At 49.9% G+C, this 127174-nt stretch overlaps 1 protein-coding gene, 3 long non-coding RNA genes and 2 pseudogenes across 5 annotated transcripts; 2 read left to right on the plus strand and 4 right to left on the minus strand.

The window, feature by feature from the left end:
* Positions 1-40175: 40175 nt before the first annotated feature.
* MEOX1 (mesenchyme homeobox 1) lies at positions 40176-61787 on the minus strand. 2 transcript variants are annotated; one of them, XM_002827474.4, is made up of 3 exons: positions 60892-61787; positions 43272-43444; positions 40176-41818 (listed from the first exon to the last, which is right to left on the minus strand). In XM_002827474.4, exons 1-3 carry the CDS (start codon positions 61358-61360, stop codon positions 41696-41698), a joined length of 765 nt encoding a protein of 254 aa, XP_002827520.2. In that variant the 5' UTR covers positions 61361-61787; the 3' UTR covers positions 40176-41695. The 2 variants fall into 2 exon arrangements, with proteins under 2 accessions (XP_002827520.2, XP_003778877.2); XM_003778829.4 differs by lacking the exon at positions 43272-43444 and having other exon boundaries at positions 40196-41818.
* A 17275-nt stretch (positions 61788-79062) lies between these two features.
* On the plus strand, positions 79063-106725 carry LOC129051097 (uncharacterized). Its single transcript, XR_008515142.1, has 3 exons — positions 79063-79435; positions 80257-80356; positions 105404-106725. It is a non-coding gene; the product is annotated as an uncharacterized LOC129051097 (long non-coding RNA).
* LOC129051096 (uncharacterized) lies at positions 89524-90753 on the minus strand. Its single transcript, XR_008515141.1, has 2 exons — positions 90520-90753; positions 89524-89836 (listed from the first exon to the last, which is right to left on the minus strand). It is a non-coding gene; the product is annotated as an uncharacterized LOC129051096 (long non-coding RNA).
* Positions 90875-104201, plus strand: LOC134760495 (uncharacterized). Its single transcript, XR_010137998.1, has 3 exons — positions 90875-90908; positions 91632-91677; positions 104117-104201. It is a non-coding gene; the product is annotated as an uncharacterized LOC134760495 (long non-coding RNA).
* Positions 106726-117874: 11149 nt separating the features above from the next.
* On the minus strand, positions 117875-118998 carry LOC129047387 (histone-lysine N-methyltransferase NSD3-like; annotated as a pseudogene).
* Positions 118999-119165: 167 nt separating this feature from the next.
* On the minus strand, positions 119166-120844 carry LOC100435729 (histone-lysine N-methyltransferase NSD3-like; annotated as a pseudogene).
* Between the last annotated feature and the right edge of the window lie 6330 nt (positions 120845-127174).

A 127174-nucleotide genomic window follows, 5' to 3' on the forward strand; every position in this document is an offset into this window, starting at 1 on the left:
CACTGGGCAGGAAAAACAAACAAACACATCACAAACACACACACACACACACACACACACACAAATGCAACATGAACGTCTACTCCATCTTACTGATCCTTGAACATTTAGCCAAATCTGCAACACACTTGTATATGAGTGATTTTTTTTTCTCGCAAGGGAGTCATGGAGAAGAGAACAGAACACGAGTAGTACCCACAAGATGACAAGATGATTCACAAACTGAATTACCTTGGAAGATTGTAGAGCCAGTGATAACCAGGAAGTCATTAGCCAGATCCCAGAATCCCTGGGGGGCCTGAGAGTGGGGTGCATGTGGGATGGAGTAGATGCTGATTTTATTTGAACTCAAAGGATCAGGTGTGGTGGCTCATGCTTGTAATCCCAGCACTTTGGGAGATCGAGGGGAAAGGATCAATCACTTGAGGCCAGGAGTTTGAGAACAGCCTGGGCAACATAAGGAGACCCCGTTTCTACAAAAATTAAAAAAAAACCAAACTAGCCAGGTGTGGTGGCACATGCTCTAGTCCCAGATATTCAAGGGGCTGAGGCAAGATGATTGCTTGAGCCCAGGAGTTCAAAGCTGCAGTGAGCTCTGGTTGCACCACTGCAATCCAGCTTGGGTGACAGAATGAGACCCTTCCTTTAAAAAAAAAAAAAAAAAAAAAAGTTGGATGTCTTAGCTGATGTCTGGATTATACACACAAAATACTGCATACAATTCTGGGACTTCAGGATCTCCCAAAACTCATGCAGTGGAGAGCCCCCATCTTGGATCCTGTCTCTTTTTTTGGTTCTCACTTTTTTTTAACCACTCTCATCGGTGTACTTCCTCTCACGCCACAGATTCCAGGGCTGAGGCCCCCACCCCTAACACTCAGGCCCCTCTAGCTGTACTCTGAGATTCGATACATACACTCCCCTGGGAATTTTCTGGACTGTCCTCAAAGGACCACTGGGCAACCCTGGCATTCTGCATTTGTACCAGTTCTCCTCCCCCTCAGGATGATGCAGCAGTCCCAAGAGAGTCAAAAGTCTCCTGCTACCCCCACCCCTCCCGTCCCCACTGCTGAGAACTTGTCCTTCCCGATGATGTCATATCTGGCACATGGGCCTTAGCTAGAACTAGCAGCTGCGGGTCACCCACTGCAGGCTGCTCCTGGCAGGGGAGCAGCAACAACTTGGTCCTGAGCCTGAGCTGCTGCAGGATTTACTACTACCTGCTTTTCTTGGATCTGACAACTGCAGAAAGGGTTGGAGAAAGGATTTTGAATTTGTCCCAAGAAAATAATTCAAAAGAAGAAAAGCACTACAGGCAAGAAGGTGTCCACTGGTATGGTAGTGACACTAATCACCAACAACCTAGAAGTCCAGTAATGAGAATAACCAACATTTGCCCTGCATTTCACATTACTCTGCCTGCCTCCTCACGATTACCCCGTGAGCTAGGTAGGCACTTGGTCCAAGTTTACACAATGAGTGAGTAGCCAAGCTAGACTTTAAGCCTGAGCTCTCTCAACTACGCCACTCAGATGATATTCTCTCCCTCTGATTTAACCACTTGTTTTATGCAAGTTAAGTTAGTTACAAATGCCTTCTACTGATTGCTGGCTTACTTTGTGCAGGGCATTGTACCAGATGTGCCACAGGGCTCTCATCAAGTCTTTCTCCAAACCCTGTGAGATGGATATTATTTTAAAGATGAAGAAACTGAGGCTCAGAGTGGATAAATTATTTGCCCAGATCACAGATGTGTTTTAGGTTTTATCTGATTATTATAACTATCACAATGATGAATTACATTTTGATTCCAGCTTTTTTTTTCGTTTTTTGTGTTTTTTTTTGAGACGGAGTCTCGCTCTGTTGCCCAGACTGGAGTGCAGTGGCACGATCTTGGCTCACTACAAGCTCTGCCTCCCGGGTTCATGCCATTCTTCTGCCTCAGCCTCCCAAGTAAATGGGAATACAGGCGCCCGCCACCACGCCCGGCTAATTTTTTATATTTTTAGTGGAGACGGGGTTTCACCGTGTTAGCCAGGATGGTCTCAATCTCCTGACCTTGTGATCTGCCCGCCTCGGCCTCCCAAAGTGCTGGGATTACAGGCGTGAGCCACCGTGCTGGGCCCTCTTTTTTTTTGATACGGAGTTTTGCTCTTGTTGCCCAGGCTGGAGTGCAATGGCATGATCTCGGTTCACCACAACCTCTGCCTCCCGGATTCAAGCGATTCTCCTGCCTCAGCTTCCCAAGTAGCTGGGATTACAGGCATGCGCCATCACGCCCAGCTAATTTTGTATGTTTAGTAGAGATGGGGTTTCTCCATGTTGGTCAGGCTGGTCTCAAACTCCAGACCTCAGGTGATCCACCTGCCTCAGCCCCTCAAAGTGCTGGGATTACAGGCATGAGCCACTGCGCCCCGCCTCCACTTTTTTCTTTTCTTTTCTTTTCTTTTTTTTTTTTTGAGATGCAGTCTCACTCTGTCGCCCAGGCTGGAGTGCAGTGTTGTGATCTTGGCTCACTGCAACCTCTGACTCCCAGGTTCAAGTGATTCTCCTGCCTCAGCCTTCCAAGTAGCTGGGATTACAGGCACGCGCCACCATGACCAGCTAATTTTTGTATTTTTAGTAGAGACCAGGTTTCGCCATGTTGGTCAGGCTGGTCTTGAACTCCTGACCTCAAGTGATCTGCCCCCTTGGCCTCCCAAATTGCTGGGATTACAGGTGTGAGCCACTGCACCTGGCTGGCTTTTTTCTTTTTAAAAATTATTTCCTTGGAATAAACGAAAATTATTTCTCCTTTCTGAGCCTCAGTCTATCTGCAAATAGTGACTACTCTGTAGGGTTATAGGAGAATGAGGTGAGGTGTCCTATGTAAAAGGACCAGGCAAAGATTGGCATTTAATGAGTCTCCATCAGTGTGGGGTTCCTGCCTTCCTTTTGGGACCCTTGAGAGCAGCTTCTGTATTTGTTCATCATTTTAGTCAACAAGAGGGTTCAGGGCCGGGTGGATGCTTGACCACATATGCAGATGGCTCAGAGCTGGGAGAGTAAATGAATACAGCAAATGCAAAATAGAGTCTACAGGGTCCTCACTTGGCCAGGGCAGGCAGAATGACTGTTTTCTACAGCTACTGTAAAGTCCTACATTTGGGTTTTGAAAATCAGTGTCTCCGCTGGGCAAGGTGGCTCACACCTGTAATCCCAACATTTTGGGAGGCCAAAGCAGGAGGATCACTTGAGGCCAAGAGTTTGAGACCAGCCTGGCCAACATGACGAAACCCTGTCTCTACTAAAAATACAAAAATTAGCTAGGTATGGTGGTGCATACCTGTAGTCCCAGCTACTGGGGAGGCTGAGGCAGGAGGATTGCTTGAACCTGGGAGGCAGAGGTTGCAGTGAGCTGAGATGGCGCCACTGCACTCCAGCTTGGGTAACAGAGAGAGACTCTGTCTAAAAAAAAAAAAAAAAAAAATCAGTGGCACAATTATGCAATGGAAAAAAAAATCAGTGGCACCCATCAGTGGCAATGGTGGGTGACTAAGCTTTCCTTACAGTTCATGGGGCATAGACCTAGGGGTCTTAGTCAACCACAAGATCAAAAGAAAATCATCTGTGAGATACATCCATTAAAATACTAATGGCATCTTGGGCAGGAATCAGGGACAGTGTCTATCACACAGGGGGAAACAGTCCCACTGCACAACCACATCTAGAGTGTTGTGACCCATTCTAGGACACATATTTTAGGAAGGACACTGATATATTGGAGTATATACAGAGAAAGGATGGGGAAGGTGACAGAGCAGGAGCACCATCATCTCAGACAGACACCGTCACTTTAAGTTCCAGCTCTCTTTCTAGCCTCATGCGTTTCAAGGAAATCACTTCTTTTCTAACTACAAACAGCCAGAAAGAGCAGACAGTAAAACAGATAAGACAGCTCGGGCACAAAGAGAGGTGGGGGAAAGTCTCTTGGGTAACTGCCAAACTTTCCCCTCATACAATGAGGCCCCAGTAAAACAGTGGGCCTTAATAAGCACATTCCTTTCCCTTCAGGTGCACTAAGACAGGGAAGCTAAAAGCGGACTCAGGGGTATGCCTGCAGCTGCAGAAAGATGTATGGGAACAGACACACAATTCTCCCTCCCAGATAAGCACAACAACGAGACACAGAAGCAGTCCAAACCTCTGATAAACTCTCCCGCCCTGAATCCTTAAAAACTCTTAGTCTGTAAGAGAGTGTGCCTCCCACCTAACTCAGCCAGAAGCTCCTCTCAGGTTTGTTTTCTTTAAAATAAACCTGTCTTGACTGGTGAGCCACCTTTCATGTTTCCTTCCTCTTTCTTTAATTCTTACAGAAGGGTCTGGAAATATATGGAGGCTGAAGGAACTGAGATGCTGAGCTGTGTATCAGTTATTAATTGCTGTGTAACAGGTTATCCCCAAACTTAGTGGCTTAAGAAACCATACACATATTATCTCACAGTGCCTGTGGGTCAGGAATCTGGTATGAGTGCTCTGCTCAGGGTCTCACAAGGCTGCAGTCAGGGCTTTGGTCAGGGCTGTGGTTCAGGGGAGGAGGATTTGCTTCAAAGCTCATTCTCGTGGTTGTTGACCAGAGACATTAGTTCCTGCCCTGTGCTAGGCAGCTCGACATGGCAGTTGGCTTCCCCCAGAGTGACGGCTCTGAGGGACAGGAAGAAAGAGTGAGCAAGATGGAAGTCACAGACTTTTGGTCACCTAATATTGGAAGTGACAGCCCACCACTCTTACCCTGTTCTGTTTGTCAGAAGTGAGTCACTATGTCCAGCTCACACTCAAGAGGAGGGGGTACGAGAGGTGGGGCTCCTTGGAAGCCACCTTAGAGGCTGCCTACCACAGGCGAGGAGGAGGAAATACGAGGTGGGAGGGGAGGACAGAGGATAGACATGCTCTTTTTTAAGAAGGGGCGCCTGTTGAATTGCATGTGGATTGTGGACATAGAGGGGAGAACTCATGAGTGAGAAATGGCAGGGAGGCCTATTCAGAGGGTGTGTCAGTTAGAACTGCCCAATTATGGAAAGGACTGCCTAGGTAGCTAGTGAGCTCCCTGTCACTCGTTGTATCCAAGCAGCAGCTGATGCCCTGTCAAGGAAGTGGTGGAGAAGGTTCTGCTTTGGTGGCAGGCTGGACTGTCAGGCAGGCCTCTGAATCAGGCAGGCCTCTGATTTCCTGCCTTTTGAACTTTCAGGTATTTGGAATTTAGGAATGATTACTGAAGCAAACTCTACCTAATCATAGCAGAATCTACTTAAATAGTAAGCTCTTTCACTTTTTAAAAGTAGGGCTTTCTACAAAGTGGTAGCAAGTGGGTGGGACTATCTTTTGAGCCTCTGTAATAGGCCAGGTACTGTGTCACTTAACTCCTGCTAACAACTCTCCCATCTCACAGTCAAGCTCCTAGGATTAATATGGTGGCTCCAGAGTGATGGGGACCCAGGCTCCTTCTTTCTTTTGCTCAGCCAGCCTTAGAGCATTGCCTTTGTCTGCATGGCCCAAGACAGCTCTCCACCACTTCTGTATTCCCAAGCAAGGATAAAAGAAGGGTGTAGGAAAAGATCTGACTCTATTTTTTTATATTTGTCTGCTGACAGCATTTTTTTTTTTTTTTGAGATGGAGTCTCACTGTGTCACCCAGGCTGGAGTGCAGTGGCACAATCTTGGCTCACTGCAACCTCCACCCCCCGAGTTCAAGCGATTCTCCTGCCTCAGCCTCCTGAGTAACTGGGATTACAGGCACCTGCCACTGCACCTGGCTAATTTTTTCGTATTTTTAGTAGAGCTGGGATTTCACCATCTTGGCCAGGCTGGTCTTGAACTCCTGACCTCGTGACCCACCCACCTCGGCCTCCCAAAGTGCTGGGATTACAGGCATGAGCCACCACGCCCAGCGACTGCTGACAGCTTTTAAGTCCTACCCTCTCTCTTCACTTTGTGCCCCATGTCTGGCTAGCTGAAAAAGCCCAGGAAAGTTAGCATGGTGGTACACTGGAAACTGAGGACTGCTTGAGCCCAGGAGTTCAAATCCAGCCTGGGCAACATAAGGAGACCCCCATCTCAAAACAAAGAAATCCCGGCCGGCACTTTGGGAGGCTGAGGTGGGCGAATCACAAGGTCATGAGATCGAGACCATCCTGGCCAACATGGTGAAACCCCGTCTCTACTAAAAATACAAAAATTAGCTGGGCATGGTGGCGTGTGCCTGTAGTCCCAGCTATTCGGGAGGCTGAGGCAGGAGAATCGCTTGAACCTGGGAGGCGGAGGTTGCAGTGAGCTGAGATCGCGCCGCTGCACTCCAGCCTGGGAGACAGAGTGAGGCTCCATCTCAAAAACAAAAAAAAAAACAAAAAAAACCCCCAAATCCCAGGAGTTCCCTTCTTTGGTGTCAGCAGGAAGTTCAAGTCACAAACTTGATCCTTCACACCAGCCCCACCCCCACCCCCATTTTATGTCCACCATAAAAATGCAGGACAGGTGAGCCCCCAAATTGGGACTCAGACCAGGCGGGTGCTTAGCTTCACCCAAGAAAGAATTCAAGGGTGACCCAGTGGTGTAGGATAGCAACTTTTTTTTTTATTTTTGAGACGGAGTCTTGCTCTGTCGCCCAGGCTGGCGGGCAATGGTGCAATCTCGGTTCACTGCAACCTCTGCCTCCTGGGTTTAAGCAATTCTCCTGCCTCAGCCTCCCGAGTAGCTGGGACTACAGGCGCAAGCCACCATGTCCAGCTAATTTTTTGTACAATATATATGTATATATTTTGGCCGGGCGTGGTGGCTCACGCCTATGATCCCAGCACTTTGGGAGGCTGAGGTGGGCGGATCACCTGAGGTCAGGAGTTCAAAGCCAGCCTGACCAACATGGTGAAACCCCATCTCTACTAAAAATACAAAAAAAATTAGCCAGGTGTGATGGTGCATGCCTGTAATCCTGGCTACTTGGGAGGTTAAGGTAGGAGAATCGCTTGAACCCAGGAGGCAGAGGTTGCAGTGAGCCGAGATCGTGCCATTGCACTCCAGCCTGGGCAATAAGAATGAAACTCTGTCTCAAAAACAAAAAACAAACAAACAAACTACATATATATATTGAAGACAGAGTTTCGCTCTTGTTGCCCAGGCTGGAGTGCAATGGCGCGATCTCGGCTCACTGCAACCTCTGCCTCCCAGGTTCAAACAATTCTCCTGCCTCAGCCTCCAGAGTAGCTGGGATTACAAGTGTGTGCCACCACACCTGGCTAATTTTTTTTTTTTTTTTGAGATGAAATCTCGCTCTATGGCCCAGGCTGGAGTGCAGTGGTGTGATCTCGGCTCACTGCAAGCTCCGCCTCCCGGGTTCACGCCATTCTCCTGCCTCAGCCTCCCGAGTAGCTGGGACTACAGGCACCCACCACCACACCTGGCTAATTTTTTTTAATTTTATTTTTAGTAGAGACAGGGTTTCACCATGTTAGCCAGGATGGTCTCAATCTCCTGACCTCGTGATCTGCCCGCCTCAGCCTCCCAAAGTGCTGGAATTACAGGTGTGAGCCACCATGCCTGGCCAATTTTGTATTTTTAATAGAGACGGGGTTTCTCCATGTTGGTCAGGCTGGTCTTGAACCCCGAATCTCAGGGGATCCACCCATCTCGGCCTCCCAAAGTGCTGGGATTACAGGCGTGAGCCACCGTGCCAGACCAATTTTTTGTATTTTTAGTAGAGATAGGGTTTCACCACGTTGGCCAGGCTGGTCTCGAACTCCTGACCTCAGGTGATCCACCCGCCTCGGCCTCCCAAAGTGCTGAGATTTACAGGCATGAGCCACCACACCCACCCTTGGATAGCAACTTTTATTGAAGTGGTGGTGTACAGCAGCAGCAGAGAAACTGCTCCTTGCGGAGTATGGCTACCCCAATAGGCAGTGTGCCCAGAGTGGCAGCTCAGAGGCAGTTCTGCAGTCATAGTTATACCCACCTTAGTCATATGCAAATTAAGGGGCAGATTATGCAGAAATTTCTGAAAAATGGGTGGTAACTTCTAAGTTGTCAGGTTGTTACCATGGAAAGGGGCAGTAACTTCTGGGTGTTGCCATGGCAATGATACAATAACATGGCACAGTGGAGGCCATGTCTTAAAGAGAGGTGCTTTCCCCTCCTTCCCTGTTTTAGCTATTACTCAGTCTGATCCATTGCTGAGCCCCATCTCTGGAGTCAAGTCCCACCTCCTACCTCAACATGACCAAATCTAACTGCAAGCAAGGCTGGGAAATGTAGTCTTTCTTGGGCAGCCATATGCTCAGCTGAAATTCTAGTCTGTCATTAATGGAAGAAGGGGAGGATGGATATTTGGGGCCACATCACCCTTCTGTTGAGGCAGAAACTAAGACACAGAAAGGCTAAATAGGCTGGGCACAGTGGCTCACACCTGTAATCCCAGCACTTTGGGAGGTGGAAGTGGGCAGATCACTTGAGGCCAGGAGTTCAAGACCAGCTCAGCCAACATGGTGAAACTCCATCTCTATAAAAATACAAAAATTAGCCAGGTGTGGTGGTGTGCACCTGTAGTCCCAGCTACTCAGGAGGCTGAGGCACAAGAGTTTCTTGAACCTGGGAGGTGGAGGTTGCAGTGAGCTGAGATCACGCCAGCCTGGGTGGCAGAGCAAGACTCTGTCTCAAAAAAAAGAAAAGAAAAAGCCTGGTGCAGTGGCTCAGGCTGTAATCCCAGCACTTTGGGAGGCCAAGGATTAGCTGAGTTCAGGAGTTTGAGACCAGCCTGGCCTACATGGTGAAACCCCATCTCTACTAAAAATACAAAAAAAGGTAGCCAGGTGTGGTGGCGCACGCCTGTATTCCCAGCTACTCGGGAGGCTGAGGCAGGAGAATCACTTGAACCTGGGAGGCGGAGGTTACAGTGAGCTGAGATCGTGCCACTGCACTCTAGCCTGGGTGACACAATGAGACTGTGTCTCAAAAAAAAAAAAAAAAAAAAAAAAAAGCTAAATGAATTGCCCAAGGCCACAGAGTCGGAACTCCATGCCATCAGCCCTGGTGCCATTGCAGAGAGAAGTGCCACTGTTACCAAAACACCAGGCATTTGGTCTAGGTTCTGCTGTTCGCCACACAGAAAGCCAACAATGACTGAGATAATGAATATTGTCAAGGAAGAAGGCTGTAATTGGGTCCTACAGCTGAGAAGTTTGGGGAGCTCACTCTCAAATCCATCTCCCCAGTGGACTAAAACTAGGGGTTTATATAGTAGGGAAGAAATGTAACAATGTTCAAGATAACAGGAACTAGGGAGGGGCAAGGAAGCAATCATAATGAATAAGGGATGGGCATCTATCTCAATGTCCGGATGTGGCGATCTGGTGAGTTTCAGTTCTTTGATACTTTTTTTTTTTTTTTAGAGGCCTGAAGTTCTTTTCCTGAGGAAGGAACTCAGATAAAAACAAATGTAAGTTTCAAGCTTTAAGACCAGAAGGGGCAATATCTATGTTTATCCAAAAAAAGTCTGTTTATTGGGTAGGTCTCACCACTTTGTCTCCTGAATGTCTTCCCCTGGAGACTCTGATCTCCTTGAGGGCAGGGCATGTGCCTTTCCTGTCTGGAAGGCACCTAGTAAATGCCCAATAAGCATTGGTTGTTATTGTGAAAGAGCAGTAACTGATTCATAGCTGCTTCCATAGCACTTCCTGGAGTCCAGCACTCACTGCGGACCAGGCTCAAGTTTCTGGATGGGTAGGAGGGCTGGCTGGGAACAAAAGAAAACAAAGGAAAGCTGATTTGGTTCTTTGTTCTGTGTAGCCCTGTGCTAAGCTTCCCCCTCCCCCAGCAGCGTGCACAGAGCCTGGTTCCAGCACTTGCTGGAGTTTTACTGCAATAATGCTCCATTATTGCTGTGTTAGAGTGTTATTATGTATTTCCATGACTGTCCCTCCCCCTAGACTGGAAATGCCTTAAGGTTTCTTTAGTCCCAGCACCTAGATCAGTGCCTGGTACATAACAGGTGTCTTGTAAATGACCGTTGACTTCATGAGTGGGTTTTATGTATTGTATTGTATTGTATTGTATTGTACTGTACTGTACTGTACTGTATTGTATTCTAGTGTATTGTATTGTATTCTAGTGTATTGTATTCTAGTGTATTGTATTGTGTATGTTTGAGACAGTCTCACTCTGTCATCCAGGCTGGAGTGCAGTGGCATGATCTGAGCTCACTGCCACCTCCACCTCCCAGGTTTAAGTGATTCTTGTGCCTCAGCTTCCCAACATAGCTGGGATTACAGGCGTGCACCACCACGCCCAGCTAATTTTTGTAAGTTTAGTAGAGATGGGGTTTCACCATGTTGGCCAGGCTGGACTCAAATTCCTGGCATCAAGCAATCTGTCCGCCTCAGCCTCCCAAAGTGCTGGGATTACAGGCATGAGCCACCATGCCCAGCCAAATTTTTGCATTTTTATAGAGACAGGGTTTTGCCATGTTGGCCAGGCTGGTCTTGAACTCCTGGCCTGAAATTATCCACCTGCCTCGGCTTCCCAAAGTGCTGTGATTACAGGCATGAGCCACTGCACCCGGCCTGCATGAGTGAAGAACTGAAAAAGTGAGAACAGAAGGAAGGATGGGGACAGGATCGAGGTTTAGCAGGGTGTCAGAACCACCGTACTAGCCAGTTTTACTGCAATAATGCTCCATGACAAGCCTTCCCAAAACACTGGCTTACATCAACCAGTGTTTATTCACATATTTTCCCCACTCATGAATCTGTGAGTGGGGAGTCGCCACTCATAAGGCTGGCTCTGCTGGGGCTCAGCTGTACTTGGCTCTGGGCTTAAGCTTAGGTATGCTCCGTGTGTTTCTTCCCTTTCTTGGGCAAGTTGCTGTTTGGCATGTGCCCTTCTCATGGTGAATGGCAGGAGTGGAAACATGGTGCCGCTTCAGGCTTTACCTTGGAACTGGCATGCTGTTGCTTCTCACATCCCATTGGCCCAAACTGGTCACATGGCCAAGCCCAATGCTGCTGGGTAGGGAAATATATTCCATCCACTCTCCTGCTCCAAGGTCACAAGATAAGTCACGTGAAGAGCTGAAGAAAAACCTACGGCAGCTTCCCTGAAACAAAACCCAGAACCTCTTCTGTTCCTCCAGTGAGAATCTCTAGAAGAGTGGCTGCTGGTCCCTGAGTGCCACTTGTGGTCCTGATAGCCCTTTCCTCCTGGGGTTTATGGCAGAAAGTGACAATTGTCCCCATTGCCCATTGCCCCTTTCTTCCCTTTAGTAATAGAACACTCCAGGTTTTAGTTGGGCATGTGGTGCCCACTAGGGGCCACATTTCCCAGCCTCCTTTGCAGCTAGATGTGATCATGTGACTAAGCTGTGGCCAATGGGATGATGCACAAATGCCACAGGCACCTCCTGATGACAGTTGGTATGAGGAAGCTGCATGTCCTCCCCTCCTCTGTCCTCCTTGCCTTGGGCTGGAATGTGGGCTCACATGAATGGTGAGGTAGCTTCAGCCATGAAGACAAGGGACAACACTCCAGGATGACGGAGTAACACAGCAGAAGGAATCTGGGTGTCCACACAAGCTCTTGGTGTTTCCCTGGTTGCCTGCCTAACCCTGGTCCCTAATGTGAGAGAAAAATAAAATTCTCTTCTGTGTTACATTTTTGTTTGTTCCAGCATCTTAGCCTGTATCTCAACTCACATAAAGTCCCTCACTTGTCATCCCTTTGCTGCCCCTGCTCTGGCACCTAAAGACCCCTTGCCTACCTTTTATCTCCCATTCACCGAAGTGTGGACCCAAATCCCTTTTCTTGATTTTCCTTAGCAAAATGGAGACAGGATGGAGTTTTTAAAAATCGTAAACTACAAAGAGTAGTCAACAGCGAAATAGAACCCAAGAAATTAAGCAGAAAGCAATCAAGTTTCCATCACAGAGATACCTCACCCCATCATGGCCATTACCCAGGGCAGTGTGATTGGGCTTTGCCCAGGGGGCTGGAAATTTAGAGGATATGGAATTTAAAACAATAATTGCGGAAAGTGATGAAAGTGAAACTGTTATGACATGTGTAACATTTTGACAGCACATGCACCCCTGCATGACACAGAAACAAAGGGATTTGGCCCTTCCATAGGAAGCTTCCAGAAGGCCTGTGGTTAATAACACCTCCTTCATGATTCCTAGATGGAAAACCAAAGTCGGTTTGAGGGTGTGTTTCAGACCCTTGCCTGAGGCAGCCAAAGTGCCAATTACAGCTCTGTGTCCTACCACAGGTGACTCACTCCATGGACTCTGCACCTTTTCACTCTCACCTTTCAGAATTTCCAACTATTCCAATTTCATGGCCACTTTATGGAGCTTCTTGATCCGCAAACCTCAGGCTACTTGCCTCCAACCCACATCATCTTATTTCCTGCCCTCTCTGACCTGGGCTCCTGGCCATGCCATTTCTTTCTTGGCCAAGACCAGGAAATTTCCCCCTAACTCTCTGAAACCCTTCTTCATCATTCTGGATTCCATTCACAGTGACTTGTGTCATCCCTAGGCCATTGCCAGGAATCTGATGATGAGTCCAAGAAATGACCTATGCCCATATTTTCCAGAGTCCTGAAGGAATTTGACATTTGTAGATCCCAAGGTCTCACAATTGCTGGGTTTTTTTTTGTCTTTTTTAGATGGTCTTGCTCTGTCGCCCAGGCTGGAGTGCAGTGGTGCAAACTTGGTTTACTGCAGCCTTAAGTCTTAACCTCCTGTGCTCAAGTGATCCTCCTGCCCCAGCCTCCCAAAGTGCTGGGATTACATGCATGAGCCCCCATGCCCAGCCCAACAATTTCTTAATTATACTATAGCCTTTGCTTCCACAGGAAGGAAGGGAGGAAGAATTTTTTTTTTTTTTTTGAGACGGAGTCTTGCTGTGTTGCCCAGGCTGGAGTGCAGTGGCATGATCTTGGCTCATTGCAAGCTCCACCTCCCGGGTTCCCATCATTCTCCTGCCTCAGCCTCCTGAGTAGCTGGGACTACAGGCGCCCGCCACCACGCCCGGCTAATTTTTTTGTATTTTTAGTAGAGACGGGGTTTCACTGTGTTAGCCAGGATGGTGTCGATCTCCTGACCTTGTGATCTGCCCGCTTCGGCCTCCCAAAGTGCTGGGATTACAGGTGTGAACCACCGCGCCCAGCCGGGAGGAAGAAATATTATGGGAACATCTATCATGTGCTAGATATTTTCCTATTTTCTTTCTCATCTAGCTGCAAGATCATATGATAACATGAGACAGCAGAGAGGAGAAGACCCCTGTCTCACAGCCAGTAAGTGGTGGGGCTGAGATTTGAACTCGGGTTTCTCCAACTCCAAAGCCTGGGCTCTTTCCTTCATGCAGTCTCCACACAAGAACTTGCACAGGTGCTCAGGGGTGCTGAGGAGGAGTGTTTGGTTGAAGATGCAAGAAGAGAGAGAGATTAAATGACAGTGGGTTCAGATGAGGGAGGAAGGAGATGATGGGGAAGGAAGGTGGCAGACGGACTGACTGATGGAGAGGGGAGGTGGGGGAAGGAAGGGTTACAGGGTTCTGCTTTGACAGGGATTTGGGATCCCAAGAATGGAGCTTTTTTTCCACACTGTGCCTTGCTGGAATCACCTCATGTCCCCACATGCGATGCGCTCATCCTTCTCTTGGCACCAACTGCCTCTCATCTTGGCCCTGGCTGGGACGCACCAACATTTCTGCAGGAGGAATAAAGCAATAACAGGAATCTAATTTTTCTCCTTAAAATAATATCTCTCTGTTCTGCCAGCAAGCAGGGAGCTACTCATGCCAGCACTCCAGTGGGAAGCCTGTTCCCAATCCGATAGGATTAGTCTGATACTGGCTTCCCAGGAGCCCCCAGCAGCCAAGGCAGCCCTCAGGTGACCTTGAGTTCCTGGCTACAGATCCCCTGATGTCCTTCTCAGCCCCCGGATAGTCACTCACCTCCATGCCTCCATCCCAAGCTCTCCAGGGCAAAGGGATGCTATTCTCACTAGTCCCAGGGTCCCCTAGCTGGTAGCTCCTTCAGCATCTCTCTAGGACCTAACCGATTTCCTACAAGGAAAGGATCACTGGAAAAACCATTTTGAACAGGAAGAATTTAATTTTTTTGCAATAGGCTTTCCCCTCTTTAAAGAAAAGAAAGAAAAAAGAGTCCTCATTTACCTAAAGGTCTGAGTGCCTGGAAATTTCTTCCCTGTGTGCACATTACCCACTTCCTGGCTGCAGGGATGGAAGGACTCGGAGAATTCGAAGGATATTAAACAGATTCATAATGGACTCAGCAGTATAAACATGTCTCAAGTGCAGACAGAAATGCCACAAGCTCCTACTTGGTTTAATGAAAACATACACCAGTTGTGTCTGTGTTCCCATTTTACAAATAAACAAGGTGGGGAGATGGACTCAGAAATTGTCCCTGGGGAGCCAGGTGCCTCTGTTCATTGCAATTTCAATGGTTTCTCCTGCCCACAAACAACTCGGAAAAGAACGCTTAATGTAGCCTTGCAGATCAGTGCCAAAAGGCACAGCAAATGGGAGACGCCCGGCCAAATGGTCTGCAGCCATTCCCATTCTTTGTGGTGATGCTCCGAGTGGCTGGGGACTCGGGCCCCGAAGAGGGCGTTACCAACCGAACAGCTCCAGGCAGCAGGATGTACACAGGCCGGTGCATTGGGAGGCCTGGGTTCAAATTCAGCTTCTGTTCCCACTGCCAGCAGGCTATGCCATCCCAGGCACCTGACTCCACCCCTCTGCCTCCAGCCAGGTCTTCCTCATCTGTGAAACGGGGTAACAACCCCAGACCCGTGTCGCTGCATGATCGCAAGGGCTCTCTGAGACAAGGTGGGCCAATGTCCTGGGTTAAGATGTAAATGACTTCAGGAATGGCCATTTTTCCCATTTTAATTCAAAATCAGTATTTCCTATTACTGGTTCTTTCAAATCTAGAGCTGGAGGGACTGTGTCACTGTCAGAAAGCCTAAACAAGTCGAGGCAGGATCATTGACTCAAAGGCCAGCATGACTAATTTGGCCCCATAACTAGTTAGTTCGGTGCTAGGAACATCCACCAAACCAGTGAGCTGGCTGGGTTGACCCCGTGGGTTTGGTCAAAACGGCTGCCCGGTTGTTCCAGCAGGGGCACGGCCCACATCTGGACAGGGAAGGAAGATAGATGTGGACATTGGAGCCAGCATGCCCAGGTGTTGCTGTGTGACATGAGGCAAATTCTTGAAGCCTCCTGTGTCCTGGGCTCCTCGTTTGCCAAATAGGGACTAATAGAAGGCCCTCAAAGGGGACTTGGAGGATGAAATGGTGGAGTTGTGTGAAGCGCTCTGGACAGTACCGGCCCCCAGCAAGTGCTCTGCAAGTGTTAGGTAATATTTGTGTCAGGGGAACTCTAGGCATTAACAGCAAGATGTTTCTAAAGAATAAAAGAAATTCTCAGATAAGGAAACCGAGGCTCCTAAGTGGGGCACGATCTGAGGAAGTTCACACAAGTTCAACTCGCATTCAACTGACATTTTCCAGGCACCGTGATCACAGTAATCATCGCACGGTTAACATTCAGGGATCCCTTTCTCCATTCCAGGAAGAGTGCAAAAAATATCTTGTGCTTTAAAGAATCAAATCCTCACCTCTACTCTGTAGGGAAAACACCATTATGCCCATTTTACAGTTAAGGATATTGAGGCCCAGAGAAGAAAAGGACTTTTCCTGACCTCAGGCAGCTGGTAGCTGGGATTAGCCCATTTTTCTTCCCCAGAATGCTTGCCACCTCTTTGGCCAGGCTTAGGCACCTGGTTCTTTATTCTTGGCCCAGACTCCAGTGCTCCCCGCATCACTCCCTGTAGCTTCTTCCTCTGTACTTCAGGCTTCCCAGGGCCTGGGTGTGCAGTCTCACCCAGCGTGAGGACATGGGACAGGACAACTTTGAGCTCAGCCTGGGGCCTGGATCTGTGTCCAGATGGGCGTCACTCTGTCTCCCCTAATCTCCTTGTCCAGCACTACATTTTTCATTGTGCTTGGTGAGTGCTTGCAGCATTTTCCCCCCACCAGGTTTTTGGCCATGCTCATGTCCAAGGCTCTAAGGATTCTCTGTTCTCAGATAATAAATAACAAGTCCCTAAGTCTTCCAGAGAGGTGGGAAGGGAGATGCTCAGCAGCTCCAAGGCCTGAAGAGGCCTTGGACCTAACCCAAGAGTTCCTGGCATCCTGGTTCATCTGTCCCCAAAGATACCTACTTTCCCACCTCTCTGGCTGGTGTGTACATTATCCCCAAATTCTTCCCGAGGAAAATAAAAAAGAGGAGTGGAGAATCAGAGAGAGAGAGGGGAAAAAAATACCAAACCCTTGGGAAGAGAATAATTATTCCTCCTACTCATCATCACTTTATAGTGTAGAGCAGAACCTACTGTCCTAGACCAGGCAAGAGAGGCCCCTGGCCTGAGTCTTCACTTTATAGCTGCTCTTGCTTTTGCCAGCCACACCCCTCTCCATGGGGCGAGGAGTCCACAGGGAAGGGATGTGCCCGTCTGGAGCCAGCACCCGCGGATACACCGTGCTGGGTGTGCCTGGACCCTGGAATGTCCTGCCCCAGTGGCCCTGAGCCCACTTCCAGGATCTGCATGGGCTTCTTCCCGGAATCCATCTTCCCCAGGCCCCCGCCACCCTACCCCCAGTGTGTGCACCTCTGGGCTGAGGGGTGTGTGTGTGTGTGTGTGTGTGTGTGTGTGTGTGTGTTAGACATTAGGGCTAGGCCATCCTCATGCATCTGCCTGAAGCCCTTGCTGTGCAGGACGGAGCTGTCAGGAGGAAGGGAAGGGAGAATGGGCTGTGAGTAAGGGCCAAAGGCTGGCTTCTCCCCATGCTGGGGTGTTCTACATTGAATTCCAAAGGGTCCAGGGACTCCAAATTCAAACCTAGCCTTCCAGGGTGTTATGATAGAATATTTGTGAGAGTTGGAGGATAAAACATTTCATTTACGAGTTTACTAAAGTTGATTTTTTTTTTTAGCTCTTCAAGTATTTAGACATATGTAGCTGAACTTCATCTACACTCTTGCCCCAGGCCCTGCAATTGTTAGGAGTTGGTCTGGTTTCCACATCCCTTTTCATCTCCCTACAGACACGTCTCCTTTAGTCACCATAGCTGGGTATAATCACTTGCACTTACAAACGAAAAAGGCTCTGAGGCTCCGGGACGTTAAGGACTTGCCTGACTTGCCTGACTTGGCCGGGCGCGGTGGCTTACGCCTGTAATCCCAGCACTTTGGGAGGCCGAGGCGGGCGGATCATGAAGTCAGGAGATCGAGACTACGGTGAAACCCCGTCTCTACTAAAAAATACAAAAAAATTAGCCGGGCGCAGTGGCGGGCGCCTGTAGTCCCAGCTACTCGGGAGGTTGAAGCAGGAGAATGGCGGGAACCTGGGAGGCGGAGCTTGCAGTGAGCCGAGATCACGCCACTGAACTCCAGCCTGGGCGACAAAGCAAGACTCCATCTCAAAAAAAAAAGAACTTGCCTGACTTTGCATAGGTGGGAAGTGGCATAAACTGGACCCAAAACCAAACCCCCAATCCCACATCTGGTTCAAAACCAAACCCCCCAATCCCATATCTGGTTCTTCCCACTCCCCTGACTGCACCCCCACCCCCCCGCCCTGCCTTGGAGACTCTTTCCCCTCTAGGAGGTGGTACCTTCCTCCTCTGTGAGTGCCAGGCTGAGTGGTCAGTCAAGTGGAAGGGGCACATGCAGGCTTGGGGGCGGATATAATAAAACAGACTCACTCCAGCATGGGGGGAGAGCAACAAGGCTCTTGTTTCTCTTCCAAGTAGGTGCTCTTCCCCTGTCTTAATTGGGGGCAACAGAGAAGAGCACCTACTTAGAAGAAAGAAAAACGACAGCCTGTTGCTCCTCAGATTGGTGATTCCTGACAGCTCCTGTTTCAAAACCATAACCTCATCAGGCCCCACTTCCCAAAGCTCCCCTCTCCCAACAAACAGAGTTTTCCATTGTAGAGAAGGGAAGAAATGTGGCTCTAATCCCCTTCCTTCCATGATTTCATCTCCTTCTCTCTCTCTTCCCTGGGGACTCCAGGCAATCACGTGGAGGAGGGAAGATGGGGCAGGGAGGGGAGCCAACACTTTCTTCGCATGATCTGGGGGGTCATCCAGGGCTTTGGGCAGAAATGGGGGAGCTGGAAGGTATAATCCATCCCCTCCCTAGCAGCCAAGAGAGCTGGAAAACTGGGAGGCTTCCATGAGGCCACCCTCCCTTTCCCTCCCCATTGGCCCACATACCACTGATTTCACCTCCTTGACTCTGTCCCCAGTCATGTATCATGAGTACATGTGTCATGGATACTCTTGCTGCCTGAGCGCAGACCTCATCATTTCTCACTGAATTTTGCAACAGCTGCCTCAGTGGGCCTCTCAGACTGTCCGCCTTGGGCCTGTCCTCCACCCAGCTGTCCCTGTGATTCTCCAGGTCATGCCTCAGGAGCTCTGCAGCACCAGCAGGGTGAAGCCCACACTCAAAATCGTGCCCAAGGCCCTCCTTGTCCTTTCCCCACCTTCTCTCCAACTCAGTCATCACAATCTCCTCTTGCCGCTTTCTTTTTTTTTGAAACAGGTTCTCACTTTGTCACCCAGGCTGGAGAGCAGTGGCACGATCATGGCTTACTACAGCCTCAACCTCTACATGGAAGGTTCAAGCAATCCTCCATCCTCATCCTCCCACATAGCTGGGATTACAGGCGCAGGCCACCACACCCGGCTAATTTTTAAAATTTTTTGTAGAAATGGAGTTTTGCAATATTGCTCAGGCTGGTCTCAAACTCCTGGGCTCAAGTGATCCACCCACCTTGGCCTCCCAAAGTGCTGGAATTACAGGCATGAGCCACCGTGCCTGGCCTTCTTTTCGGCATTTTATGATCAGTAACTCCAGATTCCATAAGGTGCTGTCTTGGTCTCTACAAGGCTGCTCCTGTTGCTTTCCCTCCTCCAGGAAGCCTCCATACACACATGCACACACACATGCACACACACAGACATACACACACACACACACACGTATGCACAGGCGGGACCACCACTTCTCCTTGGGGCTTCTGCAGAGTCCCCTGTGCTTCTCTCTCTCTCGTGTGCACTGACCACGTTTTCCTCCAATCATCCTCTTGTCTCTCACCCACTAAACTCTTTGAGGGATATATGGTTTCTGCATTTTTACATTTTTGCTTTCCCAGGTCCTAGCAAAGTTCTTGGCCGATCAGCCTTATCCCATGCTCCCACACACTTCAGGGAAGCAGGCAGGCTCTCTGCTCTTAACTCTGTGCTTCCTATCCACACCTCCTAGCCTATCCTGCTGCCTGGCACGACCCCATTGCAGAGCCCTTCATTTCTTCCATCTAAAGATGACCCTGACCCTACCCCTTCCCTGGCCCCACCTCTTTCTGCCCCGTGCTGCCTAGGGCCTCCTCCAGCCCACTGCCTGCCAACCCTGGGCTCTGCTGACACAGGGCTGCTGTGTGTTTTACAGACTTGCAGGCCTAGTTTGAGGTAACACAGAGTTTCCAAGAAAGAGCCACATAGAATTGAATATCATATATATTTATTTTTTATTATTTTTTTATTTTTTGAGACAAGGTCTCACTTTGTCACCCAGGCTGGAGTGCAGTGGCACGATCTTGGCTCACTGCAGCCTCTAGCTCCTGGGCTCAAGCGATCCTCCCACCTCAGTTCCCAAGTAGCTGGGACTACAGGCACATGCTACCACACCCAGCTAATTTTTTTTTTTTTTGTATTTTTGGTAGAGATGGGGTTTCACCATGTTATCTAGGCTGGTCTCGATCTCCTGAGTTCAAGCGATCCACTTGCCTCAGCCTCCCAAACTGTTGGAATTACAGGCATGAGCCACCACGCCCGGCCTGAATACCATCTATTGTTAGACTGAGAGTCAACGAACTCTTTCTGGAAAGGGCCAAATAGTAAATATTTTAGGCTTTGTGGGCCAAGAGCAAAATTAAGACATATAACAACAGAGAAAACACATTTTCACAAATCTTTTATTAACAATTCAAAACAATAATAATAATGGAGAGTTATTTTGGGGAAATGACATTTGGCTTAACTGAGGTTCAAAGTTGGTGTTCCTTCTCATCAAATTGCTTGCAAGTGTTCATCTGTAAAAACCATTCTTAGCTCACAGACCCTACAGAAACAGGTGTGGGTCGGATTTGACTGACGAACCATAGTTTGCTGAGTTTCATAGTTTCTTCAGCCATCCCCAGCCTCTCTAACCCTCCAGTGCTGGCCTTGGCCTTTCCTCTCATGGCCTCTCCAGACCTTTCCTCTCATTGCCTCTCCAGACCTTTCCTCTCATGGCCTCTCCAGACCTTTCCTCTCATCTGCTGTCCACCTGTCCCCTCACTCCACCCCCAAGGCTTCCCCGCAGACTCTAGGAGAACTGTTTTTTTGTTTTGTTTTTTGAGTACCGAGTATTTAAATCCTGTTAGGCTAAATTTTTCCTATCTAGGCCAGCAGTCAGCAAGCTACAGTTTGTGAGCCAAATCTTAGTCTCCTATCTGTGTACATTTGGTGAGCTTAGAATCTGTTTTTTTTTTTTTTGAGACGGAGTTTTGCTCTTGTTGCCCAGGCTGGAATGCAGTGGTGCGATCTCAGCGTCCTGGGTTCAAGCAATTCTCCTGCCTCAGCCTCCTGAGTAGCTGGGATTACAGGCATGTGCCACCACGCCCAGCTAATTTTGTATTTTTAGTAGAGATGGTTTCTCCATGTTGGTCAGGCTGATCTGAAACTCCCGACCTCAGGTGATCCACCTGCCTTGGCCTCCCAAAGTGCTGGGATTATAGGCGTGAGCCACCGCACCTGACCTTCTTTTTGGTCTTTTATTTATGTATTTATTTATTTGAGATGGAGTTTCGCTCTTTTGCCCAGACTGGAGTGCAGTGGCATGATCTCGGCTCACTGCAACCTCTGCCCGCCAGGTTCAAGCGATTCTCCTGCCTCAGCCTCAGAAGTAGTTGGGATTATAGGCACACCCAACCCCCCACTATGCCTGGCTAATTTTTGTTTTGAGACGGAGTCTTGCTCTGTCGCCCAGGCTGGAGTGCAGTGGCGCAATCTCGGCTCACTGCAACCTCCGCCTCCCGGGTTCAAGTGATTCTCTTGCCTCAGCCTCCCGAGTAGCTGGGACTACAGGCACACACCACCATACCTGGCTAATTTTTTTTTTTTTTTGTATTTTTAGTAGAGACGGGGTTTCACCATACTAAGCCAGGATGGCCTTAAACTCCTGACCTCGTGATCCTCCTGCCTCAGCCTCCCAAAGTACTGGGATTACAGGCATGAGCCACTGTAATTTTTGTATTTTTAGTACAGACAGGGTTTCACCATGTTGGCCAGGCTGGTCTCGAACTCCTGGCCTCAGGTGTTCTTACCTCAGATTGGGCTAGGTCCTGGGTGGGGTTAGGGAGGACAGAGGAGGAAACTTTTCTTTCCTAGCCTAATAGACCCATTAGTAGGGCATTTCTCACCTGTGAGCCAGTGGTTCTTAGACCCAGTCCAGGGAGCTGGGCTCTAATGCTGTGCCTGGGCCTCATTCCCAGAGAGTCTGGTTTAGATGGGTCCCCAGAGCACATTAAGCACTGTCCTCTGCCAAGGTGCTCAGACTGCAGCTCCTGTCATGGGGACAAGGATATCTTCTTCCTGTTCCAGAGTCAGTGACCTTGTGGTGTGACAGATGCCATGGGGCCACATGTGTGCAGTGGAGTGGGATCCCAGAGGAGGTGTACCAAGTGGTTCTGAAGGAGTCCTGTGTGAGCCTCACCAGGAAGTGGGGGTTTCTGAAGTGACCCGTCTGATTTCCAGAATGAATGTGTTAGAGGTAAGGACCAGAGATGCCCAGAGTTTCCTGTGAGTCTGCACCCAGGCAGGTGAAGGTGGTAGAAGGATTCTGATCAGTTGCTAGCAACCTGGCTGGGTGCTGACCTGGAAAGCACTTTGTCAATCCTGTGGGCCATGGATGTGAGGGTGAGAGATCGCACCTGCTTGGGTCTCTGGCAGAAAGGCTGCCTTCCTCTATACTTTCAGGGGAGAGGGGCTAGCATTTCTGAGGGCCACACAGAGCCAGACTGACCCTTTGGGGCAATTCTCCTCTTTCTTTGTATTATGAAAAATGTCAAATGTACAGAAAAGCAGAAAGATGAGTATGCCATATACCCACAACTTAGACCCAACAAGAGGCGACATTTTTCCATTCACTTCTCTCTCTCTGTCTTTAAAATCATGTATTAAGCTGGGCACAGTGGCTCATGCCTGTAATCCCAGCACTTTGGGAGGCTGAGGCGGGCATATCACTTGAGCTCAGGAGTTTGAGACCAGCCTGGCCAACATGGCAAAACCCTGACCCTACTAAAAATACAAAAATTAGCCGGGCATGGTGGCTCACGCCTGTAATCCCTGCTACTTGGGAGACTGAGGCAGGAAAATTGAGTGAACCCAGGAGGCGGAGATTGCAGTGAGCTGAGATCATGCTACTACACTCCAGCCTGGGTGACAGAGTGAGACTCTGTCTCAAAATAAATAAATAAAATAAAGTAAAACAATATATTAAAGTTGGTTCTTTTTTCTTTTGGCATACAGTTCTCTGAATTTTAACGTATGTATTGATTTGCAGAACCACAACGTAATCAGGATTCAGAACAGTTCCATTGCTGCCCAAACAACTCCCTGGTGCTACCTCTTTATAGACATGCCCTGCTCTCATTGGTAACTCCTGGCAACCACTGATCTGTTCACCATCCCTACAGTTCCCCACTCACACCCCTTTTTTGATACAGGGTCTCATTCTGTCACCCAGACTGGAGTGTAGTGGCACAACATGGCTCACTGCAGCCTCGACTATCATGGCTCATCACAGCCTCGACTTCCCCATCTCAGGTGATCCTCTCACCTCAGCCTCCCGATTAGCTGGGATTACAGGTGCATACCACCATGCCCCACCAACTTTTTTGTAGAGATGAGGTTTCACCATTTTCCCGAGACTGGTCTCAAACTTCTTGGCTCAAGTGATCCACTACCTTGGCTTCCCACAGTGCTGGGATTACAGGCGTGAGCCACCGTGCCCAGCCAGTTTTCTCTTTTGGAGAGTGTCATATAAATGGAACCATACAGTATGCAAACTTTTAACATTGGCTCCTTTTACTCAGCATGATATCCTTGCCCTTTATCCAAGTGATTGTTTGTATCAATAGCCTTTTCCTTTTTGTTGCCAAGTAGTATTTCATCATATGGATGTACCACAGTTTCTTTGTTCATTCACCTCCTGAAGGACATTTGGGTTGTTTCCAGTTTTTGATAATTATGAATAGAGTTGTTATAAACATTTGTGTACAGGTTTTCATGTGAACATAAGATTTCAGTTCTCCAGGTTAGAAACCCAAGCATGCAATTGCTGGTTCATATGGTGTGTGAGTGTTTAACTTTATAAGAAATTGCCAAATCATTTCAACCATTTCAAAGAATTACAGACACCATGACATGTCCCTCCTAAATGTTTGGACATACATTTCCAAGCACGAGAATTTCTCTTCTCAAATCACAATGCTATTATCATAAGCTAACAAGGGTTAGCTTATGAAACCTATTTAAAAACAAAAGGACGGGTATGGTGGCTTGGCTGGGTGCAGTGGCTCACGCCTGTAATCCCAGCGCTTTGGGAGGCTGAGGCGGGTGGATCACCTGAGGTCAGGAGTTCGAGACCAGCCTGGCCAACATGGCGAAACCCCATCTCTACTAAAAATACAGAAATTAGCTGGGCATGGTGGCGCACACCTATAATCTCAGCTACTCAGGAGGCTGAGGCAGGAGGCAGGAGAATGGCTTGAACCTGGGAGGCAGAGGTTGCAGTTGCAATGAGCTGAGATTGTGCCATTGTACTCCAGCCTGGGCAACAAGAGCAAAATTCGGTTAAAAAAAAAAAAAAAATACAAGATCAGCAAAAATCAGTTGTGTTTCTATACTCTAGCAATGGATAGTCATCAATTTAACCCAGGAGATGAAAAACATATACATTGAAAACTGCAGTACATTGCTGAAAGAAATTAAAGACCTAATTAAATGGAACGACATCTCATGTTCATGGATTGGGAGACTTAATATTGACTTAATATTGTTAAGACAGCAATACTTCTCAAAATGACCTACTAACTCGTGATGATTATTTTTAGTTGTCAGCTTGACTGGATTAAAGGACACCCAGATAGCTGATAAAGCATTATTTCTGGGCATGTTTGTGATGGTGTCTCTGCAAGAGAATGGCATTTGAATTAAGTGGATTGAGTAAGCAACGTCTGCCCTCACCTAATGTGGGTAGGCACTATCCAATTGGCTAATGACCCAGATAGAACAAAAAAGCAAAGGAAAGGTGAATTTGCTTTCTCTCTTCTGGAGCTGGGACACCCTTTTTCTCCTGCTCTTGGACATCAGAACTCCAGATTCTTAGGCTTTTTGGCTTTCCTGGTTCTGAGGCCTTCAGACTTCGACTGAGTCATGCTACTGAGTTCCTTGGTTTTGCAGTTTGCAGATGGCGTATTCTCAGCCTCTGTTAACTATATGAGCCACTTCTCCTAATAAATCCCCTTTCATCCATATCGCTCTCTCTCTCTTTCTCTTCTATTTATTATCTATCTCTGGAGAACCTGACAAATACAAGATTCATTGTAGTCTCTATCAATATTCCAATTTTTTTTTGTAGAAATGCAAAATTCCATCCTCAAATTCATATGGAATTGCAATGGGCCTGAATAGTCAAAACAATATTGAAAAAGAGAAAGTTAAAAGACTTACACTTGGCCAAGCACGGTGGCTCTCGCCTGTAATCCCAGCACTTTGGGAGGCCAAGGCAGGTGGATTACCTGAGGTCAGGAGTTTGAGACAAGCCTGGCCAACATGGTGAAACCCCATCTGTACTAAAAATACAAAAATTAGCCGGACATGGTGGCACGCACCTGTAGTCCCAGCTACTTGGGAGGCTGAGGCAGGAGAATTGCTTGAACTTGGGAGGCGGAGGTTGCAGTGAGCTGAGATTGTGCCATTGCACTCCAGCCTGGGCAACAAGAGCAAAATTCTGTCTCAAAAAAAACACAACAACAACAATAACCCACAATGAGATACCACTTCACACCCACTAGGATGGCTATAATTTAAAACAATGGAAAGTGGCAAAAGTTGGCAAGGCTAGGAAGAAATAAGAACTTTCATACATTGCAGGTAGGAATGTAAATGTAGCAGCTTCTTTGGAAAACATTTTGATGGTTCCTCAAAAAGTTAAACATAGACTTAGCATGTGACCCAACAATTCCTCTTCTAGGCACATACCCAAGAGAAATGAAAACATGCCCACACAGAAACTTGTGCACAAATGTTTATAAGAGCATTATTCATATTAGACAAAAGGTGGAAACAACTCAAATGTGCATTAATGAATGAACAGATAAACAAACTGTGGTATATAAATGCAATGGAATATTATTTTGCCACAAAATGGAATGAAGTATCAGAACATGCTCAAATGGATGAACCTCAGAAACATGCTAAGCGAAAGAAGCCAAGTACAAAAGGTCACACATTTTATGATTCCTTTTATATGAATATTTAGAATAGGCAAATCTATAAAGATAAGAAACAGATTAGTGATTGCTAGAGGGTGGGGGAAGAGAGTACTGGGTGTGATTACTTAAATAGTATGGAATTTTTTTTTTTTTTTTTTTTCAAGTAGAGACAGGGTCTCACTGTGTCACCTAGGCTGGAGTGCAGTGACGCAATCATAACTCACTGCAGCCTCCACCTCCTGGGCACAAGTGAACCTCCTACCTCAACCTCCAAAGAAGCTGAGACCACAGGTGCATGCCACCATGATCAGCTAATTTATTTTTATTTTTTGTAGAGACGGGGGTCTCCCTATGTTGCCTAGGTTGGTCTCAAACACATGGGCTCAAGTGATCCTCGTCCCTTGGCCTCCCAGAGTGTTGGGATTACAGGCTTGAGCCACTGTGCCCAGCCTTTTATTTTCTTGACTTTAACTTTTTCAAGAGACCGAGCCAGTCATCCTCTAGGAATTGTCTATTGTTTCCTCATCTTGTTTAGCTCGCTGCCCCATTCTCTGCCCTTGTAAACTGGAAGTTAGAGCTAAAGACCTGAGTTAGGTTCCTTACCACTTTTGTCAAGCACACTTCTGGGCCATGTAGGGTACATAAGGAGGCAGATCACATGGCTACACTACCATTTGTGATGCTAAATTGATCACTGGATTAAGACTGGGAAAGCCAGATTTTTCCATGGGCAATGTATTTTTTTTTTCTTTTTTTCTTTTTTTTTGAGACGGAGTCTCACTCTGTCACCCAGGCTGGAGTGCAATGGTGTGGTCTTGGCTCACTGCAACCTCCACCTCCCGGGTTCAAGCAATTCTCCTGCCTCAGCCTCCCGAGGAGCTGGGACTACAGACGCGTGTCACCACACCTGGCTAATTTTTGTATTTTTAGTAGAGACGGGGTTTCATTATGTTGGCCAGGCTGGTCTCAAACTCCTGACCTTGTGATCCGCCCACCTCGGCCTCCCAAAGTGCTGGGATTACAGGGCATGAGCCACCATGCCAGCCAGCAATGTTCTTTTTTACCCTTTGCCGCTGACCATCCCTCTAGGGTGAAACTGGCAGCATAGGCGAATATCTAGTTTCCCTGAAGAATCCTCTTTGAGTCTCCCCAACACCCCTGCCATGTAAATTATTATATCTCATTTTATGAATAAAGAAACTGGTTGGGCGCGGTGGCTCACGCCTGTAATCTCAGCACTTTGGGAGGCTGAGGCGGGTGGATCACCTGAGGCTAGGAGTTCAGGATCAGCTTGGGCAACATGATGAAGCCCCATCTCTACTGAAAATACAAAAAATTAGCTGGGCATGGTGGCTCATGCCTGTAATCCCAGCTACTTAGGAGGCTGAAGCACGAGAATCACTTGAACCCGGGAGGCAGAGGTTGCAGTGAGCCGAGATCATGTCACTGCATTCCAGCCTGGGTGACAGAGTGAGACCCTGTCTCAAAAGGGGGGAAAAAGAAAGAAAAAAAAGAGAAACTGAGTTTCAGGGAGACTCAATACTTTTCCCAGTGCATGGAGAGATATTTTGAGATTTTCACTTGTATTGTTTTCCTTCCCTTTATTCTGCCCTTTTGCATGTTGCCCAATGCCAGCAGACAGCCTGATGTACTTAGGTACCCTCACAGGGTGGGCAGGTTCTACCTTCCCAAATGCGAGCAGCTCTGGCTGGCCCTGCCTATTAGCATGGTCCTGTGAAGGCTGAGGACACAGCTTGAGACCCTGAGGACAGTGGTAACTGGAGAGAAACGGGCACGATGGGAGGAATGCCCCCGGCCCCCTCCCCCCTCCCCCCATCTCTCCCCCACCCTCCACTACCTAAGCCTTTTGTAAGCAAGAGGAGCAGACCAGATCTCCTGGAAAGGAGAAAAAAAAAAAGAAAAAGGAAAAAAATTCTCCCATCTGTTGAGTATTAACCTCTGAACCATTTAACCAAACATTGGCTTCTCCTGTCATTTGATAAGGTGTATCCAGCAAAGGGAGATGAGAAAATTGGGAGGTTATTCTTTTAAATTACATCAGCAGGGGGTTTGTTCCTGCCACAGAGCTTGGAGGGTCCCGTCTGGGACATCACATCACCACCAGCACACTCAAAGACAGGCTTGAGTGCTTCCCTCTGCCTGGGAGTTCAGGCGCTCACAGGGATATTTAAAAAAAAGAAGCAGGAGGGTTTTGAAAATAAAGTCCATGCACGGCAGGCTGTCTGCCCTGAGCCAGCACTGTAGCAAGGGGTGATTATGGAGGAAGGAATGGTTTGTGTCACCGTCACACGGAAACGTCCAACGGCTTTTCTGCAGAGACAACACCTCTCAGTCTTCCAGAGACTCTCTGCTCAGACTTCCGGAGCTGTCGGGGACCTCCAAAGCCACTCCGCCTGTCCCAGCCCCCCTTTGAGTTGGGTTTCTCAGCAGGATGGGCCAGCGAGCAGTCTAGACAGATAGGGACCTTCAGTGCTGGCCAGCTGGTTTCCGCTGGCAGGTCGGACCCGTTGTGAGGACATCAAGCCCTGGACAGAGGGCAGGAGCCCAGACTTTGGCTGCTGTCTTTGGTCTAGCCCTCCCTCTTGTTCCTCTTCTGAACTCCAACTGATAAGAGCAGCTTATCTCCCTAGGCTTAGGTCCTTGCTGAACTAGTCCCTTCTCTCTGGTCCTCAGTTTCCCCATGAGTGCAAGGAGCTGGATGGGAGGGTCTCCAAGGGCCTATCATCTCTGCTACATAGTGGTGTTTGTTCTTAAGATTCCTTTGGCTGGGCACGGTGGCTCACACCTGTAATCCCAGCACTTTGGGAGGCTGAGGCAGTCAGATTGCCTGAGGTCAGAAGTTCGAGACCAGCCTGGACAACATGGTGAAACCCCATCTCTACTAAAAATACAAAAATTAGCCGGGTGTGGTGGCGGGCACCTGTAATCCCAGGTACTTTGGAGGCTGAGGCAGGAGAATTGCTTGAACCCAGGAGGCAGAGGTTGCAGTGAGCCGAGATTGTGCCACTGTACTCCAGCCTGGGTGACAGAGTGAGACTCTGTCTAAAAAAAAAAAAAAAAAATTGCTTGGCACGGTGGCTCACACCTGTAATCCCAGCACTTTGGGAGGCCGAAGTGGGTGGATCACGAGGTCAGGAGATCAACACCATCCTGGCTAACATGGTGAAACCCTGTCTCTACTAAAAAATACAAAAAATTAGCCGGGCGTGGTGGTGGGCGCCTGTACTTGGAAGGCTGAGGCAGGAGAATGGCGTGAACCCGGGAGGCCAAGCTTGCCGTGAGCCGAGATCACGCCACTGCACTCCAGCCTGGGTGACAGAGGAAGACTCCATCTCAAAAAAAAAAAAAAAAAAATTCTTTGGTGGGGGGAAACACCTATTCTCTACCTTTCCCAGTGACTTACAGCCCATTTGTTGAACGTCTTCCCTGCCATCTTTTCTAGCCTCATTTCACTGACACTTCACTCCTTTTTTTTTTTTTTTTGAGATAGAGTCTTGTTCTGTCACCCAGGCTGGAGTGCAGTGGAGCAATATTGGCTCACTGCATGCTCAGCCTCCCGGGTTCATGCCATTCTCCTGCCTCAGCCCAGCTGAAACTTCACTTCTTTTATCTGGTCCTTGGTTTCCAGAGCCAGTGAGGTCTTGCCTACCTCCTCCCCTGGACTCACTAATCTATCTCTCATATATCACTTCTTCCCCAGTAAAGGCAAGGGAAAGGCAGCCCACTCTCCCTGTTCACTAACTGAGCTCCAGGTTCGGGACTGGGCTCTTCCATGTGTGTTAGCTTATTTAAACTTCACAACAGCTCACATTTAAACTTCACAGAGCCATGGATGAAGTCCCACTTCAGATGAAGAAAGTGAGGCTCAGAAACAGTGGCTTGGCCAAGCTTCCACACTAGGAAGAGGAGGAGCTGGGATTCAGAGCAGATCTGTTTGAGCCTAAAGGCCAGATTCTTTCCACCATATCATATAACACCTTCCCTGAGTCCCTTAGTCATTGGGGCTCTTCCTGAGCAAGATTCCTTCCTGGAAGAGACTCTAGGCACCTTGAGGACAGGGGAGGAAGAACAGCAGAGAGGCAAGGCATGGAATCTTGCTCCAAAGACCTAACCCTCCTCGGGCAGACAGGGGAAGAGAAAGGGAAGTACTCAAGGCTCAGAAACTGGTCAGGACATGGCAATAATAAACTTGAGCCCAGGGTTCCACTGCATGTGACTTCACACCTAATCCATTTCCCATCTCAAGTGATATCAGGGTGTTGCTGACCAGGGTGGCTCTCCAGAGAGGGCTCTATAGTGACTTCCTTCCAACAGCTCAAATAACACAACACAAGGCACGCCATTTCCAACACAGAGTAGGTATGTAATCTTGAGCAACAGGGGGCTCTGAGACCACCCTCTGTTAGAGCCTTGATTTCCTCATCTGCATAATGGGCATAAGATTATCTATACATCTCAGCAGGTTGTGGTGGACAACAACAGTGAAAAGACTGCACTAGCTTTGATGTCAAAAATACCGTTTTGCCAGGCGCAGTGGCTCACACCTGTAATTGCAGCAATTTGGGAGGCCAAGGAGGGACAATTGCTTGAGCCCAGGAGTTGGAGACCAGCCTGGGCAACACAGTGAGACCTTGTCTCTACAAAAAATTTAAAAATTAGCCAGTGTGGTGGTGAGCACCTGTAGCCACAGCTATTTGGGAGGCTGAGGTGGGAGGATCGCTTGAACCCAGGAGGTTGAGGCTACAGTGAGCTGTGGTCGTGCCACTGCACTCTAGCCTGGATGACAGAGGGAGATCCTGTCTCAAAAAAATTAAAAATTGTTCTTTTTCTTATTCTCTCATAGTGCCCATCCCAAGTCTTACCTGTAGCAGACACCTGGCAGATGTTTATTGGATGTATACCAGCCACTAACCTTTGGACCACCCTCGAGAGCTTATTGAATGTTTCCACACCTCATGTTCTTCTTCTTCTTCTTTTTTTTTTTTTTTTTGAGATGGAGTCTCACTCTGTTGCACTCCCAGACTGGAGTGCAATGGCGTGATCTCAGCTCACTGCAACCTCCACCTCCTGGGTTCAAGCAATTCTCCTGCCTCAGCCTCCCGAGTAGCTGAGATTATAGGTGTGTGCCACCATGCCCAGCTAATTTTTGTATTTTTAGTAGAGATGGGGTTTCACCATGTTGGCCAGGCTGGTCTTGAACTCCTGACCTCAGGTGATCCACCCGCCTCAGCCTCCCAGAGTGCTGGATTACAGGCGTGAGCCACCGCACCCGGCCCTTATATTCTTTAATTATCCCAATAGCCTTTCAGAAGGCAGGGTTTGCCCTTGCTCTCATTTACAGATGTGGAAACTGAGGCTGATCCTTTGTGGCTTCCAGCTTGCTGAGGGGTTAAGGTGCTTTTCGGAGCCCTCTGCTGACAGTTCTCTGTCTTCTTGTTCTTTGGAGAGAGCAGCCAGCTGCAGCCCAGATGGGGAGACCCGGCTGGCCGCAAAGGAGTTAGGTGGGTGGGAATAGCCTACCATTTCCTCTCTTGAAGACAAATGGTTCAGGGGCCATTGGAGGCTCTGCAGGCTATGCTGTGGCTGGATTAGGAGCCTCCGTGGGGCGGGTGATGTGCTCGTCTTGAAAACAGTTCCTGCCTTGTGAGGTGGCCACTTGGAGGATAGAATCAGCGGACAGGGTGCTCAGTAAGCTCCCTCCCCTTCCCCTCACACCACCACTCTCTAAATAGCTTTGTTTAGGCCCTAGGCCCCAGAGGTCCTCATCCTGGCCCGTGAAAACGAAGGGATGCTAAAGAGGGTGCCATCTTGGCCAACATTTTGTTTGGCTAGGATTTTGAGCCCTCTCCTCTGGCCATGGAGTGAGCAGATACACACACAAACTCAGAAAACACCCATACAATGCACACACCCACAGGCTCATAGATGTGTGCACACACAGGTACACACACACACACATACACATGTGTACACATATGTGCGTACATTCACACCTCCAAGGAGCAGCCATGAACTTCCCCAGGCTCGCAGAGCTGCGTTAAGCCCCTCAAGAGAGGAGGAAAGGAAGCTGCGTGTCATATATCATTTCTCTCCAAACAGGCAGTGTCCTCTCTGCCCAAAGCAGGGGTGGGGGTGGTTGGCGGCCATGAACTGGTCTCTGGAAGGAGCCCCTCTGGCCCATATTTCACAGACACCCCAGACAGAGCCTGCTGTCAGGAGCGCTGTCTAATTTCCTCCCGACTGCCGGCCCGGATCCCCCCAACAAAGAGGGGCATTGTGTCCTGCCCCCACCCCTGGCATCTGCTCCACAGAGATCCGGCAGGGGATGCACAGAGGGGATTTGTGGGATGAAGGCCCCGCATCCTGTGCCACAGCTCCCAGAAGGGCCACAGATTCTTGAGTAGAAAGAGCCTGGTCCTGGCTGAGGGGTCCCCCAGGCTCATGGGCCTCGGCCACTCCAGTGTCCCCACAAGCAGTCCTCTCGAGTAATAGCTTCTCCTCATGCCTGTCAGGGAAGAGGTGTGTGAACGGGAGCAGCTGAGGATGAAAGGGCATTTGAAGGGGCCCAGGCCTCCCCCACCCTCTCTTAGAAGAAACACAGCCTTCAGCACTTGGTACCGGCTTCTGGAGGGGGACTTGCCTGCTTGGCAGGCCTGCAGGGCACGTTGCTGTGGGGAAGAGACAGTTGTGCCTGGTTTTTCCATACTCTAGATCTTTCACGGGCTGGTCATGCTGGGAAGGAAAAGTGGGGTCCTAGGGGCAGAGCCATGGCAAGACAAGATGAAGGGAGGGTGGACGGTCAAGCTTGACAATGGGCTGAGCGCCCTGGGGACTTCCTGGGAGAACACAGTCAAGGAGTGCCCTGGGCCTTCACTTTCTGGTTCCTTCCTGAAGAGGCTGCTCCTCCCCAGCTGCCCCTGGGTGAAGATCTGAGCGATGCCTCCCATGGAGGGGGTGTGGGTGTGAAGGGATTGACATAGTGGCTGAATCGGTATTGTAAGATGTGCCTAGGGGCTGTCATGTGTGGCCACAGTGTGAAAAGTTCTGTTCTGGGTTAACGCATCAGAAGCAAATCTGGATCTGGCATCCTCCAAGCCCTTGACTTTCCCCACGATCCCCTACTGCCTCTCAGCAGCGCTTCTTTTTTGGTATAGCTTGGTGCTTTGAAAACATTTTGCCCATAGTGTCTGTTTAACCTTTGTACTCAAGGCAGAACAAGGTATTAGAATGCTCAGTTTTTTGCAGTTGGGAAATCGGTCCAGGGAAGATGGGTGGTTTGCTAAAAGCCACGCAGCAAACGAGTAGAAAAGCAGATACTGAAACCTAGGCCTTCTCCTCTGGGCTCCATGCTTGTGCTGACACTGTGTTGCAGCCTCCCTGAAGAAGGGGAAGAGCACTCTGACTAGAATCTGGGGGGTGTGTGTCTCTGTGTGTGTGTGTGTGTGTGTGAGAGAGAGAGAGAGAGAGACAGACTGAGGGCACTCACTCCCACTTGGAGGGCCCACTCTGAGCCAGGCACCATGCGAGGCATTCTGTAGACCTTACCCCATTTTCCTGGGGACAGTCTGACCATCTCCACTCACCCTACCTAGAACTTAACACATAGTTAGCACTCAAGTAATATTTTTGTGGAGTGAATGAATGAATCTAATCCTCCTATCAGCCTGTGAGTAAAATATGATCTGTACTTTGTAGGAGCATTTTTCAACAAGTGTTTATCAAGCACCACTACTCCTACGGGCCACTGGATGAGGAAACTGAGGCTCAGAGAAGATGAATGACTCCATGCAGGCCACACAGCTAATCTGTGGCACAGCCTGTGTCGGAACTGGAATCTGTCAGTGTCCAAAGCTGGTGTGTGTGTGTGTGTGTGTGTACCTGGGGGTAGGGTGAGAGCCGTGTGTGTGTGTGTGTGTGTGTGTGTGTGTGTGTGTGTGTACGTGTGGGTAGGGTGAGAGCAGTAGGGAGGGAAGGTGATAAGAAACACAGGGTTTCTCCTCCTGCAATGCAGAGATTTTTTTTTTTTTTTTTTTTTTTTTTTTAAGGAGATGGAGTCTCGCTCTGTCGCCCAGGCTGGAGTGCAGTGGGACCATCTCGGTTCTCTGCAACCTCCGCCTCCTGGGTTCAAGCAATTCTCCTGCCTCAGCCTCCTGAATAGCTGGGACTACGGGCACACATCACCACGCCCAGCTAACTTTTTGTATTTTGGTAGAGACGGGGTTTCACCGTGTTGCCCAGGCTGGTCACGAACTCCTGAGCTCAGGCAATCCACCTACCTCGGCCTCCCAAAGTGCTAGGATTACAGGCATGAGCCAGCGTGCCCAGCCAATGCAGAGAATATTTTAAAGGAAAATATCCTGAAGATAGCACGGTCCCACCAGGCAGTCAGCCAGCTCAGACACAGGCCTGCAGCTCTCTTAGCCAGGTGCACCGGGTGCTTTAGACAGGATTTGTGTTCCTGGAAAACTGGTTTTAAATCATTTTTTAAAACACAAATAAAACCATCCTTTGCAGCCACTGGGGAAGCCTGTAGCTTGCTGGGAGGCTGCAGCAAGGTTTTTTTTTTTACCAGGAGGAATTTTTTAGAGCCTTTGGATCTGCCCTACTGGATTTTCTCAAAGCAGGGTAAATCTGCTGGATGGTGGAGAAAGCCAACCACGAGGCTCTCGCCAAGATGAGCACAGACTCAGTGGACTTTCATCCTGGGGGTTCTCAGACCCTGGCTGAGCCTGTTCCCTTCCCACTAACACTGGATTGAAGCCCAGCCGTGGGCCCCGGCTCTGGGGACAGGCTGGAGTCCTGAGCCAGCAGCTCCGGTTAGGAAATTAATAAAGAAAGAGAAGCTCTCGCAGCCAGGCCCACGGCGAGAGACGAGTTAGGTCATGTCTCTTTCTGTTCAATCGGATATTAGTCCCAACCCTGATGTCACCTTGAAGCTATTAAGTGTCACCCTCAGAGACGTGCGCGAGTGGCTCACAAACCTCTTATCAGGCACGCCTCTGAGTCTCGCTGTTGTCAGTGGTCAGGCTCTGGAAGCTGTTTTTTTTGCCAACCACGGGTCAAAGAGGAGAGGCTTGTCCAGACTTCAGACAGAGCTCAGAGAGTGGGGGAGGGATTTGCAGAGAACCTTGGTCCCAGAGGGTTCCCTGGGGCTGTAGAAACTGTGTGACTGTTCAGTGCCCCTCTTCAAGGGCATGGCCGGCCAGACTTGGTGGTCTCTGAAGCCCTGACTGCATCAAGCCACCTAACCAGCTTCTGGACTGAGCTTCTCCTACACTGTCCACATGTCCAGCAATGGGCAGTTTTGAACCGAGAAGTCAGTGATGTCAATAGTTTAATGGTTCCTCCATCCATCCATCCATCCATCCATCCATCCATCCATCCATCCATCCATGTGTCCACTCATCCAATACTACCTATTGAACATTTATTATGTGCCAGACGTCATGTGGTAGCTGGGAATAAAATGGTCAGAGAAAAACATCCCTTTCTCTTTCTTCCAGCCTATAAAGCAGACCATAAATGAATAAGCAAACAAAAAATAGAAGAATGACAAATTGTGGTAGTGGCCATAAAGGAACACACACAAGGTGGGAAGAATAAAGGAACAGTCGTGGCCACAGGTAGCATTAGAGAAGGGCATGGATTTAAGATTTTTTTTTTTTAAAGACAGAGTCTCGCTCTGTTGCCCAGGCTGGAGTGCAGAGTCCATGATCTCAGCTCACTGCAACCTCTGCCTCCCGGGTTCAAGTGATTCTCATGCCTCAGCCTCCCAAGTAGCTGGGAATACAGATATGTGCCACGACGCCCAGCTAATTTTTGTATTTTTAGTAGAGACGGGGTTTCACCATGTTGGCCAGGCTGGTCTCGAACTCCCAACCTCAGGTGATCTGCCTGCCTCGGCCTTTCAAAGTGCTGGGATTACATGCGTGAGCCACTGCGCCCAGCTGGATTTGAGATATTTTTCAAAGTGTTTCAGAACTATTCAGGTAGCCAGGGTTGGCAGCAAATGGGACTGAGAAGGGGCAGCCAGTGAGAGAAGGAATGTGAGAGCCCAGCACCACGGTGGCCAAGAGATGACATGACTGACCAGTGCTTCACTGGTGGTTGTGAGGGATTAGCAGGCACAGGCTCCTCTGTCTGGCCGGAGAATATATAGCTTTTAAGGGCAATCATTTCCACTCAATGGAAGGAAAGAAAGCCACCCACCATAGGCTTACCCAGTCACTGGAATTGTGGTGCTTTGGGGGTCTGGACAGAAAAGAGTAGATCTCTCCCTGACACTGATTCTCATCTTTGAATAGAAGAACTATCAGAAATGCACGCATCCATCTTAGGACCTGGCCCAGGCAGGTGAGCAGATTTCTGAAGGCCTGAGCCCCTCTAGGCCTTTTCCTTTGGAAATGGATTCCCTACTCGCTTGCTTCATTTCTCTCTTTTTTTCATATCTCCTCACCTCTCTCAGCAGGTCAGCCACACACTCACTCGTCCCTGATGCTCTCTCAAGGATGGAGAAAACCATTACTGAAAAGTTACTGTCTGGGAATTCTCACTTGTTTGGATTCCTACCAAGCCACCATCTCTGGTCACACTCACTGGTTCCCATCACTGGTTCCCATCACTGGTTCCCATCAGGGAGTTGCCAGTGGGTGGCCTTGCTTCCTTCATGCAGCTTTGCCCTCGGGAGAAAGTGGAGGATTTTTACCAACTTGAAGAACAGCTGGTCCCAGCTACTGCTCACCCGACGCTGGTCAATCAAACACCAACGCTGAAGAGGGAGAGGAGTGCAGGGAATGTTCAAAAGAAACCAGAAAGCTCTTGATTGATGTGTGCATGTACTTTTAATTTCATGATCAAACTCTCCTCAGTGGGCTTATTAACTGGGTTTATTGGGGAAAGGAAAATTCTCACACTGAGGTTTTTTTCTGATAGCTTTAGAAATTGGTGAATGTTGCTGCCTCGTGTTAGGCATTGATCTACTATTGAAAATTAGTTTAGGCTGGGTGCAGTGACTCATGCCTGTAACCCCAGGGCCTTGGGAGATGAGACAGGAGGATCCCTTGAGGCCAGAAGTTCAAGACCAGCCTGGGCAACATAGTGAGACCCTCATCTCTACAAAGCAATTTAAAAATTAGCTGGGCATGGTGGTTCACACCTTTAGACCCAGCTAGCTACTCAGGCGGCTGAGGTGGGAGGACTGCTCGAGGCTAGGAGTTTGAGGCTGCAGTGAGCCATGATCATACCACTGCACTCCAGCTTGGGAAATGAAGTCTCTTAAAAAAAAAAAAAAAAAAACTTGGGCCATATTTATATTAAAACTTCCTGCGTATTCCTTTAGAGTGCTCCTAGAATCCATAAGTCCTTGGGGCTCCAGGTGTGGGAGAGCACTCCAGACAGAAGGGAATGAGCCAAGGAATGGAGAAGAGAAATCACATGGCCTGTGGCTGTGGAATGGAAGGTGGCTTGGTCTTTCTAGAGCCCAGGATGTGTGGCGGAGGTGGTAGGTTTCGGCTGTGGAGGTGGTCAGGGGCTGGATCATGGAGACCTGTGAAGGCTCTTTATTTTGTAGGTGAGGGAAGCTACCGATAGGTTTTAAATTGGTGGTGACAGGGTTGAATTTTTTTTGTGATCACTCTACAGGCTGAGAGGAGATGGGATTTGAGCAACCTCAGATCAGGCGGAGATCTCTCAGAGACTTTAATTCAAGTGAGACGTCAACAGCTAGAAGGAAGGCAGTGGTGGTGGGAAGACAATGCCGTGGGTGGGAGAAGTATCTATATGGGAAGTAAAATGAGCAGGACCAGGTAGTGGATTGGTTCAGAAAAGCAGAGGTCAGCATGATGATGTGCCCCAGGTTTCCAGTGTGAATGAACAAGTAGGTTGTGGTGTTGCCAGCTAAAGTAGAAGAATCAGAATGCAGGCAGTAGTGCTCACCCAATTGCGGGAATGGCGATTTCCCCTTCAGATATCAGAGTTTGAGATGCTTATAGTCATCCTAGGTGGCAAAGGGCAGCAGGCAGCAGAATATAAAAGCTTAGGCACCCAGATCAGGCATAGGAAGTGTTGGCCTGGGGCCAGAATGCCTCAATTCCAAACCCAGCTTCATCACTGGAGTGGTCAGTTTTCACGAGCTCCTGTGGTAGCGACAAGTGACCCACAAATCCCAGTGGCTTACAGCAACAAATGTTTATATCCTCACTGACATCTGTGAAGGCTATGGGGTCAGCTTTGGCTTTGTTCTATGTTTTTCTCCTTCTGGAACCCAGTTCCATGTTTTTCTCCTTCTGGAACCCAGAGATCCTCCATTTCAGCCTCGTACAGAGGGAAAAGAGCAGGAGCACAGCCGTGTGATGACCCGTAAAGCTTCTGCGGGTCATCAGAAGGATACAGCACATATCCTTCTGCTCACATTCTATTGGCCAAAGCAGGCCACAAGGACAAGCTGATGTCAATTAGGTGAGGAAGTGTGCCCTTACCGCCGCAGGTGCATCATATGGCAATGATCAGGGAGGCACGTTCCCCAGTGGAGAGGGAAGAAGATAACCGGGCCCAATAATACAATCCACCCCAAACACTAACCACCATAAAACCTTGGGAGTTTACTCAGCTTCTCTCCGCCTTGGTTACCTCATGTGTGAAATGGGAATGACGGTAGTACTACCTCTTAGGATGGCTAAGATAATTCACTTAGTTTGTACATGTAAAGCAGAACAGTGCTCAATATGGTGCAAACACTATGTAAATGCAGGTGAATGGAGGGGAGGGGCTAGGGGTTAGTGTTCCATAGGCACAGGGTCTCAGTTTGGGAAGATGAAAACGTTCTGGAGATGGATAGTGGCAATGGCTGCACAACAATGAGAAAATGCTTAATGCCATGGAACTGTGCACTTCAAAATGGTTAAAATGATAACTTTTATTTTACGTCAGAGTATTTTACAACAATTTTTAAAAATGTAGGCCGGGCGCGGTGGCTTATGCCTGTAATCCCAGCACTTCAGGAGGCCGAGGTGGGAGGATCACCTGAGGTCAGGAGTTTGAGACCAACCTGGCCAATATGGTGAAACCCCATCTCTATTAAAAATACAAAAATTAGCCATATCCTAGCTACTCAGGAGGCTGAGGCAGGAGAATCGCTTGAACCTGGGAGGCAGAGTTTGCGGTGAGCCAAGATTGCGCCACTGCACTCCAGCCTGGGCTACAGAGCGAGGCTGTCTCAAAAAACAAACAAACAAAAAAAGTAGGTGGATGGGATCATCTGGGGGGAGAGATTGAAAAATAGGGAAGGTGGTGGAAGAAAGAGAAAACCTTGAGAACCAGCTGTGAGAGCAGAAGCATCGAGAAAGGGGCTTGCATGGGGGACAGAGAAGGAACATCTAGGACAGATGAGGAAAGCCAGAAGAGGGTGATGTTCCCTGAAGCCTGAGTCCCCTGAAGCCAGAGTTGAGTTTCCAGCAGGAGGGTGGACGGGGGTGACTGAGCGTGTCCATGTTGCTTGGCTGTGAACCTGAACCTGAGCCACTGAACCCACCTCCATTTGGCACCTTCATTTTGGTGGCTCTGCCTGATTCCAGCTCCTGGTGATGTCACTTCCAGGCACTGCCCACACCTGGCCCAGGCTGCCTCAATGCAAGATCCTGGCCAGGTCTCCTCTCCTGCCTCCCTCTCTCCCCTCACCGTAGCCATTGTAGCCAACAATGTCCATTGTTGACATCTTGGTGAGACAAATTGTTTTTTAGTTAAAAAGACACAGAGGCCAGGCGTGGTGGCTCACGCCTGTAACCTCAGCACTTTGGGATGCCAAAGAGGGTGGATCACCTGAGGTCAGAGCTGAAGACCAGCCTGGCCAACATGGAGAAACCCCGTCTCTACTAAAAATACAAAAATTAGCTGGGCGTGGTGGCACATGCCTCTAATCCCAGCTAGTCAGGAGGCTGAGGCAGGAGAATCGCTTGAACCCAGGAGGTGGAGGTTGCTGTGAGCCAAGATGGTGACACTGCTCTCCAGCCTGGGCAACAAGAGCGAAACTCTGTCTCCAAAAAAAAAAAAAAAAAAAAAAGACAAAATATGGGATATTTTTTCTTATGTCATTTTTTACTACTATTAATATGCACTTTTCTACCTTGAAAAATAAAATCTCTAAACTTTGAATTTAAACATTAGGGATGGTTACTTTGTGGTCAAGGTTCCTTTATTAACAAAAGAGTTCATCTTTTGTTTACAAAACATTGACTATTTGATAGGTCATAGTTTAGGGAAACTGAAAGCTAAACTTTTACAATGAGAAATGAAGACCATACATATGCGTGGGAGAAAAATTTTTTTTGGCACCAATTATATTTTGTACCCACCTTTTGAAAAACTAAAGGGGACAGCTCGGTCTAGATCATTTCTTCCCTTTTTCTCTTGCTTCTAGACATTGTCTGGTCAATCAGAAGGTTGCACACAAGAGCTGTGGTTGTTCGCTCTGCAAAGAAAAAGGCCTGGGAACTTTGCTTTTTATTGATTTTATTTCTCCGAGAGTTTTCTTACAAAGTGAATTGACCTTGCACAATTAGCTTGATGTAATCTTAAGAAAATGTATGAAGTATGTTTTAGAAAAAATCATGCTGTAACCAGCCATCTCATTTGGCAATCATTTTCCACAGCTCTTGCCCTTTTTGGGGTGGGGAGGTGGGGTTATTTTTACATGTGAATGATTACATCTGCGTACAAGAGATCCAAACTCACGTTGACCTCCCTCTGCAACACCAGCTGGTGTTGGGAGACAGAGCGCTGAGGCAGCCAGGGCTTCAGTCCCCCATGCTCTTTGGCCATCAGTCCTTAAGTGGCATCTCCAGAAGACCTGGCTGAGGTCTGGGCAGTCCACACACAAAAACCTAGCATTTCCTCCCACAATAACAGCATTTGTAGAACACACAGCAAGAGCTTAAATCCATCCCATGGAGGAAGAGGGATTTTCTTGTCCCCTTTTGCAGTCACAGGACACTGTCACTGGAGAACCTTCCACTCCATGGTTCCACATCTCCAGGCCCTCACCCAGCAGCCCTCCTTATTATCTCCCCTCCCCTCCAGAATGCAGGGGACACTTTCCAGCCTCTACGTTGTTTTCAGTCCCTAGTTGTTCCGCCCAACAACTCGGCATCTGGAGAGGTTTTCAATCCAGAAATCGTGGATTTAAAAGGAGTAGCTGCTCCTTTTCTCTGGAGCACAGCCCAACAGCCCCTGCTGTATCCCTAAATTGATTTTGATTTTGAAGCAGCAGGTGCTGTCATGGGTTCATTCTTGCCCACCCAGTCAAGCCTGTGTGGATGGGCCTATATGGGGACACCGAAACCTGCATCGGGCTATTTTTCTGTCTTCTCTAGTCAGTGCTCAGAAGTGTCCCCACTTAGCCAACAAATTTGGAGACAGGGATGGGTTTCTGGCTTGCAGCAGCTGAGTTGCTGTCCTTGACTCTCCTCATTCTGATTTTTCTTGGGGTTTGGGGACAACTAAGGGGCCCCAAAGCCTCAGATGTGCAGCCTACAGAGGAAGGTGAGCAAGGGCATATGTCTCCGTCATTTCCTTCCTTTTGAAGCATTTACTTTCCGAGTCACCAGCTGGTTCCAAAGCTCCTCTCCCACCAGGCCAGGTGGTGTCCAGACCAGGAGGAGGCCTGGCTGACATAGAAGAACGGCAGTAGGAGGAGGCATGGGTGGCAGCCAAGAGACCCTGAGAAGCAGTATCTCTGAAGCTGTTTCCAGATTCATCCGGCCTGGTAGGATCTCTGTCTGATTCCATAAGAGTGTGGGAGCAAAGGCCCTAGGGAAGAGGCTGCTAAGAGGCTGGACAGAACTTCCTGGAAAATCCTAAGACTCCCAGGAATGCTGGGCAGTTTCATATCCAAGAGTCAGGGAAAGATGTGGAGAGGCTGCCCTGGCTGGGGAAGGAAGAGGGTGAAGGTGGGATTGGGGTGGGGGTAGTTGGGTGGGGGCTCAGTCCTTAGTCATTTTTCCTCCTTGCAGAATCTCACTCTGAACTTGGAGAGGCTGCGGAGTCCCCATCCTCAGGGTCTTGCCCATTGGGGGAGATGGGCTGACCTCCCTTCACACGCTTCCACTTCATCCTTCGGTTCTGGAACCACACTTTGACCTGGGGGAGGAAGCAAAGGAGCCTGGTCACTCCAGGGCCAGTGTGACCTCCTCCCCATGTCAATGCTTAGGCTAGCCAGGGTGTAACTCCAGGGACCCCAGCTTGAAACCATCACTTACCACTCCTTACTCCCTCAAAGGCCCCAGGAACTAAGACCGAAGAGAGGACATACCAATCTGCCCAGAGGTCTGTCTCGTGGCTTCGGATAAAGCCCCAGACAGGGAAACATGTTCTAAAAGCACTCTGCATCGGCCCCACCCCCTTCACATGCCCTGACCCGCCTGTGCCAGGTCCCCCTGCCCCCTACCTCCATTCCCCAAGGGTCTGGGAGCAGAGGTCATCAGCCTTATCCTTAGGCACATTTATAGAGCACTTTTTGGTTTAGATAGCTCTGATCAGCACATTTTCTCATCTGAGCTTGAGTATTACCTGCAGGATTATGATCCCATTTTACAGATGGAGACCCAGAGGTCCCAGGGCTAGGAAAAGTGATAGAGGCAGGATCTGAATCTAAGTCTTCTGATTCAATATCCAGCCCTCTGGCAGAGTGCTCTGTCAACTGAAATCTGCTATCAAATATTACTGTTATTATTACTATTATTCCGTATTAGAGCATGGGTGTGGGGGTGTGGGGTGGCTGAAGGGAAAGTCCAAAACAAAGAGCCAGGGAAGTTTTTCTCAAAGTGTGCCCAGGAACCAGCTGCATATCCAGATCACCTGGAGAACGTACTAGAAATACATATTCTCAGGCCCACTCATTATGGTAAAATCTCTCTCCAGACCTCCGGAATCCACATTTTGAACAAGTGCCTTGGGGGATTCCAACATATACTCAAGTTTGGGAATAGCCAGACCATAGGTCCCAAGCTAGCTGCATGTGAGGATAACCTAGGGGGCCTTTGAAAAATTCTGAGGCCTGTATCCCATTCCAGGCCAATTAAAATAATCCCTAGGGGTGGAGCCCAGACATCAGCACTATTAAAATCTCACCAGGGGCCGGGCACGGTGACTCACGCCTGTAATCCCAGCACTTTGGGAGGCCGAGGCAGGCGAATCACCTGAGGTCCGCAGTTTGAGACCATCCTGGCCAACATGGTGAAACCCCACCTCTACTAAAAAAAAGACAAAAATTAGCCGGGTGTGGTGGTGCATGCCAGTAGCCCAGCTACTTGGGAGGCTAAGGCAGGAGAATTGCTTGAACCCGGGAGGTGGAGGTTACAGTAAGATCGCGCCGCTGCACTCCAGCCTGGGTGACAGAGTGAGACTCTGTCTCAAAAAACAAAAAACAGAAAAACCCAAAACTCCCCAGGCTATTCTCAGGTACGGCCACAGTTGAAAACCGCTGGACTGGCTGGAGGAAGAAAAAGGAGAAGGTCCAGGGAAGGGTGGTGGGAAAGGAGGGAAGGGAGGGAGATGAGAGAGCAAAGAAGAGGAGGGGCCACCGGGGGCGCACCTGGCGCTCAGAGAGGTCCAGGTTTACCGCGATCTCATATCTGCGGAGCCGAGTCAGGTAGTTATGATGGGCAAACTCTGCCTCCAGCTCTCGCAGCTGCTCCTTGGTGAAGGCCGTCCTCTCCTTGCGGGCTTTGCTGCTGCCCTCCGGCTTTCCTCTGTTCTCCTGGTTGTCTGGGGAGAGAGGACCCCAAACGGGAAGACATGGGCTGAAGGAGACTCCATTCCCTTTCTTTTGCCCTTGAGCAACTAGGCAGTCTTTCCCAGTCTCCCTTATTTTTACAGGATGCTGAGAAAAAAGCTACACTGTCCTTTTTATTCCTTCTGGTGTCTTACCAATATTAGAACTGGGAAGTTTTTTTATTTTTGGTTTCCAATCTCAGGTACCTGCCTCCCACCCTCCCCCCACCCCGAACTTTCTCTTATTCCCAAAGCACAAGAAGCTACTCTTGGCTGCTTAATGACCTCTACTCCCCAGCCCACCCCCCAGCATGACATTACTGGTGGCCATAAGCTTGAGGGGTGAGATGCTCTAAAACAAAGCCTCAAACTATGGTCCCCAGATCAGCAGCATCAGCATTACCTGAGAGCTTGTTAGGAATGCAAATCCTAGCCTCATTCCAGACCTACTAAGTCAGAAACTCTAGGGATGGCGTTCAGCAATCTATTTTTACAAACCCTCCCGATGCGTCTGGTGCACAGTCAAGTCCGCTGCTCTAAGACCTCACCACTCAAAGGAGTGCCTGGGTGCCAGCAGCATCAGCAGCACCAGGGAGCTGATGAGATCCTTCAGACCTGAAGGATCTCAGGCCTGCCCCAGACCTACCTACCGAATCAGAATCTGCTCCAGAGGGCCAAGTCTGGAAAGCCATCTGGAGCCCTCTGAAGGAGGCTGCATGTTAGATTCAGTGGAGCTCAGTCATAACTGCCAACAGGGTCAGGGGACACACTCTGTGCCAGGTGCTGTACCTGACATATATTAGCCTCTTATTCCTCAATAGCCCAACCAAGTGATTCTAGTATTAGTCTCACTTTATGGACCAGAAAACGAACACAGAGAAGTTAAGCAAATTGTCCAAGTTTATTCAGCCAGGGAGTGTGGGAGACAAGAATTAAATTCAGGCGATTTGACACACACATACTGTTCAAATGAAAAATATGTAGGGGCCAGGCGCGGTGGCTCACGCCTGTAATCCCAGCACTTTGGGAGGCCAAGGCGGGCGGATCACGAGGTCAGGAGTTCGAGACCAGCCTGGCCAACATGGTGAAACCCCCCTCTCTACTAAAAATACAAAAAATTAGCTGGGCATGGTGGCACGCCCCTGTAATCCTAGCTATTTGGGAACTGAGGCAGGAGAATCGCTTGAACCCAGGAAGCGGAGGCTGCAGTGAGCCGAGATCACGCCATTGCACTCCAGCCTGGGCGACAGAGCAAGACTACGTCTTGAAAAAAAAAAATGTAGGAAGGGCTTACAAACGGTAAAGTCCTGAAAAATAAAAGGGGCTGAATGGTTATCTCTTGAGCAGACAGGTGGGAGGCAGCTCTACCTTCACTTTAATGAATGGAGGTAGTGGGTGGGGAGGAGGTGGGAAGAAGACCACACATCTACACAATTAACTCGCAATGCATGCCACGTGGCCAGGGAATGGCTGCTGGAGCCCGGGGCTCTAACATTTAAAAGTCGTTTGCTTCACTGATTATCTTTTTTTATTTATTTTTATTATTTATTTATTTATTTTTTTTTTTTTGAGACGGAGTCTCGCTCTGTCGCCAAGGCTGGAGTGCAGTGGCGCGATCTCGGCTCACTGCAAGTTCCGCCTCCCGGGTTCACACCATTCTCCTGCCTCCGCCTCCCGAGTAGCTGGGACTACAGGCGCCCGCCACCACGCCCGGCAATTTTTTTTTGTATTTTCAGTAGAGACGGCGTTTCACTGTGTTAGCCAGGATGGTCTCGATCTCCTGACCTGGTGATGCGCCCGCCTTGGCCTCCCAAAGTGCTGGGATTACAGGTGTGAGCCACCGCGCCCGGCCCATTGTCCTCATTTTATAGACACGGAGACCGTGGCTCCGAGTGAGGTGCTTTACCGAAACCTGCGCCCCAACGTCCTGCTCCCTGAAAGACCCATCTCTGTCTTGCTGGCGAGGAGTGCTGGAAGGAGGGATCCTCTGTTTTCAGAGGCCGGGTCTAAGCTACCTGGGGGACTGGGCTGGGGAATTCAGACCCGCTAGTGTAAGGCAGAGAAGCCGCCTATGCAGTCGGCTAAGCAGCCGCATTGGGAGTGGGTGGCGAGGCAGGAATCCCACATTAACCCGGCGATCCGCTTTGGAGTTTTGAGCCTAGCTGGTTCCCCCACCCAGCACCTCCCTCTATTGCTTTCCCCGTCCTCCGCCTCCGCGCCCCACTGCCTTGGGCTGGGCGGCTCTCGAGCAGGAGGCGCACGGTAAAGTGATTTGGGCGCCTGGCCTGGCCCACCTCGCGCTGCGCGTCCGCGGCCTCCGCCGGGGGATGGAAGGGGAGTGGGTGCCGCCGTTCCGGGAACTCGAGAAGGCGGGGGAGGGGCCTGATAGTCCCGGTGCCCGAGTCAGGGGTGTCGTGGCACCCTGGCCCGGGGGTCCGCGTCCGATCCGGGTTGGCCGCCCGCGGGGCGCGCCCGGGGAGCAGGGCAGGGGGCCGAGTTCCTAGCGCGGGCTGCTTGCCCGGCGGCCTCTGGCTCCAGGCCGGAGGAGGCAGGTCCAGACCCCTCCGGAAGCGGGAGCGTGGGCTGGAGGGAAGGACGCGCAGCCCCGGGCCGGGGTCCCCGAGAAGCCCTCCGGCCTTGGCCGCTGCCAGCGCCGCGCCCCCTCCTGGCAGCAGGCCGGGGAGGGTCGGTCACAAGCGGGTGACGGGCTTCCCGGAGCACAGCCCGGCCCACGGGCCCGGAGAGAGGCAGGAAACCCGGGCTTAGACGACGGGCGCGGTCGGGGACTGGTTTCCCAATCTCCTCCCGTCCCGAGGCTTAGTGTTTCCCAGCCCTTGCTTTCCACGGTTGCGGGGAGTGGATAGCCCAGAGGACTTGCGCAGAGGCTTGAATCCTGAATCTCCATGCTGGAGACTTTGAGGAAGTCACTTAGCCTCTCTGGGCGTCAGTCTCCTCATCAAGAAATTGAGGAAAACAATTTCACTTACCTCCTAGGGTTATTGGAAGACTGAACGAGTTAATATGTGTGGGCAAAATGCTATTAAAATCTAAAAGTGCCCAGGCACGGTGGCTCACGCCTGTAATCCCAGCACTTTGGGAAGCTGAGGCGGGCGGATCACCTGAGGTCGGGAGTTTGCGACCAGCCTGACTAACATGGAGAAACACCGTCTCTACTAAAAATACAAACAACAACAAAAAATTAGCTGGGCGTGGTGGCTCATGCCTGTAATCCCAGCTACTCGGGAGGCTGAGGCAGGAGAATCGCTTGAACCTGGGAGGCGGAGGTTGCCGTGAGCCGAGATTGCGCCATTGCTCTCCAGCCTGGGCAACAAGAGCAAAACTCGGTCTCAAAAAAAAAAAAAAAAAAAAAATCTAAAAGTGCTGGACAAATAAATTCTCCAATTTTTCAGCTCCACGAGATGCCATTGAAGGGCTGGGATAGAAACACCTGCACTTCTTGACGGTTTCTGTGTGTGCCCAGAGGCATCTGCGGCTTTAACCTCACCACACAGCAGCCTATGAGTGGATACTGTTCTTACCCCCTTTAGCACTCTTAACGTGGGTTTGTGTGATAATTTGATTAATAGCTGTCTCCCCAGGGAAACACTTTTTCTCACCCTAGCATCTAGCCATAGTTGCTTCTGTACCTGGCACAACTGCCCCCTACCCCACCCCCAACCAGTTCTGCATATAATTCTCCTAGAGAGAAGAGGAAAAATTACTTGCTAAGTGTTTGCTAAATAATCCTGTTATACAGAAGAGCCAGCCTCAGACAGACCCAGGAACTTGCCCAGTGTGCCTGGCAGCTTTTAGGTGACAGAAGGGAGATTTGAACCCAGATCCATCTGATTAGAGCCAAAGCTCTCCATATCTCCTGGCTGGCTGGCCCAGGTTGGGGCCTGGAGCTGGACCATGGCAGCTGGGCTTGTCACCCCTTCTAGAGGTCCTGGGGTCACCACCCTGTTTGCTACCCACATCTACCCTCCTCCAAGGCCTGCTTAGGTGTGCACAGGTGCCCCATAGTGTCCCCCCAAACAACTTCCCCCACCCCAGTTCTGCACATAGGGCAGCTGACTACTGCCAGCCAAGCTATGCCTCATCCCTGGCCACCTCTCCTCTCCTGTCTCTTATTGCCCTGATTTAGCCTCTGGGGCTCCAATGCCGATTTCCAGCAGAGGAAACAGGAAGAAGAAGCCTGGGTTGGGAACTGATGGTCTCAGCTAACTCCCTGTGTGAACCTGGGGGCAATACCTACTAACGGTGGGTGGGATGGATATTGGCTCTGGGAGGGCGGTTGTCCCTTGTCAACTTCCCCGAGTGGGATCAACGTTCACCACTGTTGGAAATGATGAAGGGACCAGAAGTATGGGAAGCAAGCTATGAAAGCTGAAGTGGAAGTTACACTCTCTTTGTTCTGCAACAGTATTACAAATTGCAACATATTCAGCAAGATGGAAACACTATGAGCACTTGCATGCCGTTTCTGGGAGCTGTTCGGTCACCCTGTTCATGGGCACAGTTCCTGTGCACCCTGCCACATGAAAGTAACTCATGCTGGGCTGGGTGCAGTGGCTCACGCCTGTAATCCCAGCACTTTGGGAGGCCAAGGTGGGCGGATCACAAGGTCAGGAGATCGAGACCATCCTGGCTAACATGGTGAAACCCCGTCTCTCCTGAAAATACAAAAAATTAGCCAGGCGTGGTGGCAAGCACTTGTAGTCCCAGCTACTGGGGAGGCTGAGGCAGGAGAATGGCATGAACCTGGGAGGCGGAGCTTGCAGTGAGCCAAGATGGTGCCACTGCACTCCAGCCTGGGCAACAGAGAAACACTCTGTCTCAAAAAAAAAAAAAAAAAAAAGGAAAAAAAAAAAAGAAACTAACTCATGCTTCCCAGGATGGTCTGTTCCCAGGATAGTACAACTTTGTTAGGGAGCCTTTCTCTCCTCTGTGGGCCTCAGTTTCCCCATGTGTAGAAGTATGGGATTGGACTGGATTCTATTCCTGCCAGGGAGCTGGTGTCAGAGTTCCTTCCCAGCACATAAGCCTTGATGCCCTACACTCTCTACTCTCTCTTCTGTTGAGAACCCCTAGCCTTGATGAAGTCTGAGGCTCTTCCAGCTTCACGTATTCTTGTCTCAGCTCCTAGTTCCTCCCTTCAGTCAGATCTGAGGTCTTGCTGTGTGCTCTTTCCCAAAGCCCTCCCCAGCCTTCCCACGGCTCAATGATCAGGGCTCTGCTGGGCCATTTCTCTCCCCCTGCCTCGAGCTGTGTGGAGGGAAGTTATATATGCAGACGTGTCGGAGGACCTGTTGGTGAACCTGGGCCTTAGCACTCGTAGGTGAGTGAGGCACTGAGGAAGAGCTTTTGGACCTTGGGCAAGTCCTTTAGGTTCTTGGAGCTTCAATTTCCTCATTCGCAAAGCAAGAATAGCTACACCCGCTGTGCTGATCAGGCTGAGAAGTAACAGGAGCTGGATAGCGGGCGTTAACACCTAGCACAGTGCCTGGCATATCATTGAAGCTCTGTTCACAAGAACCATCAGAAAGAGTTCTATTGGAGATTATATCTGAGATGACTCATGGGCAGAGTTAGAGCACTATGCTCCTTAAGGCACCACGTCTCCAGACCTGTGTGAAAGGGTTATCTTTTAAATGTCTGGCCTTTCAGCTTTTTTTTTTCTTTTTTTTTGAGGCTGAGTCTCACTTTGGTCATCCAGGCTGGAGATTGGTCACTGCAATGGCGGGATCTCGGCTCACTGCAACCTCTGCCTCCTGGGTTCAAGCGATTCTCCTGCCTCAGCCTCTGGAGTAGCTGGGATTATGGGTGCCTGCCACCACACCAGGCTAATTTTTGTATTTTTAGTAGAGATGGGGTTTCACCACGTTGGCCAGGCTCGTCTCAAACTCCTGACCTCAGGTGATCCACCTGCCTCGGCCTCCCAAAGTGCTGAGATTACAGGCATGAGCCACTGCACCCGGCCTAGGCCACTATTGCTGCAGCCTTCAGAGTTCCACAATTCCAGGCACAACAACTAGATGTGTCACATGGCAATCCACATCACTCCTCCTGCGCTGCTTCTCTCTTGGGGGCCGCAGCTGCCTCTTCCAGGACTGCAGAGGGAGGATGCTGGCCCTTAGAGGGCTGCCTCTGTGGTTAGGGAGGAGCTGCCCCGCCCCAGCCCCTGCATAGCCCTCATCCTCCACTGGAGCAGGGCTGTGAGGGACCAGTCAACTGCCCAGAGAAATGCAAATGGTGTGCGTGTGATTGCGGTTTCCACCATGAGCTTCCATGCCATCCAGGGCAAATTATTTCATATGTAACTGCCACATTTGGCAGGGCTTCCTAAAGTGAACAGACAGCTTTATCAGAGCTACAAGGAGGTTCAGACAGACCCATTTCTGTCTGAATATTTCTGGAGTTCTGTACTCTACAGTCCAACACTGAGGGCACCAATTTACATAAATTCCTATCCAAACCAGACAGGAGGCCAAATGCCTCACATTCAAATAGCACTTTGCAGTTGACAAGGGATTTCTTTCCTCCAAAGAGAACTTCTTTTAGGCTTTCACAGATACTACAGAATCATAGAAAATAGAGGTAGGAAGGACTTAGAGATGATCAATGTCACCTTTTCATTTTATAGGTGAGCCTAGAGAAGGTAAGGAACTCCTGTAAGGACACACAGCAAATTAGGGGCAGAATTGGGCCTAGAACCCAGATTTTCTTGATAGGAAGCTCTTTCCACCCTATTGGGCTGTCTCTTATTGTATCCTAATTATTCCATTAGGTAGGTAAGGTACACTTTAGCCCGTTGAACATATGAGCAATTAAGACCCAGAGACTAAATGACTTGCCCAAGGCCCCCGGGACCAGTCTAGGGCTATAGCCTCATGTCACACTGCCCTCAGGGGAGGATGAGTATGGAGGCTGTGCCTATCTTAGGGACATTGTCTGGGTCTGGGTTCAGATCTGTCTCCCTGGGACTCCCCAGAGAGGGAAAAAGAAGGGAATATGTGGAGCATGACATCAGTAGGTGAAACCTTGGCAAATCCTCTGAAAACGGTGTCTGTGGCTTCCTGCACTGTCACAGCATAGACACTTTGATGTCCTCCTAAGCTCTCCTACTTTCAACCTCAGAAGGAAGGGTCAAAGCCCATCGAAATAGACAAGACTGGGATGGAGCCAGCCCGAGACTGGTTGGATGTTCACATCCAGGATCTCCCTGGCTTCCTGGGGTTGGCCTGACTTTCTCACTGAGCCCTGCCCCACCCCAGTGTCCAGGCCCTTTTCCTCTCCTGTAGGGGCCTAAAGAGACATTGGCAGGGCTCCAGCCTCTCTGGGGCCGGGGAATTCAAGGGATGTTTCACGGGAGAGAGGCAGGTTCTTCTGGAATGAAAATGCATAATGCTGGCCGGGTGCGGTGGCTCACACCTGTAATCCCAGCACTTTGGGAGGCCAAGGCGGGTGGACCTCACAAGGTCAGGAGATCGAGACCATCCTGGCTAATACGGTGAAACCCCATCCCCACTAAAAATACAAAAATTAGCCGGGTATGGTGGCGGGTGCCTGTAGTCCCAGCTACTCGGGAGGCTGAGGCAGGAGAACGGCATGAACCTGGGAGGCCGAGCTTGCAGTAAGCCCAGATCATGCCACTGCACTCCAGCCTGGGTGACAGAGCGAGACTTCGTCTCAAAAAAAAAGTCTGGTGCTATAGTCTTTGCTGAGAGTCCCAGGTGGGGTGGGTTGGTGAGGGGGAAGCGCAGCAGCTTTCAAGAGGGGATAGGGAGAGGCATGGGTAGTTCTGGGTTTTGTTTATAAGTTCCATATGTCACCCTCAGCTGTCACCAAAGGAAGTGTGGGCTTGAGACCCAGGCCCACTACTCACACTGTTCCTCCACCTCTGCATGCAAGAAAAACAAGGGGGAAAAAAAAAAAGAAAAGAAAAGGATGGGAGTGGGTCCTGGCCAAAGGCCAGGGAGCCAAACTGGGTGAGAAGCCCAAGTTATGGGCAGAGAGGGAGTTGGGGAAAAGGGCCAGCTCTGGAGATCTGCAGGGGCTGTGAGTCCTGTCTCTCAGGCAGAAAGGATTCTCTGCCTCTGAATTATCCCCCCTCCCTGGGCCCAAGTGCCCCTGATTTATTCAAGCCAGAGAAATAAGTGAGTGGGCAGGACTCCTGAGTCCCTAGCATGGGAGAGTGGCGGAGCAGAGCTGAGGCGACCCCTGGGCTGACCTTCTTACAGCTCACGGGCTCAGTGGACTTTTCCCTCTTCGATGTTGGTCGGGATCCTGCTGCTTCAGCAGAAATGGACTTTCTCCAGAGCTTCCGACTGTACCTGATCGGGGCCTGAGCAGGCCCAGGCGTGGGATTTGTGCTGGAGCCTCTGAGTTCAGATGGTGGCCAAAGCCTGAGTCCTGCTTTGGGCTCTGAGCTTTCTTTGCTTGTCAGAAGAGGAGGTCAGGAGCTCTAATCAGGAGGCCGGGGATGCCCAGAGGGATATTAGCTGAGTGTGGAGTTGCTATCTCCCCTCCCACGCTGGCCACTCTGGACCATAAAACTTCTTCCTCACTAGGGGTTCTGGACATGGACTCGGGACAAGAGGGGCTGCTGCAGCTGTGCACCCGTCAAACCACACTCCACCCAGCACTGCCACAACCCTAGGCCAGTAGCACCGTCAGAGTCAGGCAGGCCCGGCTGACGGCAGCGGGGAAAGACTCCAGCAGAGCTCAGGACACTCTGGCCTGTTTTTGAACGTGGGAAACCTGATGCAGCCAGCCAGCATCAGGGGAGGACTTTAAAGAGAAAGGGGTGCTCATATGCAGATTTGGGAAAACTGGACCCAGGGGTTACCAAGTGTTGGCTGTGGACTCTGCATCTCTGATATCATTTAGTCCCACAGCTACCCACCTTATGAAGTAGGTACTGTTATCCTCATTCCTCAGAAGAAACTGGGACTCGGGAAGGGTTAGGACTCACCCACGTCCACACAGCCAGGAAGTTGTGGATCAGGGACCTGAACCAGGGCTACCTGGTTAATGCACTTGACCTTAGTCTCTGACCACCCTTCCTCCTATTACTGTATCGTGGCCCAGCAAGGGGGTGAGCATGAGCATGAGGTCACTTGTATGGGACTTGGCATCACTCTGGCAACCCAGGTGACACTTATTGGGGTTGTTCATTTATTTCATTCTCATCTCTACTATTGCCTTTTTTTTTTTTTTTTTTTTTTGAGACAGAGTCTCGCTCTGTCGCCCAGGCTGGAGTGCAGTGGCGTGATCTCGGCTCACTGCAAGCTCTGCCTCCCAGGTTCATGCCATTTTCCTGCCTCAGCCTCCCAAGTAGCTGGGACTACCGGCACCCGCCACCACGCCTGGCTAATTTTTTTATATTTTTAGTAGAGATGGCATTTCACCGTGTTAGCCAGGATGGTCTCGATCTCCTGACCTCGTGATCCGCCAGCCTCAGCCTCCCAAAGTGCTGGGATTACAGATGTGAGCCACCGTGCCCAGCCTACCATTGCCTTTTTTTTTTTGAGACGGAATCTCACTGTGTCTCCCCAGATGGAGTGCAGTGGCACGATCTTGGCTCACAGCAACCTCTACCTCCCTGGTTCAAGCGATTTTCCTGCCTCAGCCTCCTGAGTAGCTGGGACTACAGGCGTGAGCCAACACGCCCAGCTAATTTTTGTATTTTTAGTAGAGACAGGTTTCATCATGTTGGTCAGGCTGGTCTCAAACTCCTGACCTCAAGTGATCCACCCACCTCGGCCTCCCAAATAGCTGGGATTACAGGCATGAGCCACTGCGCCCAGCCCATGCCTCTTTTCTCCTTTCCTCTGTCAAACAGCTCCCTTCTTTAGAGATGCACTCCTAAAACTGCCTCCACTTTTTTTCTTTCTTTTTTTTTTTTTTTTTTTTGAGACAGAGTCTGGCTCTGTCGCCCAGGCTGGAGTGCAATGGCATGATCCCAGCTCACTGCAACCTCCACCTCCCAGGTTCAAGCGATTCTCCTGCCTCAGCCTCCTGAGTAGCTGGGACTACAGGTGCATGCCACCACGCCCAGCTAATTTTTGTATTTTTAGTAGAAATGGGGTTTCACCACTTTGGTCAGGATGGTTTTGATCTCTTGAGCTCATGATCCGCCAACCTCGGCCTCCCAAAGTGCTGGGATTACAGGTGTGAGCCACCGCACCCAGCCAACTGCCTCCACTTTTTATGTCTGTACTTGGTGTAAGTAAGATAGGAATTCAGGGATCTGCTTGTGGCTAGAAACAACTTCCTGTCTCAGTGGAAAAGCTCTACCAGCCAACAGGACCCTGAGCTAGGAAAACTCTGGGGTCGGGCACACATCTGAGGTGCTGCTTTCACTAAAGGGGTTTTCAACTGAAGGGTCTGTGCCACAGTTTGAACCTTGTCCCTTGTTCCTGTCCCCGTACAGTCCCTGTACAAGGGCAGAATTGTGCTTCCCTTCCCAATTCCTATGTTGAAGCCCTAACCCCAGTACCTTAGAGTGTGTCTATTTGGACATAGGGCCTTTAAAGAGGGGATTAAGTTAAAATGAGGCTGTTAGGGTGGGTCCCAATCCAATCTGCCTGATGTGCTTATAAGAAGGGGAGATTAGGGGCTCATGCCTGTAATTCCAGCACTTTGGGAGGCCAAGGCGGGCGGATCACCTGAGGTCAGGAATTCGAGACCAGCCTGGCCAACATGGTAAAACCCCTCTCTACTAAAAATACAAAAATTAGCCAGGCGTGGTGGCACATGCCTGTAATCCCAGCTACTTGGGAGGCTGAGGCAAGAGAATCGCTTGAACCTGGGAGGCAGAGATTGCAGTGAGCCGTGATCACGCCATTGCGCTCTAGCCAGAGCGACAGCAAGACTCCGTCTCAAAAAAAAGAAAAAGGAAAAATTAAAAATATGGCCAGGTGTAGTGATTCACACCTGTAATCCTAGCAGTTTGGAAGGCCGAGGCAGAAGGATTGTTTGAGGCCAAGAGTTCAAGACCAATCTGTTCAACATAGCGAGACCCCTGTCTCTATTTTTTATTCTAATAATAAATAATTTTTTTGAAAAATTAAAAATATAATTACTATATGATGTAGCAATTTCCCTTTGAGGTATACACTCAAAAGAATTGAAAATACACTCTCCAGCCAGGCGCAGTGACTCACACCTGTAATCCCAGCACTTTGGGAGGCTGAGGCCAGCGGATCACGAGGTCAGGAGATTGAGACCATCCTGGCTAACACGGTGAAACCCCATCTCTACTAAAAATACAAAAAATTAGCTGGACGTGGTGGCGGGTGCCTGTAGTCCCAGCTACTCGGGAGGCTGAGGTAGGAGAATGGCATGAACCCGGGAGACAGAGCTTGCAGTGAGCTGAGATTGCGCCACTGCACTCTAGCCTGGGTGACAGAGTGAGACCCTGTCTCAAAAAAAAGAAAAAAGAAAAAGAAAATACACTCTCCAGGAGGTATTTGCACACTCATGTTCATTGCAGCATTATTCACAATTGCCAAGAGATGGAAGCAACCTTAATGTTCATCAACAGATGAATGGATAAAGAAATTTGGTGGCCGGGCACGGTGGCTCATGCCTGTAATCCCAGCACTTTGGGAGGCTGAGGCGGGCAGATCATGAGGTCAAGAGATTGAGACTATCCTGGCCAACATGGTGAAACCCCGTCTCTACTAAAAATACAAAAATTAGCTGGGCGTGGTGGCATGTGCCTGTAGTCCCAGCTACTCAGGAGGCTGAGGCAGGAGAATCACTTGAACACGGGAGGCAGAGGTTGCAGTGAGCTGAGATCACGCCACTGCATTCCAGCTTGGCAACAGAGTGAGACTCCATCTCAAAAAAAAAAAAAAAAGAAAGAAACTTGGTATATCCATACAATGGAATGTTATTGTCTTCAGAAAGAAGGAGGCCAGGCATGGTGGCTCACACCTATAATTCCAGCACTTTGGGAGGCCAAGGTGGGAGGACTGCTAGAAGCCCTGAGTTCAACACCTGCCTGGGCAGCGTAGAAAGACGCTGTCTTTCTAAAAAAAAAAAAAGAAGAAAATCTTGTCACTTGCTACAACCTGGTTGAAATATTGCATGATTTCACTTATGTAAGGTATCTAAAATAGTCAGATGCTTAGAAAGAGAAAGTAGAATGGTGATTGCTAGAGGGTGGGGGAAGGGAAAAAGGGGTGTTGTTTAATGGAGATAGAGTTTCGGTTTTGCAAGATTAAAAGTTCTAGAAATCGATTGCACAACTACTGTACTGTATCACTTAAAAACTGTTAAGACAGTAACTTTTATGTTATGTGTATTTGACCCCAATTTTTAAAAAAGGAGATTTCAAATATAAGATGTCCCAGGTAAGAAACCTCAGAAGAGTTCCTTTATGAAACAACTGCAAGCTAAAGTGAGAAAATCAACACAGATTCTAGCAGATACTAGACTTTAAAATTTCTTAACTGTAGCTTTCTTTGATACTATGTTATATACAAATGTAGCTATAAATTTTTGAAAAAGAAGGACAAAAATATTCTTGGAAGGGGTTGTTTTTGAGCTGGGTGGTTTTTAAGTAGGACTTCAACAGGCAGAAGTATGGGGAAGGGGAGGGTGCTCTAGGCAAGGAGAAACCACCAGAGCACAGTCAGAGAGGGGGAAGAAAATGCAGGATGTGTTTGCAAGGTCAGTCCCCTGGTGTGGCTTCGTGGCAGGGGTAGTGGAGGGGACCTGGGGTGGGGAGGTGGCCTGTAAAGGGGCATCAGGAGGGAAAAGAGGAGAGAGAGGCCTGTTTGTGGAGTTTTATACCTTAGGCAAATTTGTGGTTGGGCGGGGGAAGGCAGAGAGCAGGTCTTGCAAAGAGAAATTGGGGCAGGACCGCTCTGGGAACACACGTGTTGGAGCTGAAGAAGGATGAGACAAATCACGTCTGATTAAAGGCACGTCTCAGCAGAGTGAGGACGTGAGAGCAGGAGGGAGCAGTGCTGAGTTCTAGCACCATGGCTTTCCCAGGCGGGCGATCGGATTCACCTGTAGCCACTCTAATCACACGCAACCTTCCCTTGAACCCCATCAGGAAACCACCGCAAAATCCCTCATTCCCATAAATTAAAGACAACCACAGTAGCAAGGACAGTTTGGGGGAAAACAACAGCGGCCTCACAGCTGTCCCTGCCAGCAGGGGTCTTTAATCCCCATTGGCCTGGGGCTGGGAGTGGTTTGGGTAAGATAACACCGTGCTGGTCTCCAGGGTGGGGAAGTGCCAAAGGCCAGGAACCCTGCTTTCTTGCTTTCTTTCTCTCCCTCTTTCTTTCTTTCTTTCTTTCTTCTTTCTTTCTTTCTCTTTCTTTCTTTCTTTCTTTCTTTCTTTCTTTCTTTCTTTCTTTCTTTCTTTCTTTCTTTCTTTCTTTCTTTCTTTCTTTCCTTTCTTTCTTTCTTTCTTTCTTTCCCTTCCTTCCTTCCTTTCCTTCTTTGTTTCTTTTCTTTCTCTTTCTTTTTCTTTCTCTCCTTCCTTTCTTCCTTTCTCTCTCTTTCTCTTTCTTTCTTTTTTTTCTTTTTTGATGGAGTCCCACTCTGCTACCCAGGCTGAATGAAGTGCAGTGGTGTGATCTCTGCTCACTGCAACCTCCACCTCCCGAGTTCAAGAAGCTATTCTCCTGCCTCAGCCTCCCAAGTAGCTGGGATTACAGGTGCCTGCCACCACACATGGCTAATTTTTTTTTTTTTTTTTTTTTTTTTGTATTTTTAGTAGAGATAGGGTTTCACCATGTTGGCCAGGCCGGTCTTGAACTCCTGGCCTCAGGTGATCCGCCTGGATCAGCCTCCCAAAGTGCTGGGATTATAGGCATGAGCCACTGCGCCCGGACAACCCTTGCTTTCTTGATAATTTCTTTGAGTAGATCAGCTCCAGATTTCACTGGGAGTGAGCGGGGAGCAGTTGAAGGAGATGGCAGAGGAGGAAGGGAGAGCAGAGAACGTTCCTCTTGCGACAAACTTTCCATTTCTGGAGGCTTCTCAGCCACTCAATATGGGGTGCATTTGCCAGGCCCAACTCACCCCATAACCTCTCCAGCAGGTCTCTGAGCTCCATGCTCCTGATGACAACTGGACCAAAATGATTGCCAGAAGTTCCCTAGACTCAGGAATTTCTGAGACAGCATAATTGAAATATTCTATTCCACCATCCCCATAAATATAGAAATATTTGTCAGACCTTATATTCTGAAGGCTGGTTCAGGAAATATGGGCCTAATACCATTCACAGCTGCTATTTATTGAACTCTTACTATGTGCCAGGCACAGAGTTAATCTCATAGATCACTGCATCTAACCTTCACAGAGAGACTTTCTATGGAAGGTGCTACTGCTATATTCCGATTTTACAGCTAGGGAAACAAAGGCTGGAAGAAGTTAAGAACTTTTCCAAAGTCATGCAGCCAAAAGTTGCCATGCTGACACTGCAGCCTGTCTGTCTGGCTGGGAGGAACTATGGAAAACACGTTTCTGATCAATGCTGGTTAACCTTCCGGGGACCACTCAGCCTGGACTTGGGGAGGCCCAAATGCAAGGGCATGCCCAACCCCTCTGTAGTCAAGATCAATAATATTTTAAGGCAGGCCGGGCACGGTGGCTCATGCCAGCATTTTGAGAGGCCGAGGCGGGCTGATCATGAGGTCAGGAGTTTGAGACCATCCTGACCAACGTGGCGAAACCCGGACTCTACTAAAAATACAAAAATTAGCCGGGAGAGGTGGTGTGCGCCTATAATCCCAGCTACTCCGGAGGCTGAGACAGGAGAATTGCTTGAACCCAAGAGGCAGAGGTTGCAGTGAACTGAGACTGTGCCACTGCACTACAGCATGGGCGTTAGAGTGAGACTCCATCTCGAAAAAAAAAAAAAAAAGAATATTTTAAGGCAATATTTTTTAAAATCAAAAATAAAGCAAAAAATTTATAATGAACAAAATATCACAATTTTGGAGAGAGGATTCAATTATAGACTCAGGATTGGCAGGGTTGGGTGGGGGGCTGTCTGTGGGTTTGCCTTTTCTGAGCTGAATTCCAGATTCCTGGAGTAGGTCATGAGCCTTGCATCGCTTTCCCCCTTCTTTGGGCTCTTACAAAGCTGATCTTTCTTGCCTCCTCCCTCCCCTTCAGTTAAATTCCAAAGGAGGACGCAAGCATCAGGGCAATAAAGATTTCCATGCTGAACAGCGAGTTTGTCTGGAATCACAGGGGGATAAGTGACAGTCAGCTCGCTGGGCCCTGCCTCATCTGCTGCTGGTGCTCCTGAAGGGACCCTTAGGGAAGCTCAGGGCTCCTGCGGATGGGAACTTCCCTCCACCAAAGTCTGACCCTGAAGCATGCAGGCCGTTCAGCAGAGGGTGTCCCTGTACTCCTGGGTGGCCAGCTGCTTAGTGTGAATGCTCTCTCTGCATTGCAGGGCCATCGGCCACTCGCCAAAAAGAGAGCTGGTACATTTGGATTTTGCTGAGACTCAGAATGCTGGAAGATTCCGCCTGAGCCCAGCAGGCTCTTGGCTTTGCTATCCCTTCCCAATGCCCTTGGCTCTCAGTTCCCTGGAAAGTGGCAGAGAGGAAGGAGCCACAGTGCTGGGTGCCGCCACCAAGGGGAAAGCTCTTCAACCGGGTTCAGAGCCAAGTCGCTGAGAGTTGCTTCTCATCCTTAGCACATTTCCTACCAGGGGTAGGATGAGTTAATTTTCGGGATGGGGATCTAACTGGCTGGCGGTTTAAAGGGCCCTTCTATTTAGCAGCCGCGAGGGCTGTTAGGGTTCCTATCACCCATTGAAGAAGGGGCTTCTTCAAGCAGACAGACCAAATATCATTTCAAAATGAGGACTGCATTTGAAATCTCTGAAGGGGGTGATATCGGGGGCCTGAAGCCTGGGGTTTGAGCTTACTTCTAGGGTGACCAATTCTCTTGTTTGCCTGGGACTGTGGGGTTTCCCACGACAGGATTTTCAGTGCTAAAACTGGAAAAGTCCTGGGCAAATGGAGATGAGATGCTCACTCTAGTTTGACCCCATTCTTTCTGTGTTCTCACCAACTTTCAGTCTTTCATTTTGCAGATGGAGAGAATCAAGGTACTAATAAAACCTGCTGTCCCCATCTCCCAAACCCGTGGGACTCAAAAGAGCTGACGTCGGTATTCCATGGCACCTTAAGCCTCCCCATCAGGGCACATCCCACTGCTGACACACCTCTGCAGGCCTCTTCTTCCTCTCAGTTTGAGCTTTTTTGGGTGAGACCCCTTTATTCATCTCAGAGCATTCCTGGGCTTGGCTAAGAGCAGAAACTCAGGAAAGCGGTGCTTATAAAGCAAAGCACAAAGCATTCCCACCTGTTGGTTGGTGTCCTTCTTTTCTGTCCTGCCCTGGTTAGCCCCATGGGAAGGTCCTCTACAGGCTCCGACAGACAGGTGTGCCCCTGAGGGCGGCTGTCAGGAGGAAAACAGGGCAGCGCGGGCAGGAGGCTTGGTCACTGCTTTGTTCTGAATGAGGCCGGGACAAGGAACCAGACAAAAGGTGGACAGGCAGAGTGAGCAACCAGGGAGGGCCTGGTGGGGAGGTGAGGAAGTAGCAGGTCCCCACCCTGGGGAAGAGAAGGGCTTTAGCTGGAATCTTAACAAATAGGCCAACCTCATCCTCCAGCCTCTGGGACTCCAGCACGGACTCCCTTGGCTGCCTGCCTCCCTGACTCTCTCAGAGGCTGCCCATCCCTTGCAGCTCCTTGCAGGGCTGCCTTCCCAGGGGGTCAGCCAGATCTCATCATGCTGAGTTGTCTGTCCCCTTGGCCTGGACGTGGCCCAGCTCCACAGGGTGATACCTGGTGGGCAGTCTGCCCCAAACCTCAGCCCTCTATCACCCCCTCACCCCTTGATTCTCCCATCCAAGCCGCAGGCCTGCTTCTCTGCCTCTAGGCTCCTGGACACATAGGGCCTTGGCTTTGGGTGGCCACCCAGGGTCCCAGCTTCAGTCTTAGCTCTCAGAGCCTTAACCTCAGCTGACTTCCATGGTAAGCGAGCCCTATGGCTCTAGGACCACTTGGGGCTGGCCAAAGCATGGTGGGGAGGAGCATGACTCAATGGCAGCCTGATTCAGGAAAGCCCCTCACCAGCCCTCACCAGTCTGCACCCACAGGATCCATTTCACGTGTCCTCCAAATCCTGGCTGATCTTGTTTCATTCTCTTGCTGGGACACCCTTCCTGGGGCCCAGGAGTGCTGGGACACAGACATGGTCCCCATCACCAGAGAATCCTAGAACTCTCAGTGGAAGAAACCCCAAAGGTAACTGGTCCAGTCTCCTGCATTTGGATAGGCTAGACAGAAATTCATGCTCAGAGCACCTAGGCACAGAGAGGGTGAGTAACTTCCCCAAGGTCACACAGTAAAGGAATGATCAGCTGCTCCTGAGCCACCTACCTGAACTCTCCTTTCTCCGCCTGGATGATTTCTTCTCTGTCTCATTGGCAGTGCTCCCGAGCACCCCGCAGTCCTCACCTGGGCCTCCTGTGGTGTCCACCAGGCCCAGGCTGCTGGTCCTCATTTCCTTGGAACCCCCTGCCGGGCCTGAGTTGGGCCTGCGCCGGGCCTCTGAGACAGGGAAGTGCCAGTTGGGGGACTGTGGGAAAGCGGGGTGCTGCTCAGTGAAGATGCGCTCCTCCTGGGGCAGGCTGTGTGGGGTGGCCGCCAGGCAGGAGGCTGAGAAGTCAGGGTACGCTGCCGTCGCTGTCGCCGGGAAGTCTGCTTTCTGGTGGAAGGAGAACGGGGTGGGCGGGTAGTGGGGTAGCCCTGAGGCCCCATTGCCTTCCGAGTGGGGGTTTCGAAGGCAGCCCCAGACAGGGGCTGGGGGCTGGAGGCTCCTCATGCAGCTGCTGGCCGCGGGATCCATCTGCTGTCTGCTGCACGCCTCAGTCCTTTCAAATATTTGATTCTTTATACTTTTTATGTTCAAATTTTTAAAAATGCAAAAGAAAAAAAATTAAATAGGAGGGAAAAATGTTCAACAGAAAATTTACCCCAGGAACCAAAAAAAAAAACCCCAAAACTAAAGTCTCTCCTTAAAGTACACACACATGTGGCCAGCTACTCCTATGTGTGTGCACACACCTATGTCGGGCTTGCTCCTGCCCCTCCAATGCACCAGCCTACCTACTGGGATCCCCTGTATGTGTATTTGTCGCCAATGACACTAAACATTTTCACTGTCCCAACCCAGACGCACCAGCTGACGGGGAGCTCGTCCTGGAGCCCAGAGCAAATGCCTGCAGAGGGCTGGACCAGGGCTGCTGGGACACACTTTTAAATCCTGCGGTGGGGAGAGAGTGACAAATTTCTGAAGTGAAATGTGAGAGAGGAGAGGGAGGGGTTAACCCACACACACAAGATCCCCTCCAACCAAAACCCTAGCAGGCAACTATTAATCATCAGAAACCTTATATGCACATCTAATGGGATTTGCAGATGGAGACTTTTAAAGAAACATTGTCTGTATTTTTTTTGAAGGAAAGAGAGCAGCACACACACACACACACACACACACACACACACCGTCTTTAATGTGCCTCCTGTAACACTATGAAGTTATTTTTATTGCACTGTTAACAAAATTCCCCAAGTCTTGGATTTAGAAAAAGCCTTAAGTCAGATCCAGAATCCATCAAATGCCAAATTCCAGGGAGTGAAATGAGGAATAAGAGCAAGAGACAAGCTTGGTGATTGCATTTGATTTAAAGGCCCTTCTACTGCTGCCTGCGAAAAAGGAAGGTGGATTAAAAGAAATCTTTTTTGCAAGTCTCAGCGGCCCAGTATGGTCTGTGGTATAAAGAAAGGCACACTCTAGAAAAAAAGAATTTCTCTCTGCCCAGAGTGACATTCTCACTTTCTCAGTAACTTAAAAAAACAATCAGATTCTTCCTTCCGCTCTTTAACCTCCAACTTACATGCCAATTAGCCACACTCTTCTCTAGAGAGGTTCAAGTCATTTTTCTTCACAGCAATGGCAAGGCTCTTAAATAAGTTCCTTGAAGTTTCTTCGGGTCTCCTCCCACCTGCTCCCTGCCCCCTTCACCTCCACCCACCTGCTTCCCTTTCTCATCCCCCAGAGGCGGAGGTTTCCGAGGAATTTGGGGTAGGGAAATAGGAATCAATAGGAATCAGGGGCTCCTCATTCCCCAAAGCAGCCTCTTTGGCAAGCAGGCACGTGGGTCTCCGGGCTGGTGCACATCACAGGGCAGCCAGCCCAAGTGCCATCTCGATGCCCAATCAGTCTTCCTCATGGCTGCGCCCTGCTGGTCTCTCAGAGGGTTAATGCAATTTCTTGGAGGACGACATTCCTAACACCCAGGGGCCAGAACTCCTTCCCTACTGGTTATTGCCATGGCCCAGAGCAGCAGGATGGGGGCAGAAACAGGCATGGACCTTAACGGCAGCGTCTCTGCTGGCTGCTTCCAAAGACTGCCAGGGTTCCCTGAGGAGGGGCCCCTAGGTCTTAGCTCTGCTGCCTGGAGGTGGGGCCCTGGGGGGTGGGTGCAGGAGAAGCTCCTAGGAAGAGCGGAAGGGCACCCAGGGATGTGGAATGAAGCAACGACTTGCCTTTAATCCAGAAACTCCAGTCAGATACACATCCTGGGAGCAGGAACAGCTGTAAAAGATGGGGAGGGGTGCACATATGAAAAGATGTGCCCTCTTCTGGAACAAGCGGTCAGAGTGTTGTAGACCAGTAGAGTGGATGGGGTCATAGCTGCCAACCAGACTCATCTCTGCTTTGCCCAGGGCTTAGCTGTGGCACACACAATTCTCTGAGCCTCACAACTTTCCTAGGATGGATAAGTAAGAATTATGTCTCCATTTTGCAGATGACAAAACTGAGGCTCAGATGGATGACTGGGCTGCCCAGACTCACACAGCTAAGAAATGGTGGAATCAGCACTTGGCCTCAGGTGTCCTGCTGTTCAGTTTGTAGCAGGCCAGATGCAGAGGAAGAGACATGGGGTTTGAGGTTAGACGGGTCTGAGTTCAAGCCCCAGGTCTGCCACTTCCTGGCTGTGTGCCCTGGGACAAATCACCTTATCTCTCTGAACTTCTTTTTTTTTTTTTTTTCTTTTTGAGACAGAGTCTCGCTCTATCGCCCAGGCTGGAGTGCAGTGGCGTGATCTCAGCTCACTGCAAGCTCTGCCTCCCAGGCTCATGCCATTTTCTTGCCTCAGCCTCCCGAGTAGCTGGGACTACAGGCACCTGCCACCACGCCTGGCTAATTTTTTGTATTTTTCAGTAGAGACGGGGTTTCACCGTGTTAGCCAGGATGGTCTCAATCTCCTGACCTCGTGATCCGCTCACCTCGGCCTCCCAAAGTGCTGGGATTACAGGCGTGAGCCACCGTGCCCGGCCATCTCTCTGAACTTCTGTTTCCTCATCTGAGATGACAGTCAGAGTGGGATCTGTGTAAGGCACTTTGCACCTTACACATTTTTACCGCCATGGATTCCCACAAAAGCCTTCTGAGGCAACAGTCATTCTCATCAGCTCCATTTCTCTCTCTCTCTCTCTTTTTTTTTTTTTTTATCAGCTCCGTTTTTCAGCAGAAGACTCCGATGCACAGAGAGACTGTGTGACCCGCAGGAGGCCACACAGCAGAGAAGCGGAGGACCCAGGATTCAAATAGAGGCAGCCCAGCCCACAGACATTTGCAAATCTTCAATGAAATCCTTTACGCAGGCCAGGTGCGGTGGCTCAGACCTATAATCCCAGCACTTTGGGAGGCCGAGGTGGGCAGATCATTTGAGGTCAGGAGTTCAAGACCAGCCTGGCCAACGTGGTGAAACCCCGTCTCTAATAGAAATACAAAAATTAGGCCGGGCGTGGTGGCTCACGCCTGTAATCCCAGCACTTTGGGAGGCCGAGGCGGGCAGATCATGCGGTCAAGAGATCGAGACCATTCTGGCTAACACAGTGAAACCCCGTCTCTACTAAAAATACAAAAAAAAAATGCCGGCGTGGTGGCAGGTGCCTGTAGTCCTAGCTACTCGGGAGGCTGAGGCAGGAGAATGGTGTGAACCCGGGAGGCAGAGCTTGCAGTGAGCCGAGATCGCGTCACTGCACTCCAGCCTGGGTGACAGAACGAGACTCCGTCTCAAAAAAAAAAAAAGAAAGAAATACAAAAATTAGCTGGGCGTGGTGGCACATGCCTGTAATCCCAGCTACTCGGGAGGCTGAGGGCAGGAGAATCGCTTGAGCCTGGGAAGCAGAGAGGTTGCAGTAAGCCGAGATTGTACAACTGCACTCCAGCCTGAGCAACAGAGTGAGACACTGTCTCAAAAAAAAAAAAAAAAAAAAAAAAGAAAGAAAAAAGAAAAGAAGAAATAAAGAAAGAAATCCTTTATGCAAAAGGCAGAGTAAGTAACAGACAAATATGGCTCCCTTCCTAGCACATCTATTTCTGGTTAACCTCGATGATCCCAAAGGGTGAACCTGGGAATGGGGAGTTCTGAGGAAATTCTACAGAAACAGCCTTGTGAGGTCCTTTTGGGGGGGCACTCTGTGCTGTGGGGGTTCTGGAAGGAATCCGTGGGAGGCTGGGAGGAAGATCTGGCTTGTCAGCTTCCCTAGGAAAACCTTCCCCTGGGCCGGCCGCAGGCTGTAACCGGATTCCTGCTCCGCCTCTGCATCTGGCCCAGGGATCTCATGGCAGGGAGGCCCAGCGCCTGGCCCTTTGCCCCTGGACGGGGTGGGCCCTGGGTCATGGTGGGGTGGGCGGGGAGGTCAGGAGGGCCATGGGGAGGGGGCGCGGTGGGGTGCTTTGCCCTGAGAACAGAGGCCCCTGGCACCCCGGAGCCCCCGGCAGCTGCTGGCGTCTGTCAGCCACCTTGCGGGGCGCGGCCGGGGGCCTGCTGGCCCCTACATCTTCCTGACAGGCCCCTCTTCTGAGGCCAGGAAAAAACAACAACAGTTCCTCCCCTCACGGCAACCCATTTGTTAGATGAAGGCCGGGCACCAGCACCTTTAACCTCCGCAAAGTCAGCATTTCCCTGTCAAGGCCCCACAGGGCCAGAGACAGAGATGGATGGAAGGAGCTGCGTGTCGAAAAAGCCCTGTGGCCTCGTGAGGAGAGCTCTGTTTTCAGGAAGGGAGGGGACCCCGGTTTCTGATTGTTGTGGGGGAGAATAAGGGGAGGAAGAGGAAAAGTGTGAGTCACGAGGAGGTCCCCCAGGGGTGTGGGGGTGCCCAGGAGGGCTTTCAGCCTGGCCACACCTGAGCCATCACGTGGAACTTGTGGAATGTCTCCCATTGTGCGTGGCAGGCAGGCGTGTACTTGGTGGGACAGGGCTGCTTCTGTTTGTGGCCACCCCACCCACTTGTGCTTGGAGAGGCAGGGTGTCAGGGCACGGCCCTGGACCTGGAGGCAGAAGACACGGGTTCGAGGTGTGACCTTGCCTGTTACCGGCTGTGTGGTCTCAGGCAAATCACACCCTTCTCTGAGCCTCATTTTTCTCACTGGCAAAATGGAGTTGACAGTTCCGGCCTCACCTGGCGGTTAGGAGGATAAATGAACTGCATCTGAGAACAGGGCTGGCTGACTATAAAGGGTGATGCACGTGAGGAATAGCTTCTTCTGTCCTTAACTATGCTGAACCACTGGGCAGGACACACCACAATGTAGGTGAAGATGGCTCATCCCAGCCCCCAGATACCTTCTTCTATGGCAACATAACACAAGGGTCCAAATCATGGCCTTGGGAATTGGGGGCCTGTGGGTTCAAATCTCAGCTCTGTTTTTTTGTTTTTTTGTTTTGAGACGGAGTCTTGCTCTGTTGCCCAGGCTGGAGTGCAGTGGTGTGATCTCGGCTCACCACAACCTCTGCCTCCCAGGTTCAAGCGATTCTCCTGCCTCAGCCTCCCGAGTAGCTGGGATTACAGGTGTCTGGCACCATACCTGGCTAATTTTTGTATTTTTAGTAGAGATGGGGTCTTGTCATGTTGGCCAGACTGGTTTCCAACTCCCCACCTGAGGTGATCTGCCCGCCTTGGCCTCCCGAAGTGCTGGGATTACCGGCATGAGCCACTGTGCCTGACCTCAGCTCTGTTATTAATAAGCTAAATGGCTTTGAGTGACTTCCTTATCACTTGAGCCTCAGTTTTCTCATCTGTAAAATGGTGATGAACTTCTTCCTTCCGCATGAGGATGCTGAGAGACGTGAATGAGGTGGTCTGTAAAAGCTCTTGTCATAGCCTGGCATGCAGGGGTAACATCTGGATGATGACGATGATGATACCTGAGATTTTTGCCTTACAGACAACTCCAGAGAGCCCTGTGAAATATTTATATGCCACTGAACAGGGCACAAGGTGAAGCCATTAGCCTGCATTTACATAGCAGAATGTGTGAATCAGATGAGATGCCTGGTCTCTAGCAAGACCTTAAGGGATGGACAGAAGACAAGCAGATTTTGGATATGGTATGCGTGGCTGTGGGCTAGCGTGTTTACTACTGGGCCTGGAATTTATTTGGAATGTACATATGTGTCATTTGCTTCTTAGAAGACTTTGAGGCAGCAGAGTTACTACTGCCTGCCAGCCTGCCTGACAGGGTTTTCTGTTTTTTTTTTCTTTTTTTTTGAGATGAGTTTCACTCTTGTTGCCCAGGCTGGAGTGCAATGGTGTGATCTTGGCTCACTGCAACCTCCGCCTACTGGGTTCAAGCGATTCTCCTGCCTCAGCCACCTGAGTAGCTGGGATTACAGGTGCATGCCACCATGCCTGGCTAATATTTTTTATTTTTATTTTTATTTATTTATTTATTTTTGAGACAGAGTCTCGCTCTGTCACCAGGCTGGAGTGCAGTGGCGCAATCTCAGCTCACTGCAACCTCCGCCTCTCGAGTTCAAGTGATTCTCTTGCCTCAGCCTCCCAAGTAGCTGGGACTATAGGCACACGCCGCCATGCCCGGCCAATTTTTTGTATTTTTAATAGAGACGAGCTTTCACCATATTAGCCAGGGTGGTCTTGAACTCCTGACCTCAGGTGATCTGCCCGCCTCAGCCTCCAAAAGTGCTGAGATTACAGGCATGAGCCACCGCGCCTGGCCCTGACAGGGCTTTGTAATGCTCAAATAATATGATCCAAGGGTCAGAGTTGAGTAAACTACAGAACATAGTCCTTGCATTCCACCCCAGGGGCCCAATAACGAGGCTTTTCTCTAAATCTCAGAAAACACTAAGCTAAGGGAGGTAAGTTCTGCAGATGGGTTTTCTCTGTGTGTGTGTATGTGTGTGTGTGTGTGTATACACATATATATATATACACACACATATATATACACACACATATATATACACACACATATATATACACATATATATACACACACATATATATACACACACATATATATACACACACATATATATATATTTAAACCTTTGGTTCTCTACTTGTCTGCTACCAAGATTGTAGGCAGATGACTGAAAAATGTAACACACAGAATGGCCTGCATAGAAACCTGGCTCTTGGAGGTCACATGACTCAGTTTCCTCAACTGTAAAGTGGTGGCTCGCTGTACAGGCACTCAGTAAGCACCCAGCAAATGAACACCTTCCAGGGGTTCTGGATTGGAGTCAGCTGTATAGAATGAAAACAAATGACAAAAGGGGAAATACACAGAGCTTATTATTCTCCCCCATAAAAAAGGCCGGAGGTGACAGTCCAAGCTGGGATGGCCTCTCCCCCAGGCACTGTCTCTCTACTTTGCCCCCCTGCGGCACCTTGTTCAGCTGGCATGTCAGGATTCCACACAGCACGAAGGAGGAAAGACAAATGGACTCTCCCCATCTCTCTGCCCTCTGCCCCCCTCCCCACAACCCGTTTAAAAAATAGACATGGGGGGCTGGACACGGTGGCTCATGCCTGTAATCCCAGCACTTTGGGAGGCCGAGGTGGGTGGATCACGAGGTCAGGAGATAGAGACCATCCTGGCTAACACAGTGAAACCCCGTCTCCACTAAAAATACAAAAAATTCTCTGGGCATGGTGGTGGGCGCCCATAGTCCCAGCTACTCTGGAGGCTGAGGCAGGAGAATGGCATGAGCCTGGGAGGAGCAGCTTGCAGCGAGCCGAGATCGCACCACTGCACTCCAGCCTGGGCGACAGAGTGAGACTCCGTCTCAAAAAAAAAAAAAAGACATGGGGGGCCAGGCGCGGTGGCTCACGCCGGTAATCCCAGCACCTTGGGAGGCCAAGGTGGGCAGATCACAAAGTCAGAGGTTCAAGACCAGCCTGGTCAGCATGGTGAAACTCCGTCTCTACTAAAAATATAAAAATTAGCTGGGCATGGTGGCGCACGGCTGTAGTCCCAGCTGCTCAGGAGGCTGAGGCAGGAGAATCACTTGAACCCGGGAGGCGGAGGTTGCAGTGAGCCGAGATCATGCCACTGCACTCCAGCCTGAGTGACAGAGTGAGACTCCGTCTCAAAAACAAAAAAGACATGGGGTCTTGCTATGTTGCCCAGGCTGGTCTTAAACTCCTTCCTTGAGTGATCCTCCCACCTTGGCTTCCCAAAGTGCTGGGATTTACAGGAGTGAGACACAGTGCCCAGCCTCTCTACGTTTTTTTTTTTTTTTTTTTAAGACAGACTGTCACTCAGTTCCTCAGGCTGGAGTGCAGTGGTGTGATCTCAGCTCACTGCAATCTCCACCTCCCAGGTTCAATTGATTCTCCTGCCTCAGCCTCCCAAGTAGCTGGGACTACAGGTGCATGTCACCACGCCTGGCTAATTTTTGTATTTTTAGTAGAGACAGGGTTTTGTCATGTTGGCCGGGCTGATCTCAAACTCCTGACCTCAAATGATCCACCCGCCTCGGCCTCCCAAAGTGCTGGGATTACAGGCGTGAGCCACCGCGCCCGGCCCTCCCTGCCCTGTTTTAAGGAGGTCCTGTTCAACAATTACTCTACAGACCAATTGCCCACAACTACATACTTGGCAGTGAGGAACTGCTGGGGAGGCTGGGAGATTCAGCCTATAGGCACCTTGGTGGCCCTAATAACCCTTTTATCTTCTTCTTCTTCCCCATCGGAACCTGTTCTCAAGGAAAAGAGCTAAGGTAGGCCTGCCAGATAAAATGCAGGGTGCCGAGGTAAGTCTGTTCCAGGAAATATTTGGGACATAGACTAAAAAATTGTTTGTTTTTTGTTTATCTGAAACTCAAATTTAACTGAGTGTCTTTTTTTCCCCCTAAATCTGGCAACCCTAATCCAAGGCTAAACTCATTTTCAGGACGCAGAAGGCTCTGGCCTTACCTTTTGAGTCAGGACATTGCACTTTGACAGAAGGCTCTGGAAGGAAACTTTAAAGGGAGCCTTCCAGAGGGAAATGCGGTGTTGGGGTAAGTCTGCCTTTGGCTATGGGCTTTCTGGCTGCCAGAGGGGCCCAGGGTCCCCCAGGAAAGCCTTCTGTGGAGGTCTGTTGAGAGAGACAAAGCAGAGGGGTGGAGGAAGGGCGGCCCAGGTGGAAGAGTTAAGGACAAAGGTGAGTGCCCCTGGGCAGGAAGTGCTGAAAGAGAGAAGGAGGGAGGCCACCAAGCCTGGGCCTGGAGCCAGCCTGGGAGACTCCCAGCCGCCCACTTCTCGGGGCCTCCCTTTTCCAGCCCCTTGCTTTCGAGGCAGCAGTGCCATTATTTGGGGAAACCAGCTAACCAGATAGGACAGCAAACCGGGGATTTATGTGGTGTGGGAACAGCTCAGGTTTCCCTCGCTGTTTACCCAGCAGTATTTTTTTAAAACAGAAATCAGCGTGCGGGTAACCGCAGCTGTGAGTTACTAGCTCTGGCTGTGAGGGGTGGGGTGGGGGGAGTCTCTTCAGAGCCCTCTGTCCACTGGCCTGGGAGCTGCTGAAGGAATGTGCCTCTCCCCATCCCAGGCCAGGTGGAGAAGGTGGCCCTGGGGAAGTTCCCAGATCACTGCCCACCTCGCCCTTCCCCTCCCGACGAAGGCCAGCATCCCTGGGGGGGGTGTGATGATGGTTCAAGGTCTAAAGCTTTAGAGATCAGTCAGTTTAGGGGTCAGAATCCATGGAGCCAGGCAAGTAAACACAGGTTCCCCAAGCCAGCTGGGAGGGAGACACCTGGGTGCCTTTGATGGGAGAAAGAGGGGGCCAACAGCTACTTGGCACTGGCCAGTTTTCCCTTGCATGAACATGGGCCCGGTGTAACCAACCATATCTTTCCATTTGTCAAAAAAAGCCATATTTCCAGATTTTTTATAGGCAACCTGTCAACTTTTAAATGTTGGCAATGAATTCAAAACACTGCCATTCAATTAAAAGCAGCCCAGAACATGGCACGACTAGTTCTTGGAATACCAATCTGCAGTCTCTGATCTTGTCCAACTCTCTCTGCTCCCCATTTTACAGATCAGGAAGCTGAGGCCCAGAGAGGCCTAGGGACTTAGCCATGGCTGCATCAGTTGTTATTGGGAATGCCATGAGGCCAGGACACCTGTTATGTGTTCTTTGCCCAGCCTAGCAGTTTGGCTGGCTTGGCTGCGCCAGGGGTCTCACCATGCAGTTCTCAAGTGCTTCCTGAGCGTCTCTCATTTGCATAGACATGACATTTACAAACACATCCATCATCTAGTTGATTCTGGCAATGACCCCGAGGGAGCAGAACTGGCATTAATTCATTTTTTTTAACTGGTGAGAACACTGAGGTTTGGAGAGGCTGGTGACCTGCCAAAGTCACAGTCCTAGAAAGGGCTGGAGCCAGGGCCTCCAATTACAGATCAAGGGTTTTTCCACCCCCAGACTCAGTCATCTCATAAAAACGTCAGGCTCCTTGGGGAATATAGCTTGAGGTGGATAATCAACTCCTCCTAAAAGGGAACCATAAATGGATGAGATACTTGGGTAAACTGAATATTCTTTGTAACTTAAAGTTAATTGAAAATCCATAGGTTATCAATTTTCCAAGCAGGAGAATAAAATAGAAGGTATTTCAAAGAGCAATTATAGTAGGCATGGCTTAATCTTTCTTTGATGATTCTGAAGGCATTTCAGGGGAATGTAATGCCTTAGGGCATCATTATGAACACCAATAATTACTGTGTAGGGCTGTGACGCAAATTCTCATCAATCCCCTCCTGGCTGTAGGGGTGTTTTCAGAGAGGATCACACAGGGAGTGTGAGCGTGTGCCTGTCTGTTTCTTGCTGCTCTCTCCGCCTTTGTCAATTTCAGGGTGCTGTTGTGGAAAATGCAGTGTCCCTGGTAGGGGGAGGTCACTTAACCTTAATGAGCTTCTGTTTCTTTAGTAAAATGGGGATAATGCTGACTCCTATACTCACTGTCAAGGTTTTGTGGGGCTCAGATGTCAGTGTCAGAGCAGGAAGAAACTTTAGATCACGATGTGCACCAGCTTCATTCTGCCATGGAAAAATCTGAGGCCCAGAGAGGTTAGGGGCCTGGTCCAAGGTCACCCAGCCAGGGAGGGGGTGCTAGAACCAGGGTTTTCTGCTTCCTAACCTCTTTCCTGAATATAACACTAAGGAAGAAAAAGATCTGGAGGAACGGAAAGATGAACACATGATTACACATGCAAACAATACTGGGGTCTCTCTGATCAGAGAAGAAAAGGTGTGATCTTCCAGCCTCAGGAGAGGGGCCGTCCAAGTCCTGGAAGAGGTGAACCCCTTAGTTCAGGGCTGGGAGTAGCCTGGGGGCAGCAGAGACACTGCTGTGAGGTTTATAGTTTCATGAATGTCAGAGCTTTTTAAAATGTGGTAATTTTAAGTGTGCAGCCTCCCAGGGTCTTTCTTCTTTTAATTGAAGAAATAAACCATCTCCTTTATTTCTTCAGAGAAAGGCAGGTGCAAGGCTCACAGAGGAGAGCAGCAGCCTAGAAGGGCTCTGTGTCACGGAGAAGTAAAACATCCCAGAAACAGAGAGCAGAAGGCCTTGACTGAGCCCCAGGAGAGGCAGGACACCAGGGGTGCACACCCATAAACACACACATACACATGTATGTCTCCTCCCTGGAGCCTGAGAGTCCCTATATACAGCAGGTGCATGTGGGCCACACATCACACAAAATTGAATACAGGCAGGCTCAGAGCACCAGCACACACGTATGTCCTTGACACCCTTAGAGATACTACTAAGCATGTGTGTACCTGCTCACCCATATGGCAGAGCCCCTGGATCTGGGCAGAAATGCCAAAGCAGGGGCAGGTGCACACACACACACACACACACACACACACACACACACACACACACACACTAGCACAGCCACAAAAGCTCAATCCACATCCAGCATTCCTAACAACACACACACAGCTAGACACTCTAGGAGACACATCAGGACAATGTTTCCACTCCCGCTGCCATACACATATGCATGTCCACATTCACCAGTGGGATAGAGTCTCATCAGTCCAGACTCGCAGACAGCTGGACACAGAGGTGATCTCTGAAACCCAATGTCTACACACTCTGGTCTTTGTTACACACACACACACATTGAACTGATGTCCTCAGCCTTTGGTTATTTTTGGTTTCTTCTGAGCTGGAGTTTCACTGTTGTTGCCCAGGCTAGAGTGCAGTGGCATGATCTCAGCTCACTGCAACCTCCACCTCCCGGGTTCAAGTGATTCTCCTGCCTCAGTCTCCCAAGTGGTTGGGACTACAGGCGCCCGCCACCACACTCTACTAATTTTTGTATTTTTAGTGGAAACAGGGTTTCACCATGTTGGCCAGTCTGGCCTTGAACTCCTGACCTTAGATGATCCTCCTGCCTTGGCCTCCCAAAGTGCTGGGATTACAAGCTTGAGCCACCACACCTGGCCGAGCCTTCAGTTATTTTGAAAGCTGAATGTGTGGTTACATTTTCTTTTTTTTTTCTTTTTCTTTTTTTTTCTTTGTTTTGAGACGGAGTCTCTCTCTGTCACCAGGCTGGAGTGCAGTGGCGCAATCCTGGCTCACTGCAACTTCTGACTCCCTGGTTCAAGTGATTCTCCTGCCTCAGCCTCCTGAGTAGCTAGGATTACAGGCATGCGCCACCACGTCCAGCTAATTTTTGTATTTTTAGTACAGCCAGGGTTTCACCATGTTGGCCAGGATGGTCTCGATCTCCTCAAATCGTCATCCGCCCGCCTTGGCCTCCCGAAGTGCTGGGATTACAGGCGTGAGCCACAGTGCCCGGCCTACGTTTTCAAACAGCAATAGCATTCGCCTCCTCTGTCAGTTTAACCCACAGCACAACTCCCACTTTTGGCACCTAAACAGTTAATTTCCCAGTTCATGGGCCTTCAAAGTCCTGCTCTAGTCTCTGGAGGAACTTTCACCTACAGAGGAAGGTGTAAGGGAAACTAGTTCATGGATTTAAGTAGAAACATTTTAGGTGTAGCTTTCACATACAGAGGAGTGAGAAAAAACTGATTCATAGATTTAGATGGAAACATTGTAGTATGAACCCGGCGGAGGGTCTGGGGCCGCCTTCTGGTGGTGAGAATTAGAACCGCAGCACTTTCTGCAATGTGCCCAGGCGGGAAAGCTCTACCTTCTGATAGGACCCACTTCTGACCCTAGAATGGGGGAACTGATGGAGGTGTCAAGCCACTGTGGTCCCACAGCTGCATGCAGGCACAGGGGATAGGAAGAGAGCTACCTACAAGTTACTAAACCATTCCCTTTTAAAACAGCACCAGGCTTATGTCTACTCTGCGCTTCCATTTTCAAGGTTTTAAGTGGAAGATACGTGAACACCTAGTGGGCTGGATGGCTGTCCCTGCTAGAAGTCTGTGATGTCTCCATCCAGTAGCAGAGCTGGAAGGCAGATGCTGTCGGGGCTGCATCTGCCTTGTTCACCAGCATAGGCCTAAAACCATGGAGGAGGTGCTTTGGCTTAGATCCCCACTTGGCCTATGTGTGCAAGAGGCTCTCAGGCACCTTAACGCTACATCACCAACCAAACCTCCTGATGATTCTTTTAGGTTCTCCATTTCCAGGCAGATTCACTTCTGTAGATTGATTTATTTATTTTTGAGACAGGGTCTAGCTCTGTCCCGCAGGCTGGAGTACAGTGATGCAATCTCGGCTAATTGCAGCCTTGACCTCAACTTCAAGTGATCCTCCAACCTCAGCCTCCCAGTATCAGAGACCATAGGTGTGCACCACCACACCCGGCTAATTTTTGTACTTTTTGTAGAGACGCGTTCTCGCCATGTTGCCCAGCTGGTCTCAAACTCCTAGGCTCAAGCGATCTACCAACTTTGGCCTCTGAAGTGCTGGGATTCCAGGTGTGAACCACCGCGCCCAGTCCCTGACTTCTGTAGACGTTTGTATTGTTTACATCTACTGTGTGCAATGTACGAGATGCAGTCAGGTGTCTGGATGGACCAGGGGATCTGGCGTCTTATAGACTTGGGTTTGAACCCCAACTGAGCCATTTACTGGCTGGGTGACTTTGGGTGAGTTCCTAAACCTCTCTGACCCTTAAGGTGGTAACAGTATCACCAGTGAAGTTGGTGCACACAGCAGGGCCCAAACTGACATCTCACAGCACCCAGCAGGTCACTGTGGGCGTGACAGGATGACGAGTCACTGTCCAGCCCTGAAGGAGTTCAAGTCCAGATAGGGGAAGGTGGTGGACCACACCCAGACAGAGATTCTGAGTCGCTGCTGAGACTGGGTGAGGGTAGTGGGTCGTGGGAAGACATATCGCCCCGCAGCCCAGGGCTGGAGTCCACACTCAGGGCGGGGCAGCCTGGTCTGCCTCTCCTGCAGGAGACTTTTCCAGGCAGGCTTGTCCCTCCAGAATGCACGAATCAAATCCTCTCAGGATCAGTCTCATTTTCCTCATGCTGCGGGAGCAGGCTACTCACAGAAGATGTTGTTGCAAATGTAAGAATCACATGTCAATCCACAAACTGGCATTGAGCAGCTACCTAGGAGATCAAAGAAACTCTTACTTTGGGAGCTCCTGCCAGGGCTCTTTGGGAGGTCTGGCCAGCTCTGGAGGAAGAGAATGAACTTGGGGAGGGCATGGAACAGATGAGGACGCAGGCACTGCCATTCAAAGAGGAGAGGTCTCCCGGACAGGGCTGGCCTGGGCAGGCCCAGGGAGGGTGGGGCTGGAGCAGGGCCTTGAAAAAGGGAGAGGGCTCAGGAGACTCAGAGGAGGAGGAAAGTGTGTGAGCAGTAGGCAGGGTGTCTCTGTGTGTGTGTGTGTGTGTGCGCGCGTGCGCGCGTGTGCATGCACGCCTGTGTAGGGCTGGGAAAGAACAAAGCAAAAGGGTGCACAAGGCATCCAGAAGCCAGGGCAATGCAGAACAGGAACAAAGCAGTTTGGCTCAAGGGGAAAGTTCTGATGGAAAGCAAGGAGAGAGAATGTTAGAAGGGCTGAGAGCCAGAATGCCCGGTATGGGGTACAGAGGGCAACAGAGGGGCTGACGTTGGTGGCAGGGTGGGGAGGAGCATTTCATAGGGAACTGGGCAGCTCCAAGGATGGGCTGGAGGAGGGAAGGTCCTAGAGGGGGTGGTGGGAGACAGGCAGTTAGGGATGCGGGGAGAGAAATGCTTTGAGGGGGGCTGCGGTAGGCAGGGAGGGGCAGGCAGCAGGAGGCAGAGGGTTGAGCCTGCAGAAGCCTGGAGCAGTCTGGAGCTTTCTAATGCTTCCTAGGGAATTCTGCTGCTGAGTAGCCATGGGTTCAACAGGTCTCTAGGATTTGCCTTGAATTACTGCCCTGAGGCCCCCTAGGTCTGGGGTCTCATAAATTCAGCGGGGAGGGCACACCTGTGTCTGAGTCTGAGCAGCCCAGAGCCCCCAGTGTTGTCAGTGAACAGCTCACTGAACTTGCAGAGCAATCAAATCCCAGGGCAGAAGAAAGAGCGGGAGGGCAGGGTGGCCCCAGCTCCCTCCCATCCCGGGTTTGGGGAGAGACACCTCTGGCCTGAGACTCTCGTGACCTCTAACAAGTCTTGCTCTCTCTCGCTCTCTCTCTCTCTCTTTTTTTTTTTTTTTTTAATTATTGTCTCTCACCCTCCTTCCTTCTTCTTGGGAATCAGAAAAGAAACCTCAATGCCTGGCTTTGCCCCTCCCTGGCTGTGGTCAAGCCATGTGACATTTAGACATTTCAGAGCCTCCTGACTCCTGAGGCTGGAGACAGCATGAAGCCAAACGGGCTTGGCAAACAGAAGAGAGGGGCAGTTAACATTCTCTGCAATGCACTCTTACTTCCCCTGTTTAAACACCCCTCCTACTCGGACACAGACCCCCAACCCCTGTGCCACTGCGCTCACTCCCACCTTGGAGGGGTCAGGCTGTGGTGAAAGGTCAAGGTGAAAAGTCATGATGATCCTATTGCTGCCACCTCCCTGGGGTAAGCAAGATTCTGTGGTGGCTCCAGCTGTCGTGGGAGACCCCATGGCAGTCCACACAGAGGCTGTTCCAGGTTCCAGAGAGGTCACTTGGTGTGACCTGGGAATCTGCATCTTTTCTCTGCCAAAGCAGAGGGCATTGTAGCAACCGCACCTGGGTCCCAGTCCTCAACAAAGTCCCTCCAGCTCCCGCCGCTGTCTGCAAGGTTTGGTCATCTGTCCCCGCATTGGAGAAGAGTTTGCATTGTGAATCTTGCCTCCACCAGGGAAGGCTGGTAAAAGTTCCTGCCCTGGGGGCCCTCGTGGCTCCAGGGTGCATCTGGGGGCCAGGCCTGTGGACCCTCCCCCTTGAGCCTCATTTTCTTCCTCTTAGAACAAAGCCATTTCTGGTAAATAGGTTTGATGGGCTTGGCAGCAGGGAAGGCACAGAACCTTTCAGGATTAGCAGGCTCATGACAATTTCTCTTTAGGCAAGAGAGAAGGTTGAGGAGGAAAGACTGGCAGGGCTTGGAGAGCTGGAAAGGAAATAAGGCCCTACAGGCCTGGGGATCCCATCTCTGACCACCAACCCCAGCCCCCAACTCTCATAGACTCTGATTTGATATTCTTATTTACCAAAGAAGCTGCATGTATTTGCATATCAATTCCCTTTCCCATATCGACACGCAGGGAGGCTTCTTAGTTTTGGATCAACCAGAGATCACCAGTGTCTGCAGGGTGCTCAACCCCTGGTACCTTGGTCACTCTAGGCAGCCTCCTAGATGTGCCCCTTAAGATAGGTTTTCTGAAATGGGAGGGGACGACGCCCCCGCCCCCCGCCATGGACTCAGGAGTCTGCGGCACACAAATCCTGCGATTTTACAGATGGGGAAACAGAGGCACGGAGAAAGTCTCAGCTTTCCCAGGGCCCACTGGGACCAGAACCCAGGTCGCAGGACAGGGACAGCCACCTCCTTTTTCTCTCCTCGCAACTAGCCTGAGCTCGCTCAGCGGGTGGGGGCTGCCGCTATCCACAGCACCCTGTTTCTGGATGTAAAATAAAGGCCCAGGCAGTGTTTGGCCCTCCTCTGCCCACAGACTTTGGCTCCAGGGCAGTCTCCGAGAGAGAAGCCTTGGGTCCCACTGGTCCCAGCTCTGCGTGCCGAGAGTCTAGAGGCTGCAGTCTCTAAGCCGAAACTAGCCCGGGCCTCACAGCCGCCTTGCCGCCGGTCTCCCACTGCCGTGGCGGGGCGCTGGCGCCCTCTGCTGGCCAAGTCTCGCTCTGCGCGCAAACCCCCCAGAAATCAGCCGGAAGCTCCCTGGGGCCCCACAGGAGTGAGGACCCACCTGGATTCAGTTTGTCATTTTTTAGCTGCATGACCTTGAGAAAGCTAATGAACCTCAGAGCCCTACCTGTGAAGTGGAAATAATAGCGCCTACACTTCAGGGTCGGTGTAAGGATTGCATAGAATACCATATAGAAACCACCCAGCACATTGTAGGTATGTTTAATGGTAGCAATTATTAATAATGCCCAACTCACATGGTGAGATGAGATCTGAGAAACCTCCTTATAAAGGTAAATGATAACCAAGTCTTGTTGCAAGGCAGCTGGTGTGTTACTAATACATCATGAGGTGGTTGGCCCTCTGGGGACTGTCAGGAGACAGCCTCTGTTTTATTAGGAAATAAAACAGAATCTGGTCTGCTCCAGTTTTCTTCCTTTTATTTACTGCATTAGAAAACTTTCATTTTATTTATTGCCTATTCTGGGGGTTGAGGGTGAGGGGAAGGCACGAACTCCAGCCAGGTAGGATACAAAAGTATCTCACCTCCCAGGAGGGGTTTGAGGACCGGCCCTCTGGCTTTTAGAGAAGGGCAGCTGGCTTCTGTTGCTAATGATTTGGATTTGGCTTTTAACAGGATATCAAGGTGAAAGTGAAAGGAGCGTTTCACTCCTTGGAGAGTCAAGAGGGTGTGGGGTGGGACCTCCAGGGGAATGAGGAGTGAGCGAGGGTGCTGGGGGGATCCCAGACCTAGGAATCAGATCTGGGGAAGGAATCAGATCTGGGGAAGGGGTCTGCAAGATCCCTCCATGAGTCAAGAAAAGCCGGTGGGTGGATGGTGAGAAGGACCAGTGAAGACACTGTTTGCTGGAGTTGTCCCAGCCAGTGGCTATGACTGAGACTGTCCCATAGTGTGTGCCCAGGGTCCTGCCATTGGATGATGGGACGTTCTTTTTTTTTTTTTTTTGAGACGGAGTCTTGCTCTGTCATCCAGAGCTGGAGTGCAGTGGCGCAATCTCAACTCACTGCAGCCTCCACCTCCCGGGTTCAAGCAATTCTCCTGCCTCAGCCCCCCAAGTAGCTGGGATTACAGGCGTGAGCCACCACACCTGGCTAATTTTTGTATTTTTAGTAGAGACGGAGTTTCTACCCCATCAGGCTGGTCTCCAACTTCTGGCCTCAAGTGATCTGCTGCCTCGGCCTCCCAAAGTGCTGGGATTACAGATGTGAGTCACCGTGCCTGGCCTGGATGGAACAGTCCGCTCTTTCTCCATCTGCTGCCTACCCATGATGTCTTGGGACTCCTAGAGCCCTAAAGGAAGCCCCTGGACACGCAGGAAGGTGTGGAGAGGAGTTCTCACACTTGCACTTGGGAGGAGGGCTCAGGAGAAACAGAGGCTGGCAACACCCCCTCACACACTGGTCCTCTGGAGGGTCTTATTCAAGGACTGAGTCCACAGAGAGGAAAGGGTCCTGCCTTCATCAGAACTGCTCAGCAAGCAGTCCCACCCCAGGGGGGTCCTGCGAGGTAAGGGAGGGGCAGCTAGCTAGGTGAGGGGCTGAGAGAGTGGGGAGGGGATAGAGGGAAGAAGAGAGCGAGAGGGAGAGGGAGGGACTGAGCCGATTCTCAGCTCCTTGACCGTTTGCTGAGCTTTATCTGAGTGGACAGATGGTCCCAAGTCAGGCCACACCAGAGTGGCCTTTCTGCTCCCCCACACCCTTCATTCCTCAACATTGCTGGCCCCGGAGAGACTTTCCTTCAGAGAAGCAAATGGCTGGCGAATGGTGAAAGACACTGTGGAGAAAAGAAAGCACAGCCCGCTGCCCTGGGAATTAACATGATTTAGGAGACCTGCAGGTCACCCCCTCATGACTAAAAGCCATCCTGGAATGAAGGTCTGTGGCTATTGCTAGGCAAAACTGTCTGATAAGATGAAATAGCTCAACTCCTGACCATTAAGTCGTGAAGGCCATGGCCATCGTAAATCTCATCTTTCCGGCCCTCTGCCCTGCATGCAGTGCAGCCCAGCCAGTCGGTGGCAGCCACCTTGGTAGGAAGGGCCCTCATCCTCCTGGCTGTGCCCCAAAGACTGGGCAGGCTTCAGTGCCAAGTGTAGTGCGAGCACTTGAAAGCTGCCCTGTATGTTTATTGTTTTCCCCAGGTGATCTAGAATTACTCCCGAACTCTACCAGCTCAAATCCTCCTCAATTCACATCAGACAAGACGGCCCTGCCACTTACCTGTCAGATCACTTTGGGCAGGTAAGCTCATTTTCCTGAATCTTTACTTCCACACCTTAAAACGTGAGCAATACTATCTCCCTGGGGTAAAATGAAACAATAATCGCGGGTGCATCCTGGAGCTCTTTCTTACAAGGCGTGCCCCCAAATCTGTCCCCTCTTTCTGAGGATGCCCTTCCCCTATTGTCTCCGTGGCCATTTCCTACCCATCCTCAAGGGCTATGTTCTCAGGGGGTGTTCCAGACTCACTCAGGCACATTGGATCTCCTGCGTACCGCTACGACTGCACACAGGTGCAGGAGATGGCTGTTTGCTTTGCGTTTGAGGAACTCGGAAAGGGAGACGTGGTAGGGAAAGTAGTGGTTAGGGGCATTTTCAGACTCAAGGATGTGGATTGGGGAATATGGGATTCTTGGAGTTGAGGACGCAGCTTCTCTCCTCTCTACCAAGTGGGAGAAAGACCCTTCTGGACACTAAGCCTGCAATTCCACTGGTGGCCACCAGGTGTCCGTGGTGTCCTGGGGCAGTTGTAAAGAGAGCGGGAGCCCATGAAACCAAAAGCATTGCTTTTATAAATTCAGCACTCTTCAATCCCTATTAATAAGGTTAGCGGTGCAGTTCTTGCGTCTCCTGTCCTGCCTCACCTTGCAGTGATATTCATTGGCATTCCTTTCTTCCAAGAACCCACCTAGGAGGCCTTGCAGGAGATATCTCTGGTGCTGGCTGTTCCTGCAGTCTGAAAAGCCAGTTAAGATACAAATATGTGAGAGGACACTGCTTGAATCTGATTTCATTTTTTAAAAAGTTTAATTATTCACAGACTTTGCTTCTTTCTGACTAGTAATGAGACACCTGTGACGCAGTTCAAGATGGTGTGTGGTGACCTTGTAGTTGAGCAGCACTGAGCGCTATAGCCATGCCAAGAAGGTTGCCCTCCTGGGACTAGCAAAAATTCCATCCAGGAGGCCATCTCTGTCAGGCTTGTCCTGACTATCTTTTTGGAGAGGCGGCAGAGTGGAGTGGTTAAAAGCATGATTCTGGAGCCCAGCTACCTGGGAGCAAAGCTCGTCTCTACCACTTACCAGCTCTGAGAGCTTAGGCAAGTGACCTATTCTCTCTGTGCCTCTGAGTTTTCATCTGTGAAATGGGAGTAATGATAGTCCTGTCTCAGAGGGTTGCTGGGAGGCTTGAATGAGTTAATGTCCACGGGGTGCTGAGTCAGCGTCTGGCATACGGTGAAGGCCATGTGGGCAGTAAATCTTATTATTATTAGAAAAGGTTGGCTGGGCGTGGTGGCTCACGCCTGTAATCCCAGCACTTTGGGAGGCTGAGGTGGGCAGATTACGAGGTCAAGAGTTAAGACCAGCCTGGCCAACATGGTGAAACCCCATCTCTACTAAAAATACAAAAGACACCAGCCGGCATAGTGGTACGTGCTTGTAGTCCTAGCTACTCAGGAGGCTAAGGCAGGAGGATCACTTGAACCCGGGAGGCAGAGGTTTCAATGAGCCGAGATCATGCCACTGCACTCCAGCCTGGGCAACAGAGTGAGACTCCATCTCAAAAAAAAAAAAAAAAAAAAAAAAGAAAGAAAGAAAGAAAAAAAGAAAAGGTCCCAACCTACTCACTTATTGTTCACTTGCATCAAATGCTAAGTTCAGTGTATTGTTCTTGTAAGATTAGAAATGGAGAGATGGGTCAGAAGGGGTTGGTCAAAATAGACCTCTCAACCCAAGCAGACAGGGCTGGCTTCATGGCCGGGCGACCTGTGCAGGACCCAGGGCTCTAAGATAAGAAGGGCATGTGGTTTAATGCTCTGCTGTCCCCATTTTGATATCTATTTTTTTGTTTTTTTTTTTTGGAAATGGAGTTTCACTCTTGTCACCCAAGATAAAGTACAATGGCGCGATCTCGGCTCACTGCAACCTCTGCCTCCTGGGTTCAAGCGATTCTCCTGCTTCAGCTTCTTGAGTAGCTGGGATTGCAGGCATGTACCACCACACTCAGCTAATTTTTGTAATTTTTGTAGAGACGGGGTTTCACCATGTTGGCCAGGCTGGTCTCGAACTCCTGACCGCAGGTGATCCACCCACCTCGGCCCTCCAAAGTGCTGGGATTACAGGCATGAACCACTGTGCCTGGCTGATATTCTTAATTTATGAAGGAAGGGCCCCGAATTTTCATTTTGCACTGGGCCCACAAATAACGTAGCAGGTCCCACAAAAACAAATTCGTCTAGATTCAGAGGGCCTCTTGCCTTCTTCCTCTGCTCACACTGGTTCCCTTCTCCCATCACAGGTGGGTACCCTACCTTGGGGGATTTGCCCCAGACTAAGCCTTTTTTTTCCCTTCCAATATTTTAATGAAAAATTTCAAGTGTATAGCAATGTTGCAAGGATTTTACAGTGAACACCCATACACCTGCCACCCAAAGTCTACCATTAATGTCTTCTAGACTTACTTTTGCCGTCTTATTCATACTCTCCCTGGACTGTCCTCAGCTACAGGACTCACATCTCTTGCCGACAGCTCTAAGGCTTCCAGTCCTGCTGTCTGGACCAAGAAAGCCTTCCTGGGCTCTGAGTGTCAAATGGCAGCCTTCAAGGAAGGGGAATGGTGGGAAAGGCTGCAGGGGGTTTTGGAGAAACTGCTAGGGAAAGACTGGCACCAAAGTTCCACCAGCCCAGGCAATGGGGGTACAGAACCGATAAGATGAGTTCTAGAAAAGCAAGGAAGGTTTCATTCTGGAGTTTGTGGACTGAGGTTTCCATTTGTGACCAGGATTCTTGTTGGTTCCTTATGTAGTTTCTTACGCCCTGCGTGGTCTTCTAAGCGTTTCTCACAGACGTGGTCTGGGGACGAACACCAGCAGCCCTGCGAGGTGGCCAAGGAGGAGATTCTTCTCTCCACTTCACATCTTAGGAAACTGAGTCTCAGAGGTTCCTTCTCTGGCCTGCCTACAACCCCAGGGCTAAAAGAGTCAGACCAAGCCCAGGGCCTTGAACCCCAACAATGGGCCTCTTTCTTTTGATCCCATGATAGGGGTGCAAAAGCGTTGCATTCCCCTGGGTAATTTGAAGAAAAAACCCAAAAAACTCCAACTTTGTCTCCAGGAAAAAGAGGGTGTCTGGGCTGTAATTTACCTCTGAGGGTGTGGTTGCACTGAGCATGATCACACTTCAAAGGGTTAGATCTCATTTCTCTCCCTTTCTAGCTTGGGCCCAGGGCTCAGAAATGTGTGGACTCCCCCACAGCCCCTCCCAGCATCCCTGCCCCCTCCCAACTGCCTTGGGCAGGTGACACCTGTATTATTGCTAAGGGTTAAAAAGCCTCCGAATCAATAAAACCCATTAATGAGTGTTGGTACCTCGAAGGCTACAGATAAATCCCTTCTACTCGGTGAGTTCAATCCCATAAAACAGCTCTCCCCTTTCAATCCTAGCATTCATTTGATAGAAAATGTGGAGAAATTTTAAAAAGGTGACTTACTAATTGCCTGTAAAATAAAAGGCAGATGGAAGCTTTATTACAGTTGAAGGAAGTCGGGAATATTAAGGTAAAATGTCAAATAACAATTGATTTTCCTTAGACATAAAGGGGCGATTTATGGCTTCCTAGTTACTACAAACGAGAAATTATTTGAAGTTCTAAAAAGTATGAGGAGAAATAAAGATTAAATAGAAGATGAAATCATAGGGATTTCTCTGGGAGGTGACTTCAATGCCCCTGGGGGCTAGAATTCATGTGGCCAGCGGCCTAGCCAGCTGGGGCTTGGCAGTTTCAAGATTTAGAGGCAAGGTGTCTCTGAGGAGCGGGGAAGCGGCTGTTTGCTTTGTGTCTGAGGAACTAGGAAAGAAAGATGAAGATAGGGAAAGTTGTGGTTAGGGCCAATTTCAGACTGAGGGATGTGGGATTAGGGGATTCTTGTGGATGGGACTATAGCTCTGCTCCCCGACTAGCAGATACTGGGGATCTGGCGAAGGGAAGGGTGAGCTGCCTTTCCTGGGACTTCAATGGCGTCCTTACAGTCAGGGGACACTGTCCTTGCTGGGTCCTGGACATCAGTGTCTACGTACATACCCCTGCAAGCCACAGCACTACCCAGGCCCTGTGGTGGCTTTGCTTGGTCTGCGCTAACCTGGTCTCCACACTGACAGCCAAAGACAAGGAGAGGAAAAAGAACTCACGGCTAGGCATGGTGGCTCCCACCTGTAATTCCCGCACTTTGAGAGGCCGAGGCAGGTGGATCCCTTGAGCCCAGGAGTTTGAGACCAGCCTGGGCAACATGGCAAAATCCCCGTCTCTACAAAAAATATGGAACAATTACCCAGGAATGGTGGTACTCTGGAGGTTGAGGTGGGAAGATGGCTTGAGCTCGGGAGGTTGAGGCTACAGTGAGCTGTGATTGTGCCACCGCACTCCAGCATAGGCGACAGAGCAAGACACTGTCTCAAAAAAAAAAGGCTCATTTCCAGGCTGCCAGGCTTATGTTAGCCTGGGGTCCCGCAGGAGCTGACCTGAGACAAGTACTTGAGGGCAAGTTGTTTGTTTGAGGGATGCTCACAGGAAGCTCCAGTAGGAGGGTAGGGAGGTGACCCAGGGAAGGAAGGCAGCTTACGGGGCGTGTTGTCAGAAAAGGCACCCCGGCGGGTGACGGGAGCTTAATTTTACTGGGAAACTCGGGAGCCAGCGTGGAACCTACACCTCAGAGTTATCCCACCGGAAGGATGAGGGAGCGGGTACTTATACACCAACTCCATCCCGTCCTTGGTTAAGGCTGCTGGATGGAGTGGGTGGGACACTCGTTCTTCAGCACTCCCAGGGGCCCTCAGGCTGTCAGAAGTTAGGTCCGTTGGGCTCCGGGATGAGGCGACCCCCAGAAGATGCGGGAGGGTGTCCGCAGCATCTGCCTCTGTGCTTTCCCTGTTTATGTGAATCCTCATAATTCCTGCCACATGCAGATCAGAGCCCCCAGCTTTATGGAAGAGAACACAGGCTTGGAGAAGATAAAGAGCATTCCCACAACTAAGAGGAGGGGAAAGCTAGGAGTTCGGCCCAGAGCTCCCTGACTTCAAAGCCCATGCTCTTTCTACTTCCTGATTTTTTTTTTTTTTTTTTTTTTTGAGACGGAGTTTTACTCTGTTGTCTAGGCTGGAGTACAGTGGCACGATCTTGGCTCACTGCAGTCTCTGCCTCCTGGGTTCAAGCAATTCTCCTGCCTCAGCCTCTCGAGTAGCTGGGACTACAGGCGCCCGCTACCATGCCTGGCTAATTTTTTGTGTTTTTAATAGAGACAGGGTTTCACCATGTTGGCCAGGCTGGTCTCGAACTCCTGACCTCAGGTGATCTGCCTGCCTTGGCCTCCGAAAGTGCTGGGATTACAAGCATGAGCCACTGTGCTCGGCCTACTTCCTGATTTTTGTGTAAGACACATCCCAGGAGCGTGGTAGACTGAAGACTCCTGGGCCCACTCTCAGAGATTCTGCTCTGGCAAGGACGTGTTTATCGGTGAGAGGGGTGTCCAGGAATACGTGCCTTTTTTTTTTTTTTTTTTTTCTAAAGACAGGGTCTCGTTGTCCAGGCTGGAGTGCAGTGGTGCAATCATAGCTTACTGCAGTCTCAAACTTCTGGGTTCAAGCAATCCTCCTATCTCAGCCTCCTAAGTAGCTGGGAATACAGGTGCACACCACTATGTCTGGCTAATTTTTAAATTTTTTCTGGAGTTGGGGTCTTGTGATGTTGCCCAGGCTGATCTTTAACTTCAGGTCTCAAGAGATCCTCCCACCTTGGCCTCCCAAATTTTTGGGATTACAGCCATGAGCCACTATGCCCAACTAGAATATGCACTTTTTTTTTTTTTGAGACGGAGTTTTGCTCTTGTTGCCCAGGCTGGAGTACGATCTTGGCTCACCACAACCTCCCCCTCCCAGGTCCAAGTGATTCTTCTGCCTCAGCCTCCTGAGTAGCTGGGATTACAGGCATGCACCACCACGCCAGGCTAATTTTATATTTTTAGTAGAGATGGGGTTTCTTCATGTTGGTCAGGCTGGTCTTGAACTCCTGACCTCAGGTGATCCGCCTGCTTTGGCCTCCCAAAGTGCTAGGATTACAGGCATGAGCCACCGAGCCCGACCTTTTTTTTTTGAGACAGAGTCTTGCTTTGTTGCCCAGGCTGGAGTGCAGTGGCGCGATCTCAGCTCACTGCAAGCTCTGCCTCCCGGGTTCACGCCATTCTCCTGCCTCAGCCTCCCAAGTAGCTGCGACTACAGGCGCTCGCCACCATGCCCGGCTAATTTTTTGTGTTTTTAATAGAGACGGGGTTTCACCGTGTTAGCCAGGATGGTCTTGATCTCCTGACCTTGTGATCCGCCCGCCTCAGCCTCCCAAAGTGCTGGGATTACAGGCGTGAGCCACCGCACCTGGCCTTTTTTTTTTTTTTTTTTTTGAGACAGGATCTTGCTTGGTTGCCCAGGCTGGAGTGCAGTGGCCTGATTACAGCTCACTGCAGCCTCAACCTCCTGGACTCAAGCCATCCTCTCACCTCAGCCTCTTGAGTAGCTGGGACCACAGGTGTGTGCTACCACACCCAGATAATTTTTGTGCTTTTTGTAGAGACAGGGTTTCAACATGTTGCCCAGGCCGGACTAAAATTCCTGGGATCAAGGGATCCTCCTGCGTCAGCCTCCCAAAGTGCTGGGATTACAGGTAGGTGCCATTGTCACCAGCCAGAATATACATTTTCTTTTTTTCAGACAGGGTCTCACTCTGTTGCCCAGGCTGGAGTGCAGTGGTGTGATCTCAGCTCACTGCAACTTCTGCCTTCTGAGTTCAAGTGATTCTCCTGCCTCAGCCTCCCAAGCAGCTAGGATTACAGGTATCTGCCACGACATCCGGCTAATTTTTGCATTTTTAGTAGAGATGGGGTTTCACCATGTTGGTCAGGCTGATCACAAACTCCTGACCTCAAGTGATCCGCTCACCTCGGCCTCCCAAAGTGTTAGGATTACAGGCATGAGCCATTGTGCCTGGCCGAATATGCACTTTTAATAAGCATCAGCCAGGCTAGGCAGGCCGGGGGCCACACTCGAGAACATTTGCACCACAGCCACTGGCTACCTGCCCCTTTTTCCATAAGCTTCCACCGCCCTCTCTTCCCTCTATCTGGGTCTGTTCTTCAGGTTCTTCCCTGGGAGCTCTCTGAGTGACATAACTGTCCCCAAATGCTGAGAGATGGAGAGAGGAATCACCAGACTGGAGCAGGCCCCCAGAGCGAAGATGGGAAGGGGAGGCTGGTGTTCTGAGGCTCCCGAGGCCGTGAGAGGTGACCGAAGACAGTGTCTGAGAACCAGGGAGGGGCTGCAGGAAAAAGCCCTGGGCGCAGGTCGCTCTTTCCTTAGCGTCTTTGAGAGGAGGGATGGGGAAAGGTGAGGTACTAGGGAAAACCATCTGGAAGGGGGTCAGGCTGCAGAAAAGCTGCAGGAGTCTGGGGGACTAAGAAAACAGTGGAAGACCCCACTGCAGCCCAGCATATGAGGGTGAGAACATCATGAACGAGGGAAGAGCAGGCAGGGGGTGGTGGCTTTGTGGCCTCTGGAGAGGAGGAGCCGCATGACTCTGGGGTGATCATGCCCTCAGGGTAGGGGTCCCTCCCTAGCACTGCATACAGAGGGAAGCCCACACTGCCAGGTGCAGTTTCCCTGACAATGCTTCTCCTTCTAACACTATGTGAGTTTCCTAGCTCTGCTGTAACAAACTGCCACAGACCAAGTGGCTTCAGAGAACACAGACAGACTATGACAGTTGTGGAGGGAAGAAGTTTGAAAAGCGGGGTGCCCGCAGGCTGCAGTGCTTCTACAGGCTCCAGGGAGAATCTGGTCTTTGCCTCTTCCAGCCTCTAGAGGCTGCCACACTCCTTGGCTCATGGCCCCGTGTCATTGTAGCCTCTGCTTCTGCCATCACATCTCCTCTGCCTCTCCTGCCTCCCTCTGTCCTTTATAAGAATGCTTTTGATTATATTGGACCCATCTGGATAGTCCAGGATAAATCCCTCCATCCTCATATCCTTAATTTAATCACACCTGGAAGGTTCCCTTTGCCACATAAGGTAGCATATTCACATTGGGACAGTTAGGGGATTGGGATGTGGACATCTTTTGAGGTGGGAAGAAGGAGCTGGGTTCTTTTTAAAATTTTTTTGAGACAGGGTCTCTGTCATCTAGGCTGGAGTGCAGTGGTGTGATTGAGACTCACTGCAGCAGCCTCAACCTCCTGGGCTCAAGTGATCCTCCCACCTCAGCTTCCTGAGTAGCTGGGACTACAGGTGTGCACCACCATGCCCAGATGATTTTTGTATTATTTTAATATTTTGTACACATGGAGGTCTTGTAATGCTGCCCAGGCTGGACTCAAACTCCTGGGCTCAAGCAATCCTCCCGTCTTAGCCTCCCAAAGTGCTGGGATTACAGGTGTGTGCCACCACACCCAGCCCGGACCTGGGGTTCTTGTCTCATGTCAGCCTTAGCAATCTGGGTTACCCTGGGCAAGGCCTGTCCCCTCTCTGGGCCTTGGTTTCTCCACCTGTGCAATGAGGCTGTCCCCTCTGGCTCCTTCACTCTGAGTTTTTCAGATGGGAGAATATCTTGGCAGGGAGCAGAGGTGGGGGGGGGGTTGTCATTCCATTTCAGGGCCTCTCAGAGTCCCGCCGTGGTGTGCACTATGTGTGTGTTTAATTTTCTACATTTGGATGTGATCCTAATCCAATAAATGCTTAGGAGATTTCTATAGAATAGATTAATTTTTACTAGAAAAAAATATAATTGGCTGATGTTAAGGCTACTGCCCTGACAAATCTGCCTTGGCCATATATCTGAGAAGGTAAAAGACCCGCTATGCTTGCACATAAATATGCCATCTTCCCCACAGGCCCTGGAGAAGCACCCCAGGGAGGTTTCCCTCGGTGATTTATTCTTCATTAATAAGCTCTATGCTATATTAGGATCAGATTTATGACTCTGCCTTTCTAATATTTCTGACATTTCATCTGAAAAGAATTACAAATGAAATCTTGAAACTTTGCCACTTCTCCCTGCTAGTGCTCTGGCACTCTGTGTCCAAGGGGAGATGGTGGGCTGGGGAGACCCCAAGAAGCAGGGACAGAGGCATGTTTCTCAGCGAAAGGAGCGATCAGCTTGACTTTGGGAGGGCTTTATTCAGTTTGCAAGCAGCCTGGGAGGTGAGCGGTTCAGGCGAGAAGGCTGCAGACCAGACCACAAGCCCAGCAGCAGCAGCAGTGATGCCTGTAACACGTATGAGATGGCTCCAGGCACATTCATTCATTCAACAGCTATTTGTTAAGCACTTTACTATGTGCTAAATACTGTGTTGCTTGGTGCTTGGGATACAGGAAAGAATAAAAGTGAAGCAATGACGAAGATCTTGGCCTTCATGCATATGGTGTTCTAGCGGAGGTAGGGGAGTGTCAAGCACTGATGAATTAAAATCCTGAATAGGTAAAATATATGTTCACACGTGGTAAGGGCTATGGCAAAACAGAAACAAACCCTCCACACAGGGAAAAGGGAACCAAGAGTGCCGGGTGGTCAAGTTGCAATGTTAATTAAGAAAGCACTTCAACTCATCAACTCAAGGAACCGTATTATCCCCATTTTACAGATGAGCACGGAGGCTCAGGGTGGACTAGGAGCTACACGAAGACACAAGGGGAATCTTGCACAACTTGAAAGTTTGCAAAGTGCCATCTGAGCCATTAGTCTGCCTTCTTCCCACTGGCCGCACTACCACAATCACATGGGGACCATCAAAATACTGTTGCTGGGTCCCGCTCCCCAGAGGGGAATCAATTGAATCCCCAGTTGATTCAATTGGTTTGGATGCAGCCTGGGACTTGGCATGTGACTCTTGTGGTGCCAGGACTAAGAATCTTGTGTGAACTCCGAGCACAGCCTCTCAGGCCTCTGTTTTCTCACCTGCAAGATGTGGGTAAAAATATTCGCCCTGTACTGCAGGAGGATGTCAGGAGTGAAGGCAGAAACACAACACCAGCCCTCCAGGACCCCCAACCCCTCCCCCACCCCAATCCTTCACCCCTGTTGTACCTTCTGACCCCAAAGTAGCTCTGATTATTTCAGTCCCACAGGCCACTGGCTCAGAGGTATAGAGCTCACCTGTGGCAGATGGAGATGCGGATCTGAGGCTTCTGATGCTGCCACACCCAGCGACGCCCCCCAAATTCCGGGCCCCTGGATGACATCTGGTCTGTTCCTGCAGCATCAGAGCACAATAGAGCCAGCCACCAGTCCCAGACCTGCCTGCATCCCATCCATGCCTGGGTGCCTAACCCCGAGGATCCACTGGCAGTATGATGCGGACCTGTCTTGGAGCCCAGGGATATGCTGGCCATGGGGAGGAGCCGGAAACCAACCTTTGTGTCACTGTGTAGTGACAAGTGCCTTTGGAGGTCACAATAGCCAGTGGTGATTTCTACCACTGCCCCCAGCAGCCAAGGTGGCAGAGGGGCCCTGTCAGTCACCCCCATTCTGTTCATGGTCTCACGGTGGGTTCCACATGGGGGGTGGCAGCCCTCTCCCCCACCCCACCCCACCCCTTTTGACAGATAGGGTGATACAAATACAAATAACACCAAAAGATTGAGTTGCTGGGCAGAAAGGGACCAAAGGCCAGTGTGTGTGTGAGGGGTGGGGGCAGGGCAGGAGAGGAGCAGCAAGAGGCTGTGACCGCCTGGCTGAGCACTGGATACTCACTGAAGGGCAGGGAGGCTTCCTGGAGAAGGAGGCCTGGCAGGGGCTGAGGGAGTGAGGCCAGGCATGGGGGTTTGGAGGGACCCCAGGCATGGCATGCCTCCATTCCTCCCTGTGCTATCCACTCTATCTAAGGGGTGCTCTGCAGGGAGACAGCTTGCATCCAAGCAGGGAGGCAGGGAGGATGAGAGGCAGAGAAGAGCCCAGCTGGGTTGATGGAAAGTCTGGGAAATGCAGGAAATCCAGGAGGGGGAGAATGATTCCAAGCTGTGGCCTGTGATGGGCCTTGAAACCAGGTGTAGGCACTTGGATCTGATCGCTGGGGAGCCAGAGCTGCTTCCTGAGCAGCAGAAGGTCAGGATGCGAATCAGACTAGGGGCAGTGGGAGGAACTGAGAGGCCTCAGGTCACCGGAGAAAATGCACAGGGCCGGGAGGCAGAGATGCTCCTGTTTACTCGCTCTGGGGCTCAGGACAGTCAGTCACCCTAAGCCTCAGACTCAGCTCACCCATTTTGCAGAGATCCTGATGGCGATGCTTCAGGATGATCGGGAAGAGTCAATGAGGTAAAATATGCGAAATATGCGTTGAAAACTACAAACCACAGCACACGTTCTGTTGTTGCTTCTGCTTGACAGACTCAATGAGATGGTGGGGACAAGAATTAGAGAAGCCCATGAGGAGGCCAGGGGGCGCCAAATAGACCCACTGAGGACCAGTGGGGACTTAGAGAAAGGATGAGTCAGAGAGAAATGACAGGAGCAGAAGGCAGGCCTTGTGTGGAGGATGAAGGTGAATATCATACACGATTAAACTTGAGAAAGAGGCGGGAGGAGCTGCCATTTCTTGAATCTACTGGATGCCAGCAGTAGTGCTGGGCAAGGGCTTAACAGGTGGGGAAATCGAGGCACAGAGAGGTTAAGTAGCTTGCCTAAGATCACCCAGTTAGTAAGTAGCAGAGCCTGGCAGCTTAACTCCAAAGTCTTTGTACTAAAGCCAGATTTTCCAAATTTGCCCAACTGTAGGAATCACCTGGGCCTGTAATCCTAGCACTTTGGGAGGCCGAGGTGGGCGGATCACCTGAGGTCAGGAGTTCGAGACCAGCCTGGTCAACATGGTGAAACCCTGTCTCTACCAAAAATACAAACAATTAGCCGGGCGTGGTGGCAGGTGCCTGTAATCCCAGCTACTTGGGAGGCTGAGGAGGAGAATTGCTTGAACCCCAAAGGCGGAGGTTGCAGTGAGCTGAGATTGTGCCATCGCACTCCAGCCTGGGCAACAAGAGAGAAACTCCATCTCAAAAAAATAAAAGCCCAGGAGTTTATTACAGATGCATATTCCCAGGCCCCTCCCACGGAGGTTTTGAGTTAGTGAGTCCAAGGCCTTCTGCCTCTTCCCAATGTATTCATTATGCACCATCATTACTCTTGTTCAGATACAATGTGAGTGATAGCTTGTTTCTGGCAGCACAGCAGCCACACCCAACCAATCTAGACCTCAGTCATGAGGGCGCCAATCACAGCTAACATTTTTTTTTTTTTTGAGACGGGGTCTTGCTCTGTCGCCTAGGCTGGAGTGCAGTGGTGCGATCATGGTTCACTGCAGCCTCTGCCTCCCGGGTTCAAGAGATTCTCCTGCCTCAGCCTCCTGAGTAGCTGGGATTACAGGCACCTGCCACCACGCCTGGCTAATTGTATTTTTAGTAGAGATGGGGGTTTCACCATGTTGGCCAGGCTGATCTTGAACTCCTGACCTTGTGATCCACCTGCCTTGGCTTCCCAAAGTGCTGGGATTACAGGTATGAGCCACCGCGCCTGGCCCACATAGCTAACATTTAATCAGCACATACAGGGCCATGCTCATCATTTTTTGTGCACAATGCCATTTAACCTTCACAACAGCCTGTGAGAAGGTGTGTTAGCCTCATTTTACAGAGGAAGAAACTAAGGCCCAGAGAAGTTATGCAACTTGCCCAAGGACACACAGCTTGAAGGAGCTGAGGTTTAACCCGTTTCTACGGGGTCTGAATCCTCCTCACCACCCCTCTCTCCCCTGACTCCCAGGTTGTGTTTGGTGTACTTGGGTAGTGTCCAGCCGACAAATGAGATTTTTTAGCTTCAGACAGTCTATGCCATGTAGAAATGCACCCAGGACTGTGCATATTAGGGAGGTTTGCAAATGTGTCCACATTAGATAATTTTTCTCAAAATGCCCCTCACTGAACTTCTGTCATGCAGTGTGTACTGAGCACCTGCCTCTTGCTAGGTCCCGGGAGAGAGGACGAAGAGGGCAGAGTCCTCACCCTCAGGGGACCTGAAAAATGGGAGTCCTTTGTGCTCACGGAATCAGGGCCTTGGGGCCTCAGCACTATAGACATTTGGGGCCGGGTAATTCTTTGTTGTGGGAGGCTGTCCTGTAGATTACAGGATGCTCCGCCGCATCCCTTGCCCCTGCCCTCTAGAAGCCAGTAGCACCCTCCAGTTGTGACAGCCGTAAAATGTCTCCAGACATTGCTCCCAGTTGAGAGCCACTTCATTAAAGAAAAAAAAAAAAAAAAGACTTCTGTATCCTCTACACATGGACTGAATTTCACTGACATTTCTCTAAGATAACTGAATCTATTTCTATACTCATTTTTTTTTTTACCAGCTGCCATTTTATTTATTTTTCTTTTCTTTCTTTTTTTTAAGAAACAGGGTCTCACTCTGTCACCCAGGCTGGAGTGCAGTGGCGCAATTATGGCTCACTGCAGCCTCGACCTCCTGGGCTCAAGCAATCCTCCCACCTCAGCCTCCCCAGTAGCTGGCACGCCACCGTGCCCGGCTATTTATTTATTTATTTATTTATTTTTGTGTGTGGAGACAGGGTCTCCCGATGTTGTTCAGGCTGGTCTCAAACTCCTGGGTTTAAGCAATCCTTCTGCCTTCATTTCCCAGAGTGTTAGGATCACAGGCGTGAGCCACTGCACCCGGCCATTTCATTTCTTAACAAAGCACAAATCAAATGTACGGTGCAGCTAGATTTTCCTTTATAAATAATGTCTAATGGATTTGTTTCTGTCAGCTGCCTAGAACATTCTGGTATCCCAGACAGAAGTGCAACACCAGGTGGAGGTGTTGCAGCTGAGAAGTTCTGACCAGCACGCCAGCACCCCCTTAAAAGCTATCTATACTTGTGGTTCTCAGCTAGGCTGCCACAGAATCGCCCAAGTCTTAAAAAAACAGATCTCTGTCCTACTGCTTGAGACGCTGGTTCTCTAGGTCTGAGGCTCTGGCACCTGTGTGTTTTTAAAACTTTACAAATAATTTAAAAGAGCCTTCAAGTCCATAACAACAGAATATTTCCCTCCACTCCTCATTGTCCTGGAGTTCTCCGACAGTGCAGTTCTACAACTGGACACGCGATGTCGCTTTTCAGCCACAGTTCTTACTAAGCGGCCCCACAGGGCGGCAGGTGCCTTCTGCAGAGCGAGAGATGGCCTTGGCTGACGGGCCAAGACAGGGCATCCTGGCTCCTCCTCTGCACAGACTTTTCACAGATGTGAACTCTCCCTATTCCCTGTCTTCTCTTGCCCCCAAATGAAGCCTCTCAGCTGGCAAGAGCTGAGAGCTACCAAGCGAGCCATTGCTAGTTTCTATTGTGTTTGGAACCACAAAAGGCAGAATTATTAAGGCTGTAAAGGACCTGAGAGCATCTGGTGCAGTGAGTTTCCAACTTGTAAAAATATGATATGATCTTGGACAAGTCACTTAACCCCCTGCCTCAATTTCTTCATCTGTAAAATAGGATAGGAATATATCTTGCCCGTCTGATTGTTATGAAGACAAAGAGAACAAATGCACATAAAGCCCGTGACCATGTGCTTTGTGAATGGAAGCTTTTATTTATTTATTTATTCATTTATTTATTTTATTATTTATTTTTATTTATTTTTGAGACATAGTCTCACTCTCTTGCCCAGGCTGGAGTGCAATGGTGCGACTTCAGCTCACTGCAACCTTCACCTCCCGGATTCAAACGATTCTCCTGCCTCAGCCTTCTGAGTAGCTGGGATTACAGGTGCCTGTCACCATGGCCAGCTAGTTTTTGTATTTTTAGTAGAGACGGGGTTTCACCATGTTGGCCAGGGTGGTCTCGAACTCCTGACCTTGTGATCTGCCCGCTTTGGCCTTCCAAAGGAAGCTTTTATTTTTATTATAGTTTTACATAAGGATAAATTCAGGCTTAGTGAAGGGAAGTGACTTGCCCAAGATCATACAGTGAGACTGCTGGATCTGGGGCTCTACCTCAGAATTTTTTTTGAGACGGAGTTTCACTCTGTTGCCCAGGCTGGAGTGCAGTGGCACAATCTCGGCTCACTGCAACCTCCACCTCCCGGGTTCAAGCGATTCTCCTGCCTCAGCATCCCTGATAGCTGGGACTACAGGCTCCCACCACCACGCAAGGCTAATTTTTATATTTTGAATAGAGACGGGGTTTCACCATGTTGGCCAGGCTGGTCTCAAACTGCTGACCTCAGGTGATCCACCCGCCTTGGCTTCCCAGAGTGCTGAGATTACAGGTGTGAACCACCAAGACAGGCCCTCAGAATTCTTAAGACCCAGTCTATTGCCATTGTCCATGATTTTTCCTACAGGGAAAATCGCAATCCCAGAAGATAAGACAAAGAACAGTAAAAGGTGGCTTTTGAGGCAGTGAGTTCTACCTGAAGGTGGGAACAGCCCAGCGTGTCTGGGGACAGAGTGGGGAATTCTACTCAGGCCTTCCCCTGGCTTTGTGGATGAGTTTCTACCCTGAAGCTCGGCCTGTTCAGCCATAAAATCAGGATAATGGTGGCTGTGCCTCCCTGGAGTAGAATGAGAATCAGAGCAGAACAAGAGAAAGCTGCAGTGACTTGTCAGGTGTCAACTTTCAGCATGATGGGAGAGCCATGGGACCCTTCCCCTTTCCCTAAGAGAGCCAGCCCTCACAGCAGGCCTGGGATCCAATGCCCGGCACCCAACTGGGAGCCCAGGGACCTTGGCCAAAATCTGGTTCTGCTTCAACTTGGTGCCTGGCCTTTGTCAAGTCACTTCTTCATTTGCAAACTGGGAGAGTTTGGATGAAACTATTGAATGAAATTATTTTGGGGGTTTCTTTCTGGCTCTCACAGTCCTTGCATGCTCGCCATGTCCTCTTCAATTTCATTAGCACAGCCCAATAAAGGGTTAAGCAGTGGCAGTTCCTCTCGTTCTTTGGTTAGGACAGGAAGGTCAGGGGTGAGGCCAATACAAGAGGTAGCCGCCACAGCTGATGCTGGAAATGACAATATTTCCTTCCTAAACTCAGGTTTGTCCCTTCTCCCTGAAGCTTTGCCTGCAGTGCCCTCGTAAAGAAGTTGGCAAGAAGCAGGAGAGAGGCTCAGCCCCTCTCTGAAATGGATATGCCGGTTGCTTCCCCTCATGGCTGGTCTCATTTGCCTTCTTCATTTTTAGACACATTCCAAACTTTTCAGCAAATTATAGTGTTTGCCAACTGGCCGTCTGGGGCCCAGGAGAGATGCTATTTATAGCGATGCTGGGATGCTGCCATCCCAGAGCAGCCTGGTAAGAAACGGGGCCGGAGTGCATGGGAGTGGCGTCCTGCACCCTGGGGAGAGGCCAGGGCCCTGGAGCAGGGTGGCAAAGCTGGTGGCCCGTGGCAAGGACCACCGGCACATCCGCTGCCTGCCTGGGCCCTGGGGTCTGTGCCCATACCCCACACAGGGGGCTGCCTCCGTGCTCCTTGGAGAGACGATGGTGCTGCGGGGCCACTGAGCACAGCCAAGGCTAAGACCCACCATAGATCAGCCCTTGCTCATGCTGACTGTTGCCCCATTTGACTTCATTCTCTTACTCACTCATTCCTCAGAATCTGCATCCTGGTTTTGTCACTACCTGGAGTTGTAAAGATACCACCAAGCTCATCTTGTGGTGTGAGCCTTGATTTTCCCCATCTGTGTAAAGGCTGGATCTGAGCTCCAAAGTTCCTTCTAGTCATATGCAGAGTGCATAATAAATGTGTTCGTATTCCCAGTGCGCTCAGTGGGCACTGGGGCATGCAGAAGAGAAATGGGAATAAACGTGACCCTTGTTCTCCAAAGGCTCAGTACCAGACTGGAACCAGGACCCAGATGAGGGGCCTACCCAGGGAGGGCAGCATGCTCTCCTATTTGTGTTAGGCGTTACCATTTACAAAGGGCTTTATGGCTTTGAAGGTCCCCACAACGCCGTGAGGAGGTGAAGTGTGGCAATGCCCGTTCACTCGGGAAAATACTGCATCTCAGAGAGACCAACGGACTAGCTCAAGGTCACACAGATACAGCCAGTAAGTAGGGAAAGAGCCGGGGCCTCTGGGCTCTTTTTCCAGGGCTCTGGCCTCGGTTTTAACCTGTTCTCCTAGACCTCTCGGTCTCTGGGCCTCCCCTCCGTGTTCCCCACCCCCACTTTCCATCAAAAGCTCAATTCTCTTAAGTTCTATATTCTCTCTTCCCCACCCCTAGAAATCTCTGCCCGCTTCCAGAAAAGGCTTTGATTCCGTCATTTTTGGCATTTCCCACCCAGGAATCAAGGCTGCCTCCTCTGCGAGGAAGGCGTGTGGAAGGCGAGCAGCTGAGGACACCTCTTTTAAGAGAAGCTTCTCCATGTTCTTAGCCAGGTTATATAACTTCTTTTGCTTCTTTCTTTTCCACATTCTCCATATTTTTCACAATGAGGATGTGTCACTTCTATAGTTAAAACTGGAAATCTTCATTTAAAAGAGCAATCAGACACAAGGCAAGGTATGCTTACCTTCCCAATGACCAAAGAGCAGGGAGACATTGGTCGTGGAGGCCATAGGTGACCGGCCTTGAGGGAAAGGAAGGAAGGGGAGGTGCAGGGAGGCGCAGCGGAGGCACCCGAGTGTGCTCTACAAATGTAAGTCTGCCAGCTGCCCCTCTGTGCCGAGCACCCTGGAAAGCGCCCACACACAGTGGGCCCTCAGCAAACTCCCACTGAGCAAAGGGCCCTGTGAGTAAGGACCTAGAAGCAGGGTGTGCTTGAGGCATGGGGTGGGAGGGCATCCAGCTTGGCTGGCGGTGGGAGCCGGTGCAAAGGTGAGCTGAGACCAGACGGTAGAAGACCTTCAGTGTTGGGCCGAGGAGGGTTCCTTCATTCCATAGAGAAGAGCTGCTATCCAAGACAGGAGGCTGGGGAGTGACATGTTGAAATCAGTATCTTAGGAAAATAAAGCCACTGGCTCCCCTTTGTAGAGGTGTCTACGAAGTTCCCGAGGTTTCAGATAGTCCCTGAGAGCCCTTCCCCTGGCGATGGGCTCTGTTTGAGGCGTGTCCAGTGTGAAAGGACCACAGGCCACCTGAGGGACAGGACCAAGCAGAGAGCTAGTGACAGAATGCCCAGGGCTCCAGGACAGGGCTGGAGAGGTGGGAGTGGTCTCCACCTTGAGAGCCAAAGGGGCTGAGGGCTGAGGGTCGAAGGCCGAGAGCCAGGAAGGTCCAGGGGAGCAAGAGCGGGAGCAGAGGGGGAGCTGGAGGTGTTGGGGCGGTGGGTAGAGAGCCAAGATAGGGAGGGAACAAGAGAGGGGAGAATCTCAAGGAAAAGCAGAAGCATGAGACTGAGAGAAGGCCCCTGGAACACTGGCTTGAATGTGGCCGACACTGGCACTGCCAGTACTAATCCCAAACCAGGGAGCTCAGCCAGCGCCCTTTCTGCATGTCCGCTCTTTCATCAGACAGCTAGAAACAAGTTATACGAGATGATGTCCAAGTCCAGTAAATGTCCAAGTCCTTTCCACTGGATCTGGCCCCAGCCTCCTCTCTGAACCATCTCCTATCACCCCACCCTACCCCCGCTGGCTCCTTCTGCTCCAGCCATACAGGTTTGCTCCTGGGCTCAGCTTGTGCCTGCCTGGGGAGCTTCACGCTTGCTGTTTCCTCCTTGAGAAATTCCTGCCCTGGATAACTCCTTCCCCCACTTCCTTCAGATCTCTGCTCCCTTATCAGGGGGCTTCCCCTGGCTGCCCTATCTATAACAGCACTGACCACTCTTTTCCTCTTCTCCTGCTTTCTTTGTCTTCCTGTTCTTATCACTAAGACATCACACATGTCTTAGTTGGCTTGTTTATATTCTGTCTCCACCCATCTTAGTCAGCTACTGCTGAAATGATGCTGTGTAACAAACCACCCCGATACTCAGAGGCTCCAAACTAGTGCTGATCTTTCTTATTTGTGAGTCTGTGTGTCAGCCCGAGCAGGGCAGCTCCAGGCTGTGGCTTGGGTTTGGGTGGACTCCATGTCTCTCTCCATTCTCCTTGGACCAGCAGCTCCCTGGGGCACATGCTTCTCTTGGAGAATGGCAAGAACTTAAAAGCCAAGCCAAACCTCACAGCAGGGTTAAGGGTGATCACGACACACCGCTAACATTCTAGTGGCCAAATAAGTCTCATGGCCAAGTGTAATAGCAGTGGAGTGGGCAAGTTTACTCTCTTACACCTGTTGTGAAGGGGAGCGGGAGGGGGTGGGGGGTGACTGTTTTCACAACAACAATGCAAACTATCCCATCTCCTAATAGAACATAAACACCTTAAGGCTGGGACTGGGTCTGTATCCCCAGCACTTAAAATAGTTCTTGGCATACAGTAAGGGTGCAATAGACATTTGTTAAATAAATATACAGACTAACCAATTAGCATAATACAGATGACAAAGCTGTCTCTCTTCTGCCAGCTTCTGTGCCTGAAATGTTGATGATCTCCTCCCTATCTTCCTAACATCTCTCCTGTCCCCACCTGTCCATGCCCAGGGTTTGGCTGCTGTGACAGAAGTGTGAGAGCCTCCTGTCTCCCTTGGGCTCCCAGTAAGAGCTTCCATGCCTCTCTCCCTGCTCACCTGGGCTCCCAGCCCTTGGGGACCTTCTGGAAACAGCTTCCAGGGCTCCCAGAGCTTACTTAGCCAGATTCTACATCTGGCTCCAGCTGTTATCCTAAGCTTGGCCTTGTTTTCTGACCTGACCACTCCTGAGCTTCATCACTCCTACCTGACTGTGGGATTCTAGCCCCCAGTGGGGTGGGGGACCAAGGGTGACAATTACCTGGGACCTTGACTATTGAAAGGCTAATCAGGCTAGATTGGGAAAAAAGAGTTGCTAAAAAGGATAGTATTGGATAATTGGTGAGATTTGAACATGGATTTTATATTAGTGTTGTGTTATTACATTTTCTGATATTAGTCATTCTTTTTTTTTTTTTGACGGAGTCTTGCTCTGTCACCAGGCTGGAGTGCAATGGTGTGATCTCGGCTCACTGCAACCTCTGCCACCTGGGTTCAAGCGATTCCCCTGCTTCGGCTTCCTGAGTAGCTGGGACTACAGATGTGCGCCACCACACCCAGCTTATTTTTGTACTTTTAGTAGAGACGGTTTCAACATGTTGGCCAGGATGGTCTCGATCTCTTGACCTCGTGATCTGCCCGCCTCAGCCTCCCAAAGTGCTGGGATTACAGGCATGAGCCACCGCACCCGGCTGTTAGTCATTCTTATAGGTATGTAAGAAAATGTCCTTGAAGTATTTAGCAGGGAAGGTCATGATCTCTGCAGCTTACTCACAAATGGTTCAACAGAATGAGACTAAGAATAGACTAATAAGAAAAGACTGAAGAATATAATTATTAGGCCAGGTGCAGTGACTCACACCTGTAAATCCCAACATTTTGGGAAGCTGAGACAGGAGGATCACTTGAGGCCAGGAGTTTGAGAGCAGCCTGGGCAACATAGTTAGACCCCATCTCTCCAAAAAAAAAGTAAAAATTAGGTGGGCATGGTGGTGCACGCCTGTAGTTCCAGCTTCTTGGGAGGCTGAAGTGGGATGATCAGAGGACCTCAGGAGTTTGAGGCTGCAGTGAGCTATGATTGCAGCACTGCACTCCAGCCAGGGAGACAGACTGAGCCCCGGTCTCTTAAAAAAAAAGAATCTATGTGAGTCTATATATTCTTGCAACTTTTCTATAGGATTGAAACTCTTTAAAATAAGTTTAATAATAAAAACAAAAGCTGGTGGGTGAGACCTTTCATGTACTCTCCAGGGGAGTCGAGCCCCCCCACATTCCTGTCCCCTTGTTTACTCTCAAGTACCCCCTCCCCCACCCAAGGACCAGGGCTTTGTTTACTGAGCATCTCAGCGATGAGCTCTCACCCCCTGATTTCATCAATTATAAATGTGCTCGCTACTCACCACACGGCAATTTGTGACTGGCTGTGGTTTGCGGTGAGAGTAGCACCATCCAAGTTCACCGCAGCCGCGAGTAGAGATGAGGGTTGGGGCCAGACACAGGGCTGTGGGGGCGGCAAGGGCACGCAGGCAGCCCTGCCACCTTCCTGTTTGTCAGCCAAGCGAGGCTTCCGAGGGCAGCGGGCGAGCGGGTCACTACTCAGGGCCAGCTACTGCAGCCAGGCCAGGCTAGTCAGGTCTGTGCATCCAGAGCTAGAGGCTCCGCCAGGATTTGAGGTCTCCCAGCTCCTGGGAACTGAAGCAAACACTCTGACTACCCCTTCTTGAAGTGCCTTACGGTGTATAAATTTGTTTAATCTGCACAACAAACCTAGGAGCAGTTATTGTTACTGTCCTCATTTTGAAGATGAGGAAACTGAGGCAAAGAGAAATTAAGTAACTCCTTCAAAGTCTGGTAAGTGACAGAACCAGATTTTACCCTCTTACTCACTGCCCATATTGCCAAGTAACTTACATTAATAGATACTACGCATGTTTATTTTATTCTATTATTTTTTTTTTAGAGATGGGGTCTCATTCTTTTTTTTTTTTTTCTGAGACGGAGTCTCGCTCTGTCGCCCAGGCTGGAGTCCAGTGGCGTGATCTTGGCTCACTGCAAGCTCCGCCTCCCTGGTTCACGCCATTCTCCTGCCTCAGCCTCCCGAGTAGCCGGGACTACAGGCACCCGCCACCACGCCCGGCTAATTTTTTGTATATTTAGTAGAGTCGGGGTTTCACCGCGTTAGCCAGTATGGTGTCAATCTCCTGAACTCGTGATCCGCCCGCCTCGGCCTCCCAAAGTGCTGGGATTACAGGCGTGAGCCACCGCGCCCGGCCCTCATTCTTTCACTCAGACTGGAGTGCCGTGGTGCAATCTCAGCTCACTGCAGCCTCAACCTCGGGGCTCAAGCAATCCTGCCACCTCAGCCTCCCGAGTAGCTGGGACCACAGGCGGTGCCACCACACCCAACTAATTTTTGCATTTTTTGTAGAGACCGGCTTTTGCCGTGTTGCCCAGGCTGGTCTCGAACTCCTGAGCTCAGACAATCCACTTGCCTCGGCCTCCAAAAGTGCTGGGATTACAGCACCACGCCCAGCCGATACTATGCATGTTTAATTGACACCTAATGATTAGGTAGCAACAATTTCTTCGCTGCCTTATTCACCTTCATGACCCCCAACATTGAAAATGTCTTTTCCCATGTGAAAGCATTTGTGGGCTCCTACTGCCAATCTATAAAGTAGAAATCCTTCTGTGGTACAAAGCCCTCTTTCTTATCTAATTTCCCATTTCCCGTTCCCCCTTCCCCCTTCTGCTAAGAGCTCTTCCCTACCCACATTATAAGTAGGGCCGGGGAACTAACTCCACCTTGCGTACTCCAAATCAACCACGTGACCCAGGCCTGACCAATCAGGGCTCCAAATCCTCTAGCTATAGTGATTGGTTTAGGGAGGGACATGTGACCCGCCTGAGCCAATGAGGATCTGTTCTGGGACTTCTGTCTGAACTCTTGGGAAAATAAACTCCTAATGTTGGCTGGCTGAGAGGATGAATGTGAGCTGGGAGCTGCAAGCAGGCATCATGCTATTCCCTTCAGCTTTCAAGTAGTGTTTTCACTGCTGTTAACAATTCCAAATCTTAAGTGTTCCTTGCATCTTCCTCTCGCCAAAAATATTACAGCACTGGAGGGCTTACATGGTGTCTCAAATGTCTGGGGTTTAAATCTGCCTTGCAGCTTCCATGGCCACAGTGAGTGTCTGAGCCCTGGCCGCTTTCTGCTGATCCCGGGGAGAATTTAGCCTGCCTGCCCTTCCTCCCTAGTTCGTTCTCATGTACTCAGATCCCTGCCTCACTCTTCTCTCACACAGACAACAAAAGAGAGTCAGATTGTGGTCTTAAAGGCACAGGACTCTGAAGTTAGGACCAGGAGAGCTTGGTTAGAGTCTAAACCTTGTCAGTTACCAAATATCATTAGGCACATTAGTTAATCTCTCTGAGGCTCATTTCCCCATCAGTAAAGTGGGTACTGCTGAAGATGTGGTCTTTAGAAGTGTTCTCTAGATTGTAAGCCCCGTGCTTCCTGGTTATTGACTAAACAGGGATAAAAATGAGTTTCTCCTCACCTGTGTGTCATTGAGCTTCTGGTCATTGTGAGATGGGTGACCAAGCCAAGGGCATCAAACATCCCAACGAGGCTCAGTTTTCTGCATCTCCAGGGCTATCCCAGCGTTAATCACATATGGACCTTTAATCACAGTTTGCAGAATAAGTGAGAATTGTGTCAGAGTATGAATGTAGATATTATCTTGTTTTAGTCATTGTTACTCTAGGGGACCATTCTTGCTACAGGAATATTGCACAAAACCCAGAAATTCATTGACTCTTTCTCCTAACCAAGGCCTAAAGAGCTGGTGTTATACATAGGCCAAGGCCAGCCAGAGGCCCAAAGCCTGTTTCCCAGGGTAGGACTGCCCTGGCCTCCCGCTCCTTCTCCCCAGGCTCCACCCCAGAGAGCTGAAGACCAGGCTGGGTACAGCACTGCTGAGAAACTGAGGAAAAGCCCACTGGCCTCCTCTCCCACTGCAGGCTGCCCACCCGGGAGGGGGAAAGCTTGTCACTAAATCAGGTTCAGTTTTGGTCACTATCTTGGGCTGGACATTCTAGCATCAGAACTGAGATGTTTCTTGTGACTTAAAGTGACTTCAGGACTCTATTCTACCTAGGATTGGACAGAAAAGTTACGGGCCTGCGGGAGTTCCAGTTCAGAAACAGGGGAGATTACTTGCGCTGAAGAAAGTCTAAAGGAAGGTAGGAGACAAAAATAAAGTTGTGTATTGATGATCCTAGGAGCTATGCTTGTTTGACATACCAGTTATACCTGCTGTCACGGTAGTTATGCGTTAGGGGACCCAGGTGTCTGAAGTTATATCCAGAAGACTTCTGAGGGTGCACCAGGGGGTCCCTTGGCTAAAAGTGTGATTTAAACCCTAAGAGCCTGCCCAGACTATCAGTCCCAGTTTCTAGGTCCACTGTCCCTGAATCTCGCTGCTTCTTCCTTAGGCTGCTGGGAGTCTGAATCCTCCCCCCAATACACCTCCCCCATGCCTCAGTCGTGGGAAGGGGGGGCCCTTGAGCAGTAGGGCCAAGCCCTGTTCAGCCTGGAACCAAGTTCCCATCAACAAGGTGGTCTGGGCAGTGGCCAGCCAGAAAGCAGTAATTACTGTCGAGGTGCAGGGACCCCAGGTAGGGCCCCCACCTCCCACCTCTGTGTGGGCAGTGAATGGGCCTGCCCCTGGGTAAGACGGTGTCAGCAGGCACCTGCCCAGCCGTTGCTGGGTTCCCAGGCCCCTAGAGCCCTCTCATAATAGGAGCCATTTGCCCTGTAACCAGTGGGTGACCAGATTTTTAATCTTGGAAACCCCTTGGATCCCAGGCGGGAAGTGGGATTTGTCAAATGGGGAGGGGCGGTGCTGTCTGGGAATGCCAGATGGGGTTGTGCTGGGGAAATATGTCTCCTTTCCATACAGCCCCCCTCCCATACCTCCAGCCTCCCTCTACCCGGCAAGTCAGCTCTGTAGCTCCTAGGAGGTATCTCCAACATGCTTAGCTGTTGAAAGTAAATGAATGCCCGAAGTTGAAATCTGAATGGCTTGTTTTGCATTAACTCAGGTGCATGCCAAATAGGGGTGTCTCTTTTCTTGATCCTAATCCTTCCTCCTCTGAAATCCTTTCTGGCCTGCTGCCTATCAGCAATTGCCCTGCAAAGACCCTCTAGCTGGCCGCGGGAGAAGCTGTGTTCTTGGCTATCAGGAGTGAGAACACTGGACCCAACCTTGCCTACTCTCTGCCACAACTCACTGTGTGATCTTGGACAAGTCACTTCCTTTCTTTCAGCCGCAATTTCAGGAGACTTGGCACTTGCTGAGTGCCAATGTGTGCCATGTTCTTGACAAGTATGGTCCCACACAACCTTGCCAATGACCCTGTGACCTATGTCTTCTTGGTCCCAGTTTACAGGAGAGAAGATGCAGCCTGGGAGAGATGTAGCAGGTGTCTGAGGCCACACAGCAAGTCACCCAGGGCCAGGTTCTGAAGCTGGGTCTCTCCAGCTCCACTGCCTGGGCGCTTTCTCCTCCACAGTGACCTTCAGGTCATCATGAGGAGCCTTTCAGACTAAAGCTAGAGAGCTGGGATTCCAACAGTTCAGCAACCCGTGCCTTCTCCATGGCAGCTGCTGTCTGACCACCTAGTGCCTTTCCACTAAGATTGCTCCTTCCCTCTCCTGAAGATTATCCTCCTGCCCCTCTCTCCCAAACATCTGTGGTGTGCACCTGCTGCCCAAAGTTGAACCTTTTTTTTGTTAGAGTCAGGGTCTCACTGTGTCATCCAGGCTGGAGTGCAGTGGTGTGATCATAGCTCACTGCAGCCTCCAACTCATGGGCTCAAGTGACCCTCTCACCTCAGCTTCCTGAGTAGCTGGGACTACAGGCATGCACCACCACACCTGGCTAATTTTTAAATTTTTTGCAGAGACAGAGTATAGCTATGTTGCCCACCCTGGTCTTGAACTCCTGGGCTCAAGCGATCTGTCTGCCTTGGTCTCCCAGTGCGCTGGGATTACAGGCATGAATCACCATGCCCGGTCCTCCAAAGTTGAACTTTTGAGACTCAGTTTCCTTCTTGGTAAATTCAGGCTCCTAGGTGCCACCTCCTCAGAGACATCCACATCACATGACCTCTCACAGAGGCCAGATTCTTTAATGTATTCATTTGTCTATTATCATGTTTCCCCACTAGAAGTTGCACAAAGGGCAGGGGCTTCATGGGTTTTGTTTGCCGTTATGTCCTTAGCACCTAAAATTGTGCCTGGCACATATGGTACTCAGTATGTATTTGCTGGGTCAATGAGTGAGTGAATTTATACTAATAACAGCAGCTACCATTTCTAGAGTGTTTACCATATGTTGGGCACTGTGTTAATCTTCCCAACAACCCACAGACGAAGATCAATTATTACACCCATTGTACAGATCAGGAAACTGAGTCAGGTTAAGTAACTTGCCCTAAATCCTACAGTCTCACTTGGAACTTCTGACTGCAGTGCTCATCAGAATGCATTGTCAACCCAAAGGTCATTTCCAGCTCAGGTGGCTTCTATCAACAGAGCTCATCCTGGCCTTTCCAAGAGCCAGACCTCCGACATCGGTGGAGACCTGTGCATAGCTGGCCTCTGCTAGGCGTCTTGTCCCAAGTACAGAGACCTGGATCCTTTCCCGCTCATGTGCAACAGCCCAAAATTAAAAACAAAAGCCATATTAAAAAACAAAACCAACTTTGTGCCTTAAAATATTGTGAGCCAGTGGGCAATTAGCAATTATGCTGTATTTTATTATGAGAAGAATTCTAATTGGACTGATTTGAATTCCACACACCTCCACAGATTGTTTTGGGAATTAAGGTATCAGTTGTATCAGTAATTATGGTTTACCATTCAATTACCCCCCCCACAGAAAACTGTTAAATTGTCTGTGACGGTGCTTAAATTTAGCTCAGACCTATGTCCTATGAAGACTGCGCGAGTCAATACAAGCCATCGGGAAACCACCGGGTGCCCTGTGCCAGGCGGTAATTAGGGGTTGAGGTTTCCAAAGTTTTACCTGAGACAGCAGGGACAAGTGCCTGGGCTGGGCGTGCTCACGTGGGGAGCTTGGATGCTCCCCCAGCACAGTGCTCTTGCCTCCTGCCCTGCATTGCTGGCGCAATAGCTGATCATCTGGAAGACAATGTGGTTTCAGCCGCAAGTGACATTTTGGCGAGATGCACCGGCATAGAAGCCCTGGGGCAGTGAGGGACCATGTAAAACTCAGGGACATTGTAATCGGACACATCTGGGATTGAATTCCCACTCTTCCACTTAGGGAGTGAACTTGAGAGGGCCACTTAATATCTTTGAGCCTCTGTTTCCCCACCTGTCAAATGGGTACACCTCCTGCCTCACGCACGGGTTATTGTGAAGATGGATGGAGAATAATAATGGTGCCTGGCCCAAATTGCATTTTTTTCCCTTTTTTTGGTACTCACTACATGCCAGATACTTTACAAACATCTTCTCTAAACCTCCTAAGCCCTATAGGGCAGGCACTGTGGTTATTCTCTGTTTTATAGATGGGAAAACTGAGTCCCAGAGAGATTAAATAACATGCCGAAAGTCCCATGACTATGAAATGGGGCAGCTGGGATCCAAACCCAGGTGACCTAGGGCCAAACCCTAAGCATGAAGCTGCCCTGCTGGGTGCCCTCTGCACCTGTCCCTCTAACTGGAAGTGCCTAGAAATGACCCGGCCAAAAGCAGCAGACTGTATTTTATCATTTCAACAATTCTCTCTGTCCATAAAAAGTTCTATGCAGCTTGGCCAGTTCCTTTTTCCTGAATACAAAACTGAGAATGGTAACAGGAAACTGACTTTTTAATGTCATGGTGCAAAGGAGCTAGCTCTGCCATGGCCTCCTTGAAGTGACCTGGTAGAGTGAGGGTAAGACAAGCCACACTCCCTAGGCTATGGAGGCCACTCTCCATGGAGGTAGGGGAATAGGGAATCCTGCAAAATGCAGTCACTGGGGGTGGGAAGGATCAGGGAAGTGGCCAGGTGCAGTAGCTCATGCCTGTAATCTCAGCATTTCGGGAGGCTGAGGTGGGAGGATCGCTTGAGCCCAGGAGTTTGAGACCAGCAGTTTGAGACCAGCCTGAGCAACATATCAAGACCCTGTCTTTACAAAAAATTAACAAAAAGGCCAGGCGTGATGGCTCACACCTGTAACCCCAGTACTTTGAGAGGCCGAAGTGGGTGGATCACCTGAGGTCGGGAGTTCGAGACCAGCCTGGCCAACATGGTGAAACTCCATCTCTACTAAAAATACAAAAATTAGCCAGGTGTGGTGGCTGTAATACCAGCTACTCGGTAGGCTGAGGCAGGAGACTCGCTTGAATCCAGGGGGCAGAGGTTGCAGTGAGCCAAGATCATGCCACTGCACTCCAGCCTGGACGACAGAGCGAGACTCCGTCTCAAAAAAAAAAAAAAAATTAACAAATTAGATGGGTGTGGTGGTGCACAGCTGTAGTCCCAGCTACTCGGGAGGCTGAGGTGAAGGGATCACTTGATCCAGGAGTTCGAGGCTGTAGTAAGCTGTGATCACCCCACTGCACTCCAGCCTGGGTGACAGAGTGAGATCTTGTCTCAAAAAAAAAAATTTTTTTTTTAAAGGATCAGGGTAGGTACATGGACTCCTCCTATTCCTTCTGGCACCATCAGTGGTTGAACACACAAGCTTTGGTTCAAATCCTGCCTCTTCCAATTTGCTAGCTGCGTGACCTTGAACAAGTTACTTAGCCCCTCTTATCCTTAGTTTCCTCATCTTCAAAATAAAAATAGTGCTTGCCTGATGGGGGAGATGATGGATGTAAAGGGCCTCATAGAGGGCTTGGCATTTACCAAGTGTTTGAGAAATACTGGCTGTTTTTATTCAAGGCCTGCTCATTGCTAGCATGAGCTACCTGCAATAGCCACCTCTAGGCCTCTTTTGCTCCCTATATTCCAGCCACACCAAGAAACCATGATGGCCTGAATCCTCTCTGACTTTGTCAGGCCTCCATGCCTTTATACATGCTGTTCCTTCTGCCTAGAAGGCCCTTCTCTTTTTTCAACCTCCTTGAGTCCATTTTAGTCCCTGCCAGATGGTCACTTCTCTGCGATGCTGCCCTAACTCCTTGGCAGCCATGCTGCTCCCTTGAACATTCACTAGCCCCTTTAATTCAGCCCCAGCCACAGTGGGGATTAAATGGGATGATGTCTGAGAAAGCCCATGGGCAAGAACCTGGCATGGGGTGGTGCCCCATAAATGATGAATGGAGCTGGGGTTGCTTTCTCAGCCAGCTGCCTGGCAGGGGCCTGGCTTCCTCATCTTCACACATCAGTGCCTAGAGTAACACCTGGCACACAGTGAACACAATCTCAGTAACTGTTAGACATTTGCCTTTTGGGGAGCTGCTCAGCCTCCCACATTGGGGTGTGGGTTTTTTGTTCTGTTTTGTTTTGTTTTTTGAGACGGAGTTTCATTCTTGTTGCCCAGGCTGGAGTGCAATCATGCGATCTTGGCTCACTGAAGCCTCCGCCTCCCGGGTTCAAGTGATTCTCCTGCCTCAGCCTCCCGAGTAGTAGCTGGGATTACAGGCGCATGCCACCATGCCTGGCTAATGTTTTGTATTTTTAGTAGAGACGGGATTTCACCATGTTGGTCAGGCTGGTCTTGAACTCCTGACCTCAGGTGATCCACCCGCCTTGACCTCCCAAAGTGCTGGAATTATAGGCGTGAGCCACCACGCCCGGCCTAGGGGTGTGGGGTCTTTTACTGAGTAGGTCTGGTGGGGGAAGTCAGGGACCCCACCACAAAAGCTGGAGAGGCCACATCCTCCCGCCTCTATCTGGGGTTAGACATGTGACCCAGGCTTGGCCAATTGGATGTTCCTCCATCTTGCCCAGAATTCACACTCAGCAGTGGTCTTCATGAGGGGTGATAGTGGTGGCCAGTAGGAGCAGGGCTGGGCAGCCTCCCTAACCCACTTTTGTGAGACTTGAAGCTGGCTGGTTTCCTGTCCCCTGGCCTCCCTTGCCCATTCCCATGCTGGTGCTCCCTCCCTATGGACTCCTTTTGCTCATAAATATCCTTCCAATTAATTGCTTTGCTGCTTCTTAGCTAGTGTTGTTTCTGTCACTTGCAACCAAGAGCCTATTCAGGTGCAGGAAGGGTTGAATGAACAATGGAAATGGATCAACACATGTTTCTGAGCATGTGCTGAGAGGCAGGCCCTGGGCGGAGTACCACGGTGTTCAAATGATATCTAAGATGTGGGCAGTGCCCCGGGGGGGTCTATGGGGAGACAGACCATGCATGACACCATGAACAAGACCACGTTGTAAAGTGGGGCTTAGCTGGACCTTGAAGACACCCAGAGAAGATGACTTTGAGCCCTCATTGGATGGTGCCATCGCAAAGTACAAAATGAATTGGGTTGTAGGAACTGGAGGCACTGGGACAATATTCCAGATTAGGGATTGAGCTGAAGGGGTTGGAAATGGCTGAGTGGGGTAGTGGAAAGGAATGCCTGCTAGTAGACAATTGTCTTAGTCTGTTTTGTGCTGCTGTAATACATTACCACAGACTGGGTAATTTATAACAAACAGAAATTTATTTGGCTCATGGTTCTGAAGGATGGGAAATCCAAAATCAAGGAGCCGGCATCTGGTGAGGGCCTTCTTGTTGCATCCAACATGCCAGAGGGTGTCACATGATGGAAGGGCAAAGAGAGGGAGAAAGGGAAAGAGAGGGAGCAGGAAATGGCAAACCCACTCCCATGATAATGAGCTCACTCATATCATGAGTCATTCATCCATCATGAGGGCAGGGTCCACCTCCCAATACCATCACAATGGCATCTAAACCTCAACATGACTTTTGGAGAGGAAAACATTCAAACCATGGCAGCAGCGTTTGTGGGAAAACATGGGCCAAAGCAAGAAAAGACCAACCTAAGAGTGAGTGACTTGGCTCCTCGTTCTACATTCATTTTCATCCAATGGGGCCCAAGGGCATGTACCCATTACCCATCTGTGCAGTTCCCTTGAATGTGGGCTTCTGTTTGCACGTGGAGCTAAGGAACTTCAAGGAAGAAACCACGAAAGACCTCTTGAGGCTGAGGGCTGGCACCAGCACCAAGATCTCCAGGCAGCTGGAACAGTGATGGCTCCTCTGTCCTCGCAGGCGTGGCACCCAACAGGGTGTGACCGTCACCTGAGGGGAGAGAGCCAGAGGCACAGGCCCGATCCTGGGACTGAGGTTGGCGGTTTGGGTGGAGAGGTGATTCTGAGTGTGACACCCTCCAGTGATAAAGCAGGGGGCTTCCCAGCAGCCCCTGGGGAAGCAGGCTGCATCTCTGGAGACAGGAGATGTGTGGAGGCCTGAGGGGCAGTGGAAAGCCCTGTGTGTCTGGGTCAGGGCTCTCCTTGGCAGGTAATGTAATGGTTTGTCCCAGCAGTTTTCAGACTCCTCATCCTGCCCTGTCTTTCTCCTGTCTGATGCTCAGACCTGTCACTCCTAGATCAGCCCCCACCTTACTGTCTACCCCTCAGAGTCCTTCCCGCCAAGGGCACCTTCTGTCCCACATCTCCATGGTGCAGCCATGGGAGGAGAACTTGGGAGCATAAGAAACTCCACCAAGTTGGGGCCAGGCATGGTGGCTCACGCCTGTAATCCCAGCACTTTGGGAGGCCGAAGCTGGTGGATCACAAGGTCAGGAGTTTGAGACCAGCCTCACCAACATAATGAAATCCTGTCTCTACTAAAAATACAAAAAATTCGCCGGGCATGGTGGCAGGTGCCTGTAATCCCAGCTACTCACGAGGCTGAGGCAGGAGAATCGCTTGAACCGGGAGGCAGAGGATGCAGTGAGCCAAGATCGTGCCATTGCACTCCAGCCTGAGTGACAGTGAAAGACTTGGTCTCAAAAAAAAAAAAAAAAGAAAGAAAGAAAGAAAAAAAAAAAGAAACTCCACCAAGGGCTTTTGGGTCCTAGGGACAGCAATGATGTGGCTGGTCCAGCCAGAACCTCATTTTGTCAGTAAAGTTGGGACCCATATTCCCTAAGAGATTTGTCCCAAGAACACATGGGTTGCTACAGCGGAGGAGAAATCAAGTCTGTTTTCCCTCTGGTGAATTGTCCCCTGAACGTGCTTTCTTCCTACAGTGTTGCCAGGAAAGTAAAAAAAAAAAAAAAAAAAAAATGTCCACGATGTCAGCTGGGGTGATACCAAAACAATTGTGGGAGGAAAAACATCCGCAAATTGAATAGTGTGAGGAGTGTGGACAGAAGATGTTTTGTCTTTGGCCTCATCTCCCAGACTTGATCTTTGTAAATACAGAAGGTTCCACCAGAGCCGAACCTGGCAATGACTTGAGGAGCAGCTGCAAGGAAGACAGCCTCACCCAGGGTATCACCTGGGGGCACACCCCAGCTTCCCCTCCTGAGCCTCATCGAGGGGTTAGTGCTGCCTCTCGGGAAAACATAAAGATGACAAGAAGCCAAAGGTGCCAATAGTTCCCATTTAGCATGAAAGCTGGCTCAGCAAATCATGCTATTTCAGGGCCTAAGGTGGGCCAGTTCCCAGGCGGCCCTGGCAGGAAGGACTCTGAGGGGTGGACAGTAAGGTGGGGGCTTTGGAGTGATAGGTCTAAACATCTGATGGAAGCAAAAGGGAGGACAAGGGAGGGAGTCAAAAAATCCGGGAAGCCTGTCCTTCCAGAAAGTACCAACACCAGGGTGAGGTGGATCCCAGCACTCGCACCTCTGAATGCCCTTTCCCCTGCACCCCTATCCTGCCCCCACTCGGAGCTACCCCAAACACCTGTTCCTCTGGGCCCCAAGGTGATGCCCTTTGTGTGTGTATAGGAAAGGACAGTGTACACATTTGGTTAGTTCCTTCTTTTACACCGTAAATTATCAGAGACAACCCTTTTGGAAAGCAATTTGGCAATAATATCAAGTGACATAAAGATGTTCGTAGCCTTTGGCCCAATAATCTTCCTCCTGGGAATTAATCCTAAGAAAATAATTCACAAGGAAGAAAGAACCATTTTGTATCTACAAAGACATTTATTGGGGTGTTATTTATGATAGGGAAAAACTGGAGACACCCTCCCCAGCCAACATAGAGGGATGGTCCTATAAATTATGATACATCCATCCAATAAAATGTTACCCTGTCAGTAAAAATGGCAAATTGAAAATTGTGTAGCAACAAGAAAGAGGGTTTAGAAAATAAAAGCGGGTGAAAAAAAGGAGCACAGGATTGTCTATATGTTGTGATCAATGGCAATGCTGACAAATCCATGTATGTGTAGATAGTTGTAGTGTTACCTGTAAGGCACGGTAAGGCGGATGTAACTGTGCTTCAAATGTTCTTTTCCATGGCTGTGGAGTCCTTCTAGTATGAAATCATTTTTGTAAAATCGCAATTTGTCACCAGGGCTTTTGACTTTCCTTATTGCCTCGTGGGAGGTGGCAGAGGCAGCACATCTCAGGCCGAGCCTCGGTTCCTCCCCCTACCTCCCACCGCTGCCCTTGAAGGAAGATGCTGCAGCCTCCCCAGTCCCCATGCCAGCGTCTTCCACTTTTCTCTGAGCTTTCGGTGGCAGACAGCGCCTTGGGCACTTTTTCATGCTCATAATTCAAATTACCTGTTTAAGTCGGTCAAATGAAAAAATAGCAGCTCCGCCCCCACGCGGGCTGGCCGGGGCGCCTGGAGCGCCAGGGCGGCTGCAGCGCGCTCTCCGCGGCCGTCGGCCCTGAGCTCATTTCCTGGGGCGCGCGCGCCGGGCTATTTCAGCCTGGCGCTGTGCAAACAGGACAATTTACTGCGGCCAAAAGGGAGCCAAATTACAATCGTATCACAGACAAATATCCGCCATGCCAGGTCTCCAGGGGCCAGGAGGGGCCTCTCTCCCGGCGCGGGGGGCGGGCGCGGGGTCAGGCAGGTCCGCGGGGCTCGGCTCGGCCTCGCCGTGCCCTGATCGGCGTTTGCCAGCGAGCTGTGCCTGTTCTCTGCAACAGGAAGGGGCCCAGCTCCCCCGGGCGACCGTTCCTATCTAGGTTCTCGTGCAGAAAAACCTCATCTGTTTCTGGGGATTTTCCCCTGATTTAGGGTCCCCTTTTATTTGGTTACTTTTCAGCACTTGGGATGAAAACATCCCTCCATCCAGCCACTCCAGGGCTCAAAGTCATATCTCCTCGTTCAGAAACCTCAGTGCCTGTCCATCACTCTTCCGGAAAAGTCGGAATCCTTAGTATGATGGTCAAAGACCCCTCTTGGTCCAGTCCACCTGTCCAGAGCCAGCCCCCGTACCCAGATGCTCCAACCACGGAGAGCACATCAGACTTTCACAATTTTATCCTTGACAATGGCCTTTTCATCCTGCCTAAATGTTCCCTTGTTTCTTTCTGCCTAGTGAGCTCTTATTCCTTCTTCAAGACCCAGATACACATCACCTCTTCCATGAAGCCTTCCCTGACTTCCCCTTTCCCTGCCTGACATCTGCCTTCCAAGCAGAGTCAGCCCCTTTTCCTTCCTAGCACTGTGCAGAGGTAGATGGTCCTGTAATTATTTGCTTGCATGCCTGTGGTACACGGTACCATTGCTCACAAATATTTCCTCTTCCTCTCTGGAGAAGGATTACACTTCCTTGATCCATTGGCCTCACTCAGGCTTGGCCACATGACTGGCGCTGGCCAGTGAAGTGGGACATGTGAGTTACTGGGGAGCAGAAACTTTCAAAGCCAAGCATGGCTCACCTTGTTCTCTCTTCCCTCTGCTACAAGGATGGCTGTGCCCCAGCCAGAAACCACACTGCCAGCCTGGCATAGGAGTGGAGCAGGGCACATAGAAGTGTGAGAGAAATGAACTTCATCTCAGTGCTCGAGGCCCCTGGGACCATGGACTCATTTGTTACTGCAGCATAAACTAGCTGGTTTTGACTTCAGCTTCTGCCTCTCTTCCCTGGCTTTACTTTCACAAAATCAAGAATCTGATCTTACTCATATTATAGAGCTAGTCTTCAGCCATGTTCTTTTTTTTTTTTCTTTTTTTTTTTTGAGATGGAGTTTCGCTCATGTAGTCCAGGCTGGAGTGCAATGGTGCGATCTGGGCTCACTGCAACCTCTGCCTCCCTGGTTCAAGCGATTCTCCTGCCTCAGCCTCCCAAATGGCTGGGATTACAGATGCCTGCCACCATGCCCAGCTAATTTTTGTATTTGTAGAAGAGATAGGATTTCACCATGTTGGCCAGGCTATCTCGAACTCCTGACCTCAGGAGATCTGCCCGCTTCGGCCTCCCAAAGTGCTGGGATTACAGGCATGAGCCACCGTGCCCAGCCCCATGTTCTTCGAATGGCCAAGAATATCAGTAGGTAAGGTTTGTTGAGCATGGATTGTGTGCCAGGCACTGTGCTATGCCCTTGGCAAGCATTATCCCATTACATCCTTTAACAGCACTGTCTGGTAGGTACTGCTTTTATACAAGACTTACAAAAGAGAAAAGAGACTCAGAGGAATGTAGGGGCTCGCGTGAGATTGTAAAGTAGTGAGAAGTGGAGCTGGTCCTTGAGCTCAAATCCATCTGATGCCAGAGAACTCAAACTCTGTAGTTCCATCATGTGCATCCTCACTCTCTCACTTCCTGCAGAGGACCTGTGGAGGTTGTAACTATTGTTTTCACCTGTCTCTTCCACTGGGCTCTGAGCTGCCCGAAGACAGACCTTTTTTTTTTTTTTTTTTTTTTTTTGAGATGGAGTTTTGCTCTTGTTGCCCAGGCTGGAGTGCAATGGCACGATCTTGGCTCACCACAGCCTCCGCCTCTCGGGTTCAAGCGATTCTCCTGCCTCAGCCTCCCGAGTAACTGGGATTACAGGCATGCGCCACCATGCCCGGCTACTTTTGTATTTTTAGTAGAGACGGGGTTTCTCTGTGTTGGTCAGGCTGGTCTTGAACTCCCAACCTTAGGTGATCTGCCTGTCTAGGCCTCCCAAAGTGCTGGGATTATAGGCGTGAGCCACCACGCCCGGCCCTGAAGACAGATCTTAATCATCTGATTTCCCGTCCATTAATTCAGTCTTTCACCAAGGATGTATTGAGTGCCAATTATATGCCAGGCATCATCTGATGTGTTGGGGACAGAGAAATAAAACAGATAAAAATCCCTGCTGTTAATTCTAGCCTATGGTGACAAGAAGCAGATCCGTGGCTGCCTGGGGTGGGTGTGGGGTAGGAAATGGGAGAAATGGGGATGACTGCAACTTTGGGGGTAGTGGAAAATGTTCAGTATCGTGGTAGTGGTGGTGGCTGTACAGGTATATATATCCGCATACATCCCACAGTTCAGAACTATGCACTTTAAATGGTAAATGGATACAGTTTATTATATGTAAATGATCCCTCAATTAAGTTGATTTAGAGGAACCTAGCTGGGCGTGGTGGCTCACACCTAGTATTCTCAGCACTTCGGGAGGCCGAGGCGGGCAGATCATGAGGTCAGGAGATAGAGACCATCCTAGCTAACACAGTGAAAACCCATCTCTACTAAAAATACGAAAACAAAAAATTAGCCGGGTGTGGTGGTGGGCACCTGTAGTCCCAGCTACTCGGGACACTGAACCTGGGAGGTGGAGCTGGCGGTGAGCTGAGATCGCACCACTGCACTCCAGCCTGGGTGACAGAGCAAGACTCTGCCTCGAAAAAAAAAAAAAAAAAAAAGAATCCTTGCCCTTATGAAGAAGCATTCTACTGGGGAAAACAGACAATAAACACATAGATAAATAAAACGTATAACAGAAAGGGGTAAGTGATGCTCAGAAAAATAGGACAAGGGATCAGAAGTGCTGGGCGTTGCAATTTAAAATAATGGGGTCTGGAAAGCCACCCTGAGAAGGGCCAGTGGAGCTATGCCCAGCCTGTGGTATCCTTCCTCAGGCAGGGGACTGTATCCCCAGCTTACAAGCCTTTTCGAGGCACCTTCAGGGTTTGAGCCCAAAATGCACTGCATATTAAGTGTTATTGATGGGCTTGTGGAAATCTGCTCTCCGTCAGGCTCTGATGAAATTTTTCCAACAGGAGACTGAACTCAGGACTGGGCATGGCTCCCTGCACATAGTAAGTCCACAGCAAATGTGTGTGGGGTGAATACTGTCTTCTTTATCCTCCTTTTTTCTACTCCAGTCCAGGTAGACGGTGTATCTACCCACCCAATTTTACTGTTTCTGGTACCCTCAGTGGGTCTTGCCTGCTCTTCCTCCTTGAAATCATTACTCAGAGGTCTCCGTGTCAGCTCCAGACAGATGGGCCTGGTGCTCCTTTATCTCAATACAATTCCCCTACTCCCAGGCTCCAGGGGAAATCCTGAGCTAACTTTGGTCTTTCCTAAACTCCACACTTCCCTTTGGGCACCTCCTTCCCCATTGCGGGGCTCCCTTTCAGAATTTGCTGCTTTATTTATTTATTTATTTATTTTTGTCAGAGGTGCATTAATGATGCTTTATTTAAAAACAAAAAACTTGGCCAGGCGTGGTGGCTGTAATCCCAGCACTTTGGGAGGCTGAGGTGGGCGGCTCACAAGGTCAGGAGATCGAGACCATCCTGACCAACATGGTGAAACCCAGTCTGTACTAAAAATACAAAAAAAAAAAAAATCAGCCGGGCATGGCACATGCCTGTAATTCCAGCTACTCAGGAGGCTGAGGCAGGAGAATCACTTGAACCCGGGAGGTGGAGGTTGCAGTGAGCCGAGATTGGGCCACTGCACTCCAGCCTGGGTGACAGAGCGAGACTCCATCTCAAAAAAAAAAAAAAAAAAGAACACTATAAATAAATAAAAAATAAAAACAAAAAAACAAAAACAGTCCATGTTGAAACTTATCAGTGTGAGTTAAATGGTGGTTTTTAGGCTGGACCCATGATTTAAGCTGTACCCATCCAGCTCAAACTGAAGAAAAAAAAAATCATTTGAATATTAAAGCAATCGTTCAGAGTCTTAAAGAAGAAACCAGTCAGGAAAATGCCAATAATGATGACTGGCAAAATCAAAATCGAAAACAAAGAAGCTGTCTATCAAGCTGCCGACAGAAAAAGAAATCTTGCATGGAGACTACAAGTCTGGAGTTTCTGGGATGAAATTGTACAGGAATCTCAGTCTACAGTTTCCTCAATCGCTGTGGAGATGGAGCTGTCACTGAATCTGACACAGCCCTGCACTCCCTGGTCCGCCGACCCTTTCTGTAATACAGTCTTCACTGTAGCCTGAGGAACTATTTCAACCCACTCCTTTTTTAGCTTCTTCTTTGGCACAACCTCAGTGGACTTCTCTGATTCGGAACGAATTCTAATTGATCTTCTCTGTTGCTTCTTTTCTACTGAGCCTGTAGAACCAGATGTTGCTTCAAGAGATGATATATTCTGTGTTGGCTTTTCATTTCTCTGGTTTGGTCTAGAAATTATAAGCCTGTCTTGCCCCCTGACACTTATTTCTGTTTTGTTACCAATTCCCTTTGTTGAATAAACAAATTAATTTCCCATCCTCTGTAGCATTCTGAAGAGCAAACATCTTCAATTTTCACAGCTGGAGACATGTTACACTTCTGCAAATCCAGGCTCCCTTTGTGCATTGTAATGGAAGCTGGTAGGATTTCCTTGCTGCCACAGTTTTCCAGGCTATTTTAACAGGAGGTGGCTCTTCCTCGTCCGCGCTTGTGTGCTGCCTCTGGCTGTCTCTGAATGTCAGTACTTGAGAGTGAGGAGGCTACCTCCCCTGCATTGATCTGTTCTGGCTGAGTTTCAAGCACAGATCTTGGTCATCAGGTTTTTTTAACTTCAGCTTTGGAGACATTCTTTTTTTTTTTTTGAGATGGAGTCTCGCTCTGTCGCCCAGGCTGGAATGCAGTGGTGCGAACTCCGGTTCACACCATTCTCCTGCCTCAGCCTCCCGAGTACCTGGGATTACAGGCGCCCGCCACCACGCCTGGCTAATTTTTTTGTATTTTTTTAGTAGAGACGGGGTTTCACCATGTTAGCCAGGATGGTCTCAATCTCCCGACCTCGTGATCCGCCCGCCTGGGCCTCCCAAAGTGCTGGGATTACAGGCTTGAGCCACCGCGCCCGGCCCCAACATTCTTTTTTGCTTGGGATAAACCCTCTTCAGGCTGTTGATCAATACAGATAAAAGTATACTGTTCTATTATTTCTTCTCAAGTCATTTTCAATGCTTTCTCTGCATGGGCAATGCCAAAATCCCATTGAGCATGTTCTCTCTGAGGTCAGGGTTTCCAAATCTTTTGTTTCTCAGAGTGATTGCTGGCTTGTTTGGTTGCCTCAGCCAGTAATTCTTCATACCGCTTATGACCTTTATACTCTTGTACCCATTTTTCATGAACCCACACCCTCTCTGGCTGTTTGCTAAAACACTGGACATGATATTTTCGGGCACCTCCTGTGTTAATTTTGGTATGAACCTCAAGCTGGGGATCACTTGAATCCATACAAGGCCAGCACGGATAGGTTCCCACCTTGGACCACACAAGATCACCAACCTGAAACTTAACACCAGTGGACACTTCTGTTGTTGGAACAGAAGATAGTATTGGCTGAACTGGGGCTTCCTCTTTTAGTACTGGATCTTTCCTTGGTTTTTCTGATACGGTGTCAACCCTCTCATTTGGTCTATTTTGTTCCTCTGGTTCTAATTTGGGGATTTCATGTGACTTGCGCTCTTCAGATCTTGATGAGTCATGCTTTTTGGGTTTTTTCCTCTTTTCTTTTCTGCTTTCATGCTTTGACTTCGTGTGCTCACTTGCCTGTACTTCATTTAAAAGATCTCCACAAAGGGAAGACTTGAACAATTCCCTGCCATTCTGGATAGTTCTGGTTATTTTTAGTTTAACTTCAGGTGAGCCAGTCTTCTTTGGAATCACAGTTTGTGGTACCGAAGTGGTGGCTGTGGAGAGGAAGGGTTTTCTAGAATTTAATGTGGTCTTGTGTTTAGAATTTCTGAATGGTAATAGTCAGTGGGGCTAAAGTTTCTAGCTGCACCAAAGCCATTGGCTGACCCATTAGGATATTGATTATACGACTGGTATTTGGTTTGAATTTCATACATGCTGATTGATGGCAGGTAACCATTTGTGAGTGGAGGAAGATCTCTTGTAGGTGAGTATTGAAAGCTTTGCTGCAAGGTAGCTTCGTATGGTGTCTGGCCACCATTTTCAGCAATGTCACTTTTGCTATCAAAGGCATCCTCCTGACGGATGCTGGCGGAGTCAATGAGTTGAGGTGGTTGTTGAATTGTGTTTCCCGAGATCCCTTGCATGAAAGAGAAAGAGAAATCCATTGTTCCGCTCCAGCATTCTTAACTTTCCCTTTCTCTCATCGGACCTTCAGTTTGTCCCGTTCTAACCGCCCGGCCGTGTCAATGCGATCACAGGAGGGACACGGAGATCGAGGAGGGCCACAGCCGGACCAGGCCAGGCGTGCTGCGGCAGGAGGAAGGCTCCGGAGGTGGGGTGGGAAGGGGAGGCCGAGAGAAGGGGGTCGCCGCGCCCCCGCTGCCGCCAGAGAAGAGCCTACGGCTGGCAGCCCGGCCTGGGCAGCAGGGTCCTCGGCGCTCGGCTGGGAAATCGCACGCCTCTCCGCGGCGACCTGTGCACTGCCCCTGGGCCTCCGCCTCCGTGCTGGCAGCCTCCGCCCCAGCGCACAAAGCCCCCTCACCCCGACTCTCGGGGCGCCGCCGCCGCCAAATCCTCAGCCCCTCATCGGCCGCGGCGTCTGCCGGGAAGTGCAGTCCCGGGTTTGGGCGATGGGGCCCAGGAGGAAGCGGCGAGTCAGCGGGGCGGAGGGGACGGAGGGGGCGGAGGGGACGGAGGGGACGGAGGGGACGGAGGGGGCGGAGGGGGCGGAGGGGGCGAACCACGAACGCCCGGCCGCGAGGGTCTGGACGACAAAGGAGAGACTAGGCGAGAGGGCTTGTTGCTTTTTTTTTTTTTTTTTTTGAGACGGAGTCTAGCTCTGCCACCCAGGCTGGAGTGCAATGGCGCGATCTCGGCTCGCTGCAACCTCCGCTTCCCGGGTTCAAACGATTCTCCTGCCTCAGCCTCCGAGGAGCTGGGATTACAGGCGCGCGCCACCACGCCCAGCTAATTTTTTGTACTTTTAGTAGAGATGGGGTTTCACCACGTTGGCCAGGCTGGTATCGAACTCCTGACCTCGTGATCCACCCGCCTTGGTGTTGCACTTTTATAATTCTTTTTACCTTCTCACCAAACTAACATTTAGGAAAAAAAAAAAATCAACAAAAACCTCTATCAGTCATTTACACGTTAGTTGGAAATAATTTAGACCAGTGTGTCTCTCCTTCGCAGAACACATTCAGTCCTCTCTGATTATTAGGAGCAAGGTTCACCTTTTGATCTTGGTTAAAGAAATTTCAGGCTAAATTTCTGGGGTGGGGATGTATTTCAGGTTCCAGGATCCCAGAATGGCTCTGCACAAGTCACAGCCATCCTTCTTCCCTGAAGCCTCTGTTGGCTGCACCATGTCTGCTGCTCCTTTACGAGTGGTTTTGGCAGAGGCCAGGCTGAGCTCTTACTAGCTCCTTACAACAGAACAAGCGAATGTGAAAAGTCTTAAACACTCAGCCTTCTGGTCAGAGGAAATCCCAAAATCAGTATGACTCAGGATTTTAAGTGCCCAATAGAGTGTCCAAGAGAAGAAACCTAGGAGTCTAGGGTCTTTCAAAACCCCAAAGTTAAAATCTTTTATCACCCATTCCTGACCTTCCTGGCTTAGGATTTTAGGCAGCCTCTTGGAGTCCTCCCTTGCCTGGTGCACACTTGGCCATAAACCCATTCATTCAGCCCTACTGATTTAGTGCCCATTATGTGCCCGGCAGAGGAAAAGTAGAAATGGTAGAATCTATCTTCAAGGGGCTTAAAGTCTGCAGGAAACAGGACCCGCTAACAAATTAGAGCACAAGGGTGTGCCGAGTGCTATAATAGCAGTGTGGGTTGCTGTTGAGAAAATACAGAGGAGGGTACCACCAGGGAGCTTCTATGAGTTGAGCTGAGCCTTGAAGGTTGAAGAGGCATTTCTCACATAGAGAAGACGAAATAGTGCCCTGAATGTATACTAGGAATGAAAACACCAAGTGCTTACCAAGCTCAGATAGGTAAAGTAAATGAATGGAGTAAGTGAGTAAAGTAGCAGGGATTGTCAGCGGTGGTGGGGAAGTGGAAGGCCCGCGTCCTGCCTACAGGGCTTCCACTGGAAAGACAGCCTGGCCTGGATTCAGCCTCCATTTGCACCTTCTGCTAGGTGCTTTTGTGCAGTGCACAACTCACACAACCTCACATGGCTGCCCTGCCTGCCTAAGCTGGCCATCAGCTGCTTGTTGCCATACTGAAAAAGAGGGTTTGGTTTTGCGTCACCTTGCTTTTTTAATAGAAGCCGGAGACTTGAATTTTTATGTAAAAATTTCCAATTTGTCAAATGCCATTGCAGCCAAACAAAAATCTAGCCTCAGGCTGGATCCACCGTAGAGTTTCAGTTTGCGGCCCTGATGGGAACCGGTCCCCTGGGCACATGCTGCTCTCTCTCCTCCATACCACGCAACACAGTGCTCTGCTGAGATTTGACAAGGGAAACACAATCATAGATGAAACCCCCTACAGCTGCTGCAAAGCCCTTCAGAAACGTGAGATTGGCCTCTGAACCAGAGGAAAGTAACGTGGGGCTGTACAACAGCAGCCAGCCTGTGAGACTGATGGATAAAGCTTTAATTTATCGGTGCACCTTGTTTGGAGAAAGCTTCCCTGCCCTCTTGGCTGCCCCCACCTCCAACCCCTCCTGTTTTGCTAATGATAAATGACAGGCAGTGGACATTTATTAATTAAACCACCCGCTGTAGCCAGCGGTAAAACCCAAGGCCACATGCAGGGGAAGCATTCAAAGCATTCCTGCTGCTCCTTCCCAGGGCACAGGCCCCAGGGTTATCCTTTGCTGGCGAGAGCAGGCCACGGCGGCCACAGCCTCACACAACGGGCCTTCCTAGGATCCGTCTGGGTTCTGGCTGATAAATGGAAATCACCTCCATGGGCCATACAGTAATTAAACTCCTGGCATTCTTTTGACAAAAAAAAGTTCCTCATGGGACATTCCCACAAGCTGCTGAAGGTCTGGGACCTGCAAGCTCCCAGCTGATTACCAAGGAGTTTTTGAAGTTGGCCTTGACTGAGGATCAAAGGAGGATGGGAGTTCAGGGAATGAGGGTGGGGGTGGGAAATGCCTTAGAATTAAGTTGATCATGGCCTGTTGCAGTGGCTTACGGCTCTAATCTCAGTGCTTTGAGAGGCTGAGGCGGGAAAATCACTTGAGCCCAGGAGTTTGAGACCAGCATGGGCAACATGGTGAGACCTTTTCTTAACAAAAAATTTAAAAGTTAGCCTGGTGTGGTGGCACATGCCTGTGGTCCCATCTACACGGGAGGCTGAGGTGCTAGGATTGCTTGAGTCCAGGAGATTGAGGATGCAGTGAGCTGTGTTTGCACCACTGCACTTCAGCCTGGTGAAGGAGGAGACCCTGAGACGGAGACCGTGTCTCAAAAAAAAGTTGATCATTTGGTTGTTCGGCCTGAAACACCCACATTTATTTCCCCAGGACCAAGATGGGCAGAGAGATAAAAGCAGGCCTTCAAGGCTCATTTATTTATATTTCTGTTGTTTATTTGTTCACTGATGTACCCCAAGTACTTAAAACAGAGCCTGGCACATAGTAGGTGCTCAGTAAATATTTGTTGACTGATTAGCTGGAGATGTACTCATGTCAATTTGTAACGAAAGCAGTAATCAGGAGAAATTCCTAATTAAGGTCCTAGAACCAGTGGCTTCTAATTGTTTGCTGCCACAGGATTGTAAACATGTTGAAGATGAGGCCAGTGTCTTACTCAATTGACTGTCCCCAGAAGCAGGCACAATGCCCAGCCTAGGGCCTACACACCGTGGTTTCTCAACGATATCAATCATCTGAATGACTCAGGGGTAAACCATTTTTCAGTGCTGGGTCAGGCAGAGCCCCACTGGGACCGTGACCTGCACACACTTTGGCAGTCCCCTGGGATGCAGCGGTAGCAGCAGCAGAGTCATAAAGCCTGGGATTCAGAGCCACACTGGATGTCACAGTTGGAAAGGCCTGAGATCTCAGCCAGTCCCTTGCTAAGCAGAAAGAAGAATTAGCTACAAATCTTGGGGTCTCTAAAAACGCAGCTTCATTTTTCTCTATTTCTCCTATAGACTCCCCATTCTGTCCAACTGCCGAAAACATTTAAGTTTATTTAATAGTCAATGTCAGCTGAAGTCAGCCATATCAGACTTAAATTCAATCTATTCCAAATTGCCTCAACTTCCCTTGTCAGGTCATCTACTTAGTTCTAGTGGCTTCTGTGCCCTAGGAGGGGAAGCTGGAGGAGGGGGAGAGCTGAGCCGTGGTCATCAGTATGTCTTCACTAATCTCTTGGGCATGGTCACCCCATCTTGTTGGTGTCTGCTAAATCCACGTCTTTTTTTTCTGTAGTAGTTAGCCCACACACTCTGTGTCTCCTGACTCTGCACCTGAGGCCCTCCCAGCCCACCGGGCCCTGCCCAGCACCTTCTATGCCTTCCTTGGAAGCATTGGAAAACTAGCTGGCCCCTCATACTATAGGGACCCAGGGAGGCTCTGATTGACCCTGGGTGCCATGACAGAACAGAACTCCACCTGCTCAGGGTTCCAGATAAACAGTGGACACAGTCTCCTTTGCACTCGTATTTTCCCAACTGGTTGGGAGGATTCTCTTGGTGCCCGCTCCCCACTCTATTGGGATCTCTGTCTCCCTGGTGAGCTGTGTATGTGCATGATGGTGAGGGTCTCCAGCAACAAGGAAAGGAGTTACATTTGTCCATATTCACACTGCTATAAAGAAATACCTGAGACTGGGTAATTTATAAAGAAAAGAGGTTTAATTGACTCATAGTTCCACATGGCTGGAGAGGCCTCAAGAAACTTACGATCATGGTGGAAGGGAAAAGGCATGTCTTACATGGTGGCAGGTGAGAGAGAATGTGTAGGAAGTGAAGGGGGAAGAACCTCTTATAAAACCGTCAGATCTCAGGAGAACTCACTCACTATCACCAGAACAGCATGGGGGAACCACCCTCATGATCCAATCACCTCCCAGCAGCTCTCTCCCTCAACGCCTGGAAATTACAATTCAAGATGAGACTTGGGTGGGGACACAAAGCCTGACCATATCAGAGGTTGATCTTGCAGCATTTTATTCTCTGAATGTCACATGGGGAAATGGAGGTCAAGAAGGTGGAAAAGACTTGCCTAAGGCCACACAGCATGAGTGAGTGGCAGCATTGGGCCAAGAGCCTGGGACTTGGTAAGCCACTCCTGAGCCCTCCTCCTGAACCAGGCCCTGTCTCAGGTTCTAGCACATGCAACTGCAACCAGCAGGGTATGTGTGATAGTCTTAAAACTTGGCCACAAATTCTTTGATGGTATCCCCATTGAGCTGTGGGGTCTATTTCTCTCTTTTCTTTGAATATTGGCAGGGTTATGACTGCTTCAATTAATTGAGTACAGAGAGGTGATGCTATATGACTTCCAAGCCTAAGTCATCTCAGGCCATCAGCTTCTGCCTTTGTTAATGGAACACTTGCCTTTGGAGTCCTGAGCCTCCAGGTAAAAAGTTCAACTATCCCAAGGCCACCATGCTGTGAGGAAGCCCAAACTACATAGAGGGGCCATGTGAAGGCACTCTGGTGGACAGTGCCCACTGAGATGTCTCAGTCCAGGCACCAGGCATGTGAGGGAAGAAGCCCCCAGGTGATTTCAGCCCTCAGCCTTTCCAGCCATCTCCAGCCATTTGAGTCTTCACAACCCTGACCCTAGACATTGGAGAGCAGAGACAGGCCACCCTGTTGGGCCCTGGCCAAATTCTTAAACCTCTGAATCTGTGAGCCTAATAAAATGGTTGTTGTTTTATGCCACCAACTTTGGAGTGGCTTGTTACACAGCCACAGATAGCTGTGCCATCTTAATCTGCTGGATTGGTACCCCTTAAGTCTCTGATATCCGTGCTTCTGCCCGGCCACTAATGAAGCCAAATCTGTTCCCACCAGAAGACCACTGAGAAGGCCAGTGAGTGTGTGGTAGGGACCCTTGTTTGAAGGAAGTTGGGTGAAGGAAGTTGCTGACATGCATGACTGCTAACAAAAGAATATACATCTGCGGAGGTTGTTCTGGAAGTATCTTAGGGAAGAAAAGGAAAGGAATTAAGACTCATCAACAACAGACTCCATTCCTCGCCCTGCCCATCCTTATTCATTTATTCAACAAGGGGTCTATGAGCAACTACGAGGTGCCAGGCCCTGTGTTAAGATTCTGGGACATGGACACAGGCCTGGCCCTAGTGGTTCTCTTAGTCCAGCTAGAGACAAACATTAAACAATGATTAATGTACATACTTTGAATGAAAAACTTAGGGTGTTCTGAGAGTGTGTGGAGACCTATTTAATCCTCATAATATCCTTCTGAGGTGGGCACCATCCTTTCTATTTTGCAGGGGAATACTAAGGCTCAGAGGGGTTAAGCGACCTTCCCAAGGTCACCAGATTGCAGGGGAGACACCAGATTGCAAAGAAGCAGCCCCCACCCACCTAGTGAGGCCAGGAAAGCAGAGGCATAAACGTCCAGCTGAGCACGAGATCCTCGGGCCAACAGGGGCACGGTGGGGTCAGCACCCTCAGACAGGCAACCTCTGAGGGAGCAGCATTAACCCCTGGGAAGCCAGGGTAGCTTGTTAATCCAGCAAACCTGCACTTCTCAAGAAAAAATGGCCCTCTGCTGGGAAGGGATGATTGAGCTCCAATCATCTAGCAGTCCCTGGGCAGCCACACTCACCATCTCTATAATGAGGGCAGAAATAGAGGGCAAGAGGTATGGTAACCATCCAGAGGCAGTGACTGGGACTCCTAACCCCCTCCTTGATTCTGAGTCCCCAAGGGCCAGTGGCGGGGCATTGGGAGGTGAGACAAGACATGCAGACAACCCTCCTCCAAGAGATGTCATAGAGAAGTGGGTTTCAGACCTTGGGGTGTG

The sequence above is a fragment of the Pongo abelii genome, chromosome 19, assembly GCF_028885655.2.
Source record: "Pongo abelii isolate AG06213 chromosome 19, NHGRI_mPonAbe1-v2.0_pri, whole genome shotgun sequence".
NCBI classification, from domain to species: Eukaryota; Metazoa; Chordata; class Mammalia; order Primates; family Hominidae; genus Pongo; species Pongo abelii.

Coding starts and splice junctions, on each gene's coding strand:
- MEOX1 (XM_002827474.4), bottom strand. CDS start 61,360: ATGGATCCCGCGGCCAGCAGCTGCATGAGGAGCCTCCAGCCCCCAGCC. Junction 43,445..60,891: donor GCGGAGAAAGGAGAGTTCAG/GTAGGTGGCTCA, acceptor CTCTCTCCCCAG/ACAACCAGGAGAACAGAGGA. Junction 41,819..43,271: donor TGGACCTCTCTGAGCGCCAG/GTGCGCCCCCGG, acceptor TTCCTCCCCCAG/GTCAAAGTGTGGTTCCAGAA.